At 46.9% G+C, this 142,778-nt stretch overlaps 2 protein-coding genes across 2 annotated transcripts; both read right to left on the bottom strand.

Moving 5' to 3' along the window:
* Nucleotides 1-13,707: 13,707 nt before the first annotated feature.
* On the bottom strand, nt 13,708-25,422 carry LOC120935977 (4-galactosyl-N-acetylglucosaminide 3-alpha-L-fucosyltransferase FUT5-like). The gene is made up of 2 exons (XM_040348030.1): nt 24,121-25,422; nt 13,708-15,481 (listed from the first exon to the last, which is right to left on the bottom strand). Exons 1-2 carry the CDS (start codon nt 24,123-24,125, stop codon nt 14,356-14,358), a joined length of 1,131 nt encoding a protein of 376 aa, XP_040203964.1. The 5' UTR covers nt 24,126-25,422; the 3' UTR covers nt 13,708-14,355.
* A 22,390-nt stretch (nt 25,423-47,812) lies between these two features.
* Nucleotides 47,813-116,869, bottom strand: LOC120935978 (tyrosine-protein kinase SRK3-like). Its single transcript, XM_040348031.1, has 9 exons — nt 116,225-116,869; nt 99,351-99,469; nt 92,579-92,739; nt 80,105-80,270; nt 76,918-77,082; nt 64,538-64,593; nt 60,649-60,802; nt 54,834-54,965; nt 47,813-48,700 (listed from the first exon to the last, which is right to left on the bottom strand). Exons 1-9 carry the CDS (start codon nt 116,788-116,790, stop codon nt 48,501-48,503), a joined length of 1,719 nt encoding a protein of 572 aa, XP_040203965.1. The 5' UTR covers nt 116,791-116,869; the 3' UTR covers nt 47,813-48,500.
* Nucleotides 116,870-142,778: the final 25,909 nt, after the last annotated feature.

Consider the following 142,778-nt stretch of genomic DNA (forward strand, 5'->3'; position numbering starts at 1 on the left):
CGTGAAATGGTAGGGGTACAATGTACCCCATTACCAATTCACATAAGGGGGGGGCAGGATCTGGGGGTCCCTTTTGTTGAAGGGGTCTTCCAGATTCTGATAAGCCCCCCGCCCGCAGACCCCCACAACCACCGGGCAAGGGTTGTGGGGATGAGGCCCTTGTCCCCATCAACATGGGGACATCCTCCCCATGTTGAGGGCATGTGGCCTGGTACGGTTCAGGAGGGGGGTCCCCCCCTCTTTTCTGCGGCCGGCCAGGTTACGTGCTCGTTTAAGGGGTGTGTTGTGGATTTCTGGTGGAACTCCACGCTATTTTTTTTGTAAATCCCCTTAAAATCCACACCAGACCTGAAGGGACTTGAACGGATATTTGGGGGGAACCCCCACGTCATTTATTTTTTAATTATCCATACCAGACCTGAAGGGCCTGGTAATTGAATTTGGGGGGACCCCATGCTTTTTTTTTTTTTTTTATGAATGAATTCTCTCTGAATTGCCGGGAGCCGACAATTCATTATAGCCGCGAGTCCGGTTTTAAATGACTTTTTTTCCTTCAGAAATGACACTTTGTGCAGCGACAGTTCTAAGTACGGAAAACATGCGCTATTTCACATGCTTATTTTACACCCCCCCTAGGTACGAAATTTAAAGGAATATTTCACTTTTATTGTTTCACTTTAAGCATTATTAAATTCACTGCTACCGAAAAAACAGCAGCTTTTAAAACTTTTCTTTGCATTGATACATGTCCCCTGGGACAGGACCCAGGTCCCCAAACACTTTTTAGGACAATAACTTGCATATTAGCCTTTAAAATTAGCACTTTAGATTTCAAACGTTCGAGTCCCATAGACTTTAACGGGGTTCTAAAGTTCACACGAACGTTTGGTGTGTTCGCAGGTTCTGGTGCGAACCGAACAGAGGGGTGTTCAGCTCATCTCTACTGTGGACTGTTGAAACCAAAGTTGTTTGGAAGAAACACACAACACTATGTATATATATATTGCGTTTTTATGGTTGCCCCCCCTACTTTTGTCCTTCTCCCCCAATGTGCCCCCCTAAATATGAAAGCTAGAGATGCCACTGCTAGTATATCTGTGAGATAGGGACCGTAGGCTGTAACGTCCTTGAGGACAGGGAGTGATGTGGATGTACAATATGTAGAGTGCTGTGTAAATTGTCAATGCTATATTAATACCGGTAGTAACTAAGAAAATGGGGGACGGAGAAGAGAAGTAAGTGAAAAGAAATGGGAACTTTACCAGGAAGAGGTAGGGCTGCATCAGTCACATCTTGAAGTAGGACCATCCCCAGGAGAACAGTGGAAGCGATCGCTGTGGCCTTCATGTTGCTGTTTGGAGGAATATGATTGCTCTGGGGTCTACAGCTGGATTTTATATCCTGATTTCTGGAGAGAATTGGGCAGGGCGACTTGACACAGGTTATTTATTTCTTAGGCATTGTTCAAGTTTAACAATACTCATTTTAAGTCTGAACAATGGTCCAAAATATGAATGTTTTTTTTTTTTTACATAATAACCTTCCTCCACGTCAAGAACAAAATGTGCAAATAAAATATATTATACCTTGTATAAATTAAAATTTTTTGGTGCCTGTTGTCCTAAAATCAATTATCACCTGCAAAGTATCTACCCTTTCAGCACCGATCGTTCATTATAGATACCTTCTAAGGCCCGGTACACACGAGCAAACATGTACGGTGAAAGCGGTCCGTCGGACCGTTTTCACCGTACATGCCTGCCAGAGGGCTTCTGTACAATGGTTGTACTAACCATCGTACAGAAGTCCGCGCGTAAACAATACGCGGGGCGTGTCCGCGTCGTCACCGCGGCGATGACGCGGAGACGTGGGCGGGCCTGCCATTTAAAGGCTTCCACGCATGCGTCGAAGTCATTCGACGCATGCGAGGGACGGCGGGCGCTCGGACATGTACGGTAGGTCTGTACTGACGACCGTACATGTCCGAGCGGGCAGGATTCCAGCGGATGGTTTTAAAACACGTCCAGGAATATTTGCCCGCTGGGAAAAGGCCCGGCGGGCAAATGTTTGCTGGAATTTGGCCCGCTCGCGCCTACACACGACCAAACATGTATGCTGAAACTGGCCCGCGGACCAGTTTCAGCATACATGTTTGGTCGTGTGTACGGGGCCTTATAGTTTCTTATATCTGTTAGGGTCTCTGGTAGTCACGCCGCTACTAGCTCACTCCGCGGATCGTCCTCGATCAAAATTATTTTAATCGATCAAAGAAATTAACGATTAATCGAGCAATTAATCGTTAATTTCCGCAGCCCCAATTAAAATATATAATTTTTTTGATAAAATGCCAATTTCCGTGTTTAGCAGCATTTACAAGCTGTTACAGGCATTTGGCATTTCAAATGCCTCTGAACAATTGTCCTAAATGCATTTTTTTGGAGTTCCAAAAAATGCTTCCAAACTCAACTGCCTAGAAACAACCCTGTGTACATGTACTGATAAGATAACAGAGGTGAGTTCAGGAACAGCTGAAAAAAATGCCCAACTGCTCCTAAACATCCAGCAGAAGTGTACATGAAGCCTTATGCCGCGTACACACGACCGTTTCTCGCAATGTGAAAAATTAAATTTTCTTTTTTTGCTCTAAATTTTCGCGTCGTTTTTAACGTTGTAGAAAATGGTCGTGTGTGGGCTCATCATTGGTGCCATTGGGAGGAATTGTGCCCTAACATTGGTTTCATTGGGCCCCATTGTTGGTGTCATTGGGAGGAATTGTGCCCATTGTTGGTGTTGTTGGTAGGAATTATGCCCCATCATTGGAATCATTAGGAGGAATTGTGCCCCATTGTTGTTGGTAGCAATCATGCCAGATTGTTGGTGTCATTTGGAGGAATTGTGCCCTTCATCGGTGAAAGTGAATCAAATAGCACCCCAAGGGCCGATAAAAAGCAAGCAGAGGGCCACATCTGGCCCCGGGGCCGCAGTTTGGAGACCACTGCTGTATATGAATGTCTAAAGAAAGACAATTATTTAAAATTAGTCTATATATAAAAGCTAAAAACGCCTTTTTTTCATTATGTACCTTTTTAAATAAATAATTTCTTCAACTTTTGAACCTATTATCATTTTTTTCTACAACTCAAAGCTCCTTGGGGTACCTTTTCCTTCTACTAAATCGATGACCTATGACCTTCAAGGGCCTGCCTCTTAGCCAGACTAGCCCCAACACCCTGCTATATGGATAATGCGACTGAAGGCCTAGGTTCCTGGCCAAATGATTACACTTGAACCAGCAATTTTCACACCTACTGATATTTTGGTACTTTGCATGACCATATATGGTCAATGATGTCACCCAGAATCCTCTGCTGTCTGTTTACATTCCAGCAGCCAGGGATGGAAGTCATTGTCAAAGTGGTGAGACATCATGGGTGGTGGGTTATTGTCATTTAAGACAGTTTACATTGTTGGACATTGTAGTCACATCTGAAAGCAGGACCATCCCCAGGACCAGGGGCATCGGGGCTGGGCTTGGGGACCGATCTGATCGCGGCCGAGTGCGACTGGGGCCGAGTGTGGCCGACTTCGGCCGAAAGTGGCCGAGTGCCATAGGTGCCTCCTTCTGGAGCCTGCAGCGTCAATGCCAGGACCATAGGAACTTTTGACGTGACGTCCATTATAGCCTGCAGAGTCTCCAGAAGGCGGGAATTTCAAATGCAGCCGCCGAACAATATCCCTGCTCGGGTGGGCGGCTCTCCTCCCTCTCCTTCTCAGCTCGGCAGCTCCTCTCCTCCTCCTCGGCTCGGCAGCTCCTCTTCTCCTCCTCGGCATGGCAGCTACTCTCCTCCTCCTCGGCATGGCAGCTCCTCTCCTCCTCCACTGCATGGCAGCTCCTCTCTCCTACTCTGCAGTTCCTCTCCTCCTCGGCTCGGCAGCTGAGCTCCTTTCCTCTGTGACAGTGATGAGTGACTGACTGCATGCTCCCTGCTGTGACCGCACACCACGGCTGAGCTCAGGTAAGTCAGTGTGTGTATCTATGCCATTGTCAGTAGGTCAGTGTGTGTTAAGGTCATGCAGGTCACTGGTCAGTGTAGGTAGGTCAGTGCAGGTAGGTCAGTGTAGGTAGGTCAGGCAGGTCAGTGGTCAGCATTGATGGGCACTGGTAAGTCACACAACCCCACCGCCCAGCCCCAAAAAAACGCTACTCCACATACAACACCACTAAATCCCCCCCCCCCCCCCCGGTTCCGGCCTTGGACATCGGGCTGAAGCCCCTGATCTTTTTGGCTATGGTGAAAGTGGCCATTGTGGCCTTCGTAATGCTTTTTTTTTTTTTCGAGGAATATGTTTACTCTTAGATTTCTGGTGAGGATTGGGCACGGTGAACCTAAAACAAGTTATTTATTTAGGCAGTGTTCTATGTTTAACAATAGGCTTTTTACGTTTGAGGACATCTGGACAATGGTCCAATATACCAATGGTTTGTGCTCTTTACGTAATAGCTCCCTTTCCCCAAGTCAAGAAACAAAATGTGCCATTATATATTTATGTTTGTGTGATTTCTTTCTTCCTTTATTTCTTTCTTTTGGCTTAACCACCTTGTGGTTTCTTGTATCAGGGTCTCTGGCAGCAGGAATTCTGTACTTGTCTTCTTAGCTCTCGAATATTAACATACATGAATATCTAAAGTTATAAAATTGCTTCAGGTGAGCTTATATATAAAAGCTAAAAATTGTGATCTATAAGGCTTTGTCTCTTGGCCACACTGGACCCAATATTCCTTTTGCGTCCCACCTAGTGCCATGGCCAAGGGATGGGAAATGGAAGAGCCATTTTGACTGCCTCTGCCTGAACCGTGCCATGGCCAAGGGATGGGAAATGGAATAGCCATTCATTGTCTGCCTCTGCCTGAACCGTGCCATGGCCAACGATGGAAAAGGGAAGAACCATTAATTGACTGCCTCTGCCTGAACCACCAAGCAGTATATCTGTTTATTAAATATCATCTCTTGGCCACACTGGACCCAATATTCAATTTGCTTCCCACCTAGTGCCATGGCCAAGGGATGGGAAATGGAGGAGCCATTCATTAACTGCCTCTTCCTGAACCACCAAGCAGTATATCTGTCTATTAAATATCGGGGGCCCTTAAAGGGGACATAGAAGGGTATTGAAGCCTGTCCAGGGGCCATTTCAGGTCATAGGTACTTTAAGTACTTTGGGAGCTATTTGTAGCTGTAAAGATCGCAGTATGGGCAGATTGGCCCAAAGTCTGTTTTTTACTTTAATTCAGCTTTAACAATCTTACTTCAAAACATTTTTATCACTTTGCCTCTGGGCCTAGTCATGTGGCCAAATACCTAGAAATGTGCTTATATGATCTCAGTTAACCACTTGACCTCCAAAAGGTTTTACCCTCTTCATGACCAGCATTTTTTTTTGCTATTCAGGTATTATACTTTAACTGGCAATTGCTTGTTCTTGCAACGCTGTACCCAAATTATTATTTTTTTCCATGCAAATAGAGATTTCCTTTGGTGCCATTTAATCACCACTATTTTTTTTTTTGCTACAAAAACAAAAAAAAGAAAAAAAAATATTTCTAATTTCTGTTATAAAATATATCCAAAAAAAAAAACAAATTTCTTCATAAATTTAAGCCAAAATTTAAAAAAATCCCATTAAGTGTATATTGGATTGTGTGAATGGTGTCTAGAAAATATGGTATATACAGTATATATCTGAAAATGTATCAGTCCTGATGCCCTATCTCCATTTTAAGGTCCTAAACGCCAGGACAGTACAAACACCGCAAAATGTGCAAATAAAATATATTATACCTTGTATAAATTAATTTTTTTTGGTGCCTGAGTGTGGCCGACTTCGGCCGAAAGTGGCCGAGTGCCATAGGTGCCTCCTTCTGGAGCCTGCAGCGTCAATGCCAGGACCATAGGAACTTTTGACGTGACGTCCATTATAGCCTGCAGAGTCTCCAGAAGGCGGGAATTTCAAATGCAGCCGCCGAACAATATCCCTGCTCGGGTGGGCGGCTCTCCTTCCTCTCCTTCTCAGCTCGGCAGCTCCTCTCCTCCTCCTCGGCATGGCAGCTCCTCCTCGGCATGGCAGCTCCTCTCCTCCCTCTTCTCCTCCACTGCATGGCAGCTCCTCTCTCCTACTCTGCAGTTCCTCTCCTCCTCGGCTCGGCAGCTGAGCTCCTTTCCTCTGTGACAGTGATGAGTGACTGACTGCATGCTCCCTGCTGTGACCGCACACCACGGCTGAGCTCAGGTAAGTCAGTGTGTGTATCTATGCCATTGTCAGTAGGTCAGTGTGTGTTAAGGTCATGCAGGTCACTGGTCAGTGTAGGTAGGTCAGTGCAGGTAGGTCAGTGGTCAGCATTGATGGGCACTGGTAAGTCACACAACCCCACCGCCCAGCCCCAAAAAAACGCTACTCCACATACAACACCACTAAATCCCCCCCCCCCCCCCCCCCCGGTTCCGGCCTTGGACTTCGGGCTGAAGCCCCTGATCTTTTTGGCTATGGTGAAAGTGGCCATTGTGGCCTTCGTAATGCTTTTTTTTTTTTTTCGAGGAATATGTTTACTCTTAGATTTCTGGTGAGGATTGGGCACGGTGAACCTAAAACAAGTTATTTATTTAGGCAGTGTTCTATGTTTAACAATAGGCTTTTTACGTTTGAGGACATCTGAACAATGGTCCAATATACCAATGGTTTGTGCTCTTTACGTAATAGCTCCCTTTCCCCAAGTCAAGAAACAAAATGTGCCATTATATATTTATGTTTGTGTAATTTCTTTCTTCCTTTATTTCTTTCTTTTGGCTTAACCTCCTTGTGGTTTCTTGTATCAGGGTCTCTGGCAGCAGGAATTCTGTACTTGTCTTCTTAGCTCTCGAATATTAACCACTTGCTTACTGGGCACATATACCCCCCTCCTGCCCAGGTGAAATTTCAGCTTTCGGCACTGCGTCGCTTTAACTAACAATTGCGCGGTCGTGCGACGTGGCTCCCAAACAAAATTGACGTCCTTTTTTCCCCACAAATAGAGATTTCTTTTGGTGGTATTTGATCGCCTGTGCGGTTTTTATTTTTGGCGCTATAAACAAAAAAGAGCGACAATTTTGAAAAAAAATACAATATTTTTTACTTGTTGCTATAATAAATATCCCAATTTAAAAAAACAAAAACATTTTTTTTTTCTCAGTTTAGGCCGATAGGTATTCTTCTACATGTTTTTGGTAAAAAAAAAAAAAAAAATCGCAATAAGCGACTGGTTTGCGCAAAAGTTATAGCGCCTACAAAATAGGGGACAGAATTTTATTTTTATTTTTTTTACTAGAAATGGCGGCGATCTGCGATTTTTATTGGGACTGCGACGTTATGGCGGACACATCGGACACTTTTGACACATTTTTGGCGCCATTCACATTTATACTGCGATCAGTACTATAAATATTCACTAATTACAGTATAAATGTGACTGGCATTGAAGGGGTTAACACTAGGGGGTGAGGAAGGGGTTAAATGTGTACCCTAATTAGTGTTCTAACTGTGGGGGAAGGGGGGGTGACTGGGGGGGGGGTGACCGATCTATGTCCCTATGTACAAGAGACAAAGATTGGTCTCCTCTCCAGAGACAGCACCGCTGTCTCTGTGTAAAACGGCAATGAGAGATGATCTCATATGTTTACATATGAGATCATCTCTCATTGGCCGCACAGATCGCATCGCAAACGGCCACTCTGATTGGCCGTTCGGGGCGATATGTGATTGGCTGTGTCCAAGGGACACGGCCAGCATAGCAGTTCCCCGCTGTGGCCAAATACCTAGAAATGTGCTTATATGATCTCAGTTAACCACTTGACCTCCGAAAGGTTTTACCCTCTTCATGACCAGCATTTGTTTTAGCTATTCAGGTATTATACTTTAACTGGCAATTACTCGTTCTTGCAATGCTGTACCCAAATTATTATTTTTTTTCCATGCAAATAGAGATTTCCTTTGGTGCCATTTAATCACTATTTTTATTTTTGCTGCAAAAACAAAAAAAGGAAACAATAAACATATTTCTAATTTCTGTTATAAATTCTATCGAAAAAAAAAAACGAATTTCTTCATAAATTTAAGCCAAAATTTCAAAAAATCCCAATAAGTGTATATGAATTGGATTGTGTGAATGGTGTCTAGAAAATATGGTATATACAGTATATATATCTGAAAATGTATCAGTCCTGATGTACTATCTTCATTTTAAGGTTCTAAACGCCAGGACAGTAAAAACACCCCCCAAAATTACCTTTTTGAAAAGTAGACAGTCCAAGGTATTTATTAAGAGGCATGGTGAGTTTTTTGAAGTTGTAATTTACTGTCCCTTTTTTTTTTTTTTTACAGATGGGGGGGGGGGGAGACACTTATGAGGACACAGACGTGGGGGAGACACTGATGAGGACACAGAATGTTTTCTACAAACCGGCTGTGCCTATTGAAAGGGGTTCACACCATCCCTGGTCTAAGTTCTGGGGTATAAACATTGGTGTGCCCATAATGAGGGGTTCCCACTATCCCTGGGCTAGGTTCTCAGGTCTACACATCTATTGTAATTGGATACATAGAGAGAAATCATAATTTTTATTTTTTTAGGCACCAATACATTAAAACATTATTTATATTATGTAGCGCCCCCCTTACTTTCAGTATGGGCACTACGCTAAAGTTAGTGGGGAATGGGAGAGTTATTTTGCTCCCATTTCACAATTTGTTAAATTGCAGGGCTGCTGTCCTTTCAGAACTGTCTTGTAGGTCAGTCTGCGTTTCAGGGGTGCAGTTCCACCTCTGGGCGGCAGTTGGTGCTAGAGGGGTTCTGGCAGAGCTACTTTTCCCCAGCAGCCAATTAGAGGAGTTTTTCCCATGCTGGGGAGGGGTATATCTGTGGCAGACGTCATTGATTTGTGTTCTTTTCGCGGGGTCTGAGTTCCAGGTGCGGCATCCACCTTCAGGGTGCGCGCCTCCATGGACCCCGCCACCATGGCCTACCTGGCCGGAGTTGCGCACCATGCGGAGCTTCATCCTGATGATGAAAGGAGCCCCAGCGATTTGCTGTGTCCCAACCTTTACTAAGAGGATCCTAAGCTGAGAGCTGTGCGGTGGGGAATCGGCTCAGGGAGAACGGTTATCCAGGAGGCCTGAACGAACCATCGGGGATCTGGTCACCACGATACTGACAGGTATATTGCAGCTGACAACCGGTGACCTTAACTGAAATTTACTGGGAGGATTCGCTCAATCCAATTATTGCACCCTAAATCGCTAGGCCTGTGGCAGAGGTCAAGAGTCAGGACTGTGGCAGAGGTCTGTTCCTCCCAGCGATTTACAAGTGACAATTTGGCTGCCAGGCTTGTGGCAGAAGTCTGTCCGGGGGTCACTTAACCCACTCTGGCTGGAGTGGCGACGAACTGATCTCATTGTTACAAAGAGCAGGACTGCTCTTTTCATATCCAAGGCCTGATACTAAAGTTGTTCTTGTGCTTCATCAACCTTTCCTATCTTGTCTTATGTTGGCCATGTTGGGCCTTGGAATAAAGCATTGAAGAAAATCCAATTGATGACTGGACCTTCGCTCATTGCCTCAACTCACTAGTATCACCCCTAGACCCCCTGCAAGGTAACTCAATACCCTGATCCCACAAACAACCTGCAGGGGTAGCGCTACAATTATAACACATTTACAAAATATCTTAAAAGCATCTAAAAGTGAACACAGTTTTTTTCAAACAATGATCAACACAACCAACTCTAACCTCTGGGCCAGGGTCAGTAGATAAAAAAAAACACTGGAAATATCCCTCAGAAGAATGGAAGCCGAATAGCGTTTTGGAGCAAGCGCAAAACGATATTCTGCTTCAACTCTAATGCCTCATACACATGATCGGACTTCCATCAGCCTTTTCTGTGGATTTTTGTCCAAAGGGTGTTGGCCGTGAACTTGGTATGCTCACACACAGCATGATTTTTTCAGCCAACTTTCACCAAATCACGTGGTTTTTCAGCTCTTTACCGCCACCCTTTGGGCACGTGTTTGTACGTGTTTGTACTTTAGACTTTAGTCCGATGGACTTGTGTACACCCACGATAGGATTAGCCGACGTAGGACATTTGTTACCGGAAAGTTTGTCTGTTCTCACAGCCAACATTTGTCCGATGAAAAAGCGAAATTTTGTCGAATGGAGCGTACACACGGTAAAGAGCTGAAAAAACACATGATTTGGTGAAAGTTGGCTGAAAAAGTCCTGCTGTGTGTATGCAAAACAAGTTCATGGCCAACACCCATTCAGAGCAAAATCCATGGAAGTCTGTTGGAAGTCTGATCGTGTGTATGAGGCTTTAGGCCTACTGGCCCTGGGCCAGCGGTTAGAGTTGGTTGTGTTGATCATTGTTTTCACTTTTCATATGCTTTTAAAATATTTTGGAAATGTGTTATATTTTTTTTTTATATATTGGTGCCTAAAAAATCCATGATTTCTCTCTATGTATCCAATTTCAGTTAATAGGATGTGGTACTTTTTGTCTATACACCCATAGTACCATCATGTGGTAGTGTATTATTGCTAGCTTATATGTACACACCTTCTGTGTCCATTCTGAGGAGTTCCAATCATCCATGTGTTGAGTTCCTTTGTCTGTACACAATGGGCCAGATTCATATAGGAGCGCGTATCTTTGTTCCGGCGTAGCGTATCCTATTTACGCTACGCCTCCGCAACTTAGACGGGCAAGTGCAGTATTCACAAAGCACTTGCTCCGTAAGTTGCGGCAGCGCAGCTTAAATTGGCCGGTGTAAGCCCGCCTAATTCAAATGTGGAAGAGGTGGGCGTGTTGTATGTAAATCAATTGTGACCCCACGTAAATGACGCGCTTAAAGAACGGTGCATGCGCGCGCATGCTCAGTATCACGTTAAATTTTTTCCCTAAGTTACGCCGGCTCAATGCCTGTGACGTGAACGTAACCTACGCACAGCCCCATTCACGTACGACTTACGTAAACGACGTAAGAAGATACGCTTGTGCCGACAACCACTTTGCATTGGCTGCACCTTATATAGCAGGGGTAACTTTACGCCGGACGTAAGCCTAACGTAAACGGCGTAGCGGGCGCAAGTACATTCGTGAATCGGCGTATCTACCTAATTTACATATTTGACGCGGAAATCAACGGAAGCGCCACCTAGCGGCCATCGTAAATATGCACCCCAAGATACAACGGCGTAGGAGACTTACGCCGCTCGTATCTTGCCCAAATCTATGCGTAACTGATTCTATGAATCAGGCGCATAGATACGTCGGCTCGGATTCGGACTTACGACGGTGTACGTGGAGATACGCTGTCGTAAGTTCATCATGAATCTGGCCCAATCTGTTCCTGTTATGAGGGGGTCCCACCATCTCTTCGCTGAGTTCCCAGATCTGCATACCAGCGGTGACCATTACGAGGGGTTTCCACCTTCCCTGCGTAGATTTTGGGCTATTAGCTAGCCCAAGAAATATAGAAAGCCATTAGCCAAAGACGCTTTACCTGTAAGGAAATTTTGCTTTAGGGTAACACTACCCTGACCAAGAGTATTACACTTTAGTCTTATGATTTGTGGCCTCCACCTCTCATACCTCGGTCATTATCTTTTTCTTATTTGCATGGAAGAAGTAGAACTATCGATATACCAAGGGAAGCTCTTTCCTCAAGGAAAACGAGGCACTTTCTTATTCAACAAGTATTATTAAATTAAATCAGTTCCAGCAATAGAACTGCTTGCTTCCCATCGGACAGTTCCAGAGTCTGCCAAGACCAACGGACATCACATGGAAAATATGGAAGCTTCCTGGAACAAGAGTCTAAATATTGTCTTTTTAGTATTCCAAACTAAAGCTAAAATCTCACATTAACTTTTCATACATGTGGTTATCTGTTGGCTTTATGTAACACTTTGTTACGCCATTGTCCACCCAAGACCATCATTGTCCACCCAAGATCATAATTTTCCACCAAGGATCATGAATGGCCACCTAAGACCATCACTGGCCACCCAAGATCTTAGAACCAGTTGTTGCCCATCAGATATTTCTAGAGGCTGCACTCACCAATGGACATCACATGGACAATATGGACGCTTCCTGATCCTGAAACAGGAGTCTAAAATGGTCTTTTTAGTATTCCAGTCTAAAGCTAAAACCTCACATTACGATAAACTGAACTTTAAATGCATTTGGTTAGCTGTTGGCTTCAAAACCTAATGTTACATCATTGTCCACCCAAGACTGTCCATGTTGTGTTACACTAAGTGATTTATTATTGCTCTGTCTTTAAGCTATGTTTCCTTCTGTCTAGCTGAACTCTCTCTCCCACCGTAGTTCTGTATATTCCCCTCCCCTTCTTTTCTCTCACTCATTTTGCTCATTATACACCATGCTGTAACATTTTTCCATGTGGCTTACAACTCCAATGTTTTTCTACCTATGAATATCCATCATTAAACGGAACATTCAAAATAATTAATCGTCTGTCTCTAACAGTGAGTTTATTCATTGAGTTAAGCTGTCTCAATTGATGCAAGGGATAAATAGAACACCAGGTCGTGTAAGATCTATATGAAGCTGGAGATAAAGTTTATGGCCTTGTAGTTGAGTCAGAACAGTCTACCTGATATCATCACTGCCCACCCAAGATCATACAATCATGTGTTGCCCACCTGACATTTCCAGAGGCTACAAACACCAATTGACATTACATGGACAATATGGAAGCTTCCTGAAACAGGAGTCTAAAATGGTATTTTTAGTATTCCGATCTAAAAACAAAACCTCACCTTATGATAAACTTAACTTTTAATACATGTGGTTAGCGGTTTTCAACACTTCATGTTACATCATTGTCCACCTAAGATCACCATTTTTTACATGGGATAATGACTGATATCATCACTGCCCACGAGGATCATGTCTGTCTACCCACGTTCATTACTGCCCCCCCAGGATTATGTCTGTCTACCCACGATCATTACTGCCCCCCCAGGATTACGTCTGTCTACCCACGATCATTACTTCCCCCCCAGGATCATGACTGTCTATCTACCAAGATCACCACTGCCCACCAGGATCATAAAACCACTTGCTACTCATCAGACATTTTCAGAGGCTGCACACACCAAAGGGACAATCACGTGGACAATTTGGAGGCTTCCTAAAACAGAAGTCTAAAAATATATTTTTAAGTATTTCAAACTATGATAAACTAAACTTTGTTTTTTGTAATTTTTTTATTCAAGGTTTTTTTACATAGAAAAAACAACAAACTTAAAACATAGTAAACATTCAGCACTACAATTCCCATCACCAGTACACAATGCAGCTCCCGTACCCAATAATAGCAGACATCAGGAATCCTTTCATATAGAAATCATAGTAAAGGGGAAAAAAGGAGAGGGGAGAGAGTATATACAATGTACATTCGTTATATATGCAGCGGAGGTTCACCTGAAAATTTTTTTTTAAAGCCAGCAGCTACAAATACAGCAGCTGCTGACTTTTAAAAAATGGACACTTACCTGTCCAGGTCGCCCGCGACGTCAGCAGCCGAAGCCGAGTGGTAGCTCGTCTCTCGGCTTCCCCCGCCACCATCCTCGGTGAGGGAATCGCGAAGTGAAACGCTGCGGCTTCACTGCCCGGTTCCCTACTGTGCATGCACGAGTCGCGCTGCGCCGTTCTCACTGGGTCCCCGCTGTGTTGTGTGAGCCGTGTGTTTCCCAGAACACAACAGGGGGGGCGGGGTAGGGGTGACGCTGAGGGGCAGAAACTCCCAAGGGAGTCTATACCAGGAAGTGGTGCAAATACCTGTTTTATATAGGCATCTGCAACTTTTAATACGTATGGTTATCTGTTGGAATCAACATTTTGTTACATCATTGAACACCCAATATCATCACTGCCCACCCAAGATCGTCTCCGTCTACCCAAGACCATCTCCGTCTACCCAAGACCATCTCCGTCTACCCAAGACCATCTCCATCTACCCAAGACCATCTCCGTCTACCCAAGACCAATCTTCATCTACCCAAGACCAATCTTCGTCTACCCAAGACCAATCTTCGTCTACCCAAGACCAATATTCGTCTACCCAAGACCAATCTTCGTCTACCCAAGACCAATCTTCGTCTACCCAAGACCAATCTTCGTCTACCCAAGACCAATCTTCGTCTACCCAAGATCATGCTCGTCTACCCAAGATCATGCTCGTCTACCCAAGACCGTCTCCATCTACCCAAGACCATCATTGTCTATCCAGAAAGTTCATTTGAACCATTCAGCAATACTTGGTACTGTCCTATAAGGACAGACCGCTTTTAATTTTCTACATATTTTGCAGTACCCAGATTGAAAAATGTCATCAGGTTTGGCTGGCTGATATCTGGACCTCCAGTTAAAGTACTGTCTGTATCTGTTCTCATCCTCATCCAGACTCCAAAGATATTTGGCCAATTCTTGGGGAGATGAAAAGTCATCAACATGAATAAAAGCGGCAGCTGGAATAAATCGCTCGTAATTTTCACGCGAGAGACCCATGACGATGGGCACGGTTCCCACCATTATTGCATTTTTCCAGAATTTTTCAGTGATGTAATCCTTATGGAAGGAATTCTCGAAGGCAAGGTAGAACTTGTACGTGGCAAGAGTTTGAAAAGTTTCATTCCGCGGTAGAGGCAAACTGTTTTTTCCATAAACGTCAATTGAAATGTATTTCTTCAACTCCTCGTAATACTTAGTTCTTCTGTATTTTTTATTCCAGTTGCTAACTACCCATGCCACCATATATGACTTTTTGGGGATTGTAAAATTTTCTTCCCTGTTGGCTTTTTCCAGCCAGCCATATGGAGTAAATATATCAGAATCAAGACGGTAAGTCATTGTGAGGTTAATTTTGTTATCCATAAGGGATAAATTTAGACAGTTGCTTGGAGACTCCATGCTAAACCAGATCCAGTATTGGTCAGGCGGTCTACATTCTGGAGGTAAAAGGTCTTCTGACGTATATACATCCCTGTGACTGATAACAACAGCATCTGCCTTTGGATACAAGGTGCGATTCATGGTGTAGAAACAGCCAGAGCCTTCAGAATTTGGACAGCTATTTAGAGGGAACTGATATTTTAATGGCCACGTCCAAAGTAATATGATCAACTGAGTCTCGTTCCATGTCCCATATTTTGGTTTACATCTAATTTGATTAGGTTGGACTTTTCCCAATAGAAAAACAATCATACAATAGGAAAATGATCCGAGGAGCAGGACAAAGCTGAAAACTTGTGTACGTTTCGAACATTGTCTGAGAGTCTTGAAGAAGAGGAGAGAACTCTTCAACTTGACAGTCAAAGAAGTAGCAGAGCGTGGAGAGAGGTTTGGATTTGTCCCTTTGTATCTGAGTGATGAGAAATAGGTGACATACATTAAAAAACAGACATAAACCAAAAATATATTATTTTCTTTGTTACATAAATGCATATTAAGGCGGGAGGTAAGCGGTGACCACGGTCCAGAAAGAGTTAACACAGACCGCGGCCGCTGCTCACCTCCCGCTATACAGGCATTCCTAAAGCATAGCCGTTGCCAGCACACTTACGAGGTGCAGAAGGAGGTGGGAAAGAAGGCTCCTGTCCTGTGACATGCAGGAAGTGCCTGCAGGGGACAGACACCTCGCGGGCCGGCCAATCTGGAGGTATACCTGTACTCAAGGAGACAGTGACCTGTCCCCTAACACTGACTGGGAAACTGATGGCTGCACAGGGAGGAGGAGTGCAGTGAAAAAAAAATCGAATATGTTTCAGTGCGACATTCAACGTCCCGCTCTGTAGTGAAAAGGTAGTGGATTGGGGCCTTCTCTAAAGGTACGGGGGGGCATCTCTTTAAAGGTATGAGGGGGACCATCTCTTTAAAGGTATGGGGGGGGCATCTCTTTAAAGGTATGGGGGGGCCATCTCTTTAAAGGTATGGGGGGGCATCTCTTTAAAGGAATGGGGGGCCCATCTCTTTAAAGGAATGGTGGGGGGGGGGGGCAATTTCTTTAAAGGTATGGCATCTCTTTAAAGGTATGGCGGGCATCTCTTTAAAGGTATGGGGGGGGCCATCTCTTTAAAGGAGTGGGGGGCCCATCTCTTTAAAGGAATGGGGGGGCATCTCTTTAAAGGAATGGGGGGCCATCTCTTTAAAGGAATGGGGGGGACCCATCTCTTTAAAGGAATGGGGGGCCATCTCGTTAAAGGAATGGGGGGGACCATCTCTTTAAAGGAATGGGGGGCCCCATCTCTTTAAAGGAATGGGGGGGCCGTCTCTCGTGATGAATATCTGGTCACCAACCACCGCCAATGCCCACCCCACATCTCCGACCTACCCCCCCCCCCCAGGTATTGTGCTATCCAGTTTAAAATGCCCAGGCCTATTTCTTGTCCCAGTCCGGTCCTGTGTACATCAACCTACCCCAGTGGTTCTTAATACCTGTCCCTTAAGGACCCGCCACTAACAGGCCAGGTTTGCATGGTAACATCACAGGTGATATCATTTGCTGCTCAGTGATTGAAGTATTCTAGTCTGCATCTCCCCAAGGTAATACTTAAAATCTGGCCTGTTAGTGGGTCCTGAGGATAGGAGTTGAGGACCACTGACCTACCCCGTTAGGTGTCAACTGTTTGCAGCTCCATTAGGAAGATCTCCCCTCTTTGCAACCTTTGCACCAGACAGGAAGTGAGGAAACCTCTCAAAATTAGAAAAAAAGCCCTGAATTCGATTTGAACCGGGTTCAGCCAAATAGTATGGTATGAAATAATTTAAAAACAGAAATAAAAGAACCCAAACTAGTTCTTTGTAAAAAAAAAAAAAAAAAAAAAGTCCCTTGTTGGGGGGCATGGCCTGCAAACCCAGCAAATACACTGAAATATCGGTATGCACCCGGCTAGAAGGTATAGCACTAGGGCAACTAACCGCAAGGCACCCCCTGGAGCAAGACCAGGCGAAATTCACAAATACTTCCACAGCCTACAGAGTAAATCCCCGGGCGCCAGAGCAACTGCACCACAAGGCCTAACACGAGGATCCCCACAGGGAAGCACCTCATCGTTTACCAGTGCGGGCTCACCTAATACAGCTCCCCCGGTGGTCGAGCTTCCGAGCCAGCTTCACTGCTTACCTGGTCCCGAGCTGCCCGAGACCCAACAAACCGCCGACGAGATGCAAGACCAGGAAATAAGTGCTCTGCTTTTGGCCCTCCCAACACGCGCGGACATTGAGGCCCTCCCGACCCGGTCAGACATAGAGTCTCTTATCCTCCGGCTGGAGGAAACGCATAACCGGGACATCCAGGAGGTCCGTGGCGAGGTCTCCACATTGACGGAGCGGGTGACAACTGGGGAGGCATCGGTGTCGGCCTTGGAGGCGAGGGTGGCGGCCCTGGAGACCGCGAGGGACCTGCACCGGGACGCGGCAGTGGAGCTACAGCTCCACCTAGAGGACATCGAAGACCGCAGCCGCCGCAATAATCTGCGGCTGCGGGGAATCCCGGAGGGTGCGGAGGGAGAGACCCTCGGTGATACGGTCGTGGGGCTGTTCCGAAGCGTGCTAGAAGACCTGCAGACGATGGCGGACCTCCCGGCGCTATTCGACTTCCTAGAAGCAGAACCCATCCAGGTACCCAACTGGCTGCAGCTGCTGCCGAGGCCTCCCGGGCGCTCCGGACCCTCGGCAAGACGCGGCCCCCCTCCACGTTGCCAGCAACGGGGAAGACAGAGGAATCGTTCGGCAGCCACGTGAGTAGGCCGAGGGCCATATCTCCCCATCTCTGATCTCCACTCCACTCCTCCCGCTGTTCGCATTGGCCTGTTTTGCCCCACCCCAACCCACTATCTTGCCTTGTTGCCCCCTTGCCATGTACGCCAGATCCAGGCATACAGGGCCGCGGCCTGAACCATGACACGCACCGGGTGTACTTTGTGTTGCCTGCCAGGCCACCCCTCACCCCCCCCCCCGCACTGATGGAACTGATTGATGCAGACACGCACACACAACGGAGCGACAGCCCGCTGGTAGTGTGCCGGCTGCCAGTTTTTTTTGGGGGGGAGGGTGGTTGTTTAGGCATGCTCCTATTGAGGGGTGGGGGCTGTTATTTTTGGAAGGGGCCATGGCTGTCTCCCCACAATGCTTAGAGAATGACGATCCACTGCCTGGAGGTAGATATCACGTTTTGCTGACATGGAGCGGCTGGAATCGGGAGGGGGAGGCCTTGACTTCCGTGCGGAGAATCCCCCCCCCGCCATGCGCTATATTATGCCTGGGATAGTTGGACCTGCCACTGGGTGGGAGATGTGGGGGGCGGACACCAGTTGGTTTTGGTATGCTTGGGAGGGGAGGGGGACTGCTGAGCGATCTGCACCTTATTTTACACTGCAAAGTTTGGGATGTTTTTTCTTATGCCTATCGTTGTATTGCTTACACTATTCCTAGGTGTTGTTGTAGAGTATGTTCTTTGGTATAACTATGCCTTATTCATGTTACCGATATAGGTTACACTTTTCACTTACACATTTTGGGGGAGAGGGCCGGGTAGCTCATACCTTGGCTCTCCACACCCACTTCCCCAAGTAGGGCGGCGCTCTATACCCCAGGGTTACCCTTTGAGCGGGGGCCCCGGCGAGTGCCTCAGCCGTTAGGGCTATATTAGTTCTCCCTGTATCTGCACGATCTAGTACCAGCGTTCCATTCTGTTCTCTCTCTTTCTTTTTCTAGTTCTCCCTGGTGTACTGTTCTCTGCTTCTTACTCACACCAACCAACCCCCCCTACCTTAATACCCCCTCCCCCAACCCCCCTATACAAGGTGCGGTCAGGGACCCACTCAATATCATATCCCTAAATGCAAAGGGCTTGAACACTCCCGAAAAGCGAAAGATGTTACTCCATGACATGCGTCGCCTGAAGGCAGACATTGTCATGATACAGGAAACGCATTTCAGGGACCTTAGATTGCCACTACTTAAGAATAGATACTACCCCCTGGTCTATCATTCGGGGTACTCAGAGGCCAAATCCAGAGGAGTCTCCATCCTTATCTCACCAAAGGTACCTTGGAGACTTGAAGACACCCAGACAGACAGCGAGGGACGCTTCCTGTTCCTGAATGGCCTTATCGGAAACAGTAGGGTGACGTTAGCGAACTTGTATGCCCCCAATGTCCATCAGGACACTTTCATTAAGAAAACTGTAGATAGACTTATGCGATACACTGAAGGACAACTTATCCTGGGAGGGGATCTGAACATACCCAGGGATGGACTGGCCATAGGGACTACAGGGAGTTTCCCGGTGGGCCGATGGCTCAGTGGGCCGTTTTTCAAAACAGAGATGCTGCTTGGAGGACTTTTTCTAATGCCCTGGCAGCGCCCCAGTGTGAAAGCACTCAGGCTTTCACACTGGGACTGCAGCGGAAGCGTTTTTCAGTCGCTTTACAGGCGTTATTTTTAGCCCAAAAGCGCCTAAAAACCGCCTCAGTGTAAAAAGGGGTCGTACACTCACCCCCTCTCTTTTACACTCACTCTCTTTTTCTTACACTCACCCCCTCTCTCACCCACCCCCTCTCACCCCCTTTCCCTCAACCCTCCCTCTCTCTCTCATTCCCCTCTCTCTCACCCTCTCATGATATACAATAATGGATGTAGGGGCCTTTTGGTGGGCGTGATTTTTTTGGGGGGTGGGGGCAGCATTTTATTGAATTAAAGTGGGCCGGTCTAGATGAAGTCCAGGGCCAAATTTTTGTCCCAGTCCAGCCCTGAACATACCCCTCTCCCCCCCAGAGGATACCTCCGCGGGGACGTCGTCTACATCGCGAGACGCCCGGGGACGGATAGTTGCGGCGCTTCATGCTGCGCAGTTGATTGATACTTGGCGGCTCTTTCACCCTGGTGAGAGGGATTACTCTTTCTACTCCAAACCCCATCAATCGTATTCGCGCATTGGCTACATCCTGGTACCCCATGGCCAATTGCATGCGGTTAAAGATACCTCGATTGGCTCCATCACGTGGTCAGACCACGCGCCGGTAGGGATGAGATACGCGCTGTCCGATGTTCGGGCGGGACAGGAAGGGGTTAAGTATGTTCCCTGGGTGTGTTCTAACTGTAGGGGGGAGGGTGGCCTCACTAAGGGAAATGACCGAACTTCTGTTCATACGTTGTATGAACAGAAGATACAAATTTCTCTCCCTGACAGGACTGGGAGCTGTGTGTTTACACATACAGCTCCCGGTCCCCGCTCTGTAACGAGCGATCGCGTGTGCCCTCGCGCAGGCCCCTGGTGGCCTGCGCGAGAGCCGACTAATAGCTATGGGCTCTCGCGCAGGGGAGCCGACCTGCCGCCGTATAACGGCGGCTGGTCGGCAAGCAGTTAACAACGCACCGCAACGTACAGTATCTGTGTTGTGGTGCACTACGGTGCATTGTGCGTTAAGCCCTATATTCAATGCTTTGAGGAGCTATTTATAAAGAATGTAATTGCAATGTATCTAGAACAGGTGTGTTGCCACAATACATAAATGTGAATGGGCCCCCGAAGGCATTAAGGGGCCCATTTACATCTCTGCGTTGCAGTAATGTACAGCAATGCATGTAGAGCAGAGCATTGCGTTGCCAAAAATATTAACTGTCTGATCGGAATGTCCTGCACTCCAAAAACATGGTCGTGGGTTTATCAGCTCCCGTCCAGGGACCTTAGATTGTAAGTTCTTTGAGGACAGGGACTAATGTGATTGGACAGAATGTATAGCGCTGTGCACATTTTTAATGCTCTATAAATGCCTATAATAGAATCATCTTAAACTACAAGTGGGCAGCCCAAAAATTATTTTAGAAGTAAAGTTTTTTTTTTTAAGTTTATAGTTATGGATACAAAGATAAAAAAATTGTAAATCTACCCACTGCACAGTAGAGGGCTCCACTACCATCCTTCTGACGAGATCCTGGGGAATGCTGAGTATCGTAAATCTCACTAGAAGATTGAGAATACTCTGCCTTCACTTGGACAGCCTTGGTGCCACAGACAGAAGAAGACGTCTTAAAGACTAAGGGCACTTTCACATTGATGTGGTATGGTTTTTCCACACCGCGAGTGTGGCACAGTGTACCCGTGGTTGTGGGACGGTCAGCACTTTGCAGTAGACTTCCATTATGTATAGCATAATCATGTCAGAGGTCCCCTGTGATATCAGAGGTCCTTCCATCATGTCAGTAGTATTCCCTACATATCAGAGTTCCCCCCCCCCATCAAGACAGAAGCCCATCATCATATCAGAGGTCCCCCACTTCATGCCAGAAGTCCCCCATTATATAAGAGGTCCCTCATCATATAAGCGGTCCCCCATCATACCAGAGGTCCCCCACCATGTAAGAGGTCCCCCATCATATCAGAGGTCCCCCATCATATCAGAGGTCACTCATCATATCAGAGGTCCCTCATTACATCAGAGGTCCCCCATCATGTCAGAGGTCCCCCTTTATATCAGAACTCCACTCCTCATATCAGAAGTCCCCCCATCATGACAGAGGCCCCCATCATATTAGATCTCCCCATCATGTCAGAGGTCCCTCATCATATCAGAGGTTCTCCATCATATCAGAGGTTCCCCCATCGTGTCAGATGTCCCCCATTATGTCAGAGGTCCCTCTTTATGACAGAGGTCCCCCATCATATCGGAGTTCCCCCTATCATGTCAGAGGTTGCCCCTTCATATCAGAGCTCCCCTCATCATATCAGAAGTCCCCCCATCATGTCAGAGGCCCCAATTATATCAGAGCTCCCCCTTCATGTCAGAGGTCCCCCATTACATCAGAGCTCCCCCAATCATGTCAGATGTCCCCCCATTATGTCAGCGGTCCCTCATTATGACAGAGGTCCCCCATCATATCGGAGTTCCCCCTATCATGTCAGAGGTTGCCCCTTCATATCAGAGCTCCCCCCATTATATCAGAGGTTTCCCCATCATGTCAGAGGCCCCTCATCATATCAGAGGTCTCCCCCCCATAATGTCAGAGGTCCCCAATTACATCAGAGCTCCCCCAATCATGTCAGATGTCCCCCCATCATGTCAGAGGTCCCCCATTACATCAGAGCTCCCCCAATCATGTCAGATGTCCCCCCATCATGTCAGAGGTCCCCTACTTCTGGTATGGATGTGGGAATCTGTTCGTTTTTTTTTATTGGAGCCCACTGGAGTAATAGGTTGAGCCCTCCTGTGCCTGCTCTCCTCCTTTCTCCCCCCTGCCACTGTGATTACAGGTAGTTGCATTTGTGGGCTATGTGTACTCCTCTGCTACTCATTAACCCCCACCCAGAGTTGACTGCAGCGGCGACAGCCAATCAGGTAAAAGATGATGGAGCTACTGAGAACAGTGGGACATGTAGTCCAGAGGGGCCATTGTAGTGTAGAAGATATTGGGGCTGTGGGCTTCAATACCCAGGATTTCCTGCAAACAGAGGTGGAGAGCAGAATGTTTTCCCCAGGCTTTGGACAGTGGATCAGGGCTTTTGCAGCGCGGAGAACAAGAGGGTGCAGACCTGTTGTTGTCTGGGTCTGCCACCAAGAGAGGAAAAAAAAAAAACGTCAAAGAGCCAGTCCAGAGCCACTGAGGACCTGTATGAGGACCAGATTTGGAGTGTTTCTTTATTTTGTTTTTTAAAATTTAGAATTTGAATGAAAGTTTTAGCACTGGGAAACAATTTTTGAAAGATAAAAAGTGCATTTTATATACAACTATACAGATCAGACCAAAATGAGGGACAAATGAGGAGGAAAGAGGGACAGAGGGACTGTGTTTCAAATCAGGGACAGTCCCTCGAAATCAGGGACAGTTGGGAGCTATGATAGTTGGGGGTTATGATTTCTGCCACTCACTCCAATGCTGAGGGTTATTATTACAGCCACTAACACGAATGGTGGGGTTTATTATTGTGGCTACTGACACCAATGCCGGGGTCTATTATTCCAGCCACTAACACCAATGCTGGGATTTAATTTTGTGGCCCTGACACGAATGCTGGGGGATTATTATTGTAGCCACAGAAACCAGTGCTGGGGGTTATTATTGATTCCACTGACACTAAAGTAGGAGGCTATTATTGCTGCCACTCACCCCAATGCTGGGGGTTATTATTGAAGCCACTGACACCATAGTTGGGGGTTATGATTTCTGCCACTCACCCCAATGATGAGTGTTATTATTGCGACCACTGCTGGGTTTTATTATTCTGGCCACTGACACCAATGCTGTGGGTTATTATTGTAGCCACAGAAACCAGTGTTCAGGGTTATTCCTGCTGCCACTTACCCCAAATCTGAGGGCTATTATTGCAGCCACTGAGACCAATACTGGGAGTTATTACTGTGGCCACTGACCTCAATGCTGGGGGTTATTATTGTGGCCACTGACAACAATGCTAGAGTTTATCATTGCATCCACTGACACCAGTGCTGGGGGTTATTCCTGCTGCCACTCACCCCAAAGCTGAGGGTTATTATTGCTGCCCCTCACCCCATTCCAGAGGGTTATTATGAGGTCCAGTGATAACAATGCTGTGGGTTATTATTGTGGCCACATAAACCAGTGCTGGTGGTTATTATTGCAGCCACTGACACCACAGTTGGGGATTATTATTGCAGCCACTGACATCAATGCTGGAGGGTTATTATTGCAGCCACGTATACCATAGTAGGTGGTCATTAATGCAGCGACTGACACTGATGCTGGGAGGTATTAATGCGGCCATGGAAACCAGTGCCGTGGGTTATTATTGCAGCCACTAAACCACTATAGCTTAATAGAGCACAAATAAAATGTATTCCATATGAGGGTTGCATTGTGAAGCAGAGTGGGGTGGCAGGAGCACGATTGGGGGCACCAAAATGTACCTTTGCCCGTGTAGACAAAAATCCTTGCACCAGCACCACCAACGATCTGCTCAGCACTTTACAAAATGGAGGATAACCATAGAGTTATAATACATAAAAGAAAACACTGAATACTTACGGCATTGGGGCGCCAAACTTTAAGTTCCTTTTGCGGTACTCGGTTCAGGTCTTCTGCTCCAAGGTTCAGTCTTCTCTTCGATCCTCCAGTTTTCTGCTCCACAGGTGAGTCTTCCGTTTATAGTCTTCCAGTCTTCTGCTCCACAGGTCAGTCTTCCGTTCACAGTCTTCCAATCTTCTGCTCCACAGCTGAGTTTTCCATTCACAATCTTCCAATCTTCTGCCCCACGGGGTCAGTCTTCCATTCACAATCTTCTGCCCCACGGGTCAGTCTTCCATTCACAATCTTCTGCCCCACGGGTCAGTCTTCCATTCACAATCTTCTGCCCCACGGTTCAGTCTTCCATTCACAATCTTCTGCTTCACGGGTCAGTCTTCCATTCAGTCATCCAGTCTTCTGCTTTACCGGTCAGTCTTCTATCCACAGTCTTCCAGTCTTCTGGTCCACAGTTGAGTCTTCCATTCACAGTCTTCCAGCATTCTGCTCCACAAGTCAGTCTTCCAATCTTCTGCTTCACGGGTCAGTCTTCTATTCACAGTCTTCCAGTCTTCTGGTCCACAGACAGTTGAGTCTTCCATTCACAGTCTTCCAGTCTTCTGGTCCACAGTTGAGTCTTCCATTCACAGTCTTCCAGTCTTCTGCTCCACAGGTCAGTCTTCCAATCTTCTGCTTCACGGGTCAGTCTTCTATTCACAGTCTTCCAGTCTTCTGGTCCACAGCTGAGTCTTTTTTCACAGTCTTCCAGTCTTCTGGTCCACAGTTGAGTCTTCCATTCACAGTCTTCCAGGCTTCTACTCCAAAGGTCAGTCTTCCAATCTTCTGCTTCACGGGTCAGTCTTCTATTCACAGTCTTCCAATCTTCTGGTTCAATGCTCAGTCTTCAAGGTCTCCAGATTACAATTCCAGAACCCCAAGCTTCTTCCCCGATCGATGTGTGGCTCAGACTCCTAAGGTTCTAGCAAACTTCTAGATGAGAGCACAAACCTCCAGAGCTTCTTCTGGTCACCAAAATGTTGGGATAAGGTATAGAATTGAGAGTATTTAAAGTATTACTCTGTCTATACTTATTTTTCTAATTCGAAGGAAATATATATATAGTTGGATCTTCGTTTTTTCCTAAACCTTCATCATTCAGATGTCGTCCCACATGAGACACTGACTCACAGACCCTCTGGTAGACTCTTTCCCGGATAGACTCTTCAGACCATCTATACCTCCTTACTATATACTAGAGGTGTTCTAATAACAACTGCCTAAGCAAATGTTACCCCTTGTCTACTGTTTCCAACATCTAAACCCACCCATAGCGACTAAGTAGAAGGCTGGTCTGAATCATTAGACATAATTACATGTGATTAGGGCTGTTTATTGTCGGTACAAAGCTGGCCTTGTTTAGACTGAAGATAGTTCCAGGTGTACGGTAATTAAAGGTAGAGACAGTCAACCTAGTTTGGCAGTTTGAACGTTTAAAGCTCCATAGAAAGATGTTCTGATACACATACATACACCTGATATGAGTTGTAAGACCATTTTTAACCACTTAAGACCCGGACCTTTAGGCAGGTAAAGGACCTGGCCAGTTTTTGCGATTCGGCACTGCGTTGATTTAACTGACAATTGCGCGGGCGCGCGATGTGGCTCCCAAACAAAATTGGCGTCCTTTTTTTCCCACAAATAGAGCTTTCTTTTGGTGGTATTTGATCACCTCTGCGGTTTTTATTTTTTGCGCTACAAACAAAAATAGAGCGAAAATTTAGAAAAAAAATCAATATTTTTTACTTTTTGCTATAATAAATATCCCTCAAAAAGATATAAAAAAAACTTTTTTTTCCCTCAGTTTAGGCCGATACGTATTCTTCTACCTATTTTTGGTAAAAAAAAATCACAATAAGCGTTTATCGATTGGTTTGCGCAAAATTCATAGCGTTTACAAAATAGGAGATCGTTGTATTGCATTTTTATTAATTATTTTCTTTTTACTACTAATGGCGGCGATCAGTGATTTTTTTTGTGACTGCGACATTATGGCAGACACATCGGACAATTTTGACACATTTTTGGGACCATTGTCATTTTCACAGCAAAAAAATCTATAAAAATGCATTGTTTACTGTGAAAATACCAGTGCAGTTTAGGAGTTAACCACTAGGGGGCAATGTAGGGGTTATGTGTGACCTCATATGTTTTTCTAACTGTAGGAGGGCGGGGCTGGACGTGTGACGTCATTGATCGTGTTTCCCTATATCGGGGAACACACGATCAATGACAGAGCCACAGTGAAGAACGGGGAAGCTGTGTTTACACACAGCTCTCCCCGTTCTTCAGCTCCGGGGACCGATCGCAGGACTCCAGCGGCGGCGGACGTACAGGTACGTGCTTGTGCCCAGCCGTGCCATTCTGCCGACGTATATGTGCAGGAGGCGGTCCTTAAGTGGTTAATAAAACACGAGTGATCAGATCAAACCCATTTCTTCTATTCTTAATGTGATTCAAATTAACCACTTGACCTCGGGAAGGTTCTACCCCCTTCATGACCAGGACATTTAGCACTGCGCTACTTTATCCTCCTCATGCCCATGTTATAGCTGAAAGATGGCTACAGCATCCATGTATGTCCTCCTGAGCATGCAGGGCGCGTGTGGCGTGCTCTGTGATCAGTAAGTACACGAGACTCGGCTGATCATGGTCGGAGTAAGGGGCATTACTATTTGCTTAGCGTACTTGTTTGTAGCCTAAATACTGAAATTTGCACCTAAAAATTTAATTTAGTAACTTTTGTGAAATGCCAGCAAAAACGTGTCTGCGCCAGTAAATTTCAGGTGTCGTGCCAGTAAATTTCAATCTGGTAGGTTGCCAACACTGCGTCCATGTCGTCCTAGAATTTGTCTTTCGGTTTGCGTGAAGCAGAAGTTCTGTTTTGGATCCATTAAGTTGAAGGTGTCTCGCCGTCATCCAATTGTCTATCAATGTGAGGCATTGTTCTAGCCCGTGATTTTGGTCTTTTTTTGTTGCTGATGCGAAAGTAAAGTTGGGTGTCGTCAGCGTAGGAATGGTAGAGCAGGTCCTGTTTGCTGATGATTTTGAGGAGTGGGCGGAGTTAGATGTTGAAGAGAACGGGCGACAGGGGTGATCCTTGAGGGACTCCGCATGAAATGGTGCGTGCTTCCGAAGTGAAGGCTCTTAGTTTCACTGTCTGGGATCGATTCTCCAGGAACAAGGCATAAGACTGGGATGCCATAAAAAAAAAAAATATATTTTTTTGTTTATTATAACAACCGTTACTTCTTGTCTACTCTTTCCAACATCAAACCAACCTGTGGCTCCTGTGTAGAACATTGGTCGGAATGAATAGACATAATTACATGTGATTAGGGCTGTTTATTGTCGGTACAAAGCTGGCCTTGTTTATACTGTAGATAGCTCCAGCTGTAACGAAAGGTAGAGCCAGTCAATCTAGTTTGGCAGTTTGAGTGTGACGGTTCCATCTAAAGCTGGGCTCATCATACATACTGTACACCTGCTATGAGTTGTAGGATGTGGACCATTTTTAACCACTTAAGCCCCGGGCCTGTTTTTCAGACTCGGTGTTTACAAGTTAAGAACAAGTTTTTTTGCTAGAAAATTACTTGAAACCCCCAAACATTATACATTTGTCTTCTAACACCCTAGAGAATAAAATGGCGGTCATTGCAATACTTTTTGTCACACCGTATTTGCGCAGCGGTCTTACAAGCTTGGGAAAAATTCACTTTTTTTTTATAAAAAAATAAGACAACAGTAAAGTTAGCCCAATTTGTTTTATATTGTGAAAGATAATGTTATGCCGAGTAAATTGATACCCAACATGTCACGCTTCAAAATTGCGCCCGCTCGTGGAATGGCGTCAAACTTTTACCCGTAAAAATCTCCATAGGCGACATTTAAAAAAATTCTACAGGTTACATATTTTGAGTTACAGAGGAGGTCTAGGGACACGGCGCTTTACATTTTTTTTTTCTTATTTATTTTACTTAATTTTTTTGATTTTAACACTGTTTTTTTTTTTTTTAATTGGGTCACTTTTATTCCTATTACAAGAAATGTAAACATCCCTTGTAATAGAAAAAAAGCATGACAGGTCCTCTTAAATATGAGATCGGAGGTCAAAAAGACCTCACATCTCATATTTGGACTTAAATGCAATAAAAAAAAAAAAAAAGAAAAAATTGTCATTTGAAAAAATGACAACACAAAAATGTCCTTTTAAGACGTATGGGCGGAAATGACGATTTGACGTCACTTCCGCCCTGCAGTGATATGGAGATGGGTGGGGGGCCATCTTCCCTTCACTCGTCTCCATACACTGCAAGGGAGAGGGCGGCGGAAGGCACCAGAGAGCGGCGGGGGGGCCTCTTCCGCGGCCGATAAAAGTGATCTTGCGGCGTACCCGCTGCAGAGACCACTTTTATCTTGTAGCGGACCGCCCACTGAAGAAGAGGATACTGGGGCTATGGTAGCTAGCTTCTACCCTAACATTGGTATTCCTCTTCAAACTGATCACGTATAATGACGGTGGGCGGTCCGGAAGTGGTTAACTACTTGATTACTGGGCACTTAACCCCCCCCCCCCTCCTGCCCAGACCAATTTTCAGCTTTCAGCACTGATGCACTTTGAATGACAATTACACGGTCATACATCACTGTACCCAAATTCGGTGGATTCAGTGGTCGGGACTCCTGCGGTTCCTCCGGCTCCGGTGGCGGTAAGTAAGGACGCTGCTGAGAAAGCGGGGGGTCTGGTACTACGGTCAGGTCAGACATAGTTCGCATAGCGGATGCAGCGAAGTGCAAAGTTTACGTGTGCTTTGAGGGGCCGTTAGGTGAGCACCTGAAACAGGAGGTGAGGGACAAAATCGGAAAGGGTGAGTATGTGGAGATTTTTTCCCTACTGCCGTTGGAGAAGTTTAATCTTGATAGGGTTAAGCCAGGCGATTCTAAGAAAGATGACGAGGAAAAGCGACGGTACCAGTTGATACCCAGGACCTTCACGAATTGGCTGCAGGCGTTCGCTATTTTAGCCAGTGTGATAGGGGAGAAAACTCCAGAACATTGCTCAGCATTGTTTTGTTACTTGGATGCGATTGCTCCCCAATCGCATAGAGTGTACGGGGGGAGCACGTGGCTTAGGTACGATGAACAATTCCGCCAGCGGAGGGCTGTGCGTCCGTCTCTTAGATGGGACCACAAGGACATCAGCCTTTGGATGCAGCTTATGTCTTCGGCTCGGCCCCCGAACCAGTTTTTCAGTGGGGGGGGGGGTCGGGGGGACCAATGCCTCTGGACCGTCGACCGGAAAAAAATTGGGGGTGTGCTGGCAATTTAATGAGGGGTCCTGCAAGTTCGGAGGGACATGCCATTTCAAGCACGGGTGTTCTGGATGCGGGGGGACTCACCCCGTGTCCCGATGCATCAAAAAAGGGAAGCGTGCCGGGATATTGCTAACAAGAGGGTCGACGCCAGTGAGGGAGGAAAGGATGCGTTTTTTTTCTAAATAGGTATCCTAACAGGGAGGCAGCAGCCCTGTTGGTGGCTGGGTTCTCTGAGGGTTTTAGGATACCATGCTCACTGGAAGTTGTGCCGCCTGTGGCGCGGAAGTTGTGGTCGGCACTAAGGAATCCGGGGGTGGTTTCGGAAAAATTTGCGAAGGAGGTGGCATTGGGCCGCATGGGCAGGCCATTCCACGAGAAGCCGTTGCGGGAGTTGGTGGTGTCGCCGCTAGGGGTGGTGCCTAAGAAGGAACCAAACAAGTTTGCCTTATCCACCACCTCTCGTTCCCAAAGGGAGGGTCAGTTAACGATCCTATTGACCCGGAGGCGTGCACGGTGTTGTATACTTCGTTTGACGCGGCGGTGCAGTGGGTACGGCTTTACGGTCAGAGCGTGCTCATGGCCAAGTTGGACATTGAGTCAGCTTTCCGTTTACTCCCAGTGCACCCGGACAGTTTTTGGCTGTTGGGGTGTTCCTGGGAAGGGGCATTCTACGTGGATCGGTGTTTGCCTATGGGTTGCTCCATTTCCTGCGCTATGTTTGAAAAATTCAGCTCGTTCCTGGAATGGGTCGTTCGGGAGTGTCGGGTGTGGATTCTGTGATCCATTACTTCGATGATTTTTTGTTTGTTGGGCCTCCGGCCTCCAATGTGTGTGCGATTCTTTTGGCTACGTTGCAGCACATTGCGGGCAGGTTTGGTGTTCCGCTGGCCGGAGACAAAAGGGAGGGCCCAACGACGGAGCTGAGTTTTTTGGGCATAGTGATCGATTCCGAAGTCATGGAGTGCAGACTTCCGTTAGACAAGGTGGATGCGTTGCGGAGTGAGATTAGGGAACTAATGGGACTCGGGAAGGTGCAGCTGCGGGGTCACCAATCTCTTTTGGGTAAGCTTAACTTTGCGTGTTGGATTATTCCGATGGGCAGGGTTTTCTGCCGACGGCTGTCCGCTGCTACCGCAGGAGTGCGGATTCCTACCCATTTCATTAGGCTCACCAGGGAACACAGAGAGGATCTGCGGGTCTGACATACGTTCCTGGAGAGTTATATTGGGCGGTCAGTTTGGATGGGGGCACCGGTGAGCAACTTTGATTTGGAGCTGGTGACGGATGTGGCGGGGTCAACAGGATATGGGGCCTTCTTTCAGAGACAATGGTGTGCGGAGGCCTGGCCGGATTCGTGGGGGGAGGCGGGGTTGCTTGGTAACCTGGTATTGTTGGAGCTGTTCCCAGTGGTCCTGGCGATGGAGCTATGGGGATCAGAGTGTAGGAACTTAAAGATCAGGTTGAATTGTGACAACATGGGGGTGGTACAAGTCATTAATCGGGTCACCGCGTTGTCTCAGCCGGTGATTCGTTTACTGCGCCACCTTGTCTTGCGTTGCCTACAGTTGAACATTTTCCTGTATGCGGTGCATATCCCGGGTGTTGATAACACTTTGGCTGATTCCCTGTCTCGGTTTCAGTGGGACAGATTCAGGGAACTGGCTCCGGCGGCAGAGAAGGTGAGGCTTCCCTGCCCGGGCTGGCTTTGGGAGGTTGCCTTGCAGCCGCGGCAGGCTGGATCAGGAAATCGGTAAGTGGGCGGCCTATACCAGGATCTGGAGGGAGTGGACTGAGTTTATACGGCTAGTGGATGCTGAGCTGGGGGGGTCGGAATTGCGGCTACTGGTAGTATACTTTGTCTCCAGGCATATGGAGGACGGCGGCTCTGTGTCCGGGATAGAACGGAAGCTGGCGGGTTTGGCCTTTTGGTTCAAGCTTCAAGGCCTTCCTGATTTTACGAAGGATTTTCGGGTGCGTCAGGCACTGAAGGTGTACCGGAAGGCGAATCCTCAAAAAGATAAGAGGAGGCCGGTTACCTTTGCAATTTTGCAGGTAATCGGGCCGCATTTGGGGGGGGGTTTCTTCAGGGTTACGAGTTGCGTTTGTTTCAGGCGGCTTTTTCGTTAGCGTTTTTTGGCGCATTTCGAGTAGGGGAATTGGTGAGCCCATCTAAAAGGGTTTCGGGGGGTTTGGGGGTGGAAGACGTGTGCCTTTTTGACAATCGGCTGGTGTTGCGGTTATGTTGGTCCAAAACGGATCAGAAGGGAAAGGGTGTGGAAATTCAGTTGTTCGCTCTACCAGGGGTGGCAGTTTGCCCGGTTAGGGCGACCTAAGAGTTTTTGGAAGTACGACCGGTTGGGGGGGGGGGCCTTTCTTGAAGCATAAAGATGGGTCTTTTTTATCCAGGTTTCAATTCAATTCAATTTTCGCAAGTGCCTTGGGTCGGCCGGACTCGAGGGTGTGCAGTTCGCTTCCCACTCCTTCCGCATTGGGGCGGCTACAGAAGCTGCCAGATGTGGGTTGGATGAAGTGGCGATTAAACAGATTGGGAGATGGGAATCAAGGAGGTTTTGTTCTTATGTGCGCCCCCAGCTGGTGACGGAGGTAGTTTGAGGGGAGGGGGGCGCTGACAATACCCTTTCGGTGTGGGGAAGTAAGTGTTTTCATTGAGTTTGGTGGGGTCATTGGATGTTGGTTCTACTTTGTTTCTGTGTTTCTGTTTCAGATGGAGGTCAAACGCGCCTCGTTTGGATTCTTGGGCATTCGTATGTGTTCTGGGGGGCCAAAAGAGCAGACGCTAGGTTGGACGGCAGGCAACTGGGGATTCCGAGAAGGGAGGCTTGCATTAGGTGGTTGGGAATCCCAGGGATAGTTTGGAGCAAGGTGGTGCCTGAGGTCTATCGGTACGCGCGGTTGGACAGACCGCCCAATGTGCTGGTCTTGCATGTGGGAGGGAATGACTTGGGGGTCAGATCCATTGGATATCTGATTGCGGCTGTAAAGGCGGATTTTTTGACTTTGCAGAAAACTTTCCCGGGGACATTGATAGTATGGTCCGACATTGTTGCACGGACCAGCTGGCGGATAGCGTGGTCGGTAGATAAGCTCAACAAGGCCAGGGTACGGCTGAACAAGGTGATTGGCCGTTTCGTGGCTAGTAAAGGGGGGTTGGTTATACGGCACTTGGAGTTGGAGGTCAATGTTGGGATGTACCTGAGGGGGGATGGGGTGCATTTATCGCCTGTGGGAATTAATTTGTGGGCGCTGGGTCTGCAGGATGGGATCCAGCGTGCCCTGCGGGTGTGGAAGGGCCCTTAAGGGTAAGGGGTTCCTCTTAGTGGGCTGTGGCAGTGTCTTTGGTTTTTGACGGTGGCTAAAATCAGATGGTATGGTAAATGGTGGGGGCTCATCGCTGGTATGTGCCCCTCAGTTGTATTCCAGTGGAATGGTGTCTGCTGGAATACGGTGATGGTTGCACTGCGGGAGGGGGTTGTCTCCGAGCTGGTTACAGCTGGAGGCCTGGTTATGGTAAAATGATGGCCCGCAGTGTAGTGGTGGAAAGTGAGAAGTTTTCAGGGGTGCCGTCAGAGACCAATAGACTGGGAGTGAAGAAATGCGATTTAAAATGTGGTTTACATGTTAATGGAAAGTTATTTGATTAAAGTTTTAAGGTGGAGTTATTTTGAATACTGGTTTATAAAAAAGGCTGTTGTGGCCATTTATACTCCAACTCTGATGTGGTCTATTACTATTATTCTTAGCATAAAAGGGGGTTATGGCTATGGAAAGGGTATGGAAGGGAGGTAATAGAATGGGTCATTGAAGGTGATGCAAGTTGGGATTATCTCTAGTACACTGGTCAGGTTCATTTTTTAGTTGGCCCCGCCCTTTACAGCTATAGCAGCTTTAACTCTTCTGTTTCGGAAGGCCGTCCACAAGGTTTAGGAGTGTGTCTATGGGAATGTTTGACCATTCTTCCAGAAGTGCATTTGTGAGGTCAGGCACTGATGTTGGATGAGAAGGCCTGGCTCGCAGTCTCCGCTCTAATTCATCCCAAAGGTGTTGAGGTCAGGACTCTGTGCAAACCAGTCAAGTTTCTCCACCCCAAACTCGCTCATCCATGTCTCTATGGACCTTGCTTTATGCTCTGGTCCAAATCATTTGGTGGAGGGGGGATTATGGTGTGGGGTTGTTTTTCAGGGGTTGGGCTTGGCCCCTTAGTTCCAGTGAAGGGAACTCTTAGACCCCATTCACACCTTCGCGTTTTGTCGCATGTAGCGCGACGCGAACAAACGCCAGAGGGACGAAAAGCAATGAAAGTCAATGGGGATGGTTCACATCTGCACGCTGATGCGCCTGACGCGCATCGCCTGTAGTCAAAAGAAGTTCCGGACCCTTTTTTGTCACGCAATACGCGCGATATGCGCGTATTTGAGCGTTTTTGGTTTTCCATTGAAATCAATGTAAAACGCCAGATACGCGCGTATTGCGCGACAACAAGCGTTTGCTACGGGCGTTTCGTCAATAGAACTTGTCGCCCATGCAGAAGATTTAAAAAATCTACCAACATAGCAACAAGTGATGAAAAGATGATAGTTTTTCCTATTGGCTAAAAAAAAAACGTCTAAGTACAAAAACGTCGGACAACGCTGTATGCAAACGCACATATTAGCATGAATATGCGCGAAAAAAACGCAGAAAAAAACGCCGGAAAACGCCGCTATTGCCTACGCCTAGGTGTGAATGCAGCCTTAAGGCGTCGGCATAACAAGACATTTTGGACAATTTCATGCTTCCAACTTTGTAGGAAGAGTTTGAGGATGGCCCTTTCCTGTTCCAACATGACTGTGCACCAGTGCACAAAGCAAGGTCCATAAAGATGTGGATGAGCGAGTTTGGGGTGGAGGAACTTGACTTGTCCTGCACAGAATCCTGACCTCAACCCGATAAAACAACTTTGGGATGAAGTAGAGTGGAGACTGCGAGCCAGACCTTCTCATCCAACATCAGTGCCTGACCTCACAAATGCACTTCTGGAAGAATGATCAAACATTCCCATAGACACACTCCTAAACCTTGTGGACAACCTTCCCAGAAGAGTTGAAACTGTTATAGATGCAAAGGGTGGGCCAACTCAATATTGAACCCTACGGACTAAGACGATATTAAAGTTCATGTGCGTGTAAAGGTTGGTGTCCCAATACTTTTGACAATATTATATATACATATATATATATATATATATATATATATATATATATATATATATATATATATATCTATAGATATATATGTGTATAACAATATAGGCCCAGATTCACAGAGAGCAGGGCGCACATTACGCCACCGTAGAGCACACACTGTACGCTACGCCAACACAGCGCAGAGAGGCAAGCATTGCATTCAGCAAGCCAGTGCCCCCAACGATGCGCCAGCGTGGCGTGGGTTTCGAAGGCGCACGTCGGCGTAGGTGGAAGTGGGCGTGAACCCATGCAAATGAGGCGTGACCCCATGCAAATGATGGGCCGAGCGCCAGACAGGTACGTATCACGAACTGGGCATGCGCCATGACGTGGACGCACCCCTATGCGCCTGCTCACAACCACGCCGGCAAAACTGCCTAAGCTACGCCGGATCACTGCGTACGGCGTGAACATAACGTACGCCCAGCCCAACGGCTTGTGTTCCCTGGTGCAGACCTGAGCATGTCTGTTGCCGGGTTGCACCTCCTTTATGGGGAATAACTTTAAGCCGGATGTACAACTTGCGTGCGTAGCATGCGTCGGGCACACGCGCGTTTGTGAATCGCCGTATTTCCCTCATTTGCATGTTTGAATGGCTAATCAATGGGAGCGCCACCATGCTCCCAGCCTAAATGTGCGCCCACTCTTTGCCGGCATAAGCAAGATACGTCGGCGGGGTGTAGCCTGTTTTTAGGCGCATATTAGTTTGTGGGTCTCGCGCACAGATACGACGGCGCACATTTGCACTTACGACGGCGTAACTTGTTATACGTCGGCGTAAGTGCTTTGTGAATCTGGGCAGTGCTGGGACAAGGCCATTTGGTGCCCAGGGCGAAGATGGCAAATTGCCCCCCCCCCCCCCCCCCCCGTTTTTAAGAAAGAATCAACGTTGTTTCAGATCAAGAATATACTTAAAACAATACAAATTAAATTATCATCCCACACACACAGTATTGCCCCTTTACATATCCCCCACACAGAATTTCCATTTAGTGATGCCCGGCATAGGATAATGATACTCGTATGCCTGCTAACAACCCGCCCAGGGCTGTCTTTAATATTGTTTGGACACTGGGCAACCATTTTCCTGGGGCCCCCATGCAGTTTTGCTCTTCACCCCAACATCCCAAAAAATGTACACACACTGTGTAACCCCCTGTCCACGTCCACCTCTTTACCCCCGTCCACTGCCACCTCTGTATCCCCCCAGTCCACAATGTCCACCTCTGTATCCCCCTCCTGTCCACAGCCACCTCTGTACCCCATGTCCACGGCCACCTCTGTATCCCCCCCTGTCCACAGCCACCTCTGTATACTCCCCCTTCCATAGCCACCTCTGTATACTCCCCCTTCCATAGCCACCTCTGTATACCCCCCCTTCCACAGCAACCTCTGTATACCCCTCCTCCATAGCAACCTCTGTATACCCCCTTCTATAGCAACCTCTGTGTACCCCCATTCCACAGCAACCTCTGTATGCCCCCCTTCCATAGCCACCTCTGTATACCCCTCCTCCATAGCCACCTCTGTATACCCCCCTTCCATAGCCACCTCTGTATACCCCTCCTCCATAGCCACCTCTGTATACCCCCCCTTCCACAGCAACCTCTGTATACCCCTCCTCCATAGCAACCTCTGTATACCCCCTTCTATAGCAACCTCTGTGTACCCCCATTCCACAGCAACCTCTGTATGCCCCCCTTCCATAGCCACCTCTGTATACCCCTCCTCCATAGCCACCTCTGTATACCCCCCTTCCATAGCCACCTCTGTATACCCCTCCTCCATAGCCACCTCTGTATACCCCCCCTTCCATAGCCACCTCTGTATACCCCTCCTCCATAGCAACCTCTGTATACCCCCCTTCCATAGCCACCTCTGTATACCCCCTTCCATAGCCACCTCTGTGTACCCCCCTTCCATAGCCACCTCTGTATCCCCCTCCTCCATAGCAACCTCTGTATACCCCCCCTTCCATAGCCACCTCTGTATCCAACCCGACCCCCCCCCCCCCCCCCCCCCAAAGTCCATCCACAGCCACCATTGTAATCCTCACTTTAAAAGGTTCTCACCTCTTTTCACAAATTCCTCCCCCTCCTTCTCATAGTTCTCATCTTCACCGTGACACTGCCTGCACCTTTCTGGAATGTGTGTGCGGCGCGCTCTCAGATCCGTAGCATACAGCCAGAACACTTCACTCTGTGCTGTGCTATAGAAGTCTGAGGGGGGGTGACGGGACGGGGGAAGCACAGACGACCGCACTGCCTCACTCCCTGTCACAGGTCAGCCACTCCGATCCTGCAGCTCCTAACAGAGGGAGAAGCAGGACGAGTCGGCTCTCACTACACAGCCCACAGCTGTTTTCCTCCTCTGTCAGTGTGGCCGCTTGTGTTAACCCGGCCGGGAGAGCAAACGGGGGAGGACGGACAGCACAGCTGTGTTCGTGATCGCAACAGCAGAGGCGCACAATTTGTATAGTGCCACTGCCGCTGCCCGCGCTGTCTATGACACACACAAGTGTACTGGTCTGGCGGCCGCTTGTGTGTCAGAACTGCGCCCCCCTCCTGTACAAACTGGTAGCGCCCTGGGCACTCGTCCCTCCCGCCCCTGCCTTGTACCGGCCCTGAATCTGGGCCTTAGTGTACATATTAACTAACTGTGAAAGGAGTACCATCTACTGCTGTTGCTGCAAACACTGATTACCATTAGGTGGCGCTGTGGGATCACTATGTATGCGATCATAGCTCTTTCCTATACTGTATAGAACACTGTGGGTACTTGCCTATGGTACTGATGTTTGAACATCTTTATTCCTTAATCCTAAGCAGAGAAATAAGTAGAGGAGAGAGAAGGGAAGGTTGAGGGGGGGGGGGGGGGGGGGGAGAGGAGCCACGGTTCCGCGCCCAGGCAGAAACCCATCTCGTGAGAATAAATCTATCTAGATGGCGAGGGTAAAAAAAAACGCAATGAGCGTTTATCGATTGGTTCGCGCAAAAGTTATTGGCCCAGATTCTCAAAGGGCTTACGACGGCGCAACGCCATGTACGCCGCCGTAAGTCCTAATCTGGGCCGTCGTATCTATGCGTAACTGTTTCTTGGAATCAGTTACGCATAGATATCCATTAGATCCGACAGGCGTAAGGCTCTTACGCCGTCGGGTCTTAACTGCAATTTTTATTTCGCCCGCTAGGTGGCGCTTCGGTCGTTTTCCCCGTCGAGTATGCAAATTAGCTAGATACGCGAATTCCCGAACGTACGCGCGGCCGACGCAGTAAAGTTACGACGTTTACGTTAGGCTTGTCCCGGCATAAAGTTGCCCCTGCTATATGAGGCGCAACCAATATGGCCGTCGTTCCCGCGTCGAAATTTGAAAAGTTACGTCGTTTGCGTAAGTTGTCCGTGAATGGGGCTGGACGCCATTTACGTTCACGTCGAAAACAATGATGTCCTTGCGACGTCATTTGGAGAAATGCACCCTGGGATTTTTTTACGGACGGCGCATGCGCAGTTCGTTCGGCGCGGGGACGCGCTTCATTTAAATGAAACACGCCCCCTACCCGCCGAATTTGAAATACGCGGCCTTACGCCGCGTGATTTACGCTACGCCACCGCAACTTTACACGCAAGTGCTTTGTGAATAAAGCACTTGCATGAAAAACTTGCGGCGGCGGCGTAACGTAAATTACATACGTTACGCCGCCGCAGAGATACGCCCGATCTACGAGAATCTGGGCCATAGTGTCTACAAAATAGGGGATAGTTTTATGGCATTTTTATTAATATTTTTTTTTTACTAGTAATGGCAGCGATCAGCGATTTTTTTCGTTGTTGTTTGTGACTGCGACATTATGGCGGACACATCGGACACTTTTGACACATTTTTGGGACCATTTACATTTTCACAGCGAAAAGTGCTATAAAAAATGCACCGATTACTGTGAAAATTACACTAGCAGTGAAGGGGTTAACCACTAGGGGGCGGTGTAGGGGGTTAAGCGTGACCTCATGTGTGTTTCTTACTGTAGGGGGGCGTGGCTGGACGCGTGACGTCACTGATCGTCGTTCCCTATAACAGGGAACAGACGATCACTGACACTGCCACAGAGAAGAAGGGGGAAGGTTTGTTTACACACACCTCTCCCCGTTCCTCATCTCCTGTGACCCTGATTGCGGGACACCGACTGCGGTCGGATCCGTGGGTCCCGCGGTCACGGAGCTTTGGACCGGTGGCGCGCTCATGACCCACGGCTGGTTTCTTAAAGGGGACGTACATGTACGCCCTTGTGCTCAGCCGTGCCATTCTGTCGACGTGTATCGGCGTGCGGCGGTCCTTAAGTGGTTAAGCTCATCAAATGGCAGGGCAGCGGACCTCCAATTCCTGGCAAAAAAAGTTAAAAAAAAAAGTGGTTCTCAGTGCTAAACCTTTAATCCAAATCCCTGCTCTTTCCCTACTCATCTGGAACCTCTCCCTACAGCTAATACTGTCCCTGACAGGTGACCTTTCCTACACTACCCACACGCAAAATGCGCACCAAACCTGGGACCCAGGGCCTTAAATAGACTCTGCCTGACCCAAGCTGGCCGAAGGAGTCACACGAGGCAGCAGCATCCAATAGGATAGCTTCCCCCAGTGATTCAGGAAACCATAGAGGAACTATGGGGCAGATCCACGTACATCGGCGCATATTTGCGTCGGGCGTAGCATATCTAAGATACACTACGCCGCCGTAACTTACTTTTTTTTTGGTATCCTCAAAGAATGCGCGCCGTAAGTTACGGCGGCGTAGTGTATCTTTGGCGGCGTAAGGGCACGCTATTCAAATGGATGTGATGGGGGCGTGTTTTATGTAAATACGTCTTGACCCGAGGTAAATTACGTTTTTTTTCAACTGCGCAATGCGCCGTCCGTGGGGGTATCCCAGTGCGCATGCTCCAAATTAAACCGGAACAAGCCAATGTTTACGACGGTGACGTCATTCTACGCAAAGCCCTATTCGCGAACGACTTGCGCAAACGACGTAACATTTTTAAAATTCGACGCGGGAACGACGGCCATACTTAACATTGGCTGCGCCTCATATAGCAGGGGTAACTATACACCGGAAAAAGCCGAACGCAAACAACGTAAAAAAATGCGCCGGCCGGACGTACGTTCGTGGATCGTCATATCTAGCTAATTTGCATACTCGACGCGGAAATCGACGGAAATGCCACCTAGCGGCCAGCGTAAATATGCACCTTAGATCGGACGGCGTACTAAGACGTACGCCAGTCGGATCTAGCACAGATTCAGGCGTATCTTGTTTTGTGGATACAAAACAAAGATACGCCGGCGCAAACTAGAAGTTACGCTGGCGTATCAATAGATACGCCAGCGTAACTTCTTTGTGGATCTGCCCCTAAGTTCCTCTTGACTTCCTCTCTCTCTCTCTCTCTCTCTCTCTCTCTCTCTCTGCAATGCGGCTGTGATTGAGCACCACCTGCAGGGCAGAAAGTAGACTGCACCTGCCACCAGGAAGTCCACCTCTTCCTCCTGTTGCTGTGCCTTTTAAGTGTCCTGTCTATTATAGCCCGAAATGTGTTTTCTCCAGCAGGAACAGTGTTGCTGATGCAAGCATCGTCAAGGCTCAAAATTCTGGTTTCATCCACAACGTTCATTTTAGATCCAGACCCGGAAAGTTTATCTTCTGAACCTTGGTTCTGTCCAAACCTAGAGCTCATTCCTAATAGATATAATATTATAGAATAGCTAATAGCTCTGCCCCAGTAGATGAATGGGGAATGGAGGACAATCCTGACATCTCCACTCTAATGATTACACCCAGAGGCGTAGCTTGAAGCTTGTGGGCCCTGATGCAAAAGTTGACCTGGCCCCTGGGCTGTTCTTATCCTGTGTTCCTCTCCATTTAGGAAATGTCTCACAGCTTGTCCACAGCCAATGAGAACGGAGGGGTGTAACGGTCAGGGGTTAACACCGTTTACGATATTCCATTCCACCAACCAATGACAGCTTATCTGACACTCCACAATCCAGCAGACAGGACCCATTGGATTTCCCCCAGAAACGAGACACACACAGCTCTGTCTCTGGTTCCAAAACGAATGACCACTTTAATGGTAAACTTAGCTTTCTTATATACAGTCACAAAGCATGCTGCAGTAAGAAAAGGGACAATGACACACTCCACCCACAACATCACACAATGGGTGCTTAACGAGTCCCCCTCAATCCACATCTCAGACAGACTTTCTGACTCTGCGATAAGCTATTCCCACCTGCTACATAATCCACACCCCTTTAGTGAACATGAGTCAGATGTCTGACCTTTAGAGTGTGTTAAGTCACAACACATATTATCATCAATAGAACTTCATACAATGAAAGGTTCTTGAGAGGCAGACTTAAATAGCACAATAGACAATAGAATGCAATCACAGCAAGCTTTTATCATTACAGCCAGGTAGACTTAATTATCTCCTCAACAGTCTATGTTCCACATTGAAGGAGACACTCTATTGACCTGTTGTGTTCAGAAGGAACAACTTGTAATATTTCAAGATATCCTGCAATACATGAATTATCATTACTTTCCCATCTCATGTAATCCATGATATCATTTCTCAGTCATCCTATGCCCCTATTGGACATAGGATGACCCTAAACCCAAGAGTCATTGGTGAAGCTGGCACAGGAGTACCCCGCATCCTTCAAAAGTCTCTGGGTATCACGGGCCATTCCGTTACGAGGGGTATAGACCGTGGGTGGCAAAGTGGAAGCCCAGTACTGGAGCGTGGATGTGGGGCCCTTGGACAGATCAGAGCTGATATGATAATATGACAGGGAGGCTACAGGGGCCCCCTGGAGCTAGGGGTGGGGTTGTGATTGTGACCCTTGCAACCCTTTATGCTACTCCCATGATTACACCCATATTAAAGGAGTAAGCCTATCTCCACTGCTCAGGGAAAATAAAACAAGACAATAGAATGTAGATATATTTTTAATGACCTTATACAGCATAATATCAACAAATTTGATAACACTTTACAGAGCACACCAAAAAAATCAGAAAACCGATGATATTTTACGTGATACTAAACACACACTATTAAATTAACATGATCCCTTCTCTTTCTGTATGTGGATTATGGCACTGTAATTATTTTAATTTAAAAAAAAGTACCTTTTTCCTGATTGATTTACAGCTATTACATGGCCCAGCTCTCGCCCAGCTTGTGTGCAGGAAAACAGTGGCAGGAGGAGCTTCTAGTCCTCTGCTGCTGGTCACATGTTAAATAAAAACAGCCTTTGGGATGCAGAGTAAAAATAAATTATTAATATGAATAAACTGTTTTAAATTGTCATCCAAAAAAAAATATTTGAAATCAAATCTTTAATTTTTTTTGGCAATAACATGGTGTGGACAGATTTCTGCCAGTCGTAGACTGTCACGCCCCTCCAGTCCGTGTCTTCGAATAAGAGGGAGGTGAAGTTTCAATTAATCTACATGTAATGTCCTGTCCCCATTGTGTTTAACTAAATAGTGGGCATGGAGGAGGAAGGAATGAAGTGTATGCCTACATGTGTGACTAGACATGTGCAATTTGTTTAGTTCTGAATTCGTTTTTTGACGAAACGCGTCAAATGCGTTAATTCGGAAATATTCGAATTAACGAAAACTCGTATAGCAAATTGTTTTCCGAAAACGAAAATTTCGGAAATTCAAAAATGTTTAAATAAAAAAATCGGAAAATAAGAATGAAAAGCCGAAAATTCAAAAGAACGAAAATCCGAAATAAGAACTAAGTAATAATAATAACTATTACAAACTATTAAATTATAGGTATTGGGATTTCCTTTCAAATGTGGCTGTTAGTAAACGTAACGAATACGAATTTATCCCAAGTTATGAATTATCCAAAATAATGAATGCCGCATCTAAACGGATGGAACATAAAACATATTAATAAATAATAATAATAATGAAAACTTTTTTTATTATTATTATTAATAATTTGTTACGTTCCATTCGTTTAGATATGGCAGTCATTATTTTGGGCAATTCGTAACTTTGGATAAATTCGTATTCATTACGTTCACTAACAGACAAATTTAAAAATGAAATTCCAATACCTATAATTTAATAGTTAGGGGTAGATCCACAGAGCGAGTACGCCGGTGTATCTACTGATACGCCGGCGTACTTTCAAATTTCCCGCGTCGTATCCTCAAAACAAGATACGACGGCTTCTGGGTTAGATCCGACAGGTGTACGTCTTCGTACGCCTTCGGATCTAAGATGCAATACTTCGGCGTCCGCTGGGTGGCGTTCACGTCGTTTTTCACATCGGGTATGCAAATTAGCTATTTCCGACGATCCACGAACGTACGATCGGCCGTCGCATTCACTTACGTCGTCTCTAGTCGGATTTTTCCGGCGTATAGTTAAAGCTGCTTTTTTTGCGGCGTATAGTTAGATTTGCCATGTTAAGTATGGCCGTCGTTCCCGCGTCGAAATTTGAATTTTTAATTTTTTTTGCGTAAGTCGTCCGTGAATCGGGATGGACGTAAGTTACGTCCTTGCGACGTCATTTCACGCAATGCACAGCAGGAAATTTAGGGACGGCGCATGCACAGTTCATTCGGCACGGGGACGCTCTTCATTTAAATGAAACACGCCCCCTAATCGCCGATTTGAATTCCGAGCCGCTACGCCGCTTGAAATACACTACGCCGCCGTAACTTACGGCGCAAATTCTTTGGGGATTCGAACCAGCAAAAAGTAAGTTACAGTGGCGTAGCGTATCTCACATACGCTGCGCCGATGTATTTGTATATGGATCTGCCCCTTAGTTATTATCTGTTATTATTAGTATTATTATTTTGGATTTTCGTTCTTTCTAAATATCGGATTTTTCTGAATGATACCACATCTAAAAAAATGGAACATAACCAATTTGAAATAGTTAGTAATAGTTAATTACAGTATCTCACAAAAGTGAGTACATCCCTCACATTTTTCTAAATATTTTATTGTATATTTTCATGTGACAACCAAATATCCACAATAACAAATGCCGCATCTAAACAAATGGAACAGAACAAATTAATAATAATAAATAATAAAACATTTTTATTATTATTATTTATTAGTATTAGTTACGTTCCATTTTTTTAGATACGGCATTCATTATTTCGGATAATTCGTAACTTTGGATAAATTAGTATTCATTACGTTCGCTAACAGACACATTTAAAAGGAAATTCCAATACTTATAATCTAATAGTTAGTAAAAGTTACGTTAATAGTTACAGTTAATTACAGTATCTCACAAAAAGTGAGTACACCCCTCACATTTTTGTAAATATTTTATTATATATTTTCATGTGACTACCAAATATCCAAAATAACAAATGCTGCATCTAAACAAATTTAACAGAACAAATAATAATAATAAATAATAATAATAATAATAAAAAGTTTTTATTATTATTATTTATTTATTAGTATTAATTAGTTACGTTCCATATGTTTAGATAAGGCATTCGTTATTTCGGATAATTCGTAACTTCAGATAAATTCGTATTCATTACGTTCACTAATAGACAAATTTAAAAGGAAATTCCAATACCTATAATTTAAAATTAATATTATTTGTAATTATTTGTTATTATTATTATTATTTTAGATTTTCGTTCTTCCTAAATTTCGGATTTTTCTGATTGATCAAAACGACGAATACCACATCTAAACAAATGGAACATAACTAATTCGAAATAGTTAATTACAGTATCTCACAAAAGCGAGTACATCCCTTACATTTTTGTAAATATTTTATTATATATTTTCATGTGACAACCAAATATACAAAATAACAAATGCTGCATCTAAACAAATGGAACAGAACAAATTAATAATAATAATAATAAATAATAATACATTTTTATGATTATTATTTATTAATTAATTAAGTTTTATTTTTTTATTTTATTCCATAAATTCTAATTAAGTTGTATCTGTTTAGATACGGCATTCGTTATTTCAGATAATTCGTAACTTCGGATGAATTCGTATTCATTACGTTTACTAACTGACAAATTTAAAAAATTTACATTTTTTCGAATCTTCATGCCCATACACACGATCGGACTTTTCGACAACCACGGTCCGACGGACGTGTTTTATCAGACAATCCGACCGTCTGTACGCTCCATCGGACAATTGTTGTCGGAATTTCCACGGACAAATGTTCGCTGTGCATGCTCTCAAACTTTCCGACAACAAATGTGTTATATCGGATCATCCGATCGTGAATACACAAGTCCATCGGACTAAAATCCAAAGTACAAACACGCATGCTCAGAACCAATGCTAAGCATCAGACAACAATAGCAGAAGTTGCCCAAAGGGTGGTGGTAAAGAGCTGAAAAATCACGTGGTTTGGTGAATGTTGGCTGAAAATGTTCTGCCGTGTGTATGCCGAACAAGTTCACGGCCAAAGACCCTTCGGACAAAAATCCATGCAAAAGTCCGACAGAAGTTCGATCGTGTGTGTGAGGCTTTAGACTTTCAAATTTTGGATTTATTTTTAATGATCGAAATAACGAATACCACATCTAAACCGGTGGAACACAACTAATTAGAATTTTTCCGAAGTTACGAATTTATTTAATAAAACGAATTTCGATCATAACTAATGACTCGAAAAGCTAAAAAAAAACAAATGAAATAAAAAAAAGAACCAATTTTTCGGCAGTGCACATGGGCTGCTGCGATGTGATAGGGAATAAATGATCAGGATAGAAAATACACTGGGGTAGATTCAGCAAGCAATTACGCCTACGTATCCATAGATACGCAGCGTAATTGCTAAGTAGCGCCGGCGTATCTACTTTCTGTATTCAGAAAGCTAGATACGCCGACTGTAGCCTAAGATACAACTGGCATACGTCTCTTATGCCGTCGTATCTTAGGGTGCATTCTGACGCTGGCCGCTAGGTGGCGCACCCGTAGTTGTCAGCGTAGAGTATGCAAATTGCATACGAACACCGATTCACAAACGTACGCGCGGCCGGTGCTAGTTTTTTACGTCGTTTGCGTACATCGTTTTCGCCGTAAGGCTGCTCCTGTTATTAGGAAGCGCAGCCAATGGTAAGTATGGACGTCGTTCCCGCGTCGCGATTTTCAAAATTTGCGTCGTTTGCGTAACTCGTTCGTGAATGGCGCTAGACGCCATTTAAGTTCACGTCAAAGCCAGTGATGTCCTTGCGACGTCATTTACCGCAATGCACGTCGGCAAATATTCCCGACGGAGCATGCGCTGTACGTTCGGCGCGGGAACGCGCCTAATTTAAATGATCCACGCCCCCTACGGGATCATTTAAATTACACACGCTTATGCCGGCCCCTTTTACGAAACGCCGCTACAAATTACGGAGCAAATGCTTTGTGAATGCAGCGTAGCTCAAGTAATTTACAGAGGCGCCGTATCAGTGCGTGCCCCTACCTGAATCTGGGCCCCTGAAAACTGAGCATGTGCAGAGCTGCCAACACTGCTCTGAAAAATCACCAACTGCAGTGGGGACAAGGACAGAAGGGGGAGACAGAGCAACAGGATCAACCAGGTTTTTTTCTTTGCAACGATTTGAAACGATTCCTATAGTGACTATAAACTACATGTAATACACCATTTATTGATCGTTTTTTATGATGTGGTTTAAGTGACACTTTAATGGTTTCCTCACAAAGTGATGAAAAAAAAAACAGATACTGAGAATTATACCCAGCATACAGGACAAGAGCAGTACTATTGTGCAGAGTCCATACATACAGAATAAGAAATACAAATACTGAATAAGAACAGATACTGAGAATTACACTCAGATTACACGACAAGATAATCTTTACAGCAGCCATATATAATGTACAGTGGAACCTCGGATTGCGACTAACGCGGCTAACGAGCATTTCGTAAATATGAGCACTGTATTTTTAAAAACTCTAACTCGGTTTGTGAGTGTTGCTTCGCAAAATGAGCAGGATTCAAGCCAAAGCGGTGTGCAGTACCACGTTTGGCCTGAGGTGGGGGGACCGCCGGTTCTGAGCGGAGTGGCGCAGTTCGGAAAGACTCGGATATACTCCAATCCCTAGCCTTTCCGAGGTTTGCCAAGGTCAGCCGAGCTGTCCTCGGGCCTTTCCTTGTGTTTCCGAGGCTCTCCGGCATCCCCCCCCCACCTCTGGCCACATGCGGTATTGCATGCCATTTAAGTCAATGTGGAACAAATTATTTCCGTTTCCATTGACTTCAATGGGGAAACTCACTTTGATATGCAAGCAGGGGCGGACTGACAACTCATGGGGCCCCTGGGCAATAGGAGATTATGGGGCCCACAGGCAATAGGAGATTATGGGGCTCCCGGACAATAGGATATTATGGGGCTCCCGGCAATAGGAGATTATGGGGCCCCCAGGCAATAGATTATGGGGCCACACAGTATACACACACACACACATACAGTATAAACACAATATACACACAGTATAAACACATACACAGTATACACAGACACATAATACACACACACACACACACATACAGTATACATACACAGTATACATACACAGACACATAATATACACAGACACAGTATACACACACATACAGTATACATACATAATATACACACACACACACAGTATACACACAGTAAACACACACACAGACACGCAATATACACACACGGTACACACACAGTATACACACACACACGGTATACACACACACACACGGTATACACACACGGTATACACACGGTATACACACACGGTATACACACACACACGGTATACACACACACACACGGTATACACACACGGTATACACACGGTATACACACACGGTATACACACACACACGCGGTATACACACACAGAATACACACACACACACAGAAAAGGTACTGGAGAGGCGGGGAAACTATAATCTTGTGATTTTTTTTAAAACACTGATTTTTACATACTGTCCCTGGTTTTAATGAGGCTGGTAACCCTGATGGGGCCCCCTAGTGGCATGGGGCCCTCGGCCAGTGCCCAAGTGGTCAGTCCGCCCCTGTATGCGAGTACTTTGGATTACGAGCATTCTTCTGAAACAGATTATGCTCGTAATCCGAGGTTCCACTGCATATCTATTATGCAGCAATTTCATAGTCAACCATTCAGTAAGAACACAATTCGGGGTTGATCTAGAGGTTGGGGCATTGCCAGAACGTACAATCTTGGTAAGCCACATTTCCCACCCACCCCCAATGAATGTCTTTTACCCCTGAGCTGTGACCTGTTCATTCATAAAGGAATTCTGCCAAGACTGACGTATGGGGAGGACCTTCTCTCATTCTCATCATACCAGCATAATCCTGAAGACCCTTATCCTTCATCCAATACAAAGGAAGACCATCATCCTAAGCCAACAGTGTAATATATATGTTCATGTAACAATGTAACATATTGGAATGTCTGAGCTTTGTTCAAGCTCCATCAAAGTGAGACGTTGGCTTCCACATGTCCGCCGCTCATTATAAGGCCACCACCAACAGATGCGGCTAAGACGTCAGACAGATCTGCCGAAAAAGGAAGGAGCAGTGATAGGAGAAAGCTGAATAAGTCATAATGGCCTTTGGCCTTTTTATGGTTTTATTCCCTTCCGAAGATAATCTCTTGATGCGGGATTAGATCAGAGTCACACTATCATCCCCTTAGGTTTATTATCCTCATCTCAGGATCTTCGGGACTGGTCACTCCACTATGTCATCAACCAGAATGGGGTTCAGCAGGTCCATTAAAAATCCCTCAACCTCGGCGAATGAAGGTCTGCTGCTGGATTGGTACCGCCAACACATCTCCATGATATGCGATACCTCTGGGTGGCTCTCACTTGGAGGTTCCAGATGTTTACCATCCAGGATATCTTTACGGTAGTCTCCGTTTGATTTATCTGTGGAGAAACCAGAGATTGGGTTGTAAGAGGACTATATTACTGTTCATTATTACATGTGTTGTGAGTGTAGGGATGTGATCCTCAAGGCCCGTAGCTCCCCCACCTCTGGCCACATGCTGTATTGCATGCCATTGAAGTCAATGCGGAACTAATCATTTTCGTTTCCATTGACTTTGATGGGGAAATTCGCTTTGATATGCTTTGGATTACAAGCATTCTCCTGGAACTGAGTATGCTTGTAATTCAAAGTTCCACTGTGTGTATATGTGTATATATATATATATATATATATATATATATATATATATATATATATATACACACACACACACACATATATAAACAAAAAAAGACTGGAATTTTTTTTTTTTTTTTTTTTACTTTCTGCTATTAACAAACATACCCCTCCAAAAGAACATGTAGGCCAAAATGTATTCTGCTCCCAGTAAGTGTATATTTATTGGTTTGTGTAATCTTTATAGCATCTACAAACTATGGGGTATATACTAAAATGTATATTTATTTTTTGTATACTACTATTGGTGATGATGCGCGACTTATAGCAGTACCATGATAGTGCGGCAAGCAATCTGACACAAACTGACAATGGGTGGGAGCTGACTAACTGCCACTGACATCACCAGTGATAATACTATACACTGTCACTGTACACTTACTGAGAAAGGTGTGGACCGCAAGTGATGTCACATCCATTTGTCATTGGAACGCACGCTGAGGTCTAGTAAGAGGAATGCCAGTGCTGGTCGGGTTAGGGGTCTAGTAGGAGGAACGGTGGTGCTGGTCAGGTTAGGGGGTCTAGTAAGAGGAATGTGGTTGCTGGTCAGGTTAGGGGTCTAGTAGGAGGAATGGCGGTGCTGGTCGGGTTAGGGTTCTAGCAAGAGGAACAGCGTTGCTGATCGGGTTAGGAGTCTAGTAGGAGGAATGGTGGTGCTGGTCGGGTTAGGGATCTAGTAGGAGGAACAGCGGTGCTGGTTGGATTAGGGGTCTGGTAAGAGGCACAGCGGTGCAGGTCGGGTTAGGGATCTGGTTAGAGGAATGGCGGTGCTGGTCGGGTTAGGGAACTAGTAGGAGGAACAGCGGTGCTGGTCGGGTTAGGGGTCTAGTAAGAGGAACAGCGGTGCTGGTTGGGTTAGGGGTCTAGTAAGAGGAACAGCGGTGCTGGTCGGGTTAGGGAACTAGTAGGAGGAACAGCGGTGCTGTTTGGGTTAGGGGTCTGGTATGAGGATCGGCGGTGCTGGTTGGGTTTGGGGTCTGGTAAGAGGAACGGTGGCGCTACTCGGGTTAGGGGTCTAATAAGAGGAATGGCGGTGCTGGTCGGTTTAAGGGTCTGGTAAGAGGAACGGTGGTGCTGGTCATGTTAGGGGTCTAGTAAGAGGAACAGCGGTGCTAGTCGGGTTAGGGGTCTAGTAGGAGGAACAGCGGTGCTGGTCAGGTTAGGGATCTAGTAGGAGGAACATCAGTGCTGGTTGGGTTAGGGGTCTGGAAAGATGAGCGGCGGGGCTGGTCGGGTTAGGGGTCTGATAAGAGGAATGGTGGCGCTGGTCGGGTTAGGGGTCTGGTAAGAGGAATAGCAGTGCTGGTCGGGTTAGGGGTCTGGTAAGAGGAACGGTGGTGCTGGTCGGGTTAGGGGTCTACTAAGAGGAATGGCAGTGCTGGTCGGGTTAGAGGTCTGGTAAGAGGAACGGTGGCGCTAGTCGGATTAGGGGTCTAGTAAGAGGAATGGCGGTGCTGGTCGGGTTAGGGGTCTGGTAAGAGGAATGGCGGTGCTGGTCGGGTTAGGGGTCTGGTAAGAGGAACGGCGGTGCTGGTCGGGTTAGTGGTCTGGTAAGAGGAATGGCGGTGCTGGTTGGGTTAGGGGTCTGGTAAGAGGAAAGATGGGGGTGGTCGGGTTAGGGGTCTGGTAAGAGGCACAGCGGTGCAGGTCGGGTTAGGGATCTGGTTAGAGGAATGGCGGTGCTGGTCGGGTTAGGGAACTAGTAGGAGGAACAGCGGTGCTGGTCGGGTTAGGGGTCTAGTAAGAGGAACAGCGGTGCTGGTTGGGTTAGGGGTCTAGTAAGAGGAACAGCGGTGCTGGTCGGGTTAGGGAACTAGTAGGAGGAACAGCGGTGCTGTTTGGGTTAGGGGTCTGGTATGAGGATCGGCGGTGCTGGTTGGGTTTGGGGTCTGGTAAGAGGAACGGTGGCGCTACTCGGGTTAGGGGTCTAATAAGAGGAATGGCGGTGCTGGTCGGTTTAAGGGTCTGGTAAGAGGAACGGTGGTGCTGGTCATGTTAGGGGTCTAGTAAGAGGAACAGCGGTGCTAGTCGGGTTAGGGGTCTAGTAGGAGGAACAGCGGTGCTGGTCAGGTTAGGGATCTAGTAGGAGGAACATCAGTGCTGGTTGGGTTAGGGGTCTGGAAAGATGAGCGGCGGGGCTGGTCGGGTTAGGGGTCTGATAAGAGGAATGGTGGCGCTGGTCGGGTTAGGGGTCTGGTAAGAGGAATAGCAGTGCTGGTCGGGTTAGGGGTCTGGTAAGAGGAACGGTGGTGCTGGTCGGGTTAGGGGTCTACTAAGAGGAATGGCGGTGCTGGTCGGGTTAGAGGTCTGGTAAGAGGAACGGTGTCGCTGGTCGGATTAGGGGTCTAGTAAGAGGAATGGCGGTGCTGGTCGGGTTAGGGGTCTGGTAAGAGGAATGGCGGTGCTGGTCGGGTTAGGGGTCTGGTAAGAGGAACGGCGGTGCTGGTCGGGTTAGTGGTCTGGTAAGAGGAATGGCGGTGCTGGTTGGGTTAGGGGTCTGGTAAGAGGAAAGATGGGGGTGGTCGGGTTAGGGGTCTGGTAAGAGGAACGGTGGTGCTGGTCGGGTTAGGGGTCTGGTAAGAGGAACTTGTGTCTGGATTTTATTGAGATATGCTGATCGAGCTGGTGCTGGTCTGGTCTAATGTGTAAGAACATGAATTGTGGAATGTGTTTTAAATGGGCCATTTTTAATAAAACTGTGTCAACACGATTACCCTGTCATCTCCTTTTCTTGGTGACTGGTAGAAAAATGTATTATTTTTTGTTTAATTCGTTTTTTTTTGTTTTTTTTCGTTTTTTGGGTAATTTGTTACGATCAAAAGTCGCAAATTAATACATAAATTTAAATTCCAAAATTTGTAAATGCATAAATCCGAAAATTCGAAATTCGGGAAGTTCAAAAAAAATCGCAAATCCAAAAATCCAAATTCCGAAAATCATAAATTCAAAGATCCAGAACTTCAAAAATTAGAAAATCCAAAAATCTTTTCATTTTAAAATACAAAATCTGGAAATTCGAAAATTTGGAAATTCGAAAACTCAAAAATACAAAATCCGGAAATTTTAAATAATAACTAACTAATATTAACTAACTAATAAATTATAGGTATAGGAATTTCCTTTCAAATTTGGCTGTTAGTATACTAATTTATCGAATTTATGAATTATCCAAAATAACATGTGTCCCTTCTAAAAAAAATGGAACAGAACAATTTAATATTTAATAATAATAGAAAGTTTGTATTATTATTGTTATTTATTATTATTAATTTGTTACTTTCAATTCTAGAAGATTGAAAAATGCCAGAAGACAATTCATGTACCTGTGAAAGATCTTTGCCGCAAAGATCCTGTCTTCTAGAGCTGTTTAGAAGCCTTCTAGAGCCGTTTGCCTCTGGACTCTTTTTTGTTTCAGCTTTCTGCCTGCTTCCTGTCCTGACCACCTGCTTATTCCTTTAATACTTTTTTTCCTACTGTCTGCCCTGACCTCCAGCCCTCCAACCCACCCTTACCTTTACCATGCCCCGACCTCCAGCCCATCCTACCTTCAACATACCCTGATCTTCAACCCGCTCATACTTTCAACCTGCCCCGACCTTCAGCCTGCCTTGACCTTCAACCTACTCTGACTAGGGTGACCGCATTTCCAAACTACCATTCAGGGACACCCTCCCTTCCCAAATATCAGCTTGTGCTGTAACGAATCACAGCACAGTGATTGGACACAAGAGGCGGGATTTATGATTTCTCCAATCACAAGCAGGGGGTGGGGACTGTGCTCCTCCAGGCATTCCTGGCCAGGACAAGTACTGTCAGTGAGTAAAGCGGTGATGTGGCGGCCTTTTTTGGGGGAATTAGTTTGGTTTGGGGGGTGGCTGTGTCAGTTTCATTTTGGGACACTGTATTGTCCTGGAATGAAGGTGGCCGGGACAGACCTGCAAAATGCGGGACTGTCCTGGGCAATCCGGGACACGTGGTCACCCTAACTCTGAGGCCCCGTACACACGACCGAGGAACTCGACGTGCCAAACACATCGATTTCCTTGGCGAGTTCAGTGTGGAAGCCGCCGAGGAGCTCGGCGGGCCGACTTTCCTCATTGAACCACGAGGAAATAGAGACATGTTCTCTTTTCGGCCCGACGAGTTCCTCGACGGGTTCCTCGCTGAAAAGTGTACACACGACAGAGTTTCTGGCTGAATTCTGCCGAGAAACTCGGTCGTGTGTACGGGGCCTGACCCCCAGCTTTCCCTGACCTCTAGTAGATCCTTACTTTCAACCTTCTTCTGACCAACAGCCCACCCTTACCTCCAGCCCTCCATGATCTACAACCCACACTTACCTTCACCCTGCCCTGACCTCCAGCCCAACTTACCTTCAGCACACCCTGACCTCCAACTCACTTTTACCTCCAAACTGCACTGACCTCAAGTCTGCTCTCCTTAACTTCTAGTAGATCCATACCTTCAACTTGCCCCAACCAACAGCCCACCTTTACCTCCAGTCCTCCATGATCTACAACCCGCACTTACCTTCACCTTGCCCTGACCTGACCTCCAGCCCAACCTACCTTCAGCACACCCTGACCTCGATCCCACTTTTACCTTCAAACTGCCTTGACCTCCAGCCTGCCTTGACCTTCAATCTATTCTGATCCCCAGCTCTCCTTAACCCCTAGTAGATCCATATCTTCAATTTGCCCCAACCAATATCCCAACTCTCCTTAACTTCTAGTAGATCCATACCTTCAATTTACCCCAACCAACAGCCCACCCTTACCTCCAGCCCTCCATGATCTACAACACACACTTACCTTCACCCTTCCTTGACCTCCAGCCCAACCTACCTTCAGCACACCCTGACCTCCAACCCACTTTTACCTTTAAACTGCCCTGACCTCCAGCTTGCCTTGTCCTTCAAAATGTGTTTTTTGTATTGTTGTCATTGTGGTCAGGCAACACACTAGCACCTTTGCTGGCTTTGTGCAATGTGCTGGTTGTTTAGTGTGTTCCTGCTCCTTTAAGGAGGGTTGGGCTCCCTCCAGTCATCTGCCCTTCATCTATCCATCAGCATATATGTGCTTCCACTGAGGAGACTCTTCTTATTTTAGAGTTAGGGTCTGCAGTACACAGGGAGCCTTGACGGGGCCTGCAGCTTACAAATGCATTTGCAAATGCGTGCAACTAAACCCCTGTTTTTAACCCACTGTTAGACAGGTGAATTCGGTTGGTTGCTGGCTGGTTGGTAAGTTGAGCCTGGAAACTCTTTGTTGTTTTTTACATGCCTTGACCTTAAACCTATTCTAACCCCCAGCTCTCCTAAACCTCTAGTAGATCCTTACCTTCAACTTGCCCCAACCAACAGCCCACCCTTACCCCCAGCCCTCCATGATCTACAACCCACACTTACCTTTACCCTGCCCTGACCTCCAGCCCAACCTACCTTCAGCACACCCTGACTTCGATCACACTTTTACCTTCATACTGCCCTGACCTCCAGCCTGCCTTGACCTTCAACCTATTCTGACCCAAAGCTCTCCTTAACCTCTAGTAGATCCTTGCCATCAACTTGCCCCAACCAACATCCCACCCTTACCTCCAACCTACCCTGACCTCGTACCTGCCTATGAGTTTATAACCTGAACTGGTCCTTTTTGAGCAGTCATGCTATTATGTGTCTGCAGCATAACATCTGCATCACCAGAAGCTGTAGAGAAGACCAGACAGTGCAAGAATCTGCGCATCACTGAGAGGCTCCTGCTGTCTATTGGATTGACTTCCATCCTTGTCACTGCCCCCATCATAGCCAGCCATCTCACACAAGGCAGGGATCCTTACCTGGAAAGGGTAATTTGCCGTAGGTCATGATTTCTCCCAGCAGAACCCCAAAGGACCAGACGTCAGACTTGTTACTGTATTTCTGGTGCTGGAAGACCTCTGGGGCTGTCCACTTGATGGGAATCTGAGCACCTTTGAATGAGAAACCAGTTAGCAAACTTCGTTGGAGAAATCTAAACAGAAAATTTCCTATTCCATTGTCCCAGAGCTGCAATACACTCATCTATACATTTACCTAAAGTTTAAAAAAATCCTCCCTCAGCAATGTGCTTAGTAAACGTGCTTAGACATATGTAGCATGGAAAAACTGGTTTTGTTTAATTTCGGATCCATTTGTTATTTTAATAATTTTGTTTCATCATATTCATTATATTAGAATGATTTCTTCTCAAAATTTGTTTTGTATTTTCGAAATTCCTTTCGGAATTAGAATTGATTCGATTAGAGTTGATTAGAATTTCAGAAGACGGCTATATTCGTTCTATTCTATTCTAATTGATCCTAACTATTTATATTCTATTCTTTTTTTATTATTATCATCCTATTTCACTTTTATACCATGTTTCCCCGAAAATAAGACCTAGTGTTATTTTCCAGGAGGGTTGCAATATAAGCCCTACCCCGAAAATAAGTCCTAGTTTAAAATGCTTGAACAATTCTATAATCCACTCTATTACAGTATTATATAATGTACAATGAGTGTGTTTCTGTAATATAATTGAAGGGAAGAGAGCTACGGTGGGTCACAGAAGCGCAAAGCGGCGCTATAACGAAAGTATTTGGCACAACTATATTACAGAAACACACACATTGTACATTATATAATACTGTAATAGAGTGGATTATAGGAATTTACAAGCATTTTAACTCAGTTCACACTGTGGATTTCTGTCAGGCAGGGAGGAAGAGGGGGAGAAAAGACATCACATTACATGGAAAGACCTACCCCGAAAATAAGCCCTACTGTGTTTTTTGTTGCCAAAATTAATATAAGACCCGGACTTATTTTCGGGGAAACCCGGTATCTTACTGTATTGATTGTAATAGGTTTCCATTTCGAATTCAAATTAATTTTCAAATTAATTTTTAAATTAATTTAAAAAAAAATCCAATACATCTTTTTCAAATTCCTTATTTCGTTTTCATTTTTTTTCAGATTCTTTGAAATCCGTTACTATCGTGATTCAGAAATTATAATAAATCTCATTTTCCGAATAACAAAAATTGTGTCTGAAATTTCAATTCCTAACGATACAAATTGCACATGTCTAGTGCTTAGCGATCTGTCAGCTTTAGGACTCATAAACCGGTGGAATTCTATGAAAGATGAGTTGTGTGTGAGGAAAAAAAAGATAATCAAAGAGAAAATGTAGAAAAATTTAAAATAATGCATTTGGGCAGCAAAAATAGGAATGCAATTTATACACTGGGGGGAGAACCTCTGGGGGAATCTAGGATGGAAAAGGACCTGGGTGTCCTAGTAGATGATAGGCTCAGCAATGGCATGCAATGCCAACTGCCAAGCTTCTGCTAACAAAGCAAACAGAATATTGGCATGCATTAAAAAGGGGATGAACTCCAGAGATAAAATGATAATTCTCCCACTCTACAAGACTCTGGTCCGGCCGCTCCTGGAGTATGCTGTCCAGTTCTGGGCACCAGTCCTCAGGGAGAATGTACTGGAAATGGAGCGAGTACAAAGAAGGGCAACAAAGCTAATAAAGTGTCTGGAGGATATTAGTTATGAAGAAAGGATGCAAGCACTGAACTTATTCTCTCTGTAGAAGAGACGCTTGAGAGGGGATATGATTTCAATCTACAAATACCGAACTGGTATAATAGGGATAAAACTTTTTCATGGAAAGGAAGTTTAACAAGACAGGTGGCCACTCATTAAAATGGGAAGAAAAGAGGTTTAACCTTAAACTACATAGAGGATTCTTTACTGTAAGAGCGGCAAGGATGTGGAATTCCCTTCCACAGGCAGTGGTCTCAGCAGAAGGCATTGATGGTTTCAAGAAACTATTAGATAAACACCTGAATGACCACTAGACATGTGCACACTGAAATATTTTGTTTCGGAATTTTGTTTTCGTCTGAAAAATAAATTTATTTAGTTACTCCCGAAATTCGTTTTTATTAATTTTGTTTAGTTTAAAAAGCATTCGTCCGAAAATCCGAATTAATTAGGGTCGGATCTGTCATTGCTTATGGTGTCTGTTGAATGTTCTAAGAAGATTCGACGAAGCAGCTAAACTGTACGACGCCGCAATCGTAAATTTCCGGTCGAATGTTCCGCCTACAAGCTATAGAAGAATTCGAATGTTGTATGACACTACTAATAATTATATTGATACATTTTTATTACCACGACAGCTTATCTGACACTCCACAATCTAGCAGACACGATCCACCTCATTTCCCAGAATAACGAGACACGCACAGCTCTGTTCTCTGGTTTCAAAATGTATGAATGAATCTTTAATGGTATGCTCTCTTAGGCCCCGTACAGACGACCAAACATGTCTGCTGAAACTGGTCTGCGGGCCAGTTTCAGCAGACATGTTCGGTCGTGTGTAGGCCCGATCGTGCAGGATTCCAGCAAACATTTGCCCGCCGGGCCTTTTCCCAGCGGACAAATATTCCTGGACTTGTTTTAAAACAGTCCGCTGAAATCCTGCCCCGCTCGGACATGTTCGGTCGTCTGTACAGACCTACCGTACATGTCCGAGCGCCCGCCATCCCTCGCATGCATCAAATGACTTCGACGCATGCGTGGAAGCATTTAACTGGCAGGCCCGCCCACGTCGCCGGCGACACCGCGTCATCGTCGCGGCGACACCACGGACACGCCCCGCGTATTGTTTACGCGCGGATTTCTGTACGATGGTTAGTACAGCCATCGTACAGAAATCCCAGTTTTAGAACCCAAGTGAACAATGATTCAACTCCACCCACACGACACTTCAATACACACTCTCTTAGACAATGACATTCAGTTGAGTTGATTAATTAGTCATCCCCTAGACGTCCCATCTCCGCATTTAGAGGGGTTAATTATTACACCTTGACAAGTTCCCCTCACCTGTTATTCCTATCACATGGTATCATCAATAGACTTTGACACATTCCTTTACTAAACTTAATTGACATGCTAATTCCCTACCCCTGAAAGAAGACATCTGACCTTTAGACTGCTAACTCACAACACATATCTATCATCAATAGCATCTTCACACAAACAGTGTTATTAGCATACATAATGAAAGGTCTTGGAGCAGACCCAATTAACACCTCAAAGGCATGTGTCCCCCCCCATTGAATGAAAGCACTTCATTTGGAGTCAGACTTTAACAATTTGTAATATCTCAAGATATCCTGCAATATATGAATTATCATTAATGTCCCATCTCATGTAATCCGAGATATCAGTTATCAGTCACCCTATGCCCAAAAGGGGCACAGGGTGAACCTAGACCCAAGAGTTATTAGTGACCCCCAGATCCTGCCCCCCCCTATGTGAATTGGTAATGGGGTACATTGTACCCCTATTATTTCACGAAGGAAGTGTAAATAGTTGAAAAAAAAACACACACACACCGTAGAAAAAAGTCCTTTATTAATAAAATAAAAAGAAAAAAAAAATCCAGCGGTGGTAATCCACACTCGGTCCCGGCTTCCTACTCCAACGTTGTCTGTAGAAGATCCGTCCATCCAGAGCGCAGCCACTCCGACCTCCTCTCTCGCTGGACACAGCCCAGTGAATGACGTGGATGAAGCTGTGACATTTCTTATATAGGGGAGGCGGGGGCCACCCGTCACGTGACCCCGCACCCTCTGCTATGTCACTGGGGAAGCCCAGCAAGGGGGAAGACTGGGCTTCCACAGTGACGTAGCAGAGGGTGCGTCAGAGGGGACTTTTTTCTACGGTGTGTGTGTGTGTGTGTGTGTGTGTGTGTTTTTTCCAACTATTTACACTTCCTTTGTGAAATGGTAGGGGTACAATGTACCCTATTACCAATTCACATAGGGGGGGCAGGATCTGGGGGTCCCCTTTGTTAAAGGGGTCTTCCAGATTCTGATAAGCCCCCCGCCCGCAGACCCCCACAACCACTGGGCAAGGGTTGTGGGGATGAGGCCCTTGTCCCCATCAACATGGGGACATCCTCCCCATGTTGAGGGCATGTGGCCTGGTACGGTTCAGGAGAGGGGGGGGCCGCACTCTGTCCCCCCCTCTTTTCTGCGGCCGGCCAGGTTAACATGCTCGGATAAGGGGTCTGGTGTGAATTTTTGGTGGAACTCCACGCCATTTTTTTTTATTTGGGGTGGAGTTCCCCTTAAAATCCACACCAGACCTGAAGGGTCTGGAATGGATATTTGGGGGGGACCCCACATAATTTTTTTTTAATTGACGGTGGGGGTTCCCCTTAATATCCATTCCAGACCTGAAGGGCCTGGTAATGGAATTTGGGGGGACCCCCACGCTTTATTTTTATTTTATTTTTTATTTTTTTATGAATGAATTCGGTTTTAAAAGACTTTTTTTCCTTTCAAAAATGACACGTTGTGCAGAGACAGTTCTAAGTACTGTACTTGAAACATGCGCTATTTCACATACTAACTTTACACCCCCCCCTAGGTACGAAATTTAAAGTAATATTTCACGTTTATTGTTTCACTTTTAGCATTATTAAATTCACTGCTCCCGAAAAAACAGCGTTTTTTAAAACTTTTTTTTGCATTGATACATGTCCCCTGGAGCAGGACTCAGGTCCCCAAACACTTTTTATGACAATAACTTGCATATTAGCCTTTAAAATCAGCACTTTAGATTTCAAATGTTCGAGTCCCATAGACTTTAACGGGGTTCTAAAGTTCACACGAACATTTGGTGTGTTCGCAAGTTCTGGTGCGAACCGAACAGGGGGGTGTTCGGCTCATCCCTACTCACCAACTATGTATGATACTGCAGATTCTATACTGTTTCCCACATTTTATGAATGGGCTGCAATATACAGAACAAAATATGGATGGAGAGCAGATAACAGAATTTAAAATATATCTAGTAGAAGAATATTAATGGAGGAGGGTCTTCACTGCTGGGGTGAGAGGTAGTCCCCAAAAAGTAGATACTAGTGTAGATACAATAGGCCTTACATGATTGGAGGACGAGGGCCAGGTAGTGGGAGAAGCTGCAGGGATATGGGTTATAGTTATCTGGGAATTCATTCCAGAAGGTCCACATGGAAAAAAGTCATCCCACCCACCCCGTTTACTAGTTGACAACAGATATGGATTTGCATGTGAATGTCATGGCAGCTTGGCAGGTCTTTGGGGGACAGTGGAAAGGTGATATGGGTGGGGAGCCCATCTGGTGGCATTAATGTGAGTGGTGTTGGAGGCTTGGTTCCTTGGGAAGACAGACATGGTCAAACCTGAACCAGTTCTCGAGCCAGTGGGGTGCAGCTTGGGACAAGGGTAGGTTTCAGTCAAGCTTGTTTTTCCCCCGCTAGTGGACACCCAAGACCCCATTTCATAACCATCATTCGTTATTTTATTCCTTGGTATGCTTTTAAAAAAAAAATCCAGGCCAGAAAAAGAGAAAACTATTTTAGGTTGAGGATAAGGGTAGCCAGTGGGGTGCAGCTGGGGACAAGGGTAGGTTTCAGTCAAGCTTTTTTTTCCCCCGCTAGTGGACACCCAAGACCCCATTTCATAACCATCATTCGTTATTTTATTCCTTGGTATGCCTTAAAAAAAAAATCCAGGCCAGAAAAAGAGAAAACTATTTTAGGTTGAGTGTAAGTTCAGTCACCTGCAGAGACAGCGATGGAAGAGCTCTCCATAAAACGGGCCAATCCAAAGTCTCCAATCTTACAGGACATCATGGCAGACAGGAGGATGTTCTCGGAGCGCAGATCTCGGTGCACGCATCCTATTTGCTCCATGTAGTCCATTCCCTGTGAGATCTGGGGAGAGGAGTTCGGGAAACTATGATCACATATTCCTGTTATTCACTAAGGTCATGCAAAGACGCAATAACCTATATTTAGGTTACTAAGGTAAGGTGATAAAAAAGGTGAAATTTGATTGGCTGCACTTTGTATATAAAAAAATGCAATTTTCATCCTATAGCAAAACATTACAGTTAATAATCAACCAGTCTATCTAGATTCGTCGTGATGATCCAGGTCCCATATACCGTATATACTTGAGTTTTCCAGCACATTTTTCTGTGCTGAAAAAGCCCCCCATGGCTTATACTCGAGTCTCCCTGCCTCACTGTGCCCATCTGCAGCCTTGGGATCTCCCGGCGCTGTGACATGCAGTCTAGTTGGTGGCCGTCCAGTGTAACAAAGCACCGCCTTCTCCTCATCTGTGATAGGCTGAACACTGACTCACTGCTGGGAAACTGAGTCAGTGTTCCGTCACGGACGAGGAGGAAGCAGGGCTTTGTTACGCTGGACAGCCGCTGACTAGACTGCATGTCACAGCGCCGGTAGATCTGGTACATGAGGCGGAGAGATGGGCACAGTGAGGCATGCAGATGGACACAGTGAGGCATGCAGATGGGCACAGAGAGGCTGAGGCATGCAAATGGGCACAGTGAGGCTGCAAATGGGCACAGTGAAGCTGCAAATGGACAGCTGCAAATGGAGAGAGGCTGAGGCATGCAAATGGACACAGTGAAGCTGAAAATGGACACAGTGAGGCTCAGTGAGGTTGCAAATGGGCACAGTGAGGCTGCAGATGAGCATTGTTGGCTCTCTTTTCCACTTACAGTAGCCGCTGCGTTTCTCATCCTAGGCTTATACTCGAGTCAATACATTTTCCCATTTTTTTGTGGTAAAATTAGGTGCCTCGTCTTATATTCGGGTCGGCTTATACTTGAGTATATAGGGCCAGATTCACGTAGAATCGCGGCGGCGTAACGATTCGTATATACGTTACCCTGCCGTAAGTTTTCATCGCAAGTGCCTGATTCACCAAGCACTTGCGTAAGCCCGCGTAATTCAAAGGGGCGTGTGCCATTTAAATTAGACGCGCTCCCGCGCCGGACCTACTGCGCTTGCTCCGTTTTGAAATTCCCGCCGTGCTTTGCACGAAGTGACGTCATTTTTTCGAACGGCGACATGCGTAGCGTACTTTCGTATTCCCGGACGTCTTACGCAAGAAAAAAAAATTGAAATTCGACGCGGGAACGACGGCCATACTTTAACATAGGCTGTGTAAAGTTAGGGCAGGTAAAACGACGACTAACTTTGCGACGGGAAACTAGACTAGCAACGACGTAACGAACGCAAAAAAACGTTGTGGATCGCCGTAAAACCTAATTTGCATACCCGACGCTGGAATACGACGCAAACTCCACCCAGCGGCGGCCGAGGTACTGCATCCTAAGATCCGACGGTGTAAGACAATTACACCTGTCGGATCTTAGGGCTATCTATGCGGAACTGATTCTATGAATCAGTCGCATAGATACTCTGAGAGATACGACGGCGTTTCAGAGAAACGCCGTCGTATCTCTTCTGTGAATCTTGCCCACTGTCGGTAGGTTGGATTATTCATGGATTCACCAGCATTAAAAAAAATCGCAATAAGCGTTTATCGATTGGTTTGCGCAAAATTTATAGCGTTTACAAAATAGGGGATAGTTTTATTGCATTTTTATTAATTATTTTTTTACTACTAATGGCGGCGATCAGCGATTTTTTTTTTCATGACTGCGACATTATGGCGGACAGATCGGACAATTTTGACACATTTTTGGGACCATTGCCATTTTTACAGCAAAAAGTGCTATAAAAATGCATTGTTTACTGTGAAAATGACAATTGCAGTTTGGGAGTTATTCACTAGGGGGGCCGAAGGGGTTAAGTGTGACCTCATATGTGTTTCTAACTGTAGGGGGCGGGGCTGGACGTGTGACGTCATTAATCGTCTTTCCCTATAACAGGGAACAGACGATCAATGACAGCGCCACAGTGAAGAACAGTGAAGGTGTGTTTACACTCACCTCTCCCCGTTCTTCAGCTCTGGAGGACCGATCGCGGGACTCTGGCGGCCATCGGGTCCGCGGGTGCCGCGGTCACGGAGCTTCGGACCGGGTCGCGGGCACGTCGCGGGAGTGGGCGTTCCTCACATGTCTGTGATTGACATTTTGACCAAAAACCAGCTCCCCCCCGTCGCGTAAGCCGCGTCACGGTTGGCGAAAGGAGCCGAACGGCGAGTCGGCGCTATACTGCGCATGCGCATCGCTGTTCGGCTCCTATCGCCAATCGTGACGCGGCTTACGCGACGGGGGGAGCTCGTTTTTGGTCAAAATGTCAATCACAGACATGTGAGGAACGCCCACTCCCGTGGGACTCGCAACGGGTGAATATGCTGTACAAAGGTATGTACAGCTTCAAAAAAATAATAATAGCCTTAATCGTATTGTAATGTGGGGGGCCATTGTAATAAAAAAAAGTTGTTTTTAGGGTGAACCACCCCTTTAACAATCACGTACAGGTACGTGATTGTGCCCAGCCGTGCCATTCTGCCGACGTATATCGGCGTTAGGCGGTCCGTAAGTGGTTAAGGGAGTTCCCATCATCCCCAGGTCTGCACATTCTCTGCGTCCATTATGAGAGGTTCTCACCATCTTTGCACTGAGTTCCTGGGTCTGTACTCCTGCTGTGCCCATTATAGGGGTTCCCACCATCCCTGTGCTGAGTTCCTGGGTCTGTACTCCTGCTGTGCCCATTATGAGGGGTTCCCACCATCACTGTACTGAGTTCCTGGGTCTGTACTCCTGCTGTGCCCATTATGAGGGGTTCCCACCATCCCTGTGCTGATTTCCTGGGTCTGTACACCTGCTGTGCCCATTATGAGGAGTTTCCACCATCCCTGTGCTGATTTCCTGGGTCTGTACACCTGCTGTGCCCATTATGAGGGGTTCCCACCATCCCTGTGCTGAGTTCCCGGGTCGGTACACCTGATGTGCCCATTATGAGGGGTTCCCACCATCCCAGTGCTGAGTTCCCAGGTCTGTACACCTGCTGTGCCCATTATAGGGGTTCCCACCATCCCTGTGCTGAGTTCCTGGGTCTGTACACCTGCTGTGCCCATTATGAGGGGTTCCCACCATCCCAGTGCTGAGTTCCCAGGTCTGTACACCTGCTGTGCCCATTATAGGGGTTCCCACCATCCCTGTGCTGAGTTCCTGGGTCTGTACACCTGCTGTGCCCATTATGAGGGGTTCCCACCATCCCTGTGCTGATTTCCTGGGTCTGTACACCTGCTGTGCCCATTATGAGGAGTTTCCACCATCCCTGTGCTGATTTCCTGGGTCTGTACACCTGCTGTGCCCATTATGAGGGGTTCCCACCATCCCTGTGCTGAGTTCCCGGGTCGGTACACCTGATGTGCCCATTATGAGGGGTTCCCACCATCCCAGTGCTGAGTTCCCAGGTCTGTACACCTGCTGTGCCCATTATAGGGGTTCCCACCATCCCTGTGCTGAGTTCCTGGGTCTGTACACCTGCTGTGCCCATTATGAGGGGTTCCCACCATCCCAGTGCTGAGTTCCCGGGTCTGTACACCTGCTGTGCCCATTATGAGGGGCTCCCACCATCCCTGTGCTGAGTTCCCGGGTCTGTACACCTGCTGTGCCCCATTATGAGGGGTTCCCACCATCCCTGTGCTGATAGTGTGCTTACCTGCACTGCAAAATCCACCAGCTGATGAAACTCCAAATCCCTGAGCTTCTGGTGATCTGCCAAGAAAAAAGAGATGGAGGATGAAGATATTGATATGTGTTTTACTGTTTGTGACGGATCTAAAAAGAAAAGAGAATGGTAGCTGGGAGTTATACCCCAGATGTACTAAACTTTACTTCAACGATCATAACCATTAGCCATAATATTCGGACCACTGACAGCAGGTAAAGTGATTATCTCATTGCAATGGCATCTAAAAGTGGGTGGGATATATTGGGCGACAAGTGAACATATTGCCCATGACGTTGAAAGCAGAAATAAATTGGCATTGCAATTTGTCGTGTATGGGGCTTCGCAGTTTGGTCAGGGTTCTATGCTGACCAGGGCCGTCTTTAACCCCTTCCATACAGGGCATTTTCACCCCCTTCCTGCCCAGACCAATTTTTAGTTTTCAGCGCTGTCGCACTTTGAATGACAATTGCGTGGTCATGCAACACTGTACCCAAACTAAATCTTTATGTTTCCCCCCCCCCCCCCCCCCCCCCCCCCCACAAATAGAGCTTTCGTTTGGTGGTATTTGATTATCTCTGCGGTTTTTATTTTTTGCGCTATAAACAAAAGAAGAGCGACAATTTAAAAAAAAACACAATGGCCCAGATTCAAGAAGCAATTGCGCCCGTGTAACCATAAGTTACACGGCGCAATTGCTTACTTGCTCCGGCGTTACGAATGCTCCTGATTCAGGAACCTCGTTGCACCGACTGCAGCCTAAAATCTGCGCGGCATAAGGCACTTATGCCTCGCAGATTTTAGGCTGCATTCTTGTGCTTGCCGCTAGGGGGCGCTCCCATTGTGATCAGCGTGTAGTATGCAAATTGCATACTACCACTGATTCACAAGCTTGCGCGGGCCCCGCGCAAGCCAGGTACGGTGTTTCCGTACGGCAACTTTAGCGCAAGGCTGCCCCTTCTAATAGTAGGGGCAGCCAATGCTAAAGTATAGCCGCCGCTCCCGCGACGTGAAATGTGAATTTCACGTCGTTTGCGTAAATGCTTCGTGAATGGCGCTGGACGCCATTCACGTTCACTTTGAAGCAAATGACGTTCCCAACGGAGCATGCGCTGTACGCTCGGCGCGGGAGCGCGCCTAATTTAAATGTTTCCTGCCCCCGGCGGGATCATTTAACTTGCGCGCGCTTACGCCGGGCAAATTTGCCGGCGCGCCCTCGCAATTCACGGAGCTACTGCTCCGTGAATCGAGGGCAGCGCAAAATATTTGTGGGGGCGCAGGGCAAAATCGTTGCCCTGCTCCCCCGCAAATATCGCGCAATTCTACCTGAATCTGGGCCAATATTTTTTACTTTTTTATTTAATAAATATCACAATAAAAAAAAAAAAAAACATATTTTTTCCTCAGTTTAGGCCGATACGTATTCTTCTACATATTTTTGGTAAAAAGAAATTGCAATAGTCGTATATTGATTGGTTTGCGCAAAAGTTATAGCGTCTACAAAATAGGTGATAGATTTATGGATTTTTTTTTTTTTTTTACTAGTATTGGCGGCGATTTGCGATTTTTTTACTGTGACCGTGACATTGCGGCGAACACATCGGACACTTTTGACACGTTTTTGGGACCATTCACATTTATACAGCGATTAATGCTATAAATATGCATTGATTACTGTGTAAATGTGACTGGCAGAGAAGGGGTTAACCACTAGGGGGCGCTGAAGGGGTTAATATGTTACCTAAGGTGTGTTCTAACTGTAAGGGGGAGGGGAATCACAAGGGGAGGAGACCGATGTGTGTTCCTCTGTACTGGGAACACACATTGGTCTCCTCACCGCTGACAGGAGGTGGATCTGTGTGTTTACACACACAGATCCACACTCCTGCCGTGATTACCGGCAATCGCGGGTGCCCGGCGGCAATCGCGGGCACCCGCGCTGGGTCACGAGCGCTGCCGCGGGCGCGTGCCCTAGATCGCCGGGAACACAGGACGTCATATGACGTCCACCCGGATCGGCGATGGGTTCCTGCCGCCGTCATTTCCCTATGGCGCGGTATGGAAGGGGTTAATGTTGATTGGACCCTGGGCAAAAAAAATTCTTGGGGCCCCCCCCATGCAATTTTGCTCTCCACCTGCTCTAAAACATACAATAAATATCAGCTAGGCTTAAAATCAGTTTACTGTATCAGATCAGGCAGTGATTGTGATTGGTTGCCAGAGGTTCCAGAATATCGTTACCACTTACTGACCGGTTGCCAGAGGTTACAGCACACATTACGGCTCACTGATTAGTTGCTAGAGGTTACAGCACCTGATTTCTTCTTGTTGATTGATTGCTAGAGATTACTGTACAGTAATACTGCTCACTGATTGGTTGCTAGAGGTTACAGCACATCCTCTCTTTACTGTAGAGGGGCATGATATACATATGAATGCCGCCTTTATTTACATATGAATGCCGTCGGCCTCAGCTATTTACATATGAATGCTCCCGTTATTTAAATATGAATGTAGGTTATTTACATGTAAACACAGGGGGCCGCGGATTCAGAAAGAATTGCGTATCTTTCTGCGGGCGTAGCGCATCTCATATGCGCCACGCCGCCGTAACTAAGTCAAGCGAGTACCGTATTCAGAAACAATTTGTGTCCTTAGTTACGGCGGCATAGCGTATATGGGCCGGCGTAAGCTCGCGTAATTCAAAGTAGGTTGGCAGTGGGCGTGTTTTATTAAAATGAACCTTGACCCCATGCAAATGAGGGGCCGAACGAACGACGCATGCGCGCGCATGCTCACAGTCACATCGCAAATACTCCCCAAGATACGTCGGCTCAATGCTTAGTCGACGTGAACGTAACTTACGCCCAGCCCCATTCACGTACGACTTACGCAAACGACGTAAAATACGACGCTGTTCCGATGCTTCCGACGTCCATACCTTAACATGACTTACCCCTGCTTTATGAGGGGTAAAGTTACGCCGGGCTGACGCCTTACGTAAACGGCGTAGCTAAATCTGACGGGCGCAAGTACGTTTCTGAATCGGCGTATTTACCTAATTTGCATATTCGACGTGGAAATATACGGAATCGCCCCTAGCGGCCAGCGTAAATATGCACCTAAGATACGACGGCGTAAGAGACTTACGTCAGTCGTATCTTGGAGAAAAACAAACGTAAATGCCTTTCTGAATAGGCGTAAAGATGCGACGGTGCACATTTTAAATTACGGCGGCGTATCTGGAGATACCCTGCCGTAAATCGTTTCTGAATCCGGCCCAATGTCTGCAGATGAGTCATCTGTACACAACAATAGGGCAGAGCTGGGCAGCATTGGGAGCAGAACTTCACACTGAGACATCAGGACACAGCAAAGGACTAAAACTTCAAAGGACAAGGGAATTTAAACTGGGATAGTTGGCAAGTATGAGGCAGCTTCTTTGGGCCCCGTAACAATGACAGGGCCCAGGCAAGCTGCCCCTTTTGCCCAGCCTTAAAGACGACCCTGATGCTGACCCATGTCCACAGACAAAAGCCCTTATGATGGGCATCAGAACTGGACCATGGAGCAATGGAAGAAGGTGGCCTGGTCTGATGAACTTCATTTTCTGTTACATCATGTGACGGCCGGGGGGTGTGTGCGTTACCTACCTGAGGAAGAGATGTCACCAGGTATGGGAAGCAGGCCAGTGAAGGCAGTGTGCTTGGGCAATGTTCTGCTGGGAAACCTTGGGTCCTGAAAATTCATGTGGATGTTACTTTACATGTACAACCTACCTAAACATTGTTGCTGGCCCCTTCATGGAAACGGTATTGCCTGATGGCAGTGGCCTCTTTCAGCAGCATAATGCATCCTGTCGCACTGCAAAAATGGTTCAATAATGGTTTGAGGAGCACAAGAATAAGTTTGAGGTGTTGACTTGACCTCCAAATTCTCCAGATGCGTCGCAGCCTTCCCGTCCATCTCCTGCGGGGGGGGGGGGGGGGCGTTTGTTTGCCACCCCCCTCCCCACAATATTGAGCACCAGCTGCCACTGATGAGTGGTCATAAAAGCATGGTGCATAATACAGGAATATACGGGGAGCTATACCCTAGTATCAACAATGTGCAAGCTACCTTTATGAACAGCAAAACTGGGGGAGTTTTAGTGTGTTTTTTTGACTTTTATAGGTAGATTCACAAAGAGTTAGGCCGGCTTATCTACAGATAAGCCGACCTAACTCTGAATCTAAGCCGACCTATGTTTAAGTGTATTCTCTAACAGAGATACACTTAAACATATCTAAGATAGGACAGCTTGCGCCGTCATATCTTAGATTGCAATGTATTGGCTTACCGCTAGGTGGCGCTTACATTGCGGCCGGCCTAGATTATGTAAATGAGGGGATACGACGATTCACGACGATTCACGAGCGTACGCCGGGCCTACACCGTCACATTACGTCGTTTCCGTACACGATAGGCCGCCTCAAGTTATTCCACCTATGAGGTGGAATAACAATGTTAACCTCCCTGGCGGTATGATTCTGTCAGAAAAAACATGCTGAAAGCGGTACCATTATTTGCAAGGAAATTTGGCGTTTTATATTGTAGGTCTGTCATTTTTAGAAATAACTCACTTAAATCTGACCAAACAAGATTCTAATAGGCATCCCGGGTATGACATTTTTTTAAAAACAAAATTATAAATTATAATATAATAAATAATTATAAATAATTATAACAAATAATAATATAATTATAATAAAAATTATTCAATAATGTAATCAAATCAAAATCACTGAAATTTGCTCAGTTGCAGAATTGTCGCTGTCATTATTTTTTTTTTTTTATGACGAATTTCCCCACAAATCGCTATCGCACAATTCTGCAAGTGATTATAATTTATTATCGCTGTTTTTTAGCTGATCTAAAACTATTTTTGACATAAAGGGACACTTTTGGTTGCTATGGACAATCTACAGTTTGCAAGGAGAAAGAAACGTTTTTATTATATAAAATGACATGCATGACACAGGACAGACCACTAGGGACAAGGGGGGTGTGTTTTTTTTACATACAGTACTGTAATCTATAAGATTACAGTATACTGTATGTATAGTGTTTGTTTACTTTTTTGAATTTGGCGCCGTTCTCCGTCCCCGTGCGTCGTAACGTCGCAGGGAACGGAGATCGGCGTCACACGGAGGCACTGTGTGAATCGAGCGAGGTCCTGCTCGCTCACACAGCGCGGTGGCATCGCTGGATCCAGGGACAAGGTAAGTAAAACTCCCTGTACATCCAGCGAGGCGAGCCCGAGTCTGACTCGGGGTTACCGATCCTAGCCCAAAAATCTCACCCCGAGTCAGACTCGGGAACACCGCCCAGGAGGTTAAGTATGGCCGCCGTTCCCGCCGCGAGGTTCAAATTTTTTACGTCGTTTGCGCAAGTCGTCCGCGAATCGGGATTTACGTCATTTACGTACGCGTCAAAATCAATAGGCCCATACGGCATACTTAGCCGCAATGCGCACTGGGAAATGTAGTCGCCCGGCGCATGCGCAGTGTAAAAAACGTCAAAAAACGTGAGGTCAAGCCTCATTTCCATACTACACGCCCCCCTCCCAGTCATTTGAATTAGGCGCGCTTACGCCCACTCTTTTTAGGCTACGCCGCCGAAAATTTGAAGGTAAGTGGTTTGAGAATCACTTCTAACCTAAATAATTTACGGCGGTGTAGCCTAAAAAGAGTAGGCTAGGCCGTCCTAATTTTAGGCGCCCCTACGTGAATCTACCCATTAGTGTGGACATGCCAGTTAAATAGTGCCTCTACTGCCTCGAATGCCTGATTCAGCATAATTGATGTTTACCGCGTAGCACCCTCTAGTGCATGCTACTAGTAGTAAGAGTAGGTAAACTATATCCTGACTCATGGAGCATGGTGAGTCCGTATAACTAGAGTTCAGGGCTGGATGACTCATCCTGGCAACTCTCTGGTCCCCCCTCCCTCGTTTCTAGAATGTTGGAGAATATTCTGGAACTAGGGGGAGCTGGTTAGGAGTGGTTGCCTTGAATATTTTTAGTTCCTCAGCCAACCCCTATTGGTGGGACTGGCGGGGGACTGAGATTACTCCTAAATAGACTTGGGCCATGCCAGCAGGGGAGTCGGTTGGAAGATAGAGAAGCAGTGCTGAGGACAGGCTGTCAGTGGTCTTTTGAGGGACCCATGCCGGGGAGGGGTTTTACCTCAGGCTGGAGCTTAGGATAGCTGGCCTAGAGGGATCCCACTACAGGAAGCAGTTGGAGGGATTCAAGATGGAGAGGCAGTGGGAGAGAGCAAGCAGAGGCAGTGTGTCGATCAGCACGATGCAGGGAAAAGACAAGAGGAGAGACTGTCAGCTGTAACAGGGCACTCTTGAAGACCGTGGTGTGCCAAGTCTTCATCTAACCTTGCCCTGGGGTATCTCCATGTGTGTGTACCAGTCAGGATTGGACTGGAGGAAGCAAGCAGTCAGGAGTGTCATGGATACGAGTGAGGGCAAGATGGCCACCACCGTCTCCATAGCATAGAAGGGCAGAAGCGACGTCAAAACGTCACTTCCGCCCATGCGTCTTAAAGGCACATTTTTTTGTTGTCATTTTTTTCAAATTACAAAATTATTATTATTAAATATTTGTTGCATTTTAGTGTAAATATGAGATGTGAGGTGTTTTTGACGCCAGGTCTCATATTTAAGAGGACCTGTCATGCTCTTTTCTATTATAAGGGATGTTTACATTCCTTGTAATAGGAATAAAAATGACCCATTTTTTTTAAAAACAGTGTACAAATAAATAAAATCAAGTAAAATCAATAAGAACAAAATATTTTTTTTAAAGCGCCCCGTCCCGACGAGCTCACACGCAGAAGCAAACGCACACGTGAGTAGTGCCCGCATATGAAAACGGTGTTCAAACCGCACAAGTGAGGTATTGCCGCGGTCGTTAGAGCGAGAGCAATAATTCTAGTCCTAGAATCTCGTCGTAAAAGAAACTTTGGGCCAGATTCAGATAGGAGATACGACGGTGTATCTCCTGATACGCCGTCGTATCTCTAAGGCCTGCCGGTCGTATCTATGCGACTGATTCATAGAATCAGGTTCCGCATAGATCTCCCTTAGATCCGACAGGTGTAAGTGACTTACATCGTCGGATCTTAGGCTGCAATTCCAGGCCGGCCGCTAAGTGGCGATTCCGTGTCTTTAATGTGTCGAATATGCAAATGAGCATTTACGCCGATTCAGAAACGAACGACCGCCCGGCCGTTTTTTTTTTAATGTCGTTTGCGTTCGGCTTTTTCTGGCGGAAAGTTACCCCTATAGCAGGGGTAAGTGCGGCGTATCCTATGTTAAGTATGGGCGTCGTTCCCGCGCCGAGTTTTTGAATTTTTTACGTCGTTTGCGTAAGTCGTTCGCGAATCAGCCGGACGTAATTTACGTTAACGCCGAAACCAATGACGTCCTTGCGACGTCATTTGAAGCAATGCATGCTGGGAAAATTTGCGGAACGGCGCGGGGATTCCGCCGGGGATTTACGATACGCCGCCGCAAGTTTTGAGGTAAGTGCTTTCTGAATTAAGCACTCGCCTCAAAAACTTGCGGCGGCGGATCGTAAATCAGATAGGTTACGCGGATCTAAAGATCCGCGTAACCTATCTGAATCCGACCCTTTGTTTTCCTCGACGAGGTTCTTGTCAAGCTTTCCTTGCATACACAAAATCTCGTCATTCTCAAACGCGGTGACGTACAACACGTACGACGGCACTATAAAGGGGAACTTAGATTCCACGTACGACGGCACTATAAAGGGGAACTTAGATTCCACTGGCACCACCCTTGGGGCTCCTTTTGCTAATCTCATGTTAGCGCATGTTAAGTAAAAGTTTGGTGAGCGTGACGAATGTGCTATCTCCATTACGAACGCTACTTTTACCGAAGGTGCGCTCCCGTCTCATACTTTATTCTGAGTATGCGCGGGTTTCCAAGCATACACACGAACGTGTTTCTCGTCGTAAACCAGCCTGACGAGAACCACAACCAGAAAATTGAGACTCCCGATGAGAAAAAAGAGAACATGTTCTCTTTTTTTCTCGTCGAGATCCACGACAGTTTTCTCGACGAAAAACATACACACACGACCGTTTTTCTCGGCAAAAAAGCTCTGCCGCCATTTTTCTTGATGGTTTTTGCCGAGTGTGTACGTGGCATAACTCAAAAGATGCAACCTATAGAATTTTTTAAACGTCGCCTATTTAATATTTTGTTTTATCATTCTCTTTTTTTTGTATTCTGGTGTCTCTAAGTGGAAACACCTGAAGGTGGGAAAACGTGAAGTGCAGCATTCTTGTGGTGCAATGATCGGAATGCATTGTATTTGTGGATTGTAGGTTGGTGGCAAAAAAAGCCCTGAAAAAGTCATTGTGATAGATGACACAGAAGGAACAGGTCTGGTTGATTAGCGAGAAATAGCGTGTGAGCTATGTAACATAATGGCAACGTGTCACCTCAACCTGTATCCGATTTAACCACTTCACATCCCGCTAGGGTGACCACATTTCCAAACTACCATTCAGGGACACCCTCCCTTCCCAAAAATCAGCTTGTGCTGTAACAAATCACAACAGTGATTGGACACAAGAGGCGGGATTTATGATTTTTCCAATCACAAGCAGGGGGCGGGATTGTGCTGTCAGTGAGTAAAGCGGTGATGTGGCGACCTTTTTTATGGGCATCAAATTGGCCCGGGGGGGGGGGGGGTGGCTGTGTCAGTTTCTTTCCAGGACACTGTATTGTCCTGGAATGTATGTGCCCGGGACAGACCTGCAAAATGCGGGATTGTCCCGGGCAATCCGGGACACGTGGCCACCCTACATCCCGCCCATAGTCATATGACGTCTACAGATGGGATCTCCCATCCTGGGTGGATGTCATATGACGTCCTGGGCTTCCCGGCCGTCTAAGGCCCCGTACACACGACCGAACATGTCTGCTGAAACTGGTCCGCGGACCAGTTTCAGCAGACATGTTCGGTCGTCTGTACAGCCGAGCGGACAGGATTCCAGCGTACATTTGCCGCCAGACCGTTTTCGAGCGGACAAATGTTTCTAAACATGTTTAGAAACATGCCCACTGGAATCCTGTCCGTCGGACATGTTCGGTCATCTGTACAGACTTACCGTACATGTCCGAGCGGCCGCCATCCCTCGCATGCGTCGAATGACTTTGACGCATGCGTGGAAGCATTGAACTTCCAGGGCCGCGCACGTCGCCGCGTCTTCGTCGCGGCGAGGGCGCGGCCTCGTCACCGCGTATCGTGTACGCGCGGATTTCTGTATGATGGTGTGTACAGCCATCATACAGAAATCTCCGGGCGGGAATGTCCGCTGAAAACAGTCCGGCGGACCGTTTTCAACGGACATGTTTGCCCGTGTGTACGAGGCATTAGAGGCGCTCGCCATCGCTCGGGACCTGGTGTGCGTGCCTGGCGGCCGCGATGTCCACCGGGCACCCGCGATTGCCCGCGATCACGGCAGGACCATGGATCTGTGTGTGTGAACATACAGATCCAGGTCCTGTCAGGAGGTGAGGAGACCGATGTACAGAGGAACACAGATTGGTCTCCTCCCCTTGTGAGTCCCCTCCCCCTACAGTTAGAATCACACACTAGGGAACATATTTAACCCCTTCAGCGCCCACCCTAGTGTAAACACCTTCCCTGCCAGTCACATTTACACAGTAATCAGTCCAGTTTTATAGCACCAATTGCTGTATAGATGTGAAGGGTCCGAAAAATTTGTCAAAAGTGTCCGATATGTTCGTCGCAATGTCACGGTCATAATAAAAAAAAAATGCAATAAAACTATCCCCTATTTTGTAGACGCTATAACTTTTGCGCAAACAAATCAATAAACGATTATCGCGATTTTTTCTTTAATCAAAAATATGGCCTAAAAGTTTTTTTTTTTTTTTAATTGTGATATTTATTAAATCAAAAAGAAAAAAATATTGGGCCAGATCCACGAAGCAGTTACGCTGGCGTAACTGCTAGGTTACTCCGGCGTATCTTTGTTTTGTATCCACAAAACAAGATACGCCTGAAGCTGGGCTAGATCCGACTGGCGTACGTCTTAGTACGCCGTCGGATCTTAGGTGCATATTTACGCTGGCCGCTAGGTGGCGCTTCCGTCGATTTCCGCGTCGAGTATGCAAATTAGCTAGATACGCGAATCCACAAACGTATGTCCGGCCGGCGCATTTTTTACGTCGTTTCCGTAAGGCTTTTTTTTTCGGCGTAATGTTACCCCTGCTATATGAGGCGTACTCAATGTTAAGTATGGACGTCGGGCCAGCGTCGTATTTTCCATCGTGTACGTCGTTTGCGTAAAACGTTCGCGAATAGGGCTTTGCGTAGAGTGACGTTCACGTCGAAAGCATTGGCTTGTTGCAGGTTAATTTGGAGCATGCGCCGTCGGTGTGGGTATCCCAGTGCGCATGCTCCAAATTAACCGTTCAGAAAAAACGTCATTTACATCGGGTCAAGTAAAATTTACATAAAACACGCCCACATCTTTATCATTTGAATTCCCCGCCCTTACGTCGGCAGATTTACGCTACGCCGCCGTAACTTTAGAGGCAAGTGCTTTGTGAATACAGCACTTGCCTCTCAAAGTTGCGGCGGCGTAGCGTTACTAGGATACGCTACGCCTGCCGAAAATTACGATGCGCTACGTGGATCTGGCCCATTGTGTTTTTTTCAAAATTGTCGCTCTTCTTTTGTTTATAGCACCAAAAATAAAAACCGCAGAGGTGAGCAAATACCACCAAAAAAAATCTCTATTTGTGGGAAAAAAAGGAAGTCAATTTTGTTTGGGTGCAACGTCGCACGACCGTGCAGTTGTCAGTTAAAGTGACGCAGTTATATTTTAATAGTGCCCTGACTTCATTCATCTCTGGTAGATATCCTGGTTGCATTTATGCAGGAACATTTTTGGATGACCCCTTAGGCATGGTAGGCGTGACTCCTCTAGACTGATCGTTTGAAGGTTCATTTACACCAGTGTATGAGATATATAAAAACATATCTGGAATAGATAGGAATCTAAATATAGATACCTCAGTGGCGTCACTAGGGTTGGTGTCACCCGGTGCGGTAAAACATGGTGTCACCCCCCCTCTGTCTAGGCTGCCCAGCACCAAGCAGGCAGCGCATGGGCACGGGGCGCACCCCAAACCAGCCCCTGTAAATGAAAGTATAGGGCAGTATAGTGGCAGGTTAGGGTAGTATAGAGTGGTATAGTGGCAGGTTGGTGTAGTGGGGTGGTATAGGACAGGTTAAGGTGGAATAGGGCATGTTGGGGTGATATAGGGTAGTTTGGGGTGGTATAGGGCAAGTTAGGGTGGTACAGGGCAGGTTGGGGTGGTATAGTGCAAGTTAGGGTGGCATAGGGCAAGTTGGGATGGCGTGGGAAAGGTTGGGGTGGTACAGGGCAAGTTAGGGTGGCATTGGGCAGGTTGGGGTGGTATAGGGCAAGTTATGGGGGCATAGGGCAGATTGGGGTGGTACAGGGCAAGTTAGGGTGGCACAGGGCAAGTTGGGGTGGCATGGGAAAGTTTGGGGTGGGGCAGGCTGGGTGGTACAGGGCCGGCTGGGGTGGTACAGGGCTGTTTGGGGGGGTACAGATCAGGCTGGGGTGGTACAGGGCTGTTTGGGGGGGTACAGAGCAGGCTGGGGTGGTATAGGGCTGTTTGGGGTGGTACAGGGCAGGCTGGGGTGGTACAGGGCAGGCTGGGTGATACAGGGCAGGCTGGGGTGGTACAGGGCAGACTGGGGTGGCACAGAGCAGGCTGCGGTGGTACAGGGCAGGCTGGGATTGCACAGGGCAGGCTGGGCATGTCAGCTAAAAAAAATAATAAAAAAAACGGGATGGTGTCACCCCTCTAGCGGGTGTCACCCGGTGCGGACCGCACCCCCCTAGCAACGCCTCTGAGATACCTCATTATTATCTCTGATGCCAGAATCAATAAAAGACCAATAAGAAGGATATTTTTCACCACATGACATGAGCAACTAGAACAATAATAGCTCGTAATTGGAAAGAAAATAAAAGTCCAAATATAGCAGAATGGATATGTGAAATGAACGAAATACAATATATGGAAAGACAGATAAGAGAAGAAGAATATATAAAGAGTCCAATGCCAGATATTTGTCAAAAATGGGATGAATTTCGGCTCTCAAAAGTATTCGGCTCTCAAAAGGCTCTTATACAAATATCCTTTTAACATCAAGTTGTGTGGACCCCCCCCCCCCCCCCAGGGTGTCCACACAAGTCCCAGGAGCCCCAGGAGCTCACCTCTCAGGTATCTCTTCAACGTTCCATTTTTCATGTATTCAGTGACAATGAAGACCGGTTGTGACTTCAGACAGACCGCGTACAACTTCAACAACCTCTCATGGTTGAGCCTCCACATGGTCTTTGCCTCCTCCTGGAGCGACTTCTGCAGCGACTCCGCCGTCACTAGGGGTGGAGAGACAGCAGGAATGTAATTTCAGTCAAAAAAAAAATGTGGCAACCCTCTGTCTTGCTGCAACACTTTCCTAAGGTCTACCTGAACTCTGTGTGCTGGATACAGTCTAATGCATAGGCGTGCGCACATGGAAAAGGGAAGCACTCACATAGCCACATCCGTAAATTTAGAGAGGAAACAAGAATAACGGTGCTCAGAGAGTCACCATAAGGCCGGACTTTAGAGGCATAGAAAACAATGGAGAAGTAGAAAAAAATATAAATTTTATTGAAAAAAGTACATAGTATAGTCAAATGTGTTCAAAATAGATAAAAATCATATAAAATTATACGATTTGTAAAGTCAACCCTTGTGCTTTCACCGTTAGGCTTCTTCCGGATGCAATTCAGGTTCAAAGAAGTAACAAAAAGAGGGATTTAGTATATGCTTTTTATTGTATTTTCTATGTGCTTTTTAGTCGGATGTGTAATTCGAATATATTTCGTTTGAGACAGTGAGACTCGTTCTCTCTTTTTGTTACTTCTTTGAACCTTGATCGAATCCTGAAGAAGCCTAACGGCGAAACGTGTTGGTGCACAAGGGCTCACTGTAAAAATTGTATAATTTTATATGATTTTTATTTATTTTGAACACTTTTATCCATACTATGTACTTTTTTCAATACAATTTATATTTTTTCTACTTTTCCATTGTTTTCCATGCCTCTAAAGTCCGGCCTTATGGTGACTCTCTGAGCACCGTTTTTCTTGTTTCCCCGTCATGATTATTTTTTTGTTGACAGGTTCTCTTTAAACATCCAAGGTCGAAAACAGGGGCCTCCAAATTTTCTGAACAAAGGGCCAGTTTTTCTGTCCTTCAGACTTTGAGGGGGCCAGACTGTGACCAGTGACCAGAGTAGATAATACCCTGGCATCAATGGGAGTAAAGAATGCCCCAGTGGGAGGAATATTGCCCCATTGGGCCAGATTCAAGAAGCAATTGCGCCCGTGTAACCATAGGTTACACGGCGCAATTGCTTACTTGCTCCGGCGTAGCGAATGCTCCTGATTCAGGAACTTCGCTACGCCGACTGCAGCCTAAAATCTGCTCTTATGCCACGCAGATTTTAGGCTGCATTCTAGCGAAAACCGCTAGGGAGCGCTCCCATTGTGATCTGTGTATAGTATGCAAATTGCATACTAACACCGATTCACAAACTTGCGCGGGCCCTGCGTACGCAAATTACGTAATTTGCGTACGTCGGGTTTCGCGTAACGTTACACATCCTAATAGCAGGCGCAGCCAATGCTATAGGATGGCCACGTTCCCGCGTCGCGACGTTCAAATTTTACGTCGTTTGCGTAAGTGGATCGTGAATGCCGCTGGACGCTATTCACGTTCACTTTGAAGCAAATGACGTCCTTGCGACGTCATTTGCCGCAATGCACGTGAGCATGCGCTCTACGCTCGGCGCGGGAGCGCGCCTAATTTAAATGATTCCCGCCCCCGGCGGGATCATTTACATTAGGCGCCCTTACGCCGGGCAAGTTAACACAGCGCCCCCACAATTTACGGAGCTTCTGCTCCGTGAATCGCGGGCAGCGCAGACAATTTGCGCGGGCGGAGGGCAAAAACGCTGCCCTGTGCCTGCGTAAGAAAGGGGCAGATTCTTACTGAATCTGGGCCATTGTTGGTATTAGGGAAATAAATAGTGTCCTTCAGACTTTGAGGGGGCCAGACTGTGGCCAGTGGGAGTAGATAATACCCTGGCATCAATGGGAGTAAAGAATGCCCCAGTGGGAGGAATATTGCTCCATTGTTGGTATTAGGGAAAGAAATAGTGTCCTTCAGACTTTGAGGGGGCCAGACTGTGACCAGTGGGAGTAGATAATACCCTGGCATCAATGGGAGTAAAGAATGCCCCAGTGGGAGGAATATTGCCCCATTGTTGGTATTAGGGAAAGAAATAGTGTCCTTCAGACTTTGAGGGGGCCAGATTGTAGCCAGTGGGAGTAGATAATACCCTGGCATCAATGGGAGTAAAGAATGCCCCAGTGGGAGGAATATTGCCCCATTGTTGGTATTAGGGAAATAAATAGTGTCCTTCAGACTTTGAGGGGGCCAGACTGTAGCCAGAGGGAGTAGATAATACCCTGGCATCAATGGGAGTAAAGAATGCCCCAGTGGGAGGAATATTGCCCCATTGTTGGTATTAGGGAAAGAAATAGTGTCCTTCAGACTTTGAGAGGGCCAGACTGTGGCCAGTGGGAGTAGATAATATCCTGGCATCAATGGGAGTAAAGAATGCCCCAGTGGGAGGAAAATTGCCCCATTGTTGGTATTAGGGAAATAAATAGTGTCCTTCAGACTTTGATGGGGCCAGACTGCAGCCAGTGGGAGTAGATAATACCCTGGCATCAATGGGAGTAAAGAATGCCCCAGTGGGAGGAATATTGCCCCATTGTTGGTATTAGGGAAAGAAATAGTGTTCAACCATTGCTGTCTTTGGGAGGAATAGTACCCCATTGTTGGTATCAGGGGAAGCAATAGTACCCCATCATTTGCGTCTATAGGACGAATTGTGCCCCATTATTGGTGTTAATGGGAAGAATGGTTTAACATTGTTGGGTTCAGTGGTGGGAATAGGTCCCTCATTGTTGGAGTTAGTGACAGGAATTATGCCTTGTATAAGTGGGAGAAACAATGGTCTGATAAGAACAAGCAAAGAGCCACATCCGGCCCCCTGGGAGCAGTTTGGAGACCACTGGCCTAAAAGACCCTGGATGTCTCCCGGGTGCTCTAATTAATCTAATGCATTACATTCTTTCCTGCCCCGGCTGGCCAGGGAAAGTGACGTTTTAAATTTTAGGGTCAACAACAAGAAGAACAGGACAGCGAACGCATATTCGCTCAGCCCCCACCCCTCTACTTGGTGCCTGGACTCGCCCATGGTATAGGAAGAATATTTGAATTATTATACGAGATGCAGGTTACAGGGTCACAAGAGAATTTGGCAGTGGATTTGGGAGTCACCTTGAAGCTCCTTGATGGCGACTTCCGTGGTTCCGTTCCAGAGTCCCAGCCACACCATACCGAACTGCCCCCTGCCCAGTTTCTGGACCTTCTCGATGGAAGTGGGGTCAATCTCCAGCTGGTCGACCATGGTGTAAGAGATGCTGTCCACTGGTGGGAGGTCCAGCTGTAATAATATGAAAAATAAGGTTAATGAGACACAACAAAGCTGCAGAGAAAAATGTACCTTCTGGCTTTGTTCCTTCTAATGGGGAATTATAAGATTAGACTTTACAAAGATGCACAGGAGGTACAGTATGGAGATCGAGAAAAATCATGATTAAATTCTTGTTGAAAAGATTTTATGGGCAGATGTTAAATGACTACGCATTTCATTGACCAGCAGCCTACTTCTTCAGGATTTAGCTGGAGGTATGTACAAATATATAGCAAATACAAACATCAATCCAAGTCAAAAAAATTAGTTGTCACCATATATGCATGAAACCATTCCACATACATGGAGGGAGACTGCTGACAAAACTAAGCGCAGCCACAATTCAAATATATTCATTGGCAGAGGTGTAACTAGAACCTTCAGGGCAAGAAACCAGAAACCATGAATTGCCCTCCTGACCACCAAAAAAACCCTTTCCATCAGTCCCGAAGCCCTTTCCATTGGTCCCGGGGCCCTATCCATCTGTCCTGGGGCCCTTTTCTTTGGGCCTGGGGTCCTTCTAACTGATTGCAGGGTCCTTTATAAACCCATTGGGCTAGATTCAGCAAGAATATACGGCGGCGTATCTCCAGATACGCCGCCGTAAATTAAATGTCGTTTGCGAATAGGGCTGGACGTAATTTACGTTCACGTCGAAACCAATACGTTGTTGCGGCGTACTTGGAAGCAATGCACACTGGGATATGTACACGGACGGCGCATGCACCGTTCGTTAAAAACGTCAATCACGTCAGGTCATCACACATTAACATAAAACACGCCCCCCTTCCACATTTGAATTACGCGCGCTTACGCCGGCCCCATTTACGATACGCCGCCACAACTTACGGAGCAAGTGCTTTGTGAATACTGCACTTGCTCCTGTAAGTTGCGGCGGCGTAGCGTAAATACACTACGCTGCGCCGCCGTTAAAATGCACGCCCCTACCTGAATCTAGCCCCCTAATTTCAATTGGTGTCGTCATTGCGTCTCACATCACAGTAACAAAAAAACTGTTACCTAAACCACTTTTCTGAGACTTTGGTGCGTTTTGAGTTGAAAAAAAAAAGTGGCAAGAAAATCAGAAGCAAGAATCACTAATGCCGCGTACACACGATCAGAATTTCCGACAGATGGACTTTTTCCATAGGAAATTCCGAGCGTGTGTATGCCCCATCGGAGAAATTCCATCGAAAATTACGATGAATTCCATCTGAGTTTAAATATAGAACATGTTCTATTTTACTCCGATGGAATTCTGCTTTTGGCCCGGGTAAAAGCCTGATTGTGTGTACTCGGCATAAGATTAGGTGTCGCAGGAAGTTCCCAAAGAGTATCCACCAGTGGCAGTTCGTCCATAGAGGGCGCTGGAGTGGCGCCCCCTCTGGCTCCACACCGCCACTGACTAATAACATAGATTCATTGCATTGCATGAATCTATGTTATTGTCGCCGCTGCCGCTGGTCTATTCAGATGGCCGGACATAGAGCGCCGGCCACCTGAATAACGGCAGCTGGTTGGCTGTACGGAAGTGCCTATCAGAGCCAGCGGCTCTGATAGGCTTTCCGAGTACAGCCCTCAGGCCGTAGTCGGCTCTCGAATGCTTATCCTCGGGACGTACCGGCGGTGCGTTCCTTGGATAAGACTGACAGGCGTCTCAGCCAATCAGGTTCACCGGTTGGGGCTATCGTTAACCTGGCTAAAGCGTCATCGAGGGCGGGAGAAGACATTGAGGGACGTGGATGGCTGACTCCAGTAAAGGGGAAAGGGGAATTTTACAGGGCACAGCAGCGACAAAGGGCACAGTGACATCAATGGGCACAGTGGCGACAATGGGGACAATTGGCACAGCGGCATTAATGGGCACAGTGGCGACAATGTGGCAGAGTGGGGACAATGTGGCACAGTGGTGACAATTTGGCACAGTGGCGACAATTAAAGGGCACAGTGGCGACAATTAAAGGGCACAGTGACATCAATGGGCACAGTGGCGACAATTAAAGGGCACAGTGGTGACAATTAAAGGGCACAGTGGCGACAATTGATGGCACAGTGGCTGTGTTTGATAGCATGGCACAGTGGCTGCGTTTGATGGCATGGCACAGTGGTGCGAATTGATGGCACAGGGGCTGCGTTTGATGGCATGGCACAGTGGCTGCGTTTGATGGCATGGCACAGTGGTGACAATTAATGGCACAGTGGCTGCATTTGATGGGCACAGTGAGGCTGCAATTTTTTTCTTTTTAGTTTGCGCCCCCCCAAAAATGTTGAGCACCAGCCGCCACTGGTATCCGCATTGGGTCATGTATAGTGTCAGCCTGTAGCTGTGAGTTGAGTTCTTCTAAACCTCAGCATCTGTCCACAATTATTGGTGATGATGGGTCTCAGATTCACAGCCACATATTTTACAGGGGAAACACTCTCACTTCTACACAAAGGGTCCCTCAGCTTCCTGTGCCTTCAGGTCTAGTCCACAAGGATCCAGAAACTGGACCCACAAGGCATTAGTGACCCTGGTTACAAGGTCAGACCCTTTTTACTGCAGCCATGTTGGCAAGACCCAATTCACTAGACCAACCTCCCATTGCATGATGAGAGCCAGTCCGAAAAGTTCCCCTAGATATAGGCTTACCCTCTCTATCCATGGGAATAATGAGAGACTAAGTCCAATATGGTCATTTTTTATTTAACTACTTTGTAACTTCTCATAGTATTTATTTTTGCATAACAATATTAGTCTATTTATCATCTCTTATTCAAATGTTATTGACTTGGATTTATGTTTATATCTATACTTACCTCCCACTACTACTCGAAGAAGTGGGCTATTGGCCTAAGAAACAGGTCAAGTTCTTTCATTTCTTCCTTCCATTTGGTCCCATCAAATATTTTCCTTGTCAAAAGATTTTATTATGTATACAAGAGAACCATCAAATATGTTCAACAAGGTTTCATTTATATTCATGTATTGGTCTTCAAGGGATGTTATCATTAGGCATAGGTGTGCACACAGGGTGTGCCGACGTGCCTGTTTAGACTTCTGATATTTCACCAAAGCCCCCCCCCCCCCCCATGAGGCTCCTAAAAAAATTGAAAAAAAGTAACATTGTAAAATAATAATTAAAAAAAACTGACACCATCCACTGCTCTACTGACATTGTCCTCTGCCCTACTGACATAGTCCAGTGCCCCACTGACACCATCCACTGCTCTATTCACACTGTCCTCTACTCTACTAACACCCTCCTCTGCCATACTGAAATCATCCACTGCTCTACTCACACCATCCTCTTCCCTGTTGACAAAGTCCACTGCCCTACTGACACCATCCACTGCCCTACTGGCAAAGTCCACTGCCCTACTGACACCATCCACTGCTCTACTGACAAAGTCCACTGCCCTACTGACAAAGTCCACTGCCCCCTACTGACAAAGTCCACTGCCCTACTTACAAGGTCCACTGCCCTACTGAAACTATACACTGCTCTACTCACACCATCCTCTTCCCTGTGGACTAAGTCCACTGCCCTACTGACACCATCCACTGCCCTACTGACAAAGTCCAGTGCTCTACTGACATCATCCACTGCCCTACTGACACCATCCACTGCCCTACTGACACCATCTACTGCTTTACTGACAAAGTCCACTGCCCTACTGACAAAGTCCAGTGCCCTACTGACACCATACACTGCTCTACTGACACCGTCCTCTTCCCTGTTGACAAAGTCCACTGCCCTACTGACACCATCCACTGCCCTACTGACAAAGTCCACTGCCCTACTGACACCATCCACTGCTCTACTGACAAGGCCCAGTGCCCTACTGACACCATCCACTGCTCTACTGACAAGGCCCAGTGCCCTACTGACACCATCCACTGCCCTACTGACACCTTCCACTGCTCTACTTACACTGTCCTCTGCCCTACTAACACCATCCACTGCCCTATGGACACCGTCCACTGCCCTACTGACAAAGTCCAGTGCCCTACTGAAACAATCCACTGCTCTACTCACATCATCCTCTTCCCTATTGACAAAGTCCAGTGCTCTGCTGACATCATCCACTGCCCTACTGACACCATCCACTGCCCTGCTGACAATGTCCAGTGCCCTACTGACACCAACCACTGCCCTGCTGACAAAGTCCAGTGCCCTACTGACACCAACCACTGCCCTGCTGACAAAGTCCAGTGCCCTACTGAAACCAACCACTGCCCTGCTGACAAAGTCCAGTACCCTACCGACCCCGAAAACTGATCTACTGACAAAGTCCAGTGCCCTACTGACACCATCCACTGCCCTTATGAAAGCATTCACTGTCCTACTGACACCACACCATCCATGTGTGCATGTATATACTGTATCTACAGTATCTATCTATCCAGTGGCGGAATTATAGGGGTCGCTGAGATCGCAATGGCGACCGGGCCCCTTGCTGCAGGGGGCCCTTGAGGGCCCCCTGTACTCTTCGATAGAAGGATCGGCAGTTGAGCGGCAGGGGCGGCTGAGATGAGCTCCTCGATCGTCAGCCGAACTCTGCAGGGAAGGAGCTCGTCACATGAAAGTAGTGTGTGCTCTTTGTCTCCCCCTAGAGTGCAGTACCCGGCAGGAAGAGCCAAGGTAAATGTCTGCCGTTTTTTTTTAATTACTATCTACATATGTGTGTGTGTGTGTGTGTGTGTGTGTGTGTGTGTGTGTATGTGTGTGTGCATGCATGTGTGTGTGTGTATGTATATGTGTGTGTGTGTGTGTGTGTGTGTGTGTGTGTGTGTGTATGTGTGTGTGCATGCATGTGTGTGTGTGTATGTATATGTGTGTGTGTGTGTGTATGTGTGTGTGCATGCATGTGTGTGTGTGTATGTATATGTGTGTGTGTGTGTGTGTGTGTATGTGTGTGTGCATGCATGTGTGTGTGTGTATGTATATGTGTGTGTGTGTGCATGCATGTGTGTGTGTGTGTATGTATATGTGTGTGTGTGTGTGTGTGTGTGTGTGTGTGTATGTATATATGTATGTGTGTGTGTGTGTGTATGTGTGTGTGCATGCATGTGTGTGTGTGTGTATGTATATATGTGTGTGTGTGCATATGTATGTATGTTAAAGCAGTTGTATACCCACTGTCATTTTTTTTTTTTTTTTTAAACCTGAAAAGCAAAAGCCATAATCAGCTAGTATGCACCGCATACTAACTGCTTATGAAATACTTACCTTGGAACAAACCTGGCCCACGCCGAGGGAGATGTCATCTTTCCTCGGCGTGTCTTCCGGGTATCGCCGCTCCAACGCTGTGATTGGCTGGAGCGGCGATGTCGTCACTCCCGCCAGTGGCGGTTCGTCCATAGAGGGCGCTGGAGCGCCGCCCCCTCTGGCTCTCACCCCCACTGAGTCAAATAACATAGATTCATGCATTGCACGAATCTATGTTATTTTCGCCGCTGCCGCTGTTATTCAGATGGTCGGCGCTCAATGTCCGGCCATCTGAATAACGCCAGCTGGTTGGCTGTAGGGAAATGTCTATCAAAGCCAACAGCTCTGATAGGCTTTCCCAATACAGCCCTCGGGTCCCGGAAGCTTATTCTCGGAGCGCACATACTGTACGCCCCTTGAATAAGATGACAGGCTTCTCAGCCAATCAGGTTGGCCGGTTCTGGCTACCGGTAACCTGATTGGCTGAGACGCCTGTCAGTCATCGAGGGCGGGAGAAGACATCGTGGGATGTGGATGCCTGACTCCAGTAAAGGTAAGTGCCGTGCGGGGGGGGAAGCAATTTACAGGGCACAGTGGGGACAATTGGCACAGCGGCGACCATTAAAGGGCACAGTGGTGACAATTGATGGCACAGTGGCTGCATTTAATGGCATGGCACAGTGGTGACAATGGATGGCACAGTGACTGCGTTTAATGGCATGGCACAGTGTTGACAATGTATGGCACAGTGGCTGCGTTTAATGGCATGGCACAGTGGTGACAATGGATGGCACAGTGACTGCGTTTAATGGCATGGCACAGTGGTGACAATGTATGGCACAGTGGCTGCGTTTAATGGCATGGCACAGTGTTGACAATGTATGGCACAGTGTTGACAATGTATGGCACAGTGGCTGCGTTTAATGGCATGGCACAGTGGTGACAATGGATGGCACAGTGGCTGCGTTTAATGGCATGGCACAGTGGTGACAATGGATGGCACAGTGAATGCGTTTAATGGCATGGCACAGTGGTGCGAATTGATGGCACAGTGGCTGCATTTGATGGCATGGCACAGTGGTGCAAATTGATGGCACAGTGGCTGCGTTTGATGGCATGTAACAGTGGCTGCGTTTGGGCACAGTGAGACTGCAATTTTTTTTTTCCTTTGCGCCCCCCCCAAAAATTTTGAGCACCAGCCGCCACTGACTCCCGCGCATGCACGCAGGAGACTTCTCTCCGGCAAGGTCCGGCGGCTGCCGGCCCTTTAGCCGAGGATCCCCGCTGCGCATGTGCCGCTGCAGTCAGCAGCGCAGTGCGGGGGGAATATCTCCTAAACCTTACAGGTAAGTCTTATTATAGGTCTTATTATAGGCTTACCTGTAGGTTAAAGTGGTAGTACAGAGTTTACTACCACTTTAAGGTGACCAGATCTTTAAAAGGAAATCCGGGAACATATTTTTTTTTTACTAGTAATGATGGAAATCAGCGACTCTCTGCCCGTTGCCGCCACCGCCCGCCTCACAGCCTGTCAAGTCTCACTCTCCGGGCCCCAGCTACTACTGGGTGGGGAGCGGAGGAAGATCACTCCGCCAGGGAAGGCGAGGAGATAAGCAGGCAGGCAGCAGGCTGGGGCTTGAGCCAAGGCAGAAGAGGCAAAATCATCAGAAAGGAGCACAGATAATGGAAAAAAATTACACCCCCCTAAGCTAGTAGGAGCGGCGGGTGTGTAATTCAGATTTTTTTTTCTATTCTGCACTGACTGTCTTTGAAATTGCCCAAGCCCCTGTTTAAATCCAATCCAGGGACAAAACCGGGGACAGACTTGGTCAGGGGAAAGTGTTCTCAATACGGGGGCTGTCCCCAGAAACCGGGGATGTCTGGTCACCCTAATGTGTGTGTGTGTGTGTGTGCGCATGTATGTATGTATGCATGTGTGTGTGTGCATATGTATGTATGTGAGTGCATGTATGTGCATATGTTTTCAGTGGCGGTGCATCCATAAGGGTGCATGGGTGCCGCCCCCTCTCTCCAGCCACCCCCTCTATGACTAATGGATAGATTCATGCATAGCATGAATCTATCCATGCATAGCATGAATCTATCCATGGTCACCGCTGCCACCCCCATATTTTGATGTCCGGCCCCTTTTCGGGCGCTGGGTGCCTGAATTACAGCGGGGGGGGGGGGGGTTTGAAGCACCTGATTAGAGCCATAGGCTCTAATAGGCTTCAAAATAGGTGAACTGCGAGCGCCATGCTGGGAGCTCACAGTCCACCCAGGTGTGTTAGAAGGGCAAATTAATATTCACTTTCCTAACACTGAACCACCTCTCCACCAATCAGGTGTGCGGGTCAATTACCCGTCGCCTGATTGGCTGAAAGTTCTGGCCGAGCGGGCAGGGGGATTCACAGTGATGGCATTCGATGGCACAGTTGCAGCATGGCAGCATTTAATGGGCACACTGGCATTTGATGGGCACACTGGCGGCATTTAATGGACACAGTGGCAGCATTTGATGGCACAGTGGCGGCATTTAAATAGGCACAGTGACAGCATTTGGGCACAGTGGCAGTGTTTGGCACAGTGGCAGAGTTTGATGGGCACAGTGGCTGCATTTGATGGGAACAGTGGTGGCGTTTGATGGGCACAGTGGCAGCGTTAGATGGGCACAGTGGCAGCATTTGATGGGCACAGTGGCAGCATTTGATGGGAACAGTGGTGGCGTTTGATGGTACAGTGGCAGCTTTTGATGGACACAGTGGCAGCATTTGATGGGCACAGTGGCAGCTTTTGATGGGCAGGGTGGCTGTAAATGAAGGGCACAGTGGCTGCAAATTGTTTTTTTAAGAATTTTTCAGTTTGCTTACGCCCCCCTAAAAATTTTGAGCACCAGCCGCCACTAGTTTATATGTGCATGCATATGTGCATTTATATATATGTGTGTGTTTTTATATGTGTTTGTGTTTACATCTATGTATGCACATTTTATGTATGCGCTTTTAATCCTGACCCCCTATATGTGTACAATCAGAACCTACTTGTTTATTTATTTTTTGATTGTTCATAGTACCAGCAAAAAAAAGGCTGTTCCTCCAAAAAGCGATCCATGCTCAGATCGCTTTTCAGAGGCATTTGACAGCCGGTAAAGAGGCAATATCTTGCCTACTGACCGCCTGTTTTAACCCCTTAAATGCATCATCGCTATGCTGCAACTGCATGCAATACACACAGTTGCAGGGGGGTTTGCAGTGTAGCCCCATTCACCTAGGGGTATACTTCAAGGGTGCCCTGACTGGAAAAAGATTGAGAAACACCGACATAGAGCAACCGATGCCTCCATTTTCCTCCTGCAGCCGCTGAATACCTGCAGGAGGGAGAGGAGGAGAAGCAGGGGGAACTGGAGAAATCGGTTCCTTTATATGCAGCCACCCACTTGCAACCGGGTCCTGTTCCGCCACCGGGCTCGGAGAAAAGAGCCCTGTCCGGGGGTCAGGGGGGGCCCTTCATGGTTTCTTGCATCAGGGCCCTGAAGGTTCTAGTTACGCCACTGTATCTATCTATCTATCTATCTATCTATCTATCTATCTATCTATCTATCTATCTATCTATCTATCTATCTATCTATCTATCCCTATCTATCTATCTATCTATCTATCTATCTATCTATCTATCTATCTATCTATCTATCTATCTATCTATCTATCTATCTATCTATCTATCTATCTATCACTCCTTTGTCATTAGGATAGGCCATTGGGGGAAAACTAGATGGTTTTATTAACATATGATGTGATGAGGTCACAATCTATTATTAAATTGATTTTTCTTTTAGTTATTTTTTTATGATTTTGATAATATTATTGAAAGTATAGAAAGTCCTCTTTGTAATTATTTCAAACACTTTGGGATGTTGGTACAAGGGATCATTTTCTCTATACAATCCATGCATTATGCTTTTGAACAGCGGTCTCCAAACTGCAGCCCGGGGGCCGGATGTGGCCCTTTACTTGCTTTAATCCAGCCCTTGGGGGCAATATTTCATCCTCCGACACCAACAATGGGATATCATCCCCCCCACAGACATCAACAAAGGGGCATAGTTCCTCCCAGTAACACCAAGCACGGGGCATGACAGTCCGGCCCCCTGCTCTACTGTAGAATCCAATTAGAGAAGTGAAAAAGCAACTGGAGTTAAAATGGGACAAAGTTCAACGCATGCAACCGCTGCTGGATATCTTCCAAGTCCATAGATAAACACTAGTGACATGCAGTATGGGGCACAATAGTAGTGGGCTGAGTGATTAACAGCTGTGTGGAAAGTGGACCTGTCATCAGACCAATTATTTGTGATGAATACAACGTGTTGAGTAATGTGTCATTGTGACACTTCCAGGTTTTTATTACCTCTCACAAAGTTCACAGAACTTCCCCCGACTGTGACTTCTTCTGCTTTTCCCTCTAGAACAACAGTCTCCAAAATGTGTCCCTTTGCCTGCCTACATCCAGCCCTTTGGGTGCTACTCCCAGTGACACCAATAAGGGGGCACTATTCCTCCTACTGACACCAATGATGTGGCACTATTCTTCCCACTGACACCAATGATTGATCACTATTCCTCCCACTGACACCAATGATGGGACACTATTCCACCCAATGATACCAATGATGGGACACTATTCCACCCAATGATACCAATGATGGGACACTATTCCTCCCACTGACACCAATGATGGGACACTATTCCTCCCAATGATGGGACACTATTCCTCCCACTGACACCAATGATGAGACACTATTCCTCCCACTGACACCAATGATGGGACACTATTCCTCCCACTGACACCAATGATGGGACACTATTCCTCCCACTGACACCAATGATGGGACACTATTCCTCCCACTGACACCAATGATGGGACACTATTCCATCCAATGATGGGACACTATTCCACCCACTGACACCAATGATGGGGGCACTATTTCACCCAATGATGGGACACTATTTCACCCACTGACACCAATGATGGGACACTATTCCACCCATTGATACCAATGATGGATCTCTATTCCTCCCACTGACACCAATGATGGGTCACTATTTTTCCCACTAAAACCAATGATGGGGGGCTATGCCTCCCACTGATACCAATGACAGGGCGCTATTCCACCCAATGGCACCAATGATGGGACACTATTCCTCCCACCCATACCAATGATGGGACACTATTCCTCCCACTGATACCAATGATGGGGCACTATTCCTCCCACTGATACCAATGATGGAGCACTACTCCTCCCACCCATACCAATGATGGGGCACTATTCATCCCACTGAAACAAATGATGGGGCACTATTCCTCCCACTGACACCAATAAAGGGGAACTATTCTTTCCACTGATACCAATGATGGGCACTATTTCTCCCACTGACACCAATGATGGGGCACTATTCCTCCCAATGATACCAATGATTGGGCACCATTATTTCCACTGATACCAATGATGGGGCACTATTCCCCCCACTGACACCCATGATGTTACAATGTACAGTCTGATCACTGTAGGAGGGGAGACTGAGGAAATGCTTCCTATCACTACTAGACTTTAAATGCAAGAAATTTTCATGGGAACACTCAACACTCCAAGGCCAGGAACGATGACCTCACCAGTAAATGCCCAAGCTATATAAGAACCAAGGGAATGACTCCCCACGTTGATTGTGTACTGACCCAAAAAAACAAGGTCATCTGCTGCATTGGTAAAACAGAAAGGTCCAAAACCAAGACCACAATTGCCTAGACCAGCGAAGGCAAACCTTGGCACCCCAGATGTTTTGGAACTACATTTCCCATGATTCTCAGCTATACTGCAGAGTGCATGAGCCTCATGGGAAATGTAGTTCCAAAACATCTGGGGTGCCAAGATTCACCATCACTGGCCTAGACTCATATGGAGCTGCATGTGAAGAAGTATCTGGGACATTGACAGGATGGACTCTCTTGAGGTCAGTGATGGTGAACCTTGGCACCCCAGATGTTTTGGAACTACATTTCCCATGATGCTCAACTACACTGCAGAGTGCAAGAGCATCATGGGAAACATATAGGTAGATTCACAAAGAGTTAGGCCGGCTTATCAGTAGATAAGCCGACCTAACTCTGAATCTACGCCGGCGTTTGTTTAAGTGTATTCTCAAACAGAGATACACTTAAACAAAGCTAAGTTAGGCCGGCTTGCGCCGTTCTATCTTAGCTTGCAATGTTTCTGTTGTCCGCTAGATGTCGCTTCCATTGCGGCCGGTGTAGATTATGTAAATGAGGGGATACGCCGATTCACGAAACGTACGCCAGGCCTACACCGTCGCATTACGTCGTTTCCGTAAGGGATAGGCCGCCATAAAGTTATTCCACCTATGAGGTGGAATAACAATGTTAAGTATGGCCGCCGTTCCCGCAGCGAGGTTAGAATTTTTTTACGTCGTTTGCGCAAGTCGTCCGCGAATCGGGATTTACGTCGTTTACGTACACGTCGAAATCAATAGGCCCGTACGGCCTACTTAGCCGCAATGCGCACTGGGAAATGAAGTCGCCCGGCTCATGCGCAGTGTCAAAAAACGTCAAAAAACGTGAGGTCAAGCCTCATTTCCATACAACACGCCCCCCTCCAAGTCATTTGAATTAGGCGCCCTTACGCCCGCTCGTTTTAGGCTACGCCGCCGAAAATTAGCAGGTAAGTGGTTTGAGAATCACTACTAGCCTAACTAATTTACGGCGGTGTAGCCTAAAAAGGCTAGGCTAGGCCGCCCCAAAGTTAGACCATTGTATGTGAATCTACATGATAGTTCCAGAACATCTGGGGTGCCAAGGTTCGCCATCACTGGTATAGGAGGTCATGTGACATTACTAGGCCAGTGGTGGGATCAGAACATTAGTGTATAAGACTTGTCCTGAACCTGGTAGCTGAATTATGGAAGAACTAACTGGCTATGGTCCAAGAGACTAAACCCTGATCTGTCCAATGAGGTAGGTTCCTCTGTATCTGAAAGGTGATCTGCTGATAAATCGCATAGTCCGCCATCTAACCTTGACACAGGGCTTGTCCAGCTTTGTACAAAGGCCATCTTGTTTCTCGTGGTAATATTGGACCAAATCCTTAATGGTGGGGAATGAGACTCGCTGTCCCAAGTAGTAGGAGTCATTGAACTCCTGGATTCGGTAGTTCCGGACCTCTGAGCCCTCCCGCACTGCAAAGGAAAGAGGACAAAAGATGGTCACCATGATGTAGACACTCCTTCTTCTGTATAAAAACAAAAGAAATACAGCAAAACCTTGGTTTGAGAGCGTTTTGCAAGACAAGCAACATTTTTTAATACATTATTAGCTAGATTCAGGTACATTTGCTTAACTTTGCGGCGGCGTAGCTTAAGGAATTTAAGCTACGCCGCCGTAAGTTAGCCAGGCAAGTACATGATTCACAATGTACTTACCTGCTAAGTTACGGCGGCGTAGCCTAAATCGGCGGGCGTAAGGGCGCCTAATTCAAATGTGTTTGAGGGGGGCGTGTTTTATGTTAATGGCGCTTGACCTTAAGTTTTTTTTAGGGTTTTTGCGAACTGCGCATGCGCCGGGCGCCTACATTTCCCAGTGCGCATTGCGGCTAAGTGCGCCGCACGGGCCTATTGATTTCGACATGGACGTAAACGACGTAAATCTCGATTCACGGACGACTTACGCAAACAACGTAAAAAATTTGACTTTCGACGCGGGAACGGCGGCCATACTTAACATTACTATTCCATGTAGGGCTAAGCTCTAACTTTAGGCGGCCTATCTCTAACGTAAACGGCGTAAAAGTACTGCCTCGGCCGGGCGTATGTTCCTGAATCGGCGTATCTACTCATTTACATATTCTACGCCGACCGCAATGGAAGCGCCACCTAGCGGCCATCCGAAATATTGCAATCTAAGATAGGACGGCGCAAGCCGTCGTATCTTAGATATGTTTAAGCGTATCTCTGTTTGAGCATACGCTTAAACAGAAGTCGGCGTAGATTCTGAGTTAGGTCGGCTTATCTACTGATAAGCCGGCCTAACTCTTACTGAATCTACCTATTTGACTTGATATACAAGCGATGTCTTGATATACAAGTAGCGTCATGTCACAACAGAGTATAAAAGAGAAGAGAAACGTCTCTAATGCCTCACTTCCACTGAGCGGATCGGTTCGGTACGGTACGCTATTTTGGGTGTTTCCATTATGAAAGCGTGCCATAAAACCGAACCGTACCGCAGATCCTACTTCAGATGTGGGGCCATATAGAATGGAACGGTTTGGTTAGGGCGGAGCTACAATACATTCCACTGATTGGTGGACACCCTAGGCATTTTTTTTTAAACCCTGGGGCAGATTCAGGTACCGCTGCGCACTTCTTACGGAGGCGCAGCGTCCCGTTTTTGCCCTGCACCCCCGCAAATTATTTGCGCTACGCTTCATTCACGAAGCAGTAGCCACGTAATTTGCGTGGGCGCTCCTCAAAAATGCCCGGCGTAATGGCGCGTAATTTAAATGATCCCGTAGGGGGCGTGGATCATTTAAATTAGGCGCGTTCCCGCGCCGAACGTAGTGCGCATGCTCCGTCGGGAAACTTTCGCGACGTGCATTGTGGCAAATGACGTCGCAAGGACGTCATTTGCTTCAAAGTGAACGTGAATGGCGTCCAGCGCCATTCACGATTCACTTACGCAAACAACGTTAAATTTTAAATTCGCGACGCGGGAACGACGGGTATACGTAGCATTGGCTGCCCCTGCTAATAGCAGGGGCAGCCTTACGCAAAAACCGACGTACGCAAACGACGTAAACTGCGTACGCAGGACTCGCTTAGGGTTGTGAATCGGCGTTAGTATGCAATTTGCATACTATACGCTGACCACAACGGGAACGCCACCTAGCGGCCTGCGTAAGAATGCAGCCTAAGATATGACGGCATAAGGAGCCTTATGCCAGTCATTTCTTAGGCTGCAGTCGGTGTATCGAGGTTCCTGAATCAGGAGCATTCGATACGCCGGGGCAAGTAAGCAATTGCGCTGCGTAACTATGGTTACGCAGACGCAATTGCTCTCTGAATCTGGGCCCTTGACGGTCCAACTTGCAGTGGAAACGCTCACCAGAATAGACCGGTCCATTCTAACCGTTCTAAACTGTACCGACCCAAACCGTTCCGTTCAGTGGAAACGAGGCATTAGTGTAGCAATATGGTTACATTTAATGAAGGTACAACATTAAGAAACTCACAAGGTTGCTGATTAAAACGGGCAAATCTAAGTATGCAGGGATCCGGGGCAGGGCCGTCTTAATAGCATCATGGGCCCCTGGGCAAAGTAAGGCTCTGGGGCCCCCTACAATGATGACAGTGCAGGTAAACAGACATCAAGTAGGTAGGAGGCAAACTGCCTCCCCTGCGTATCTATCACTCTCAGTGGCATCATGGGGCCCCCAATTTTGGGGGAGCGTGGGCTCAAGGACCAGAAAATACTTGGGCCCCCCATGCAGCTGGGGCCCCCGGGCAGTGCTGATCCGGGGTAAAGCTGTCCACATAGACCATCCTCCTCACCGCCATTGATGTCGTCCCTTCCACTAGTGGTTCAAGCCTCACTTTCAGATCGCTCTACTGCAGGGTAGTCTTCCCGGTCATGATTGCAGACTGACAGCGGTGAGCAGGACGGTCTACATGGACAGCTTTACCCCGGATCCCTGTATACTTAGATGTGCCTCTTTTAATCATCAACCATGTGAGTTGCTAAATGTTGTATCTTCAGTAAATGTAACCATATTGCTACACTTAGAGGCGCCTCTCTTCTCTCTCTGTGGATGGATATTTTATGTAACTTATCACATTGCTATAATCTTTTTATATGGACTATAGACTGAAGGACTTATGAATAAATGGTTGTGGAACGAATCATTTGAGTTTCCATTATTTCTTATGGGGAAATTTGCTTTGATATACAAGTGCTTTGGATTACAAGCATGCTTCCAGAACGAATTATGCTCGCAGTCTGAGATATTTTTATATTTCTGCTTGAAACCTTGGATGTTACTATTCAGAAATACTTTTGTCATTAAAATATATATATATATATATATATATATATATATATATATATCCTGATGTAAAGCGCTGCGCAAACTGTTGGCGCTATATAAATCCTGTATAATAATAATAATAATAATATATATACACAGTAAAACCTTGGATTGCGAGCATAGGGGCAGATTCACATAGAAATACATCGGTATCAGAGATACGCTACGCCGCTGTAACATACTTTTGGCTGGTTCGAATCCTGGAAGAATTTGCGCCGTAAGCTACGGCGGCGTAGTGTATCTCTGGCGGCGGAATTCAAATCGACGATTAGGGGGCGTGTTTCATTTAAATGAAGCGCGTCCCCGCGCCGAATGGACTGCGCATGCTCCGTTTCTAAATTTCCCGCCGTGCATTGCGCGAAATGAGGTCGCAAGGACGTCATTTTTTAAAACTTAGACGTGACTTACGTCCATCCCGATTCACGGACGAGTTACGCAAAAAAAATAAAAAATTCAAATTTCGACGTGGGAACGACGGCCATACTTAACGTGGCAAATCTAACTATACGCAGCAAAAAAAGCAGCTTTAACTATACGCCGGAAAAAGCCGACTAGAGACGACGTAAGAGAATGCGAGGGCCGCGCGTATGTTCGTGGATCGTCGGAAATAGCTAATTTGCATACCCGACGTGGAAAACGACATGAACGCCACCCAGCAGACGCCGAAGTATTGCATCTTAGATCCGAAAGGCGTACGAGGACGTATACCTGTCGGATCTAACCCAGATGCCGTCGTATCTTGGTTTGAGGATTCAAACCAAAGATACGACGCGGGTAATTTGAAAGTACGCCGGCGTATCAGTAGATACGCCGGCGTACTCTGTCTGTGGATCTGCCCCATAATTCGTTCCGGAAGCATGCTTGTAATCCAAAACACTTGTATATCAAAGCAAATTTTTTCATAAGAAATAATGAAAACTCAGGTGATCCGTTCCACAACCATTTATTCATAAGTCCTTATGCCAAAAAAATAAATAAAAAATAAACAAATAAAAATGTTTAAATATTAATAATAAAAAAAGTAAAAAAAATAAATAAACAAGAATAAAATAGTTACATGAAGAAGTAGTTGGGGTGATTAGGAAAAAGCAAGTGTTAATAAAAACATAGGGCCAGATTCACGTAGCCCGGGCGCAACGTAACTTAACCGATTTAAGTTACACCGCCGCAAATTTTCTGGCTAAGTGCCCGATCCACAAAGCACTTATCTGGAAATTTGCGGCGGTGTATCCTAAATCCGTCCGGCGCAAGGTGGGCCCAATCGAATGGGGCGAGTCCCATTTAAATTAGGCGCGCTCCTGCGCCGGACGTACTGCGCATGCTCCCGTCGCAAATTTCCTGACGTGCTTTGCGCGAAGTTACGACACGCCAACATTTTGTGAATCGCGACGGGTAAAAAAGACTTGCGCCGGGAAAAATAAAAAATTTAAAAATAATTTGAAAGCGGGTATACTTTTACATGGTGTAGTAATTTTACACTTTGTAAAAGGTACCCTATCTTTGCGACGGCCAAACGACGGGAAACATTTTTGTGGATCTCCGTAAGTGCTAATTTGCATACCCAACGCTGGTTTACGACGCAAAATCCCCCCAGCGGCGGCCGCGGTACTGCATCCTAAGATCCGACAGTGTAAAACAATTACACCTGTCGGATCTTAGGGATATCTATGCGTAACTGGTTCTATGAATCAGCCGTATAGATAGAAACAGAGATACGACGGCGTATCCCTTTTGTGAATCTGGCCCATAATTGGTAACAAGTTTTTAATAAGACATTTTTTACTGATAGAAGCTCATCCCTTTGATCAGTAGATGAATGAAACAGACTTCTTACAAAAGTAACAATGTTACTTTGTATCTCTCTATCTCCCGTCCGATCAATATTTATAAACAATGGACCAGATTCACGTAGAAGTGCGGCGGCGTAACGTATCATAGATACGTTACACCGCCACAAGTTTTCATTGCAAGTGCCTGATTCACAAAGCACTTGCAATGAAAACCTACGCTGGCGGCCTCCGGCGTAAGCCCGCGTAATTTAAATGGGCGTGTGCCATTTAAATTAGGCGCGCTCCCGCGCCGGACCTACTGCGCATGCTCCGTTTCTAAATTCCCGCCGTGCTTTGCGCGAAGTGACGTAATTTTTTCGAACGGCGACATGCGTAGCGTACTTCCGTATTCCTGGACGTCTTACGCAAATGATGTGAATTTTAAAATTTTGACGCGGGAACGACGGCCATACTTTATACAGCACATACGTGTGCTGTGTAAAGTTAGGGCACCCAAAACGACGACTAAATTTGCGACGGGAAACTAGACTAGCAGCAACGTAGCGAACGCGAAAAAACCGTCGTGGATCGCCGTAACTCCTAATTTGCATACCCGACGCTGGTTTACGACGCAAACTCCCCCCAGCGGCGGCCGCGGTACTGCATCCTAAGATCCGACAGTGTAAAACAATTACACCTGTCGGATCTTATGGCTATCTATGCGTAACTGATTCTATGAATCAGCCGCATAGTTAGAAACAGAGATACGACGGAGTATCAGCAGATACGCCGTCGTATCTCTTTGGTGAATCTGGCCCATAATTGGTAACAAGTTAAAATAAAAATTGTTTTACTGATAGAAGCTCATCCCTTTTATCAGTAGATGAATGAAACAGACTTCCTACAAAAGTAACAATGTTACTTTGTATCTCTCTATCTCCTGTCTGATCAATGTTTATAAACAATGTTACTTTGTATCTCTCTATCTCCTGTCCGATCAATGTTTATAAACAATGGCCCGGATTCAGATACATTTACGTATCTTTCGGCGGGCGTAGCGTATCTCAGATACACTACGCAGCCTTAACTTAGGCAAGTTCCGTATTCAGAAAGAACTTGCGCCCTAAGTTACGGCGGCGTGGTGTAAATGTGTCGGTGTAAGCCCGCCTAATTCAAATGTGGCTAGTAGTGGGCGTGTTTTATGTAAAACTCTCATGACCCCACGTAATTGACGCTGTTTTCGAACGGCGCATGCGCCGTCCGTGAACGTTTCCAAGTGCGCATTGCTCCAAATTACGCCGCAAACTGTCAATGCTTTCGACGTGAACGTAACTTACGTACAGCCCTATTCGCGAACGACTTATGCAAACGACGTAAAATACGACGCTGTTCGGTCGTTTCCGACGTCCATACTTAACATGACTTACCCCTGCTTTATGAGGGGTAACTTTACTCCAGAAAAAGCCTTACGTAAACGACGTAAAAAAATGCGCCGGGTGGACCTACGTTTCTGAATCGGCGTATCTACTCAATTAGCATATTCCTCGCGTAAATCTACGGAAGCGCCACCTAGCGGCCAGCGTAAATATGCAGCCTAAGATACGACGGTGTAAGAGACTTACGCCGGTCGGATCTTAGGGAAATCTATGCGTAACTGATTCTACGAATCAGTCGCATAGATACGACGGCCCGCACACTCAGAGTTACGATGGCGTATCCGGAGATACGCCGTCGTAACTCCTATGTGAATTCGGGCCAATGTTACTTTGTTTATAAACATCAGCTTCTAGAGCTTCTGTTTTTACGCAACAACTCGTGGATGTTATTTTGACAGTTGGAAATGTATGGCAAATGCAATGGAAAGTGGTGGGATGGAGTTGGTATCAAAAGTATTATTATCATCATTTGGAACGGATAAGAACATGAGAACTGGACCTACCGGACAGATAATAATAGTCTTCGTCTTTCTTCTTCCATACAAGGAAGGATCCTGTCCCGTTCTGCTCCTGCATAAGATAGCGTTTGGCATCCATCTTTGTTCCCAGATCAAAATACCAGCTGTGAACAGAAAGTGTGAGTACGATGTCAGCATACAGCCTATATGGAGTCTGTACCATACCAACAATTCTTGGGGGGGGGGGGATAAGCTAGATGTACCAGATGGATTGGATAAATTCTAGGGGGATTGTCAGGCTTAAAGGGCTGAATGCACCCTGGTGAGATGTTTAGGCTAGATGGACCAGATACATCATAGGGTTAAAGTAGGCTATAGTGACCAGATAAATCATAGGGGTATGGGCAGGCTAGTTATACAGGATGATTCCCAGGGGTATGAAGAGGCTAGTTGTATGGGAGTCCCGGGAGTATGAGCAGGCTCAATGGACAAAATAAATCCTGTGCGGATGGGCAGGCTAGGTGAACCAGATACAGTCCAAGAGTACATGAATTCTAGATGGATTGGATACATCTTAGGCATACAGGGAGGCTAGATGGACCAGATAAATCCTAGGGGTATAGGCCAGTGCCATCTTCTTAGCATCATGGGCCCCCGGGCAAAGAAATGCATTGGTGCCCCAACAATGAAGATGGTGACCTGTGGGGTGCTACTCTGTCTGAGTCAGAAGATGGCAGGGGAAGGGGATGGAGACGATATAGTTTTCCAGCCACATTGGCGGCACGCTATGAATGCTGGGGCGGCCACGGCACGCTCTGAATGTTGGGGCGGCCACTGATGTCACTGGTTGCTCGGCACCAGGCGGTTGCCAATTCTAGCAACCAGTGCAGTCAAGTGGCATGCCACATTTTCGGCGGCTTGGTGCCCCTTCTCTGTGGCAGCTTACAGCGTCGGGGCATGGTGCAACCGCCTAGGATCGGCCCTGCCTGTCCTGATGGGGCCCCATGGGCACCTGGGGCCCCTGGGCTGTGCCCAGGTGTGGCCACTGGATAAGATGGCCCTGGTATAGGCAGGCTATAATATACCAGATATATTCTAGGGGTAAAAGTAGACTATAGTGACTAGATATATCATAGGGATATAGGTAGGCTACATGTATGGAATGAGTCCCAGGGGTATGAGCAGACTAGATAGACAGGACAAATCCTAGGGGTTTGGGCAGGTTAGATGGACCAGATAAATCCGGAGGAGATGGGCAAGCTAGGTTGGCCAGATACATTTGAGGGGTATAAGAATGCTAGATAAATCCTAGCAGGAGCAGTAAGGCTATAGGGAAGATAGAAACCAAAAGGGGTGTGGAAAGGCTAGATATACCGGATGAATCCAAAGGGTACAAACATACAATGAAGTTAGATAGTCTGGACAAATCTTAGGCGTACAGGTAGACTTGATGGACCAGATAAATCCTAGGGCAGGCTACACAGACCATATAAATCCTAGGGGTACAGGCAGGCTATAATATACCAGATAAATCCTAGGGGTACAGTCAGGCTATATGGATCAGATAAATCCTAGGGGTACAGTTAGGCTATATGGATCAGATAAATCCTTGGGGTATAGGCAGGCTATAATATACCAGATAAATCCTTGGGGTAAAAGTAGACTATAGTGACTAGATATATCATAGGGGTATGGGCAGGCTACATGTATGGAATGAGTCCCAGGGGTATGGGCAGACTAGATGGACAGGATAAATCCCAGGGGTTTGGGAAGGTTAGAAGGACCAAATAAATCTTGAAGAGATGGGCAAGCTAGGTTGACCAAATACATTCCAGGGGTAGAAGAATGCTAGATAAATCCTAGCAGGACTGGAAGGCTATAGGGACCAGATAAATCAAAGGAGTGTGGAAAGGCTAAATATACCGGATGAATCCAAAGGGTATAAACATATAACGAAGTTAGATAGTCTGGATAAATCTTAGGGGTACAGGCAGGCTAGATGGACCAGATAAATCCTAGGGGTTTAGGCAGGCTATATGGATCAGATAAATCCTGGGGGTACAGGGAGGCTAGATGGATCAGATAAATCCTGGGGGTACAGGGAGGCTAGATGGATCAGATAAATCCTGGGGGTACAGGGAGGCTAGATGGATCAGATAAATCCTGGGGGTACAGGGAGGCTAGATGGATCAGATAAATCCTGGGGGTACAGGGAGGCTAGATGGATCAGATAAATCCTAGGGGTAAAGGCAGGCTAGATGGACCAGATAAATCCTAGGGGTAACGGCTGGCTAGACGGACCAGATAAATCCTAGGGGTACAGGCAGGCTACATGGATCAGATAAATACTAGAGGTATGAGCAGGCTAGAGGGACCAGATAAATCCTAGGGGTACAGGCAGGCTAGATGGATCAGATAAATCCTAGGGGTACAGGCAGGCTAGATGGATCAGATAAATCCTAGGGGTACAGGCAGGCTAGATGGACCATATAAATCCTAGAGAGAGAGACAAGGTATGTGAGACAATGAGATTTTTAGGCTAGTCAGTGTTTCTCAATTCCAGTCCTCAGGCCCCCCCCAACAGGTCAGGTTTTCAGGATTTCCATTATTTTGCACAGGTGATTTGATCAGTTTCACTGCCTTAGTAATCACCACAGCCTTTTCATCTGAGGGAAATCCTGAAAACCTGACCTGTTGGGGGGGCCTGAGGACTGGAATTGAGAAACACTGGGCTAGGTGAAGGTGACCAGATAAATCCTAGGGGTAAAAGTAGGCTATAATAACTAGATAAATCATAGTGGAACGTATGGGCAGGCTAATTGTACAAGATGAGTCCCAGGAGTATGAGCAGGCTTGATGGACTGGAGATGTCCCGTTGGGATGGCCTGGCTAGATGGACCAGATAAATCCCAGGGGTACAAGAATTCTAGATGGAATAGATAAATCTTAGGAGTACAGACTGGCTAGATGGATGTATGGACACGCTAAAGGGTGCAGATAAATCAAAGGGGTGTGGGCAGGCTAGATATACCGGATGAATCCAAGGGGTATGAGAAAGATAGATAGTCTGGATAAATCCTTGGGGTACAGCCTCAGGCAGGCTAGATGGACCAGATAAATTCCAGGGGTACAGACAGGCTAGTTGGACCAGATATTTTCTAGGGGGGTGGGAACACTAGATAGACCAGATACATTCTAGTTGTTTGGGCAGGCTAGATGAACTGAATAAATCATAGTTGTAAAGGCAGGCAAGAGGGACTCAATCAATTCTAGGGGCATGGACAGACTAGATGGACTGAATAAATCCCAGGGGTCACTACAACCCAAAATTAAAGGCACCAACCTCATAATTCCCATTCAAACAGCCAACCCTTTTATTTGGATTGTACAAGCTGATATACCATAAATACAGTGGGCCGGATTCAGATACTTTGGAGTATCTTTAGGTGGGGCATAACGTATCTCCGCCGCCATAAATTAGGGCGCAAGTTCCGTATTCAGAAACCACTTGCGCCCTTAGTTACGGTGGTGTAGCGTATGTGTGTCGGCGTAAGCCCGCCTAATTCAAATGTGGATGATGTGGGCGTGTTTTATGTATATTAACTGTGACCCCCACGTATTTGACGTGAAAAAATCCCAGTGCCCATGCTCGAAATTACGGCGCAAATCGTCAATGCTTTAGACGTGAATGTAACTTACATACGGCCCTATTCACGAATGACTTACGCAAACAACGTAACATTTTAAAAACTCGACGCGGGAACGATGTCCACTCTTAACATTAGCTACGCCTCATATAGCAGGGGTAACTTTACACCGGACAAAGCCTAACGTAAACGACGTAAAAAAATGCGCCGGCCGGACGTACGTTTCTGAATCGTCGTATCTACCTAATTAACATATTCATCGCGTAACTATAAGGAAGCACCACCTAGCGGCCAGCGTAAATATGCAGCCTAATAGCTAGATTCAGGTAGATGTGTGTATCTTTGAGGCGGCGTAGCGTATCGTATTTACGCTACGCCGCCGTAAGTCAGAGAGGCAAGTGCTGTATTCACAAAGCACTTGCCTCCTAAGTTACGGCGGCGTAGCGTAAATGGGCCCGGGGTAAGCACGCCTAATTCAAATGAGGATGAGGGGGGCGTGTTTTATGTAAATGGGTGGTGACCCGACGTGATTGACGTTTTTTACGAACGGTGCATGCGCCATCCGTGTACATATCCCAGTGTGCATTGCTCCAAAGTACGCCGCAAGGACGTATTGGTTTCGACGTGAACGTAAATTACGTCCATGCCCCATTCACGGACGACTTACGCAAACGGCGTAAAATGTTAAAATTTCGACGCGGGAACGACGGCCGTACTTAACATTGACTAGTCCAGCTATTTGTTCGACTAACTTTACGCCGGAAAAAGCCGTACGTAAACAACGTAAAAAAAATGCGCCGGGCGCACGTACGTTTCTGAATCGGCGTATCTAGTCATTTACATATTCTACGCCGAACTCAACGGAAGCGCCACCTAGCGGCCAGCGTAAATATTGTACCCTAAGATACGACGGCATAGGAAACTTACGCCGCTCGTATCTTAGCCTAATTTAAGTTTATCTGGTTTCCAGAATAAGCGTAAATTTAGGACGGCGTAGATTCAGAGTTACGACGGCGTATCTACTGATACGCCGGCGTAAAGCTTTCTGAATCCAGCTGTAAGACACTTACGCCGGTCGGATTAGGGAAATCTATGCGTAACTGATTCTATGAATCAGTCGCATAGTTACGACCCCGCACACTCAGAGATATGACGGCGTATCCGGAGATACGCCGTCGTATCTCCTTTCTGAATCTGGCCCTGTGTATATATATTAACCCGTATATCTATCCATTATTTCTATTTTATCATGAAAAGTTTGAAGAGTTGTATAGGGACATGATTGGAGGAAGGTGAGGGCTGGGGAGATCCAGGTCCACAGGGCAGTAGGGACATGAACAGAAGAGGGTGAAGGTTGGGGAGGGCTGGGAAGGCTTGGTCCTCAAGCTTGTGGGGACATGAATAGAGGAGGGTGGGGGCTTGGAAGGTCTGGGTACCCAGGGCTGTGAGGAAATGATTGGAGGAGAGTTGAGGCTGGAAAGGTACTGGTTCCCATTGCTTTGAGGACATGAATGAATGAATAGTGGAGGCTGGGGAGGGTAAGGTCTCCTTAACCACTTGTTTACTGGGCACTTAAACCCCCCTCCTGCCCAGACCAATTTTCAGCTTTCAGCGCTGATGCACTTTAAGTGACAATTGCGCGGTCATACAACACTGTACCCAATTTTTTAAAACATTTTTAATTCCCACGGATAGAGCTTACTTTTGGTGGTATTTGATCACCTCTGCGTTTTTTATTTTTTGTTAAAAATAAATAAAAAAGACTGAATTTAAAAAAATATATATTTTTTTTATATTTTGTTATAAAATTTTGTAAACAGGCAATTTTTCTCCTTCATTGATGTACGCTGATGAGGCTGCACTGATGGGCACCGATAAGGCGGCACTGGTGGGCACCGATAAGGTGGCACTGGTGGGCACCGATAAGGCAGCACTGGTGGGCACCGATAAGGCTGCACGGAGAAGTGGCACTGATCTCACGCTGTCAGCGTGAGGAGAAAAAAAAAACAGTTACCGAGCTTTGTTTACATCACGTGATCAGCTGTCATTGGCTGACAGCTGATCACGTGGTAAGGGGCCGGGACCGGCCCCTCACTTGGTTCTGTGATCGCCCAAGTGTCAGTGACGTGGGTGATTGCAGGGGCGCGTGAGGAGCACGCGAAGGGGACCCGGCAATTGGGGTCCGCGCTGTGGCTGTCATTCGGCTATAGCGCTGACCCCTAGTGGCAGGGGCTGTAAGGACATGAATTAGGGAGGGGGGGCTGGAGAAGTCCAGGTCCTCAGGGCTGTAAGGACATGAATTAGGGAAGGGGGAGGGGGGCTGAAGAAGTCCAGATCCTCAGGCCTGTAAGGACATGAATTAGGGAAGGGGGAGGGGGGCTGGAGAAGTCCAGGTCCTCAGGGCAGGAGGGGGGGGGGGGCTGGAGAAGTCCAGGTCCTCAGGGCTGTAAGGACATGAATTAGGGAAGGGGGGGGGGGGCTGGATAAGTCCAGGTCCTCAGGGCTGTAAGGACATGAATTAGGGAAGGTGGGGGGGGGCTGGAGAAGTCCAGGTCCTCAGGGCTGTAAGGACATGAATTAGGGAAGGGGGGGGGGCTGGAGAAGTCCAGGTCCTCAGGGCTAGAAGGACATGAATTAGGGAAGGGGGGGCTGGAGAAGTCCAGGTCCTCAGGGCAGGAGGGGGGGGCTGGAGAAGTCTAGTTCCTCAGGGCTGTAAGGACATGAATTAGGGAAGGAGGGGGCTGGAGAAGTCAAGGTCCTCAGGACTGCAAGGACATGAATTAGGGAAGGGGGGGGGGGGGGGCTGGAGAAGTCCTGGTCCTCAGGGCTGCAAGGACATGAATTAGGGAAGGGGGGGGGGCTGGAGAAGTCCAGGTCCTCAGGGCTGTAAGGACATGAATTAGGGAAGGGGGGGCTGGAGAAGTCCAGGTCCTCAGGGCTGTAAGGACATGAATTAGGGAAGGGGGGGCTGGAGGAGTCCAGGTCCTCAGGGCTGTAAGGACATGAATTAGGGAAGGGGGGTGCTGGAGAAGTCCAGGTCCTCAGGGCTGTAAGGACATGAATTAGGGAAGGGGGGGCTGGAGGAGTCCAGGTCCTCAGGGCTGTAAGGGCATACATAAGGGAGGGTGAGGGCTAGGAAAGCGCAGATATCCAGGGCTGTGAGGACATAAATAAGGGAGGGTGAGGGCTAGGGAAGCGCAGATATCCAGGGCTGCAAGGATGAGAATAGAGGACAGTAAGGGCCAAGGAGGTCTGGGTCTTCAGGACTGTAGGGCCATGAATAGCGAGGGCTTGAGGGCTGGGGAGGTCAAATCCGAAGGGCTCAGCACATGAGAAGGTGAAAAGGGCAGCAATTGTACTTTGAGGGAAGTTTTAGAAAATTTCCCTGCAGATATGATTCTTACGTCAGTTATTAAAGACTCGCTGAGCCGGTTTGGAGTGTTTGGGTTGGGTGTAATTCAATATTCGAGTTGGGTGTAATCCAGGGACAGGGATTTCCCCCCCAGGGTGCCAGTACTATTAATTCCTGCTTCCTACAACTGGCAGAATAGGGACAGCTGGAAATGTAACCCCTCATAAGTCGTCCCCCCCCCTTTTTTTTATAAGCATAGCCCTAAATCGGACCTGTCACATATTACATAGTTACATAGTTACAGAGTAGGTAAGGCTGAAAAAAAGACAATAGTCCATCCAGTTCAACCTGTGTAGGTGTATCAGTGTCTATATGCTTTCCCATCTCCCTGCGCGTTGCGTCCTTGTGTGCTAGCACCCCTAGACCCTTCTCCATCCTTGACTCCCCCAACTGTACTCCACCTAGTGAATATTTTACATTTATGTTTTTTTGACCCGAAGTGCATTACTTTACATTTTTCCACATTAAACCTCATTTGCCATTTGTCTGCCCACTCCTTTATATTATTCAGGTTATTCAGCAAAATTCCCATGTCCTGATGTGAGTCTATTACTCTGCTTAACTTCGTGTCATCCGCAAAAACTGAGACTGAATTATTTATCCCATCCTCTATGTCGTTTATGATAATGTTGAATATTCCCAAGACAGAACCTTAGGGCAATGGCGTTGCTAGGGCGGTGCGGGGGGTTGCGGTCCGCACCCGGGTGCCACCCACTACAGGGGTGACACCATCCCGAGGGTGACAGATGCCCTGGCTCCCTTTTGCATTTATTTTTTTTTCAGCCAGAAAACCCTTTCAGCACCGCGGCCGCTCCTAGCCTGTGTTCTCCTACTCCTCCTCTCCTCTGTCTCTCATTACGGCGCTGCTGCACAAGCCTGTCACGATCGACCCGGGCGGTGCGGCTGCACACTGTCTTCTCCTCTCCAGCCGCGGCCAGGGGGGGCCTGTGTACCTTAGTCGCCCGAGCTGGTGCGGTAACGAGAGGGGCGGTGGTGGGTGTCGGCTTGCTATGTGCTGGGGGGGTCTGTACTAATGGAGGGGGGTACTATGTCCAGGGGGGTCTGTACTAATGGAGGGAGGCTCTTTGTCCTGGGGGGGTTTGTACTAATGGGGGAGTGCTATGTCCTGGGGGGTCTTATCTAATGGAGGGGGGTGCTATGTCCTGGGGGTCTTTACTAATGGAGGGGAGTTCTTTGTCCTGGGGGGTCTGTACTAATAGAGGGGTGTTCTGTACTAATGGAGGGGGGTGCTATGTCCTGGGGGGGGTCTGTACTATTGGAGGGGGTGCTTTGTCCCCGGGGAGGTCTATACTTAGTGGCGGGGGGTCTGTACTGAGGGAGGACTATAATTGGTAAAGGGGGGTCTGTACTAATGGAGGGAGGCTCTTTGTCCTGGGGGGGTTTGTACTAATGGGGGAGTGCTATGTCCTGGGGGTCTGTACTAATGGAGGGGGGTGCTATGTCCTGGGGGGTCTTTACTAATGGAGGGGAGTTCTTTGTCCTGGGGTGTCTGTACTAATAGAGGGGAGTGCTATGTCCTGGGGGGTCTTTACTAATGGAGGGGGGTGCTATGTCCTGGGGGGGTCTGTACTAATGGAGGGGGGTGCTATGTCCTGGGGGGGGGGGTCTGTACTAATGGAGGGGGGTGCTTTGTCCAGGGGGAGGTCTATACTTAATGGTGGGGAATCTGTACTGAGGGAGGACTATAATTGGTGAAGGGGGGTCTGTGCTGATGGAGGGGGGTCTATTCTTAGTGGAGGGGGTCTACTGAAGGAGGGGGGACAGTACTAAGGGGCGACTATAGTTGGTGTAGGGGGGGTTAAAACCATGTTTTACCGCACCGGGTAAAACCAACCCTAGTGACGCCTCTGCCTTGGGGTATTGAATGAGAATCTAAAAAATACCAAAATTCTGAGCTCACTGCCAAGAAACACAGCACGGAGATCCAGATACACAGGCAGCAAAACATTGGGGTGTGGCAGCTCCCCTCCTGCCTCATAAGCCACCTTATTGGTCAGTGACACCACTTATTATAGTAACTATTTTGATGCAAATGTTGTATTGTTTGTAAATGGATTATCTCCTATGATCATCAGCTCCATCTAGCGGTCATGATGCAGTACTTTTTTTTAACAACTTGCTGACCCGCCACCGTACATATACTGCGGGTGAGCGGCTCCTATACCTGTGAGTCGCAATTTTTTCCCGGGGTTCAGGGCGTGTGCATGTGACCCTTCCCACGGCTCTTCTGTGATTGTACACAGCGGAACTTAATCAGCAGGTCCCGGCCAATGATTCACAGCTGGGACCTGCTGATCGGCTGTGTCCAATCACAGCCCAGAGCCCTGTGTTGACAATCAACACAGAGCTCTGTACAGAGGGAATGATCTCTCCGTTTCTTATCCCTGTGAAGCAGGCAGAAGAAACAAAGTAATCTTTATTAAAATCAGCACTCAGTACACATTGTTAGGCAAACAGTTAACCCTTTGGTTACCCCGAGATGTTAACCCTTTCCCAGCCAGTGTCATTAACCGCTTCCCGACCGCCGCATGTAGATATACGTCGGCAGAATGGCACGTACAGGCACATTGGCGTACATGTACGTCCCTGCCTTTCCGCGGGTCGGGGGTCCGATCGGGACCCCCCCGCTACATGCGCGGTCGGATTCCCTCGGAATCCCCGGAGCTGAAGAACGGGGAGAGCCGTATGTAAACACGGCTTCCCTGTGCTTCACTGTGGCGGCTGCATCGATCGTGTCATCCCTTTTATAGGGAGACTCGATCGATGACGTCAGTCCTACAGCCACACCCCCCTACAGTTGTAAACACACACTAGGTGAACACTAAATCCTACAGCGCCCCCTGTGTTTAACTCCCAAACTGCAACTGTCATTTTCACAATAAACAATGCAATTTAAATGCATTTTTTGCTGTGAAAATGACAATGGTCCCAAAAATGTGTCAAAATTGTCCGAAGTGTCCGCCGTAATGTCGCAGGCATGAAAAAAATCGCTGATCGCCACCATTAGTAGTAAAAAAAAAAAATTATAAAAATGCAATAAAACTATCCCCTATTTTGTAAACGCTATAAATTTTGCGCAAACCAATCGATAAACGCTTATTGCGATTTTTTTTTAACCAAAAATAGGTAGAAGAATACGTTTCGGCCTAAACTGAGGAAAAAAATGTTTTTATATATGTTTTGGGGGGATATTTATTATAGCAAAAAGTTAAAAATATTGCATTTTTTTCAAAATTGTCGCTCTATTTTTGTTTATAGCGCAAAAAATAAAAACCGCAGAGGTGATCAAATACCACCAAAAGAAAGCTCTATTTGTGGGAAAAAAAGGACGCCAATTTTGTTTGGGAGCCACGTCGCACGACCGTGCAATTGTCTGTTAAAGCGACGCAGTGCCGAATTGTAAAAACCCCTTGGGTCATGTAGCAGCATATTGGTCCGGTCCTTAAGTGGTTAATACTTATATTAGACTCTCATGCCCCGTACACACGATCGGAATTTCCGATGGAAAAAGTCAGACGTATGTATGCCACATTGGATTATTTCCATCGGAAATTCCGAGGAACTCCGTCTGAGTTTAGATAGAGAACATTTTGATGAATGATTTTGGTCGGACAAAGGTCCGATCGTGTGTACGGGGCTTTAGATTGTAAGCTCCCAGGAGCAGGGCCCCTCTAACCCTCTTGTTTTGAATTGTATTGTTGGTGTATTGTCTCCCTTCATATTGTAGAGTGCTGCGCAAGCTGTTGGCGCTATATAAATCCTGTATAATAATATTAGTAATAAAATGATAGTGTATATTGTTAGCACTGATCCCTGTATTAGTGTCACTGGTGAAGTCAGTGGCAGTTAGTCAGTTCCCACAAAGTGTCAGATTGTCCACCGCACTTTTACTGTCCCATTCAGGGCCGTACATATAGGGGGTCGCAGGGGTCGCCAGTACGACCCTGTCCCATGCATTAGTGGGGCCTGTGCGGCCCCCCTGTACAACTGGATAGGAGGGCAGAAGGGGCGGTGGCATGTAGAGGAACCGATCTCCTCCATGCTTCTTCTCCTCGCCCTCCTGCAGACATTCAGGAAGGAAATGGTGGGCATCAGTTCCTCTACATGCTGCTTCTGGCATGTAGAGGAATCAATCTCCTCCATGCTTCTCCTTCTCACTCTCCTGCAGACATTCAGGAAGGGAATGGTGGGCAACAGTTCCTCTACATGCTGGTTGGCATGTAGCGGAACCAATCTCCTCCATGCTTCTCCTCCTCACTCTCCCGCAGACTTTCAGGAAGGAAATGGTGGGCATCAGTTCCTCGACATGCTGCTTGGCATGTAGCAGAACCAATCTCCTCCATGCTTCTCCTCCTCACCCTTCCGCAGACATTTAGGAAGGAAATGATGGGTATTAGTACCTCTACATGCTGCTTCTGTCATGTAGAGGAACCGATCTCCTCCATGCTTCTCCTCCTCACTCTCCCGCAGACTTTCAGGAAGGAAATGGTGGGCATCAGTTCCTCGACATGCTGCTTGACATGTAGAGGAACCGATTTCCTCCATGCTTCTCCTCCTCACTCTCTCGCAGACTTTCAGGAAGGAAATGGTGGGCAACAGTTCCTCTACATGCTGGTTGGCATGTAGCGGAACCAATCTCCTCCATGCTTCTCCTCCTCACTCTCCCGCAGACTTTCAGGAAGGAAATGGTGGGCATCAGTTCCTCGACATGCTGCTTGGCATGTAGCAGAACCAATCTCCTCCATGCTTCTCCTCCTCACCCTTCCGCAGACATTTAGGAAGGAAATGATGGGTATTAGTACCTCTACATGCTGCTTCTGTCATGTAGAGGAACCGATCTCCTCCATGCTTCTCCTCCTCACTCTCCCGCAGACTTTCAGGAAGGAAATGGTGGGCATCAGTTCCTCGACATGCTGCTTGACATGTAGAGGAACCGATTTCCTCCATGCTTCTCCTCCTCACTCTCTCGCAGACTTTCAGGAAGGAAATGGTGGGCAACAGTTCCTCTACATGCTGCTTGGCATGAAGAGGAACTGATCTCCTTCATGCTTCTCCTCCTCACTCTCCCGCAGACATTCAGGAAGGAAATGGTGGGCAACAGTTCCTCTACATGCTGCTTGGCATGAAGAGGAACTGAACTCCTCCATGCTTCTCCTCCTCACTCTCCTGCAGACTTCCAGGAAGGAAATGGTGGGCATCAGTTCCTCGTCATGCTGCTTCTGGCATGTAGCGGAACCAATCGCCTCCATGCTTCTTCTCTTCACCCTCTGGCAGACATTTAGGAAGGAAATGGTGGGCATCAGTTCCTCTACATGCTGGTTGGCATGTAGCGGAACCAATCTCCTCCATGCTTCTCCTCCTCACCCTCCCGCCGACATTTAGGAAGAAATTGGTGGGCATCAGTTCCTATACATGCTGCTTCTGCCACCATGCCCGTGTACTTCCCTGTCGGGTTTCCTCCTTCCACCTCCCGCCGGCTTCTGCATGGGATCTGTCAGATTTGAGAGCGGGGAAGGGGCTCCCCCCTTGTCTTAATGAATAGGGACAGTGTTCAGTACCGATTACTAACTCCGTTTTTTTATTGTATTCATTTATAGCTGAGACATAGTAAACTGTGTTACCCATGCTTCAGTTTATGAATGACCGGGAAGCTCTGTACAGAGCTATTCCTGTTCATTCATTTTGTGCAGCTGAGGCTGCAGAGAAAGGGACTGATAAATCTGTCTCTTTCTTTGTCCCAAAATGGAGATATCAGGGGTCTGTTTAGACCTGATAGGGTACAGTGGGGGGGAGGCTGATGGGTACATTTGTGGTCAGTGGTAGCTAGGTGGGTACATTTGTGGTCAGTGGTGGCTAAAGTAAACATTAGTGGTCAGTAGAAGTCAGATGGGTGCATTTGTGTTCAGTGGTGGCTAAAGTGCTTATTGGTGGTCAGTAGAGGTCAGATGGTTACATTAGTGGTCGGTAGAAGTCAGATGGGTACATTTGTGGTCAGTGGTGGCTAAAGTGCTTATTGGTGGTCAGTAGAAGTCAGATGGGTACATTTGTGGTCAGTGGTGGCTAACATGCTTATTGGTGGTCAGTAGAAGTCAGATGGGTACATTTGTGATCAGTGGTGGCTAACATGCTTATTGGTGGTCAGTAGAAGTCAGATGGGTGCATTTGTGGTCAGTGGTGGCTGAAGTGCTTATTGGTGGTCAGTAGAAGTCAGATGGGTACATTTGTGGTCAGTGGTAGCTAGATGGGTACATTTGTTGTCAGTGGTGGCTAAAGTAAACATTAGTGGTCAGTAGAAGTCAGATGGGTACATTTGTGGTCAGTGGTGGCTAAAGTGCTTATTGGTGGTCAGTAGAGGTCAGATGGGTACATTAGTGGTCAGTAGAAGTCAGATGGGTACATTTGTGGTCAGTGGTGGCTAAAGTGCTTATTGGTGGTCAGTAGAAGTCAGATGGGTACATTTGTGGTCAGTAGAAGTCAGGTGGGTACATTTGTGGTCAGTAGAAGTCAGATGGGTACATTTGTGGTCAGTGGTGGCTAAAGTGTTGGTGCCTGGGGACATTTGCATCCCCAGGGCTAAGATGAAATGAATAAAGGAGGGTGGGGGTAAATTTACAGCCATTGGGGGTAAAGTGGTTGTCAATGGAGACTGATAGGGTTCATTCATGGTCAGTGGGAGCTAGATGGGTACATTTGTGGTCAGTGGTGGCTAAAGTGTTGGTGCCTGGGGACATCAGCATCACCAGGGCTAAGATGACATGAATAAAGGAGGGTGGGGGTGTATTTACGGCTGTTGGTGGTAAAGTGGTTGTCAATGGGGGCTGATAGGGTACATTTGTGGTCAGTGGTGGCTAAAGTAAACATTGATGGTCAGTGGGAGCTAAATGGGTACATTTGTGGTCAGTGGTGGCTAAAGTAAACATTGGTGGTCAGTAGAAGCCACATGGGCACATTTATGGTCAGTGGTGGCTGAAGTGAACATTGGTGGTCAGTAGAAGCCACATGGGCACATTTATGGTCAGTGGTGGCTGAAGTAAACATTGGTGGTCAGTAGAAGCCACGTGGGCATATTTATGGTCAGTGGTGGCTAAAGTGAGCATTGATGGTCAGTAGAAACCACGTGGGCACATTTATGGTCAGTGGTGGCTGAAATAAACATTGATGGTCAGTAGAAACCACATCAGTACATATATGGTCAGTGGTGGCTGAAGTAAACATTGGTGGTCAGTAGAAGCCACGTGGGCATATTTATGGTCAGTGGTGGCTGACGTGAACATTGGTGGTCAGTAGAAGCCACATGGGCACAGTTATGGTCAGTGGTGACTGAAGTGAGCATTGATGGTCAGTAGAAGCCACATGGGCACATTTATGGTCAGTGGTGGCTGAAGTGAACATTGATGGTCAGTAGAAACCACATCAGTACATATATGGTCAGTGGTGGCTGAAGTGAACATTGGTGGTCAGTAGAAGCCACGTGGGCACATTTATGGTCAGTGGTGACTAAAGTAAACATTGGTGGTCAGTAGAAGTCAGATGGGAACATTTGTGATCAGTGGTGGATAAAATGAGCATTGGTGGTCAGTAGAAGCCAGATGGGTACATACTGTATGTGGTCAGTGGTGGCTAAATTGTTGGTGCCTGGGGACATCAGCATCACCAGGGCTAAGATGACATGAATAAAGGAGGGTGGGGGTGTATTTACGGCTGTTGGTGGTAAAGTGGTTGTCAATGGGGGCTGATAGGGTACATTGATGGTCAGTGGGAGCTAAATGGGTACATTTGTGGTCAGTGGTGGCTAAAGTGAACATTGATGGTCAGTAGAAACATGATGGCTATATTTGTTGCCAGTGGTGGCTAAAGTGAACATTGGTGGTCAGTAGAAGCCACGTGGGCACATTTATGGTCAGTGGTGGCTGAAGTGAACGTTGATGGTCAGTAGAAACCACATCAGTACATATATGATCAGTGGTGGCTGAAGTAAACATTGGTGGTCAGTAGAAGCCACGTGGGCATATTTATGGTCAGTGGTGGCTAAAGTGAGCATTGATGGTCAGTAGAAACCACGTGGGCACATTTATGGTCAGTGGTGGCTGAAATAAACATTGATGGTCAGTAGAAACCACATCAGTACATATATGGTCAGTGGTGGCTGAAGTAAACATTGGTGGTCAGTAGAAGCCACGTGGGCATATTTATGGTCAGTGGTGGCTGACGTGAACATTGGTGGTCAGTAGAAGCCACATGGGCACAGTTATGGTCAGTGGTGACTGAAGTGAGCATTGATGGTCAGTAGAAGCCACATGGGCACATTTATGGTCAGTGGTGGCTGAAGTGAACATTGATGGTCAGTAGAAACCACATCAGTACATATATGGTCAGTGGTGGCTGAAGTGAACATTGGTGGTCAGTAGAAGCCACATGGGCACATTTATGGTCAGTGGTGGCTAAAGTGAGCATGGATGGTCAGTAGAAGCCACATGGGCACATTGATGGTCAATAGAAACCACATCAGTACATATATGGTCAGTGGTGGCTAAAGTGAGCATTGATGGTCAGTAAAAGCCACATGGGCACAGTTATGGTCAGTGGTGGCTGAAATGAACATTGGTGGTCAGTAGAAGCCACATGGGCACATTTATGGTCAGTGGTGGCTGAAATGAACATTGGTGGTCAGTAGAAACTACATCAGTACATATATGGTCAGTGGTGTCTGAAGTGAACATTGGTGGTCAGTTGAAGCCACGTGGGCACATTTATGGTCAGTGGTGGCTGAAATGAACATTGGTGGTCAGTAGAAGCCACGTGGGCACATTTATGGTCAGTGGTGGCTAAAGTGAGCATTGATGGTCAGTAGAAGCGACATAGGCACATTTATGGTCAGTGGTGGCTGAAGTGAACATTGGTGGTCAGTAGAAGCCACGTGGGCACATTTATGGTCAGTGGTGACTGAAGTGAACATAGGTTGTCAGTAGAAGTTACTTTTCATAATGTAGCTATTGAGGAGCAGCAATCTGACGATAAATAGTGTCAGTGGGAACTTATCTGAGAGGCAGAAATAGCCCATTGCTCAAGGGACCCCTAGCACCCTCTTGAAGAACCTTAGGGTTCCGTGGTTGAGAAACCCTGCATCAGAATGATTGGGTCTGTGGGCAAAGCATTGGATGCGACTTTCACCAAACGTTCTCTGGTGGAGAATCCATCTGCGTCACTTAAAATGCACGCACCTGGAAGATTCCCCCACAGGGAAGGTTTGGTGAAAGTCCCCTTCACTGTTTTATAAATAGACCCCATCAAGGACCCACAGCTACCCTGTTTCCCCAAAAATAAGACCTACCCTGAAAATAAGACCTAGCGTTATTTTCCAGGAGGGATGCAATATAAGCCCTACCCCAAAAATAAGCCCTAGTTAAAAATGCTTGTAAAATCCTCTAATCCACTCTATTACAGTAGTATATGATATACAAAGTGTGTGTTTCTGTAATATAATTGTGGGGAAGAGAGCTCCGGCGGGTCACAGAAGCGCAGAATGGCGCTATAATGAAGGTATTTGGCACAATTATATTACAGGAACACTCACATTGTACATTATATAATACAGTAATAAAGTGGATTGTAGGATTTTACAAGCATGTTAACTCGGTTCACACTGGGAATTCCTGACAGGCAGGTAGGGAGAGGGGGAGAGAAGACATCACATTACATGGTAAGACCTACCCCGAAAATAAGCCCTACTGTGTCTTTTGTTGGCATAATTAATATAAGACCCGGGCTTATTTTCGGGGAAACACGGTATGCACATGAACAGCCTGTTTGCGGTAAAAACAATTTGCGCCATGACTTACTCCTCGGCCTCGAGGCTCCCGGCGTTAGCCAGGAAGGTCCGCGGGATGTATCCGGTTTTGACCTCCCCATTGTCTTTGAGCGTCCTGGCCAGGATCCACGTCCCCTGCTCTTCCAGGACCTCCAGCGCCTCGCCCTTGCGGACCTCCAGGTCTTCGGTAGAACGCGGCTTGTAGCTATAGGTGGAGACCTTGGTGTTGCGAGAGAAACGCACCAATCGTTCGGCTTGCCCCTTCCCTGGAACGTGCGTGTGGACTTGCTCGCGCTCGAAATGTACTTTTGGAGGTTCCAGCGTGGGACCGTTGGGGTTGGGTTGTTCTCCGTTGGGGCCGCCGACAAAGCCCGGGTTGTCCTCACCTTTGAGAAAGCTTTCCAACTTCACGGACATCTGTGGGTTTAGGTTGTGGATCCGGTACATCTTATGGGCATCCACCACTGAATCCGGCTTGTCTAGCGCCTTGGGGCTGCTCATCATGGTACTGCCGCTTCCGATGCGTGGGATATCCACAGACTGGCGGCAGCACCCACAGCAGCACCCACAGTACCGCTTACAGATATTCTGCCCCATCCTGAGTGAAGTGCGGAGATTGCGGAGAGTGTGGAGAGCTCAGATCCCAGCACAGGACTGACACTACGAGGAAGTCAGCGCCGCAGGAATGTGGAGAGAGGGCGGGGCGAGTCTACCTGAAGGCTGTGACAACAACGACAAAGACCTGCTTCCTCATTCATACACCTGAGCTGCATCGCACCCTGTACACCAAATACTAATCCCATTCCATGTCTGCTCAGTACCACTTCTTCTGTATGCTGGGTGTAATTCTCGGTATCTATTCTTATTCTGTATGTATGGGCTCTGCACAGTACTACTTCTCTTGTTCTGTATGCTGGGTGTAATTCTCGGTATCTGTTCTTATTCTGTATGTATGGGCTCTGCACAGTACTACTTCTCTTGTTCTGTATGCTGGGTGTAATTCTCGGTATCTGTTCTTATTCTGTATGTATAGACTCTGCACAGTACTACTTCTCTTCTTCTGTATTCTGGGTGTAATTCTCGGTATCTGTTCTTATTCTGTATGTATGGGCTCTGCACAGTACTACTTCTCTTGTTCTGTATGCTGGGTGTAATTCTCGGTATCTGTTCTTATTCTGTATGTATGGGCTCTGCACAGTACTACTTCTCTTGTCCTGTATTCTGGGTGTAATTCTCAATATCTGTTCTTATTCTGTATGTATGGGCTCTGCACAGTACCACTTCTCTTGTCCTGTATTCTGGGTGTAATTCTCAGTATCTGCATCTGGGCTCTGCACAGTACTACTTCTCTTGTCCTGTATTCTGGGTGTAATTCTCAGTATCTGTTCTTATTCTGTATGTATGGGCTCTGCTCAGTACCACTTCGCTTGTTCTGTATGCTGGATGTAATTCTCGGTATCTGTTTTTATTCTGTATGTATGGGCTCTGCACAGTACCACTTCTCTTCTTCTGTATGCTGGGTGTAATTCTCGGTAAAAAAAAAAATTGCAGCCTCACTGTGCCCATCAAATGCAGCCACTGTGCCATCAATTGTCACCACTGTGCCATGCCATCAAATGCAGTCACTGTGCCATGCCAAACGCAGCCACTGTGGCATCAATTGTCACCACTATGCCATGCCATTAAACTCAGCCACTGTGCCATCAATTGTCACCTCTGTGCCATGCCATCAAACGCAGCCACTGTGCCATCAATTGTCACCACTGTGCCATGCCATCAAATGCAGTCACTATGCCATCAATTCGCACCACTGTGCCATCAATTGTCACCTCTGTGCCATGCCATCAAACGCACCCACTGTGCCATCAATTATCACCACTGTGCCATGCCATCAAACGCAGCCACTGTGCCATCAATTATCACCACTGTGCCATACCATCAAACGCAGCCACTGTGCCATCAATTATCACCACTGTGCCATGCCATCAAATGCAGTCACTATACCATCAATTCACACCACTGTGCCATGCCATCAAATGCAGTCACTGTGCCATGCCAAACGCAGCCACTGTGGCATCAATTGTCACCACTGTGCCATACCATCAAACGCAGCCACTGTGCCATCAATTATCACCACTGTGCCATGCCATCAAATGCAGTCACTGTGTCATCAATTGTCACCACTGTGCCATGCCATCAAACGCAGCCACTGTGCCATCAATTGTCACCACTGTGCCATGCCATCAAACGCAGCCACTGTGCCATCAATTATCACCACTGTGCCATGCCATCAAACGCAGCCACTGTGCCATCAATTATCACCACTTTGCCATGCCATCAAACGCAGCCGCTGTGCCATCAATTATCACCACTGTGCCATGCCATCAAACGCAGCCACTGTGCCATCAATTGTCACCACTGTGCCATACCATCAAACGCAGCCACTGTGGCATCAATTGTCACCACTGTGCCATGCCATCAAATGCAGTCACTGTGCCATGCCAAACGCAGCCACTGTGGCATCAATTGTCATCACTGTGCCATGCCATCAAACGCAGCCACTGTGCCATCAATTGTCACCTCTGTGCCATGCCATCAAACGCAGCCACTGTGCCATCAATTGTCACCACTGTGCCATGCCATCAAACGCAGCCGCTGTGGCATCAATTGTCACCACTGTGCCATGCCATCAAACGCAGCCACTGTGCCATCAATTATCACCACTGTGCCATACCATCAAATGCAGCCACTGTGCCATCAATTCGCACCACTATGCCATGCCATCAAACGCAGCCACTGTGCCATCAATTATCACCACTGTGCCATGCCATCAAACGCAGCCACTGTGCCATCAATTATCACCACTTTGCCATGCCATCAAACGCAGCCGCTGTGGCATCAATTATCACCACTGTGCCATACCATCAAACGCAGCCACTGTGCCATCAATTGTCACCACTGCGCCATGCCATCAAATGCAGTCACTATGCCATCAATTCGCACCACTGTGCCATGCCATCAAACGCAGTCACTGTGCCATTGAAAAGAAAACAAGTTGTGCTAAACATTATAAACAACTGATGTGAACAGATATAAAACAAACATGAATTATAAAGATCAATTGAAACGTAACAATCGTCATATAGTCATATATCGTGCAAGAAAATACATAAAACCTTCAGCAAGAGTCTGTGACGGTATCGGTATGATATCCCCGTCAACGTTCCCTTCTTCCCATAACGAAAATCACCCCAATATTCCACGAGGAGGGATATCCCTGGAATCGCCCAGAAAGCCACACATGAGACAAGCTTACTGCTAGAACAAGACACTTTAATGACACAAAAACTCAGCTTATATGTGGTTACAGCCTGTTAGGAACGCCCCCCTCACACAGTGGGGTTTCCCATACAGATTATAGGAGACAAGTCGGAGCCGACCATGCAGACACGTTTCTTTAGATAAAGACATCAGTGGAGTTAATTAATACACTGAAGCAATCAGAATAATTAACATACTACTTCTCTAATCATTTAGCCTGATGATACAATACACATCTTTTAAGGGTAAACACAGATCTTCTTCACACAACACAATAGATCAATTAACGTTTAGAATAGTGAGGGGACATTAGCACGTCAATAACCTGTCAGAGGAATGAATCACACATGAAATTCCTTTCTACCTCTACCCATATGGCTAGCAGGGAGCAGTAAACTGAGACATATAGGCAAATGTATCACAATGGCCCCCCTTTTGCTCCCTGCTCCGGCAAACCCGGTTGGACCTTCCCTGGTCCAGTAGGGTTGACGGGTTCAGAGCTTTTAGTCCGAGGTTAACTCCGTTTGGCATGACTGACCTCCCTTGACAACTGCTTCAGACTCAGGTATGTCACCGGGTCGTCAGATCACACGCCGGTCAGTCCCCAAGTCTTTGTGCGATCTGCAAAGTCACCAGAAGTCAGTGTGAAGACAGCGAATGGGTCTGTGCGCCGCCGTCTAGGTGTCCCGCTATGGGAGGGGGCAGGTTATGGCTCTGAAGTGACAATCACAGGAGATTCATAAAAAGAAAAAGTTATATTTGTTGAAATGCTGTAGCACTGGTGCTCAGAGTCCGGGGAGGGGGGGGGAGGGGAATCAGAGCCCCATAAGATCAGCCACCCCCTGCTCCCTCCGCAGCCTCCGGTTCTCCTCTTGGAGCTTCTCCAGCTCCATCTCCAGTTCATGGAGCCTGGGGGGGTCAGCCTGCTGTGACCTCAGGTGGTTGTTCTCCTCCTCCATGCGGCTTATGCATTCCTCCAGCTCTATGTACTCACGGATCAGCTCCTGCTTGCTCATGTCCTGCAGGCTCTCCACGTGGTCCTTCATCATCAGGAACTGGGTGGTGGTGTAAGGGGCCACTGGTGGGCCCTTGGTGAACATCTCGGCCCGCATCTGGGATGCCCGCTGCGACTCCCTCTCCTCCAGTCGCTTCTTCTCCTCCCAGGTCAGCTTGTTATACGGCTTCCAGGACCTCTTCTTCTTGGGGGGTAGCTGGCGGTGCCTCTTTCTGCCCAGCTCCCTCCAGGGCCCCTCCGTCTCATGGCTGTCGCCCATGACCAGCTGACAATGGTGTTCCCTGTTGTCCGTAATACCAGATTGTACCGTGAGGACTTCGTAAACGGTGTCCGATGGTTCTTCCGGACCCAGCTCCTGGAGATCCCAAGCCGAGTCTACACAATGGGCTGCTGCTGGTGGGCGGTACCCAGGTTGAGACCAATTTGACCTGGTGTTGTCACTCATGGGGCAATTCTGCTTGAAGTGACCCAGCTGTTTGCACCGGAAGCAGCGTTGTTCGTTGTCCTCCTGGCGTGGATAGCAAGGGCTAGATGTCATCGGTCTGTTAGGAGGTTGGTATCTAGCGGCTGGTGGGTGTGAGGGCGCCGTTGGTCGTGGAGGTTGTACCCGTGGTGTGACCTGGTTCGTCTTGAGAGTATCCGCATATTCATCCGCCAACTTCGCGGCCTCTGGTAGAGTCATGGGCCTGCGATCTCTCACCCAATCTTTGACATCCGTCTGGATGTGATTGTAAAATTGCTCCAGGAGCATTAGTTGCAAAATGTCCTCTGCGGTGGTGGCCTGGCTGCTGTTAACCCAGTTAGAGGCCGACAGGGACAACTGGCATGCCCATTCCGCGTAAGAGTCTTTCGTGGTTTTGCGTGAGTCCCTGAACTTCTGTCGGTGGGACTCTGGGGTTACTGCATAACGAGCCAGGAGCGCTTCTTTAACCCGGGCGTAGCTATGGATATCCTGATCTGGCACGGTCCGGAAAGCATCAGAAGCTTTGCCTGACAGTTTGCCTGACAATATTGCAACCCACTCTCCTCTAGCTATTCGGTGCAGGTTACATTGTCGCTCAAAATCCGCCAGGTAGTTATCAATCTCACAGTCCTTTTCATCAAAAGCTTTAAAAGCGCTAAACGGAATCTTCCTTGCGTCTGCTGTGCTGTACTCACTGTTTGGAGAAGGTGCGGCTGCTTGTTGGACTGCTGCCAGTTTTAACTGTAGCTCTGCGTCTCTTATTTGTTTATCCTTCTGTAGCTCTGCGTCTCTTATTTGTTTAGCCTTCTGTAGTTCTGCGTCTCTTATTTCTTTAGCCTTCTGTAGCTCTGCGTTTACTAACATGTCCATCACTTTCAGCACCACATCCGGCGTTGGGTTCGGGCCGAACCACGCTAGCTTCTCTCTCATTAGCTTGTTGGTTGGTGACTCCTCCTGAATCACTGGTGTCTCCATCTCTTGTACCGCTGGCGTTGCTGCAATCACGTTCTCCTGGTCTAGCTCCATTAATTCTGCTATGATGACCCGCTTCGTTTTGTTGCTAGCAATCCTTCCACGAACTTCCAGTAGTTCTTCCAGTGTCTGCTTGGAATCTGGGTGTGAAGGGGAATAGAAGGGAAAATCCCACTGCTACCAACCAATTGTGACGGTATCGGTATGATATCCCCGTCAACGTTCCCTTCTTCCAATAACAAAAAACACCCCAATATTCCACGAGGAGGGATATCCCTGGAATCGCCCAGAAAGCCACACATGAGACAAGCTTACTGCTAGAACAAGACACTTTAATGACACAAAAACTCAGCTTATATGTGGTTACAGCCTGTTAGGAACGCCCCCCTCACACAGTGGGGTTTCCCATACAGATTATAGGAGACAAGTCGGAGCCGACCATGCAGACACGTTTCTTTAGATAAAGACATCAGTGGAGTTAATTAATACACTGAAGCAATCAGAATAATTAACATACTACTTCTCTAATCATTTAGCCTGATGATACAATACACACCTTTTAAGGGTAAACACAGATCTTCTTCACACAACACAATAGATCAATTAACGTTTAGAATAGTGAGGGGACATTAGCACGTCAATAACCTGTCAGAGGAATGAATCACACATGAAATTCCTTTCTACCTCTACCCATATGGCTAGCAGGGAGCAGTAAACTGAGACATATAGGCAAATGTATCACAGAGTCCATATATAAAATGATTGAAACGTTGGATCACTAATGTGACCAAAAATAGAAAAATAAATTGGAATACTCCTTCACCAGTGAAGAAAAAAAGTCCTTAGGATGTGTACTCAGGTGAATCACCAATACGGAGTGACAACCAGATAGCTAGAATCCTCCACCAACAAAGCATGTAAATCTGCTTACCAGATCCCGGCGGTCTCTTGATTATAGGGGACCCCAGATAGCATGAAGGTATATGGAATTGAGAAGCCACAAGCTGGATGGAAACAGTCTATTGGAAATCATCACCTTGTTCCATTAATCCAAAGCACTGATGCTCATATTTCATAGATATGGAAAAAAGAAAAAAGGGGGGGCCTCGATCGTGTAAAAACCTTTTAATAAAGGACTTTTTTCTACGGTGTGTGTGTTTTTTCCAACTATTTACACTTCCTTCGTGAAATGGTAGGGGTAAATTACCAATTCACATAGGGGGGGGCAGGATCTGAGGGTCCCCTTTGTTAAAGGGGTCTTCCAGATTCTGATAAGCCCCCCGCACGCAGACCCCCACAACCACCGGGCAAGGGTTGTGGGGATGAGGCCCTTGTCCCCATCAACATGGGGACATCCTCCCCATGTTGAGGGCATGTGGCCTGGTACGGTTCAGGAGAGGGGGGGGCCGCACTCTGTCCCCCCTCTTTTCTGCGGCCGGCCAGGTTAACGTGCTCGGATAAGGGGTCTGGTGTGAATTTTTGGGGGGAACTCCACGCCATTTTTTTTTAAATTTGAGGTGGAGTTCCCCTTAAAATCCACACCAGACCTGAAGGGTCTGGAATGGATATTTGGGGGGAACCCCACGTCATTTTTTTTTAAAAATTGACGGCAGGGTTCCCCTTAATATCCATTCCAGACCTGAAGGGCCTGGTAATGGAATTTGGGGGGACCCCCCACGCTATTTTTTTTTTATTTCTTTATTAATTCTCTCTGAATTGCCAGAGCCGACAATTCATTAGAGCCGCAAGTCCGGTTTTAAAAGACTTTTTTTTCTTTCAGAAATGACACTTTGTGCAGGGACAGTTCTAAGTACTGGAAACATGCGCTATTTCACATGTTAACTTTACACCCCCTAGGTACGCAATTTAAAGGAATATTTCACTTTTATTGTTTCACTTTTAGCATTAATAAATTCACTGCTCCCGAAAAAACGGCGTTTTTTAAAACTTTTTTTTTGCATTGATACATGTTTCCTGGGACAGGACCCGGGTCCCCAAACACTTTTTAGGACAATAAATTGCATATTAGCCTTTAAAATTAACACTTTAGATTTCTCCCACAGACTTTAACAGGGTGTTCCGCGGCTTTTCGAATTTGCCGCGAACACCCCAAATTGTTCGTTGTTCGCCGAACAGGCGAACAGGCAATGTTTAAGTCGAACATGAGTTCGACTCGAACTCGAAGCTCATCCCTAGTGTGCGGGTATTCCGTTACTTCCTTGATGCCGCAATGTCTCCTGGGAGCTTTTGTCATTGTTCCCAGGAGACATTGCGGAGGTCTGCCGCCAGTTATCGCAGGATTTAGAAAGAACTTGCGGTTTAGTAATTATGCATATGAGCGTATCTTTTTTTTTTTTTTTTTATCGGGGGAGTGGATCTTAGGTGGGAGTTCCCACACTTTTTTCCCCAGGACTTGACCCCTGCCACCTCCTGATTCAGAGGATGAAGAGGTCCCTGCTAAAAGAGTGAGATATACCATGTGACATGGAAATATGGCTATACGCTGTTCATAAACTATATCTCCTGTGCTAATAAATCTCCTGTGCTAATAAGCACACATTCAGTCTAATGGTATAATGCATCTTACCTATCACTCTATTCCCTGCATATCCCCAAGTAAACAGACATGACCAGCGCTTACGTCCTTTCCATCGCACCACTGCTCCCACATAAGGCACACCGGGCAAATGCCCGGTGGGCCGGGGCCGACAGGCTCAACTTCAGGGCCGCAGTCCGATGCCTGTTGATGACTTGCCGCACAGCGGGAGGTAAGCAGCGACCGCGGCCTGGAGAGGGTTAACACAGTCAGTAGTCGCGGCTCACCTCCCGCTGTGGGGCCGTGCCTGTGTCTCCTCTCCAGGCTCTCCTGCCCTGCCGACAATGTCATCCATCAGCAAAGCAAGGGCGGGAGGAGCCGGAGATCTGTACACTGACCAGCTAGGGTGACCACGTGTCCCGGATTTCCCGGGACAGTCCCGCATTTTGCAGGTGTGTCCCGGGCACATTCATTCCAGGACAATACAGTGTCCCTGAATGAAACTGACACAGCCACCCCCCGGGCCAATCTGATGCCCCCAAAAAAGGACGCCACATCACCGCTTTACTCACTGACAGTACTTGTCCTGGCCGGGAATGCCTGAAGCACAATCCCGCCCCCTGCTTGTGATTGGAGAAATCATAAATCCCGCCTCTTGTGTCCAATCACTGTTCTGTGATTCGTTACAGCACAAGCTGATTTTTGGGAAGGGGGGGGGGGGTGTCCCTGAATGGTAGTTTGGAAATGTGGTCACCCTATGACCAGCGTGAGTGCAGGGATCCGTGGTTGCTGTGCAGCAGGTCGGATCCAATCAGAGCAGAGATTGCTGTCCGCGAACGCGTTCTGCTGCCGGAGATAGCTAATCAACGGGGACGCTGCCAGGGCTTGGGCCGCTGATGTCATGGCAACGTATGACGTCTGGAGACCCCGCCCACCAAGGAAGATTACGTCCATTCCAAAAAACCAAGGGGAGTGAAGGAGACACGTGAGAAGTGTAAGTGCATAGAGAGAAGTGAAGCCATCAGATCAGGAGACAAGGAAAGAGACACAGAAGGAAAACAGGTAATCAAGAAATCAAGAAACAGCAGAGCAAATAGTAATGGAGGACACAGGAAAGTGTAAATAGATAAAGCTAAATGGCGGCAAAAAAGGAGATAAGAAAGGAGGAAAAAGAGGGGAAGGAGGGAAGAAGAACAGACAGAAAAAAAGAGGGGATATATGAAGAGAAAGAGAAAAAAGGGAAAAAGAAACAGAAAAAGGAGACAAAGGAGAGGAAAATAAGAGAAAAATAGGAGTGAAAAATTAAAAAGGATAAAGATGATGGAGAAATGAAAAAAAGGAAAAAAAGGAAGAAAAGAGTGGGAAAAGGAGACAAATTAAGAGGATAAGGTGCAACTGAGAAAAATTTATGAAAGTAAGCTTAAAAAAGCAAGTAAAGAAAATTAAGAAATAATAACGTGTGAAAAATTATAATAAATATAAAAATAAAAAAACATAAATATAAATAATAATAATAAAAAGAAAAGAAAGGGGAAAAAAATGAGAAATAAAAAATAAAAGAATAAAAGAAAAAGTACATGAAGAATAAAAAAACATAAATATAAATATAAATAATAATAAAAAGAAAAGAAAGGGGAAAAAAATGAGAAATAAAAAATAAAGGATAAAAGAAAAAGAACATGAAGAATAAAAAAACGGAAAGAGGGAAATGGGAAAACCTAAAGTATTATAGGTGAAAAAGGAAGAGTACAAAGCGCTGTAATGGGGGGCTGTGATTGGTAGGGGCACTGTGATGAAAAGGGTACTGCACAGTAAAGGGGAACTGTAATCATTACAGTTTCCTTTACAGTGCAGTCCTCTTTATATCACAGTGCCCCATTACATTACAGTGCGGAGGACCGACTCCTTGATTATCCCATCATCACCCGCCATCACGAACCGGCGGTTGCTGGAAAATTGGCTGCTCAGTCTAAATTGCCCGGGCCTATTTTTTGTCCCAGTCCGGGCCTGGCTCTCACCGAGCACGCACTTGGCTTTTTATTCATAGACAACAAAGCAATGACAAACAGGAAGCCATGGCCCCCACAGCCAATCACTTCCATCATGGGAAATTACATCACAGGAATTGACCTCCACACAGGAAATGACCTCACAGGAAATCCTTCCAACAAGATGAGTTTATACAACAATCAATGAATAATGGCTAGGGGAGTGTTATGGGCGTCTCTGGGCAGGGACGGCGTGTATGGTCCGTAACAACCAATAAATCATCAGCTGTCAATGGGTTTCTCTGCTGACAGCTGAAAAAAAAAGTTTGACGGTTTCAAAAGAATGAAAAAATCGGTGTGGGTACCCCCCAAAATCCATACCAGATCCTTATCTGAGCATGCAGCATGGCAGGTCAGTAAAGATGGAGTGGCATGCGAGTACCCCCCCCTCCTGAACCATACCAGGCCACATGCCCTCAACATTGGGGGTGGGTGCTTTGGGGCCTGGTATGGACAGGAGGGGGGACTCCATGCAATTCTTTTCTTAATTTTTTTTTACCAACACTTTTTTTTTATTCAGCTGTCAGCGGGGAAACCCATTGACACCTTTCAGTTGTTAAGGATGTTGCGGCCGGCTTCCCGTACCCACTCCTTAACCGCTTGCCGATCGCTGGACGACTTTTTACGTAGACAGAATGGCATGGCTGCGCAAATGGGCGTATATATATGTCCCCTTCAAATTGCTGCTGTGTGGTGGTGCTCGCGACCCTGCAACTAATTCTGTGACCGTGCCCGTGGGACCCACAGAAACTCAATGTTCGCTGGTGTCCCGCGATTGGGTCACGGAGCTGAAGAACGGAGAGATGTCAATGTAAATACAACATCTCCCTGTTCTTCTTAGTGACATGTCACTGATTGTCTGTTCCCTCTCTTCGGGAACAGCGATCAGTGATGTGTCACTCGTAGCCACGCCCCCTAACAGTTAGAATCACTCCCTAAGACACACTTAACCACTTCAGCGTCCCCTACAGGTCAACCTCTTCACTGCCAGTGTCATTTTTACAGTAATCAGTGCATTTTAGAGCACCGATCGGTGTAAAAATGACAATGGTCCCAAAATGGTGTCAAAAGTGTCCAATGTGTCCGCCATAATGTCGCAGTCACAATAAAAATCGCTGATCGCCACCATTACTAGTAAAAATAATAATAATAATAATAATAATGCCATAAAACTATCGCCTTTATTGTAGACCCTATAACTTTTGCGCAAACCAATCAATAAACGCTTATTGCGATTTTTTTTACCAAAAATATATAGAAGAATACGTATCAGCCTAAACTGAGAAAAAAAAATGTTATATATATTTTTGGGGTTATTTATTATATCAAAAAGTTAAAAATATAGGGCTAGATTCAGAGACAGTTACGCCGGCGTATCAGTAGATACGCCGTCGTAACTCTGAATCTACGCCATCGTAAATTTAAGCGTATTCTGGAAACCAGATACGCTTAAATTAGGCTAAGATACGAGCGGCATAAGTCTCCTACGCCGTCGTATCTTAGGTGCATATTTACGCTGGCCGCTAGGTGGTGCTTCCGTCGATTTCAGCATAGAATATGCAAATGAGCTGGATATGCCGATTCAGAAACGTACGTGCGCCCGGCGGATTTTTTTACGTCGTTTGCGTAAGGCTTTTTCCGGCGTTGCGTTACTCCTGCTATATGAGGCGTAGCCAATGTTAAGTATGGACGTCGGGACAGCGTCGAATTTTGCGTCGTTTGCGTAAGTCGTTCGCAAATAGGGCTTTGCGTAAATTACGTTCAAGTCAAAAGCATTGAGTATTTGCGACGTGATTAGGAGCATGCGCACTGGGATACGTTCACGGCCGGTACATGCGCCGTTCGTGAGAAACGTCATTTACGCGGGGTCATGTTTTATTTAATTAAAACACGCCCACCTCTCGACAATTTTAATTCGGCGTAAGCTTACGCCGGCAGATTTACGCTACGCCGCCGCAACTTACGGAGCAAGTGATTTGTGAATACAGCACTTGCCTCTCAAAGTTGCGGCGGCGTAGCGTAAATAACATACTTTGCCCAATCAGGGAGCAGAATGCAGTGCATTGCAGAGTGTTCTTCAGGGTCTACATCCGGCAAACACCCTGCAAATTCGGGAACCAAAGAGAACCAAAAGGTTAAAATAATAACTTAAAGACTTAAATAGCTTACAATCCTTTTCTCCTCCCTTGTAGTAGTTCCATTGACGGAACTATATAACTTGCTTTCTCTAATTATCCTCATCCTCAGCTTGCCAGTCATCCTCATCCTCCAATACAACCTCAGCTGAGCCTCTTTTAGCCTAAAAATGGTTAATCACAGGGGAGCGGCATGCATTCTCTCCTGTACAGACATAGGAGTGGGTACAGATGTATAGGATTAAGGAACCCTTTCTTTGTATTATTGTGTTTTCACTAATCTTTTAATCAGGTGAGGTATGTGGCTGGGATAGGTATGTCTTCAGTGAGAAATGGGGAGAGCTGTCAGTTTCGGAGATACTACGGTTGTATTCTCTCTGCTCTGCATAGAGGCGATGGCTTATTTGCTGGAAAAACTGGTTCTACGGGAATCACAATGGCTGAAGTGGGCTGATTGTATTTATACTGGCTGGGAAATTACATTCCTTAAATTCTCTGTAGTCCACTCATACATTTATATAGCGCTAACCTATACCGCAGGGTTGTAAAGAGAACAGTGAGCCAGAATCATCAGTTTCTTCACCAGAGGAGCTTACACTCTAATGTCCCCCCACAGTCACACACTAATATTATTATACATTTCTATAGCTCTGACATATACCGCAGTGCTGTACAGAGAACACTGAGCCAGTCACATCAGTCTCTGCGCCAGAGGAGCTTCTCCAGTAGGTGGTGCTGTTCTGTGCTGTTGGCTCACTCTCCTGTGATCTCAGCTACCGTGTTTCCCCGAAAATAAGACCGGGTCTTATATTAATTTTGGCTACAAAAATCACACTAGGGCTTATTTTCAGGGGATGTCTTATTTCTTTACGGTATGTACAATAATCTACATTTATTCAAATACAGTCATGTCATCATGACGATCTTGGAGTGGTTGTAACCCCAAAAAGAAAAAACATATATCCTGATCCTTTAAAGCATGATAGCCAGCACAGTGACCCGCCGTAGCTCTTCTCCAATCTGAGCACTGCAGAGGAAGGAACCACTGACGTTGGAGAGGAGAAGATCTGCAGCCGGTCACGTGATCGCCCAGCGGCACTGTAAGTAAGGTATTTTCCAAAACAAAGTTACAAAAAGGAGACACACTGCACATTATATAAGATTTTTACAAAACGGATTACGTTTTTACGATGACTTTAACTAGGGTTTATTTTCGTGGTAGGGCTTATATTGCAGCCATCCTCAAAAATAACGTTAGGTCTTATTTTCGGGGTAGGGCTTATTTTCGGGGAAACAGGGTATGAGAAGCAGCAAAGCCTGGGGCCTCTAAAGCAGGCTTTTCCTAGACAAGCATGGACCAAATTGGGTCTCCAAAGGCACAAGTTGCAATGGATCCTGGGCCTGTCCCTATGCAAGCGGAGTCCTTATGGGCCGTACAGACGACCGAACATGTCTGCTGAAACTGGTCCGCGGACCAGTTTCAGCAGACATGTTCGGTCGTGTGTAGGCCCGAGCGTGCAGGATTCCAGCAAAAGTTTGCCCGCCGGGCCTTTTCCCAGCGGGCAAATATTCCTGGACTTGTTTTAAAACCGTCCGCTGGAATCCTGCCCGCTCGGACATGTTCGGTCGTCTGTACAGACCTACCGTACATGTCCGAGCGCCCGCCGTCCCTCGCATGCGTCGAATGACTTCGACGCATGCGTGGAAGCATTTAACTGGCAGGGCCTCCCACGTCGCCGCGTCATCATCGCGGCGACGCCGCGGACACGCCCTGCGTATTGTTTACACGCGGATTTCTGTACGATGGTTAGTACAGCCATCGTACAGAAATCCCCGGGCAGACATGTACGGTGAAAACGGTCCGGCGGACCGGTTTCATCGTACATGTTTGCCCGTGTGTACGCGGCTTTACCAGTCTTCCAGGATAGAGTGGTGAACAGACTTCGCTGCATTGCTAAGGAGGAACAGAAACTTGCTGTCATGAAAGAAGATCTCAGAAAAAAGAAATCCCTGCATAGTAATTCTGGAAACAGTAAGGGGGAAGTATCCAAAGCTCCCAGCCTCCTAGATAGACCCCCAGCTCTCTCCAGATCCCGCTAATCTCCTACAAGGCCATCAAGTCAGCTGCAGAGTCCTCTAACCGCCTTCAGAGCCTTCAAATACCCCCATTGACACCTAGTCTTATCCAGAGCCTTTTGGCATTTAAATATATGTCTTGTAATCCCATACTGGTATTTTAAAAGTATGAACTTTTTTTATTGTTGGAGTACGGAAGGTTTTGAAAGAATTTACCAGGCCTTGGTTTCAATGAGATACAAAAAACGCACAGACTTAACACAGTTAGGCCTTTAACATATAAAATAAAAACCCCAAAAAATCAATGCAGATGCAACATTTTGATACCTAGAGACCACATCCTGTCTACAGGTGTGGTAGCACTCTCAGGTCATCCATCTGAGTCATACCTCAGGTATTTTTACCAGCAAAAAATACACATTGCTCCTACCATGTACTTGTATTAAAAAGTATCCTGTTCTCTTTGTATTTCTTCCCTCCTGCCCACCCCTTGCCTTGGCCCTGGGTAAGTGCTAGACATGTGCATTCGTTTTCGTTAGAATGCATTTTCGTCCGAAAATCTGTTTTTTTCGTTATCGTTTTAACAAACGATAACGAAAGTGCAAGGAACGAAAACCGAAAGATCCGACATAAAAAATGCTTTATTTTCGTTTTCGTTGCGGTAAAAATTCGATATAGAGAGATTCGACATTATAGGGAAAAGATTCGACATCATAGAGAAAAGATTCGACATTATAGAGAAAAGATTCGACACTATAGAAATAATAGATTCGACATTATAGAGAGAAGATTCGACATTATTACTAGTCATACAACATTAGAATTCTTGTAGGCGGAATATTCGAACGGAAATGTACGATTCGACGTAAAGATTTGCGTTCCGTTGAATATTTTTTTGACCATTAGACAGAAACCAACAAAGATTCGACGTTCCGGCGAATATTCTTTTGACCATTCGACAGAAACCAAGTATTATTGGATTTTCGGACGAAAGCTATTCCCCAACGAAAAACAAAATAAATCAAAACGATTTTCGGGAGTAACTAAATACATTTATTTTCCAAACGAAAAAACGAAACTAAATATTCCAGTCTGCACATGTCTAGTAAGTGCTATGGATCCATTTTGGAATGTAATTGGACAATTTGTGTTACCAAGCTCTAGTGTGGTCACCTGGTCAGGATAAGTGTTAAGGTTAAGGAGAGGGGGAATGCATGCATAGTGAGAAGCTCACAGTGTGCAGTGAAATCAGAGTAAGCCATTTCAGTTCAGGAGAGAAGCCTGTATAACGGTGCAAGACTGAAGGGAAGGGCAGAGGTCAGATTTATACCTTGCCCCCGTTGCCAGCCTCTGGCATAGACTGAGAACAGCCATGATGCATAACAAGGAGTGCAGCTGCCTACAGTGAAATAATTGAAATTCTTGGTCGCCCAGACAGGCAGACTCCGTATTTAGATAAGAGGGGTGCTTATCAGGCCATGGAAAGTGCTGCGGAGGGTGAGGCTGTATTGTGTGTACTATGTGACTCCACACACCTGTGACCTCTAATTAATGAGGATTCCTTCCCTGGACCCATCCTTTGTTATAAATGTCCATCATATGCCCATGGAGGGCTCTCAGTCACTTCAGTGGAATTTGGGATGCCAAGAAAAATACCTGTGTGATCCCTCAGAAGGGAACTGCCAACTTGCTAGCTGGTCTGGTCCACCATATGGCCCAGGACTCAAAGCCTCCTCCGGCTTCTTAACCACTTCAATACCGGGCACTTATACCCCCTTCCTGCCCAGGCCAATTTTCAGCTTTCTGCGCTGTCAATGTTCAAATGACAAATTGCGCGGTCATGCTACACTATACCCAAACAGGGTATCATTTTGTTCCAACAAATAGAGATTTCTTTTGGTGGTATTTGATCACCTCTGCGGTTTTTATTTTTTTAATAAACAAATTAAAAAAGAACGAAAATGTTGAAAACTATTTTATTTTGTTTCTGTCATAAAATGTTATAAATACAGTAAGTTTGTTTTCTCCTTCACTGATGGCACTGTTAAGGCCGCTCCGATGAGGTGGCACTGATCTGCACTGGCGATGGGCACTGATAGGCGGCAGTGATGGGCACTGGTAGGCGTAACTTATGGGTGGCACTGATATGCAGCACTGATAGGCATTGATAGGCGGCACTGATGGGCACTCATGGGTGGCACTAATTGGTACTGACAGGTGACACTGGGCACTGAAAGACTGCACTGATGGAAACTTATGGGTGGCACTGATAGGTGGCACTGATGGAGCACTGATAGGCGGCACTGCTGGGCACTGATATGTGGCACTGATGGGCACTGATATGTGGTACTCATAGGCATTACTGATGGCACTGGCAGGCATTGGGGATGGGCACTGATTGGCAGCTGCCTGGGCACATATTGGCATTTTCCTGGTGGTCTAGGGTGGCATCCCTGGTGGTCCTGGCGGCATCCTGGTGGTCCTGGCCATGCCGTGATTGGACACGGCTGATAACGTGGTAAAGAGCCTCCGTCAGAGGCTATTTACCGAGATCGGTGTAGCGGTGTGTCAGACTGACTCGCTGCACCACTGATCGCCACGATGCACGCCCCAACTGACACAGCGGCCTCTTATCCTGTTGGATGTCATATGACGCCCAGTCAGGATAACTGAACCACCGGCTGTCATTCTGCTATAGGCCGGGCGGGAAGTGGTTAAACAGATCTAAATTCTTCTTACAGAATTTGCAGAGAACTGTGTCTAGACTAAGATGATGTCATTGGTCTGCTGCAGGCAAGAGGAAGAAACCTGGCCCCTCCCTCCTGTTCAGTGCCCCCACAGCAAGCAGCTTGCTATGGGGGCACCCAAGCCGAGTCACAGCTCAATGCATCCATTCAGACACTGACCCCCGACCCAGCCCCACCCATCTCTCTTCTGATTCGCTAGCTGACTTTGATTGACAGCAATGGCGCCGATGCTGGGTCTCAGCCAATCAGGTAGGGAGAATCTTGGATGGCTGAGACACTCTTGGACATCGCTGGACAGAGAGGGACCTCAGGTAGGTATTAGGGGGCTGCTGCACACAGAAAGCGTTTTATCTTAATGCATAGAATGCAATTAGATAAAAAGGCTTCTGCCTTTACAACCCCTTTAAGGCTGGATTAGGGCTAGCATGTCCTAGCGGCAAATGGATTCATCTGGCTGTCCACATTTTCATTAGGACATGCTAGCCTAAACCCAGGCATTTGAGAGTATTCCATCCTAATTCTATTACAGACCGTAGTTCAAGCCCTGAATAAGGTGATCCCTGTAGTCTTACTTGTTGTGCCACGGAGGAGCTCTGGAGTTATGGCAATGTTCTCTCAGTTTAATGCATTACCTTAGACTCACTAGCCCCACCTGCTGCCAGCTGTGGACAATCTAAAATCAAAGCAGCCCATGTTGGCTGTTTCTGTTGCTCTTAACTAACAAATGTTTTCCAAGGAAAGTAAACATTTGTACTGTGTTTTTTTCAACCACACACCCAGACATTTACACTGTTGACCTTTTTTTAATTTCATGATTAGAAAGGTAGCCGCCTAGGACAAAAATAAGGTTCATAACATCTTACTTTCATAATGGACTTACCTCCTGCACTTTATGCTATGTTTTCTAGAACAAATTCCCATTTTCATTGGTCCAGTGCTATCAAATACCTACCAGAGATTTAAGATCGGAAGATTTCTCTACCACCCAGTATGCATTATTCAAGCCCCAAACAAATGAATCCCAGTGCTAACACAACTGTTATGCTGGGTACAGACGAGAGGATTGATCCGCGGATACGGTCCGCCGGACCGTATTCGCGGATAAATCCTCTCGAGGATTTCCGCGGATTTGGATCCGATGGAGTGTACTCACCGCCGGATCGAAATCCGCGCCGAAATCCCATCGCGATGACGTGTGGCGCCGTCGCCACGATGATGACGCGGTGACGTGCGCGACGCTGTCATATAAGGATACCCACGCATGCGTCAAATCATTACGACGCATGCGAGGGAGGGAATCGGATGGTCTGTACAGACCACCGGATCGATCCGCTGAAGCCGATTCCAGCGGCTGAAAAATCTCGGATCGGTTTCAGCGGATAGATTCTATGGTGTGTACATTCCAGCGGATACTTATCCGCGGATATTTCCGAATTCCAGCAGATAAAAATTTGTAGACATGTCTACAAATCTATCCGCTGGAATCGGAACCAGCGGATCGATCCGGTGGTCTGTACAGACTCACCGGATCGATCCGTCCGAAGGGATCCTCCGCATGCATCGTAATGATTCGACGCATGCGTGGAATTCCTTTTATGACAGCGTCGCGCACGTCGCCGTGTCATTATCGCGGCGACGGCGCGACACGTCATCGCGAGGGGATTTCGGCGCGGATTTCGATCCGATGGTGAGTACACTCCATCGGATCCAAATCCGTGGAAATCCTCGAGAGGATTTATCCGCGGATGCGGTCCGTTGGACCGTATCCGCGGATAAATCCTCTCGTGTGTACTAGGCCTTAGCATGCTAAGAAATTTTTATCTGCTGGAAATCGGTCGGCCCGAAAAAAATCCGCGTAAAAAGATCCGCTGGGATGTACACACCAGCGGATCTATCCGCTGGAACTGATCCGCAGATCAATTCCAGCGGATAGATCCTCTCGTGTGTACGGGGCCTTAGATGTAACCAGTCTAAATTAGAATATTTTGTTACTAAAAATTAATTATGGCCCCACGTTTATTTGATTTGACTAACGTGAACAGAGAGGTAGTAGCCCAGGACCAGAAGACAGGTTACATGGTTAGGTTGTAAAAAGACACAAGTCCATCAGGTCCATCCTATGTGTGTGATTATATGTCAGCATTACATTGTATACCCCTGTATGTTGTGGTCGTTCAGGTGCTTATTTAATAGTTTCTTGAAACTATCGATGCTCCCTGCTGAGACCACCACCTGTGGAAGGGAATTCCACATCCTCGCCGCTCTTACAGTAAAGAACCCTCTTCATACTCACCTAATTTTTATTGGGGGCTTACCTCATTCAAGAAGAAAGCACTTAATTCTATATTCATTAGAACCAATTGCCATTCTCATTGTTCCAGTTCTATCATTCAGCTACCAAAGATTTAGGACTGGAAGATATTTCCACCGCTCAATATGCATTGTTCAAGTCCTGAAGAAGGTGCTCCCTTTCCCCCGAAATGTGTTGGCTGTATCTGATGCTCCTAACCAATCAATGCTTATTGCAGAACAGCCCTGAAGAAGTGGATCCCTTCCCCTAAAACATGTTGATTATATATGATGTTCTTTTACAAGCAAGATTTATGTGAGATTATTGCAAAACAGAAATTAACTGCTCTAAATATCCTGCTTTTTGGTTGAATTATTTTCCTATCAGAATTTCACCAGAACACAGAATGACAGAGGGCCATATTCACGTAGATTTGAGGCGGGCGTAGCGTAAGCCATTTACACTACGCCGCCCCAACTTACAGGAGCAAGTGCTGTATTCCCCAAACACTTGCTCCGTAGTTTGGGGCAGCGTAGTGTAATTGGCCCGGCGTATCCCCGCGTATTTCAAAGGGGGCGGCTTATATTTAAATAAAGCGCGCCCCCGTTTCGATTGAACTGCGCATGCGCCGGGCTAAAAATAGCCCAGTGCGCATGCTCCAGTTCTCGGCGGAAAACGTCAATGACGCCGACGTGTGCATCATTGACGTAAAGTCGTATTCAAGAACGACTTAGGAAAACGACGCACCCGACGGGAAAAGACGACGCGGACCCGACGCCATACTTAACATGGCATACGTGGGACTGCCGTAAGGTTACCCCTCATATAGCAGGGGTAACCTTACGCTTACGCAAACGACGTAAGCGACAGTTACGCGACGCGATTTCGTTCGTGAATCAGCGTATCAGGCTCATTTGCATAAACAAATGAGACCTGAACGTAAACGCCACCTAGCGGCCGGCGGCGAATTACATTTAAGATCCGACAGTGTAAGTGACTTACACCTGTCGGATCTACAGCGTATCTATGCGAAAATGATTCTAGGAATCACTCGCATAGATACCCGGGTCAAAAAAGAGAGATACGACGGAGTTTCCCGAGATACTCCGTCGTAACTCTACTCAGAATATGGCCCAGAAGAACAAGTAGAAAATTCAGTAAAGTCAGGGGGAAAGAGCCAACTTCCCAGCATTCTATTCGCTATTAAATTCAAAGTTCCACATTCAAAGTTATTTAAAGCTCAACTCCAGGATCTAGTCAACTCCCCCAAGTTTGTTGGCTCTCACTGCCACTGTTGATCCTGTACAATACATTTTATAATATCTGCCGCTGTCACCATAAAAAGATCTTACAAACGCTTCTGATGTCATCATGCAGTCCTCCTTAACTTACCTCATCCTTCGATTTTGCTTTTAAATGTCCTTATTTCTTCTGAGAAATCCTCACTTCCTGTTCTTCTGTCTGTAACTAAACACAGTGATGCAAGGCTTTTTCCCTGGTGTGGAGAAAGCCTCTTGAGGGGGGAGGGGTCGAGCAGGACGGTCAGGACACTCTCTACTTTGCAGATAGAGAAAGGAGCTGTGTGTTAGTGGGCATCCTGACTCTCCTGCTCGCCCCCTCCCCCCTTTAAGAGGCTTTCTCCAAACAAAATTGGCGTCCTTTTTTCCCCACAAATAGAGCTTTCTTTTGGTGGTATTTGATCACCTCTGCGGTTTTTATTTTTTGCGCTATAAACAAAAATAGAGCGACAATTTTGAAAAAAATGCAATATTTTTTACTTTTTGCTATAATAAATATCCCCCAAAAACATATATAAAAATATTTTTTTTCTCAGTTTAGGCCGATACGTATTCTTCTACCTATTTTTGGTAAAAAAAATCGCAATAAGCGTTTATCGATTGGTTTGCGCAAAATGTATAGCGTTTACAAAATAGGGGATAGTTTTATTGCATTTTTATAAAAAAATTTTTTTTTTACTACTAATGGCGGCGATCAGCGATTTTTTTCGTGACTGCGACATTATGGCGGACACTTCGGACAATTTTGACACATTTTTGGGACCATTGTCATTTTCACAGCAAAAAATGCATTTAAATTGCATTCTTTATTGTGAAAATGACAGTTGCAGTTTGGGAGTTAACCACAGGGGGCGCTGTAGGATTTAGTGTTCACCTAGTGTGTGTTTACAACTGTAGGGGGGTGTGGCTGTAGGACTGACGTCATCGATCGAGTCTCCCTATAAAAGGGATGACTCGATCGATGCAGCCACCACAGTGAAGCACGGGGAAGCCGTGTTTACATACGGCTCTCCCCGCTCTTCAGCTCCGTGGAGCGATCGCGACGGAGCGGCTATAAACGAATAGCCGCGCCGTCGTCCCGGATCGCTCCCCGAGGGAATCCGACCGCCGCGTGTAGTGGGGGGGGCGGTCCCGTTTGAACCCCCGACCCACGTCTAGGCAGGGACGTACAGGTACGCCAATGTGCCTGTACGTGCCATTCTGCCGACGTATATCTACATGCGGCGGTCGGGAAGCGGTTAAGTATGGCCGTCGTTCCTGCGACAAAATTTGAAAATTTGAAAACATTCATTCCAGGACAATACAGTGTCCCAGAATGAAACTGACACAGCCACACCCCCAGGGCCAATCTGATGCCCCCAAAAAAGGCCGCCACATCACCGCTTTACTCACTGACAGTACTTGTCCTGGCCAGGATTGCCTGGAGGAGCACAATCCCCGCCCCCTGCTTGTGATTGGAGAAATCATAAATCCCGCCTCTTGTGTCCAATCACTGTGCTGTGATTCGTTACAGCACAAGCTGATTTTTGGGAAGGAAGGGGGGCCCTGAATGGTAGTTTGGAAATGTGGTCACCCTGGGCCAGATCCTCAAAAGACATACGGCGGCGTAACTGCTGTTACGCCGTCGTATCCCTGGTCCTAACTATGGAACTGATCCACAGACTCAGTTTCCCATAGTTAGGACGAAGATCCGACATGTGTAATTGAATTACACTGTCGGATCTTAAGGATGCAATTCTAGGCCGGCCGCTAGGTGGCGAGGCCATTGAGGCCGGCGTAGAATATGCAAATGACCAGTTACGGCGATCCACGAACGCTCCGACGGGCCCGACGCTCTAAATCTACGTCGTTTACGTCGAGTTCCGCCGCGTAAAACTAGGGCTAAGCCCTAGTTGTCCTAAGCCATGTTAAGTATGGCCGTCGTTCCCGCGTCGAATTTTAAATTCTACGTCGTTTGCGTAAGACGTCCGTGAATGGCGCTGGACGCCATTTACGTTAACGTCTAAGCAAATGACGTCGGAGCGACGTCAGTTAGCGCAATGCACGTCGGGTAATTTACCCGACGGAGCATGCGCAGTACGTCCGGCGCGGGAGCGCGCCTAATTTAAATGGGACTCGCCCATTTGAATAGGAACGCCTTGCGCCGGACGGATTTAAGTTACAGCGCCGCAAAATTCCAGGTAAGTGCTTTGTGGATCGGCACCTAACTTGGGAATTTTGCGGCGGAGTAACTTAAATCAGAAAAGTTACGTTGCGCCAAGGCTTTGTGGATAACCCCCCCTAAGTGCTAGATGAGTCACATAAAGTAAGAATCAAGGGGGTTATCCACAAAGCCTTGGCGCAACGTAACTTTTCTGATTTAAGTTACTCCGCCGCAAAATTCCCAAGTTAGGTGCCGATCCACAAAGCACTTACCTGGAATTTTGCGGCGCTGTAACTTAAATCCGTCCGGCGCAAGGCGTTCCTATTCAAATGGGCGAGTCCCATTTAAATTAGGCGCGCTCCCGCGCCGGACGTACTGCGCATGCTCCGTCGGGTAAATTACCCGACGTGCATTGCGCTAACTGACGTCGCTCCGACGTCATTTGCTTAGACGTTAACGTAAATGGCGTCCAGCGCCATTCACGGACGTCTTACGCAAACGACGTAGAATTTAAAATTCGACGCGGGAACGACGGCCATACTTAACATGGCTTAGGACAACTAGGGCTTAGCCCTAGTTTTACGCGGCGGAACTCGACGTAAACGACGTAGATTTAGAGCGTCGGGCCCGTCGGAGCGTTCGTGGATCGCCGTAACTGGTCATTTGCATATTCTACGCCGGCCTCAATGGCCTCGCCACCTAGCGGCCGGCCTAGAATTGCATCCTTAAGATCCGACAGTGTAATTCAATTACACATGTCGGATCTTCGTCCTAACTATGGGAAACTGAGTCTGTGGATCAGTTCCATAGTTAGGACCAGGGATACGACGGCGTAACAGCAGTTACGCCGCCGTATCTCTTTTGAGGATCTGGCCCCAAGAATCAATTCCTCTGTTACCCTTAGCAACCACAGCTGCTACTGAGTGCTCATTACCTACTGTAGATCAGTACCTTGCCACCAGTAACCACATTGCCTCTGTATGTAATCCATCAAAAGCTCCCCCTGCAGTGCCGTTACCCATAGCAACACCTCAGGCCTCTTCCTGTATTTCTACTACTCTTCCCTCTATTCTTCCATCAGCAGTACACTCTGGTCAGCACAAGGCAACTACGTGCAGGACTCCAGTATCTAAGCCAAAGAAAAAGAAACACAAGTTTTCTCCTGCTCTTATAACTGTGCCACTATCCATGTTGCCTGCTGATCCTGTGCCCATCGATCCAGTGCCTGCTGCCCAGTCTGCAGAACTTGTCCCTGCTACCCAGCCTGATGTGATGCTGATTGCTGCCTATGCGATCCAGTCCTCCTCCATGCAGACGACTGCTGCTGAAGCGATCCACTCCTCCTCCATGCAGACGACTGCTGCTGATGATGTCCATGCCTCCTCCATGTTGCCGCCTGCTGATGATGTCCCTGCCTCCTCCATGCTGATGGGGTCCATTCCTCTTACATGCTGCCGCTTGCTGATGGTGTATATTTCTTCTCCATGCTGCTGTCTGTTGCCAAGCCTACCACAGGTGACCTGCCATCTGTTGCCAATCTTGCCACGGCGGGTTCCCGGGCTGCCGCTGCCCTGCTGGACTATGCTGGTTCCCGGACTGCCACTGCCCAGCTTGACTATGCTGGTTTCATGGCTTCTACCCAGTCTGAAGTGCCCACTGCCCAGCCTGTTGATCTGGTGCCCATTGTCCCTCTGGACTATACTGATTCTGGGGCTGCTGCCCTTCTGGACTATGCTGATATCGGGGCTGCTTCTCCTCTGGACTATGCTGATTCCGGGGCTGCTGCCCGTCTGGACTATGCCAAATCCCTACTTGTTGTTAAGCTGGACTCTGACAGGGTAACACTTCACCTACTGATGTGTCTGAGGCTTCTAAAAATTCCAGTGTTATGTGGCCTAAAGGGGTTGTCTGGGTGGGTTAAGATCCCTACTTTTGTTCTTCCCGAGTTATTTTTGCAGCCAGCGGATCCTGTTGTGCCAAGGCCAGGAGGTCCAGAACTTCACTTTGAACTTGAGAGCCACATCTGCTATAGTAGAGGTCCCATGGGAAAGGACAGTGTTCCATTTGAACTTTGTCCTGACCCAGGGGTCATTTCTACGATCCCTGGTGCATTTGAGGACCCAAGTGGGGTAACCTATGCGCTGGGTAGACCCGAGGGACAGGTAGAGTGCAGAGTGGCCTCTAGCAACAGAGGGAGAAAGGGTCCAGTCATAAGGAATGCCCCGGCCAGGGTACCTTAATGGACCAGGGACTCTGGCATTGGGCAGCCTGGTGTCCTAGCATTGGACGCAGGCTGCTTTTAAGAATATGCCTTTGGTGTTGCGCCTCCTTGGGGATCTGAGCAGCAGAGAACCCAGCCAGTTTCGGGACCCCAGTGGCGGGGTTCTCACCAGGCCTTCAGACATGGACAATGGAGTGCTCAGTCAGCTTGCAGACCCTTGTGGTGGGGCCCTATGGAGCGTCCAGAGGCTGCTCCTTAAGGGGGAAATCTGTTAGGATTAAGTTCACCTGTTGGTGGCACTATTCCCCTCTGGGCTGTTTCCTGCAGCTCCAGTGTCCATCAGCAGGTGTCTCCCAGGAGCCAGCAGCTAATTAGTGTTCAGCTGCTGGGGGGCTACTTAAGGATTCTCCTCCCTTCCCCCAAGGGGTCACGATTCTGGTCCCTTCCTTGCTACCTGTTCCTGGTGTCTAGCCTGAGTACCCTGCTGAGATCCCCCTTCCTTGCATTCCCTGTACCCTTGTCCCTTAGATGGTTTTTGTATATAGATAGTAGTTAGGTTCCCTTGTTATTTGGGGTTTGTTTTAGTTAATGTTTACTGTGTGCTGTGTTTGCTATTTTTCACTGTAAATAAATATCACGTTAATATGTATATATCCTTGTTTGGTCTCAGTTCCCTTGTGTAGCTATGTGTCTGGTCTCCTTAGCCGCTGATCCCTGACAGATGGGTAGTTATGTGGGTGTTGAGAGGTGGTGACTCCCACAGCTGGTAGTTGCCTTACTGAACTTTTAGAAGTTTATGAACACTGACTGAGGGTAATAGGTAGTTCTGTGTTGAGGGGCTGTGTTGAGGGCAGTGACAGTGAAGCGGTTTATTATTTCATCAGCACCCAAAGTCGGTAGCTGCCTTACTAGACTTCTGGAAACTATGTGTCCCATGGTTCCCAGGGATCTATGTTACTGGACAGGATGGTGGCATGGTGGAGGTGACAGGATTTTCTATGTGTGGTGATGGGTGGTTTTTACGTACCTGGGTGTATTCGAACCGGGATGTTCGTGGTTCCACAGCTGCAGTCTTACTTGTTGTGCCACGGAGGAGCTCTGGAGTTATGGCAATGTTCTCTCAATTCGATGCATTACCTTGGACTCACTAGCCCCACCTGCTGCCAGCTGTGGACAATCTAGAAACAAGGCAACCCATAAAAAGTAGCACTTCCTGTCTCTCAGTGCCCGTTTGTGTGGACTAGCTCCCTGTGTCTTGTGATAGCTTTGTGACTTTGACGATCGTGTATGACCTCTGCCGGCCTGATCATGCTCTGGATT

The sequence above is a fragment of the Rana temporaria genome, chromosome 4 (genome assembly GCF_905171775.1).
Source record: "Rana temporaria chromosome 4, aRanTem1.1, whole genome shotgun sequence".
Taxonomy (NCBI): Eukaryota; Metazoa; Chordata; class Amphibia; order Anura; family Ranidae; genus Rana; species Rana temporaria.

Excerpts from the sequence above, each read along its gene's own strand:
- LOC120935978 (XM_040348031.1), bottom strand. The coding sequence starts at position 116,790 with ATGGGGCAGAATATCTGTAAGCGGTACTGTGGGTGCTGCTGTGGGTGC. Across the intron at positions 99,470-116,224 it reads GGGAGCCTCGAGGCCGAGGA|CTGGTATTTTGATCTGGGAA; the intron begins GTAAGTCATGGC and ends TTCTGTTCACAG. Across the intron at positions 54,966-60,648 it reads TTCCATCGCTGTCTCTGCAG|GTGCTCAGATTCCCATCAAG; the intron begins GTGACTGAACTT and ends TCTCATTCAAAG.